This window comes from Balaenoptera ricei, chromosome 17 (genome assembly GCF_028023285.1).
Source record: "Balaenoptera ricei isolate mBalRic1 chromosome 17, mBalRic1.hap2, whole genome shotgun sequence".
Classification (NCBI taxonomy): domain Eukaryota; kingdom Metazoa; phylum Chordata; class Mammalia; order Artiodactyla; family Balaenopteridae; genus Balaenoptera; species Balaenoptera ricei.
Window position 1 is genome coordinate 33,901,946 of NC_082655.1, and position 144,179 is coordinate 34,046,124.

At 43.6% G+C, this 144,179-nt stretch overlaps 1 protein-coding gene across 3 annotated transcripts; it reads right to left on the minus strand.

Annotated features, from left to right (window-relative positions):
* Positions 1-2,520: 2,520 nt before the first annotated feature.
* On the minus strand, positions 2,521-97,788 carry BAALC (BAALC binder of MAP3K1 and KLF4). Of its 3 annotated transcripts, XM_059901390.1 has the most exons (3): positions 97,533-97,788; positions 17,382-17,548; positions 2,521-3,831 (listed from the first exon to the last, which is right to left on the minus strand). In XM_059901390.1, exons 1-3 carry the CDS (start codon positions 97,690-97,692, stop codon positions 3,721-3,723), a joined length of 438 nt encoding a protein of 145 aa, XP_059757373.1. In that variant the 5' UTR covers positions 97,693-97,788; the 3' UTR covers positions 2,521-3,720. The 3 variants fall into 3 exon arrangements, with proteins under 3 accessions (XP_059757373.1, XP_059757377.1, XP_059757374.1); XM_059901394.1 differs by lacking the exon at positions 17,382-17,548 and having other exon boundaries at positions 3,745-3,831; XM_059901391.1 differs by lacking the exons at positions 2,521-3,831; positions 17,382-17,548 and adding an exon at positions 19,755-20,174.
* Between the last annotated feature and the right edge of the window lie 46,391 nt (positions 97,789-144,179).

Here is a 144,179-nt window from a genome sequence, read left to right on the forward strand (position 1 = left end):
GAGTGGTGGGGGCCCTCACGAGCTGGAGACCCCCAACTTCAGCTAACACAACCTTATCAGCTCCGGCTTACTGTATGTGAGTGACAACAAGGGCCCAAGGATGAAAGGTCTTCCAAGTTTTCAAAAGAAGATAAAGTTTGTATATTAATTAGGATTAGGTTTGGCTGTGAGTAATGACCTGAAAAAGCAGCTTAAATGAGGTAGAAGTATATTTCTCTCTCACAAAAAGAGGTCTGGGGTGTATGGTCCTGGGCTCATGGAGACTCAATGGAATCAGGGATCGGGCTTCTTCTAACTTGTTGCTCAGCATGGCATGTCTTCCATTCCCAAGGTTACCTCATGATCCTGGGGACTGCTGTGACTCCAGCCATTACCTCCTCATTCCAGGAAGCAGGAGGGAAAAAGGGGAAGAAAGGGTCTGATCATTCTTTTATAAGGAGACTTCCTGGATTCTTCCAAGCCTCACTCATTTCATTGACTTTAAAGGAAGCTAGAAAGTATAATCTTTATTCTAAATGGGCATGTGCCCAGATAAGGAAGAAGAGGAGAATGGATACTGGAGTTCTAAACTAGGCGTCTCTGCCAGAGCTGACTTTTTCTGTGACATTCTCAAGCTTTAACACCATAACAGCCAAACAAAGCACGCCTGCCATCTGGATCAGCAGAGCTGACAGTTTTGTGAACCCTACTTAGGGGAGCAAATAAGGATGGGATACATTTCTGTGGCATGTGTGGCAGCCAGTGAGCAGGGCTGGTGAGGGTCGTAAACAGCAGGTCTTAGGGCATGGAAGCAGCAGTGTGTTCAGGTGGCCTGGGAGGTGGGGGTCGGGTGGGAGCACTGGGGGGGGTGACAGCCGGGAAAGGATGAGGAGGTACAGCCCTTCACCTGGGCACCCAGAGAGCGCTCGGGTGTTGCCAGAAGTGGCTGCCCTGGCTTCCATCTCCTTTAGGTCTTAGCAGCTCTTCTGAGGGGGGCAATTTCAATCTCCTCTGAATCCTAAGGTCTCTCCTCTTTCTGACCTTCACCGAAGACGCCTCTCACACTAGGTCAGGGTCACCCTCTCTGGAGGGAGAAGGGAGCCTGGCCAGACCCAAATGCCCCAGGAGCTCACCAGCCCTCTCTTGTCACTGCTGTCACCCTCTTAGATTTGTGCCCAGCTTAATCTCAGCTCCGTGGCAATTCTCCTCCAAATGAATCTCCCAGCCACGCTAGACCTTCCTGCTGGGAAAGGACTCATATTATACAGTAGAAAAAGCACTGGATGTGCCAGCAAACTTCCCTCACTTGAATCCCTGCTCCTCCACTTACTGGATGAGTGGACCATAAATACTTTTTAAACTGTAAGTGGGGGCTAATTGTGTTCCCCTTACCTATTTCACAAGGCTTTTTGGAGGATTCGCAGGTATCACTTAACGTAAAAGCCCTTTGTTTAAAAGAAACAAAAAATCTAACCAGCTCTACACACAAATTTAAGGTTCCAGTAAAGATTCTCTGTAACTGTCCATGTGTTTGAAATTGATGACTTTACTGACACAAACTTTGCAGTAGAAAGTGTTATGCTAATAGGACAGTAAGACTCAGTTCCTGTATCGTACACACATGAAAAAGTTGCCAGATGAATTTCCAGTAACATGGTTTAACTTCTGGTCTTGGTGAAATCCAGATTGTTCTGGAGAGGGGAAGATCATATATGCCCTTCATCCTCCTCTCCACCAGAAGTGAGAAACTGTTTCTATATAAGACAGAGTCACCCTCTCAAGCTGATAAATTCCAAACGACGTGCCGCAGTTAAGTGATGCAAAAACAAGGTTGCAAAGAGGAACGAGGCTTAGCTGGTGACTGGCTTAGCCGGTGAAGAAACACTCTGCACAAAAACACAGTGCACGTGCACTGGGACAGCAAGCCCTTGAACTTGCAGGATCAATGCCAAACTTTGGCAGTGGGTGGCTCCTGCTGAATCATACCAGAGAGGTCATGGAAGTCACAGGTTTTGCTTTATTATTATATTTAAAAGTTTCGGAACATGAAGTTTCCTAAAAGCCCTTTCTCAAAGAATCACAAAATGACAAAGGTTTGGGAAAGTGTAGTTTTGTGCATAGTAAAGGCTTGGACAGTGGTTAGGAGAATGCCCAGATCTGGAGTTTAGGACAGAAACCTATTCTGGCTATAAAATTAAGATTACACTGCAGAGCAATTCACACCATACACTATACCCCAGCGTCTAAGCCAGGCCCCTAGTTATTAAGTTCACTGTCAAATTCAGGATATACAACCATGACTGGCCAGACTCCAAATCTCTCAGCATCTGCACGGTGCCTGACACAGGGTTGGCATTTAATGTTTACTGAATAAATATACAATCCATGGAAGGAAGGAAGGAAGGAAGGAAGGAAGGAAGGAAGGGACATTGCTCACTTGTGTTTGAGGAATAACAGAGTTAGCAGGTAAAGAGGCCAAGTATCTGAATTTTTAACCTTCTCCGGACTATGATAGATAAACACACACCATCAGACTACCTATTTCTGCTAAACATGGAGTTTATTGGTATCATTCGGTACAACTTTAGTCCTACCTTTCCCAATTCCAGGCATGTTAACAGTCCTTTAAAAATCATGCTACATTACTTCGGAGGAAAATACTTCCACCTTAACATGTTTAAAGAAATGCTAGAAAATTTTATTCCTACCGATTTTGTTTTTTTTACTGCCTCAGCTACAGATTTCTAACACAGTGCATGTGGATCTAATGTCCATGTGAACGCACACCAACTAGGTACTGACTTTTTAAAGCGATTCCTTTGCAGATACCAAATGACACAGTCCTGGGCTGTGCAGAGAGGCCAAAGGGAAGCCAACATGTTCCAGATTTTCTCCCTCTTGTGAGCCTGGTCTTTGATTAACAACTGCAAATGGCCTTATTGGAGAGAAAAAACACTCAAGAACACAAGCAACGGGAAGTGGAAAGCTGGAAAAATGCAATGTCTGCTGAGCCTTGAGGGTGCCGAGGTGACCACTACTGTGATATTACGGTTCAGAAGCTGATGTGGACCCTGGCCCGGGGGGATGCTGAAGGCAGATGGGAGAGAAATGGGTGTGACTGTATCACAGAGGCCCTCCCTGGGATACACCATGGGTGTTGGTGGGGTTAGTTTGTGTAAAATTGGATCTGAAGCTGTCTCATCCTGAGCTAAGGAAACAAGAATAACAGTTTTCCTGTTTCTTGATTCCTCATACATGTGGGTTTAGAGTTGGGTGAAAGCCAGCTTTTAAGTGAACACGGTAAGCTGTGAGATGGTGGTATTTCAAAAAGGAAGAATGAAAGAATAAGCTTGCCTGAAACAGTGCGCACGACCATGGCCAGGAGAGCTCAGAACCGACTGTGACTCTTTCAACCAGGAACCTACCCCTTCTACTTTTCCATTTCCTTAACTGGCCTGTGCTTTTGCTCGCCACTTTTCCATCAGACCACACTGCAGCAGTTGCAAGGGGCAAACTGAACATACATTTGCAGTTTATTACCCTATGGGAGTACTCTGCCAATACATTTATGTGATAAATAGGAGGCTGAGAACGTCCCAACAGGCTAAGACAGTCTCCCAAGGCAATCAGCAGCGTTCCCACACAGCAAGGGCCACCACGTCTTCAAGGTTCCGCGATGGGGTCCAGGATGTGAAGGGCACCAAAGAAGTCCCTCTGCCCTTCAACTGGTTGAACACTCTGCTAGTTGATGCAGTTCTTTGTGATTCTTCGACTTCTGTCCACCTGTCGAATGCTGTCCGCGACGTTAATGGTGACTTCCTTTCCAGACGTCCGCTTAGTGTCTCTTTTAGCCTGTTAAAAAGTTTAAACACGGTGAATTGAGTTACTAGGAAATATCCAAAGGTCCTGACATTTGCATTAATCTCTTGAAGTCGTTACACACACACACACACACAGATGCAGGAAGAACGACCCACAAGGACACATGCACATATACTCCTTTTCATAGGCTGCTCTGTTGAATCTTTAATACCAACCTAGTGCAGAGCTTGGCATAGAAATGCTCGGTAAAGCACCGTTGAATGAATGGATGAGTGAATTGGCGAAGGTCCATCAAAGGGCAATGTGATTCCATATATATGAGTCAGCATACGGTATTTTTCTCTTTCTGACGTACTTCACTCTGTATGACAGACTCTAGGTTCATCCACCTCACTACAAATAACTCAATTTCGTTTCTTTTTATGGCTGAGTAATATTCCATTGTATATACGTGCCACATCTTCTTTATCAGGAATAAAGTGGTAGACATAGAAAATGAACTTGAGGACATGGGGTGGGAAGGTGAAGCTGGGGCAAAGTGAGAGCAGCATTGACATATATACACTATGGAATGTAAAATAGTTAGCTAGTGGGAAGCAGCAGCATAGCACAGGGAGATCAGCTCGGTGCTTTGCAATGACCTAGAGGGGTGGGAGAGGGAGGATGGGAGGGAGGCTCAAGAGGGAGGGGATATGGGGACGTGTATGCATAGGGCTGGTTCGCTTTGTTGTGCAACAGAAACTAACACAGTGTTGTGAAGCAATTATACTCCAATAAACATCTATTTTAAAAAAAGGGCAATGTGAGAGGTTTCACAGCTGGCTTTGGTAGAGCAGCTAAGGGTTTGAGCTTTGGAGTCAGACAGACTTTGGTTTGGACACTGACTATATAATTTCACTGTGGGCAAGTTTTTTCTAACCTCTCTAACCCTTAGATGAGTTTCCTCATCCGTAAGTTGGAGGATAATAATAGTACCTAACGCATAATGTTATTATAAGGATTACCTAAGGTAATGAATGTAAGGTACTTAGCACAATGCCTGTCATTAACTAAAAATAAGGGGAAAAAAAGACTTGGTAAGTATAATAAGTAAAAAGTAGGATAGATTATCCATTTCTTTTTTTCAATTTTTTTATTGAATGAAAGATTCTTTAAATTCCATAGTGCCTTACAATTTTCAGAAGTTTCATGATTTCATGTAATCCCATAATAACCCTTTTTTCCCCCAACCTTATATTGCCCCTCCCTCCTTACCTCTCCCCACTGGTAACCGCTAGTTTGTTCTCTAAATCTGTAGATTATCCGCTTATAAGTGAAGATAAGTGAGGAAAGTCCAGAATCTATATTAAATACTAAAGTAGTGACTAAATTGCAGGTTCTTCAAGCATACGTGCACAATCCTCCCATTCCCCCTCAAGAGAAGACAGCTGGACCAGTGGGGGGTCATTCTGTGCCCGTTCCATTCAGTGATCATGTGCTCGGAGTGAGCCTGAGACTGGCCTCACGAGTTGTCTCCATCAGGGATGGACAGAGATGTGTGCCCCCAACCCCCCTCCAGGAAGGCCCTCTGCCCAGCTGCAGGGAGTGCAGCAGGCAAATAGCCTCCAGCTGTCCCTTCAGGGCGGCCTCAGCTGCAGAGAGACCCCTCACCCAGGGCCTCCCCTTCCTAGGTGGCCCAATGCAGGCGTATAAACGTCTGGCCATTTGACCCAAAGCAGGCCAGCTCTGACCTGCCATTTAGCTTCAGAGCTTCCCATGGGGTGGGGTCAGCCGAGGCTGTGGGCGGGCCTGCATTGTAGCTCCACTTCTCCCTCTGCCCGCTCCTGCTTCCGGCCCTCCCTCCCGCAGTGTTGACAGGGCACTTCCCAAAGAACATCTCATATAATGACATCTCAGAGTCACCTTCCCGGAAAACAGTCAGTCTCAGATCTGTGGGAGCATCTCCCACGGCGTGAGCATCTCCCCATTCTGGATGTCAGTCTAGTGTTGATAGATGCAGATTTTTCATACAACATGGTCCCTGCACATAAGCCAAGTATCAATACTTCATCTGTAATGCATCCCAAGAAATGGTGGTCTATCACACCACTGGAGAAAAATAAATTGCTCTATTGTATTTATTAACAAATGATATGCAGGTTTCTAACAGGGCACATATATCCTGTGTAGTAGCCGCTGGTGATGCCCCTTTCAGATTCCGTTTACTTGGCTGGTGCATCCATCCCTCAGCTGCTTTGAGTTTTGGCTGCTAATCACTCAGAGCTGCACCCTTCTTTGGAGACTTGCCCTCATCTGATCAGAGCCACCTCATCCAGAAATACCAAAGAGGTTATACCCTAATTTCTAGAGACAGCCTAAAGCCAATGCCTGATTATTGGGAATATAAAAGCTGGTCCTTTTGCCTCAAGGGGGTATAAATCTATGATGCCATTCATGCTCTGGAGTTCCCTTTGGGATCAGGCTGAGGCTACACTACAGCTGTTCAGTTGAGCTCACATATTTGCTGAACTCGGTCCTCTGGCCCTACCCTGTTTCCCACTACCTTAAGGGTTTCTTTCACCTGAGACTATGCTTTCACTCACTTACTTGCACAAGAATCCTCATCTCAGGCTCTGTTTCCAGGGACCCTGACCTAAGATAATACTCTATGGGTAATTTGAGGGATGTTTAAGGATCATTTTGACTATATGCAACTTTAGCCTTATCCATTGATTTCATGAGATAGGATTTCATTGTTTTCCTCTTCAAGTTCCCAGTGCCTAGCACAATCTGAGACCTAAGAGGCCCTCCATTTTTTTTTAATTGTTATTTTATCCAGTGTTTATTTAGTACCCATATATTTACTGCTTTTTTTGTTCTTCATTCCTTGCTATATTTCTGAGGTTCTATCTGGGATCACTTTCTTTTTGCCTGAAGAACAGTGTTTAAAATTTCCTTTAAAAAAAAAAAATTTCCTTTAGTAGGTGTGTGCTGGTAGTATACTCTCTCAGGTTTTGTTGGTCTGAAAACGTCTTCATTTTACTTTCTTTATTGAAATACATTTTTTCTGGTATAGAATTCTAGAATTCTAAGTTGATGGTTACTTCCTTTTAGCATCTTGTAGATCTCTTTTCACTGTCTACTGGCTCCCAAAGTTGCGTGTGAGAATTCAGCTATCATTCTAATTATTGTTTCTTTTAGGGTAAAAGATCTTGCTTTTCTGGCTACTTTTTTTTTTTTTTAACATCTTTATTGGAGTATAATTGCTTTACAATGGTGTGTTAGTTTCTGCTTTATAACAAAGTGAATCGAGGCCTTCTATTTAACTTTGGTTGAATAAATGGATGAATGAATGAATAAACACCATGCATTTCTTAACGCACCCCTGCTTTAACAATCAGAAGTCAATGCTGTCTAAGGACTTATTAACGCTCAGCTCCTCCAAGCCTGAACTGGCACTAGGGCCTAGCAGTGACTTTTATGGGTTTATTTTCCCCGAAAAGCAGAGAACTCATAAAGTCCCACAACCAATTTTGTTTCCGAAAGAAAACGGTGGCAATTATGAGGCTAATTCCATCTGATTTCCATTTCGGGTGTTAATGCATAAAAGCTTCGAGGACTGGGATGTGGAATAGAGACACAGAGGCCTTATTTGAAATGAGCCAAGTTGAGGACAGCATTCCCCTCAAACCGGTGGGCAGTGAGAGAGCTTTCCAGAATGGAAATGTAAACTTTCTGAACTGCATAACTGCTTTTCTTTAGAGTTATTGGCAAGATTTCACAAAAAGTTATTAAAGATTCTACACAGAAAGTGCTCCGCTCTATGTTTCAGTCTGCCTTCATAAGCTTAAAAATTCAAGCAAACATTCAATAGTTGGATGACTCTTAATTTTTCAGCCTGTTTAAGAATCAAAGGCTACAAAATAGTCATTCCCAGAACAGCCACAGAATACGTATGGTTTGCATCTCAAGTAGAGTGGGGCAATCTCTTAAATCTGTGTAGCAAAAGCCTGACAATGGAGATGTTCAGAGGACAAGCTTCGGGGCCAGGCAGACCTGGATTTGGCACAAGGCTTTGCTATTAGTTAGCTGCATGAGACATTGCTTTAACCTCTGAATCTCAGTTCCCTCATCCAAAAGCGGGGATAATGCCTACTTCTTAGTGGGTTTTTTTGTTTGTTTGTCTTTGGGGGGGAGAGAATTAAGCATGTCACTTAGCATTAATAGGGTGATCAACTTCTCCTGGCTTGCCCAATGCTGTCCCGTTTTCAAACAGAAAGTCCCACATTCCAGGAACTGCCTCAGGCCCCTGCAAACCAGGACAGTTAGTTGCCCCAATTATATAATAGCTTTTGACATTAATTCTATTCACAAAATAATGTCAGTCAAACATACCAAATTTAAATCAAAAACTTTCTTGTTCTACTGAAACCATGACTATTGCTACGACTACTTCTAAATACTACTACTAATAATAACTCTACAAGATCCACATTTGGATAAAGAACAAACTGGAGTTCTGTATTCTAATGATGGGCACAGAAGGCTCCAAGCCATAAACAAATCCACTTTCAAATAATTACACTGTATTTAATTTGGCAAATTAAACAACCAGAACAACAATGCATTGACTTAAGGTGTTTTATAAAAGAGAAACTTCCGAGTCCGAGACCTCAGAGAGGCACCCACCCTTTTTATAGCAGCACGATTATCTAGGAGGTTGGTAGTTGCTGAAATCTAGTCACAACTTGGAAACCTCAGATTTGAAGCCCAAATGAGAGGGACAAAGATGAATGAGAAAGAGAACCACAATGCCAGATAGTTTCTCTAGAAGTTCCAAGAAAGAAGTTGCTTTGCCCTCCTCTGAGAAAAGAGCTATATAGATACACGGAACAATTACACCATTTGTACCTCTGGGACTATGACATTTTGTATGACATAGATATTTTCCCCTCTGATATGGTTTTTAGCCAGCCAAACCTTTTAATTTAGCAGCCAACCCTCTTTATTCAATGATAGGAAGAGAAAACGTGTCCCTATTGCAATTACTGTCTTAAAAAAAAAGTCTTATACTTCCCAACTCAATGCTGAGAGAAGCCTATTTAGTACCTTTTCCTTTTGCAGCTGTCTGCTAATTTCACTTCTAAAATTCTTGTTTTGTGAGTTTTATCACCATTGATTTTTGTTAATGGGCCACACTCTTGTTTCTCACCTGGTTTTACAGCTTTTCTATTCTTCCCTTGCCTCATTTTAACTTCTGCAGGTTTAGAATCATAGATTTTAGTCCTCTTGATACTGCCTCTTTAATTAAAAGTCATTTATTGGCCGCCATTTCTCAAAGGTAACCAGATTGACTGTAATAAATTCCTGGCAGATGGACGTGTTTCTCTTGGGGTTTAGAAGTCAGTGACCCAGCTCATTCTTGTGGAAGGAGGCCCGGACCCAAGAGGGCAGCTAAGTCAGCTCACCTTTTCTCATTTTCTCCCAAATGGAAAGAACGATGTTCTCTGCTTTAATTTGACTGCACAAATATACCTAACACGGGCTGCACCAACCTTTCCACAGTTCCTTGTAGACAACGAAGAAAAAAGGCTTACCGAGTTCATGATTTATCAGACACCAATTTTCTGCAAAACTAGTATTTTTTAATTATAGAAATGATACATAATTATGGTAAAAGAAATTCAAAGAGTAGAGAAAAGCACACTGAGAAGTAACACTTGTTCCCATGCTCTGGCCATGCTGTGTTTTCCCCAGAGGTAATCACGGCCAGTCATTTCCTAGGGAGCGTTGCAGGGATTTTCTAAGCAGACACAGTATGGGGCTGCCTTATTCTCTCTCCCGGTATTCTGTACTTTCTTCTTGGCCTTTAACCAGACTTTGGATTATGTATTTATTTGCTTGTTTACTTGCTTATTTCTACATCTTCATCAGATTAAAACTTCAAGGAGGGAGGGACCCAGTCTGTTGTGTTCACCACAGTGTCCTCAGCATCTAACTTGGTGCTCATCACATAATAGACCTCTGACAAATAATTTGATGAAGAACATGTGTGTGAAGATACATCTTCAGAAAGAAAGAGAAAAAAATCCTGGGGAACAGAACCTGTCTGCATTGCCCTGCCTAAACATTCTAGAACTTTCCTAGGATTTCAATCATGCTCGTGATTGATTGTTCCTTGCACCATCCCTGAGGCACGGCCAGGAATGTAGCTGTGTTCACTTTTCCTGAGGAGGCAACTGAAGTCACTCAGGCTAAAGCAATTTGCTTGAGGCCAGTGTCAACAGAGGTGGTGAGTTGAACTAAAGATGGTGGGAGGCTGGACGTGGGCTGTGGGCCTCACACCCAGCCTCCCACAACTGCCAGTGCTCACACTAAATTCTCCACCGTTTTGCTTCAGGAAATGAGAAGGAAGATCATGAGGTTTAGAGGGAGACAGACCTGGGTTTGAACTCCAACACAGCCAAGTCACTACTCCTTCTGCCACGCTGGCCAAATACTTAACCTTCCCGAGCCTGTTTTCCCAGCTGGGGAATCATGCTACTTACCACTCAGAGCTGTGAGGGTTAAAGAGAAGGCCATCCACATAGCGTGTCTGGCTCACAGCAGACACTCTGACAATGTTAGTTCCTTCCTCTCTGCCTTCCTGAAAGATTAAAGCCTGAGCCTTGTCAGCTGCAACTCAAGACATTTTTCTTCTTTTCAGTCAAGTCCCATTAAAAGGAGACACACAATAACAGACTTCGAGCTGTTCCCAAATTCCATGAATTTATTTGCTGCTGCTTCATTGGCATTAATGAGAGGTCATTCAGGAACCATTTGATCTTAGCAACTCCACCAAGGGCCAGGATGCTAGCCTCCAGGGGCAGGGATCAGACTATGCCTCAGGCAAAACTCTCAAGAACTCCCCAAATCTCAAGCAAATCCCGTGCAGACCACAGCCACTTGTACTAATTCAGGCTAACTCAGTCTAGGGGTTTTTATTTATCAGGTATCGGATGCCAAAGGGAGTTGTTGCTTTTCAACTTAAACCTCAGATAGATCAAACACTAGGAGGGCAGTAGAACCTGCTTTAGAAGAGCAGCTGGGCTCCAACAGAACAGTCTTCAATCACTAAAGGTGGGGAAGGGAGTGAGTGGGGAGTGGAGCCATGGGAAATTTTTCTAATCTTTTTTCTTGGCTGCATCCAGTCTTAGTTGTGGCACACGGGAATCTTCGTTGAGGCCTGTAGGATCTTTCACTGTGACAAATGGGCTCTTCGCTGCGGTGCGCAGGCTTCTCTCTAGTTGTGGCGCCCGGGCTCCAGGGTGCGTGGGCTCAATAGTTTGTGGCACTCAGGCACTCTAGTTGAGGTGCGAGCTCAGTAGTTGTGGCGTGCGGGCTTAGTTGCCCCGGTGCATGGGGGATCTTAGTTCCCTGACCAGGGATCGAACCCACAGGTGGATTCTTAACCACTGGACCACCAAGGAAGTCCCAATTTTTCTAATCTTAATGAAGTCCTAGGCCAACCCCATTCAAGCAACAATCAGTGAGTACATACTAGGTGCATACCCCTGAAGCAGGCTCAGGGGGCAAGGGAAGAATACAAAGAAGAAGGAGGTCTCTGCCCTGAGAGTCTTCTAATCGAATTGGTTTTTCTGCATGCCCTTAGGTGAACACTGGGTTTTGCAATTCTTCATCTACATAAGGTAACAGCTGATATATAGATGCATTGTGGAAATCACCACACACACACACACACACACACACACACACACACACACACATCCCTATGCCGCTACATTGCTTCCTTTTCCCAGGCTTAAACTAGAATATACATCAAAGTGTCCTTCTAACAGGTTTCCCTCTCTGGTTGTCCTCAATGGTTTCTTTTTTTCGCTCTCCTTTTAATGTCATGTTTTTGTTTCTCTAGGAGAAACTCATATTTACTTTCCAAACTCTCCTCACGGATCTCGTATTACCACCATCCAGGAGAAATTCTGGGCTGGTCCCATCCTCCTTTCTGGATTAGGCCTCCCTCTTTGGTCACATCCACGCGTCTGAGGCTTCACCTACCTTTCCTGGACCGCACCAAGCCTTGCTGACAGTCAGACACTGGAGGGGGTGAGGGGGAGGGGTGGGCAGGAAGCGCAGGAGGCCGAGGCTACTTAGCTGAGAATCAGTCCAGGCATCAGCTCATTTCTTTGGCAAGGTCCGGCCACTTTGCCAAGAATAATAAAGCAACTAAAAACGATGCAACTTCTGAAGACGTGAAGGCTCACTGGGAGGCCAGCCAGACTCAGAGCTTCGTCTGCCCCGAGCTACATCCACCATCCACTTTTCTACCTTAGCTGAATACTTGAGGCGATACCTCTGGAGTAGAAAAACAAGAGTCCTAAGCCTGAAGAAACGGCACATTCACGTTGGAGAGTAAATGTCTGGAGGCAGCCCAGAGTTCCTGAGCAATTAATGAGCAGGAGAGAACAAGCAGCTACAGAGCTTCCCCTCCCGTTGTTTGTTGAGCTCAGGGAAGGCGGGGGGAGGAGACAGTCGATGATTTATCAGATGCTGCACAGTCAGAAAGGTCCCAAGTGACTGGAGCAAATCAAGGTTTACTAGAGAAAGAGCGCCCCACTGAGACAGTTCCAATTTGTGAGACATCATTTGTGCCACAATCTTTCTGCCAGTTAGCACCTATTAACACTGGGCACGAGACAGGGGCCAGAGGGAATTGAAAGAAGATGTGGTTTGTTTGGCGAGACAGAGCGGAGAAGGGCTCCGAACGCTGCTGCTCACAGCGGCTCACAGGCCTCAGCAACGTCAGCTGCCCCTCGTGGCCCTTTGGAAAGTGACCTGAACTGTGGACCACATCTATGTTAAATCGAGTAGTTGCTATCCCCTTCCAGGGGCCTTTGCTTTCCTTCGCAGCACCATTTCAAATCTGTCTTCATTTATTCTGTATTATCTGCCTTCCCAGGCTCAGCGCCATTAAAATTGGCAGCTGCTGTCTTTGCAGGAGCAAAGGGTGTGTACTGAGAAGACTGCAGAAAGCAGGGAGACTAAGCACGGTGGAACCAGGTGACAGGAAGCATCAAAAAGGACAGACAGAGACATCTGGATTCCGAGGAAGTAGCACCACATTGCTCAACTCCAAAGGCAGCATCTGCGTTGCAGGCTGTGACTGCCCCGTGCACACAATGCAAGGGAGTGGTAGAAGCTGCTTCCTGAAGCTGCACAACAGAGGCCTGAATAGAAGACCCTACAGGGTCCCCGTGGTTTCACTGAGCACCTACTATGCACAACATCCTGAGCTGGGCACATGTTCCAGAACCTGGGAGAGTTCAAGGCACCTGCTGCTGCTATATCACGTGCCCCTTCGTCCCAACCCTGGTCCACCACTTTCACCTGGCTAGCCCTCTCCCTTCCTTCTCCTGCTCTCAGATGTGGCTTCTCTTCCCCCAGAAAGCTTTCTCTGACATCCAGGTTGGGTTTATTCATTCAATCCCTTGACAGACTTTTGTTGCTCCCCTGCTAAGTGCCAGGCGCTGTACTGAGCACACAAGAGGTGCCCCTCCTGGGGGTTCCCTCAGCATCACATGACCCCCTGTATAATAGCACTTACCACACTGTGTTATAATAGTGTATTCACTGCTATGTCTCTTCTACTAGACTGTGAACTCCTTGAGACCAAGGACTCTATTTTATTAAACTGTGCCTTTCTAGAACATCAAAAAAGAAAAAAAATTGGCAACTGCTTCAGAGCAAAGGGCATGTGTGCCTGTTCCACTCTTGGATCCTTGGCATCAGAACAGTGCCTGGCACCCAGATGGCACTCAGTGGACGAACATCAGATGAAGGAATCCAAAGAGTGCTTACAGGACCTGATGAGGAAATTTTCCAGGCCCAGTGAGGACTGGACAAACTTGGTCTATAAATCTGAACGGGAACCCTGTGTAGACATGTGCATGAGGATGCATGCTTTATGAACGGGTTCTTCTGGAGAAGGAAAGCTTTTAAAAAAGTGCCCAAGAACCATCAGCTGATGGCCCGATGATGTCCAGGGGAACGCGGTGAAGTGCTAATAGTTCATCTTGGGGGAGCAAAGGCAGACCGGAAGAGGTGAGCCAGACACTGCCTGAGCCAGACACAGAAAACGCAGGAAGCTCTAGCCTGGAGTATGAAACAAGCTAGGAAGAGACAGTATGTCAAAGGCCCTGGACGGAATAGGAAGAAAATTATTTTCCTTAGGCAGATTCTAGGCAGCTGAGATCTGTGTTGGTACGAGATAGCTCTGCTGACAGAAGCTTCAATCAGAGGTTGACTTGTCTTGTAAGCTGACACCTTAAGTAGAAACATTTGCCTTTGAGGAAGTCAGGATGCCTGGTGGCTGGTGAGGTCTCAGGACAGGAAGACCCCCTGATGCATTTTAGCAATTGTCGGAATGCTTAAAACTGAAGCGATCTGCTCCCTGATCTTATTTTGGAAATACTTACAACACAGCATCGTTCACTGAATCGTGAAAACAAAATTTCACAATTTTGTTTTGTGGCCAGCTTATCAGTGTGTGACATCTGCCCCCTGGTGCTGTGTTGGTCAGGTGTGTGGTCCTCACTCCCCTGAGACACAGTTTTCACTGTGGCTGGAGCCCGGGGCGGGCTGGCTTCACCCAGCCCCATTTTAACTACCACACAAGCTCCCAGAGTGCACACGTGTGTGGTGTGGGGAGAGCTTTCCTGAGCCGCCTGAGTCTCCATTCTTATCTGTGAACTGGAGACAACAATATCAACACGGTAGAGTCATTGTGAGGATCAAGTGAGATAATACAAGGAAGTGCTTAGCACCCAGGCGGCACCTAGAAAGCTGCTCTCACGGGCCTAAGAAAGACAGGACTAAGCACGACTTACTGGCCTTAAATTCTTATGGTCCATAACTGGAACTTATCTGCTGCCGGTTAGCATGTAAAGTGGTATAACCACTTTGGAAAACTGTGTCAGTATCTATTAAAGTCAAATATATCCCCGTCCTATGAGCCAGGAATTCTACTCCTGGGTATATACCCCAGAGAAGTGAATGTCCACCCAAGGGTACAAGAATGTTAACAGCTATATTGTTCACAATAGCCCCAAACTGGAAACAACCCAAATGTCCTTCAAGTAGAAGGGTTAACTTGTGGTATATTCATTTAATGAACTATACATAGCAATGAAAACGAGGAAATTTTTGCAACTCACAGCAACATGGATGATTCTCACTAGCATAATGTTGAACAAAAGAAGCCGGACACGAAAGAGCAAATACTGTATGATGCCATCTATAAAAGTCAAAAATAAACAAAACTGGTCTATAATGCTAGATGTCAGAAGAGTGGTTATATTGTTGGGGTGTGGAAAGTGAGTGGCACACCCCAGTCACCGTGGTGAGGGGCACACAGGGGATTTTTGGAGTAGTGATACTGTTCTGTGTCTCCATATGGAAGATGGTTACATGGGTGAGTCACCTCATTAAAATTCATTGAACGTATGACAGAGTTGTACATTTTTCTATATATATGTTATATGTGGTAGATTGCACTATTGCTCCTAATCTTTTCCTGTCTCTCTACCGGGGACAGAGTACACTTCCTTGTCCTACTGATGTTGGGTTTGGCCAATAGGAGGTTAGATGGTATGGTGTGAGCAGAGACATGAAATGTGTTTGCCCTCTTGGGTTTCTGCCATAGCCATGATAATACACCTCAGAGAGCTGCTGCTCTTTCAGCTTGATTCACAGAATAAAATACACAGAACAGACTGAGCTAGACCTGGAGCCTGGAGCCTGAAGTCAGGCCTAGCCATTCAAATTGTGGCTGACTGTGAGGAGAAAAAGATGGTTGTTTTAAGCCACTGAATGTTGATTTGCTTTGTCATGCAGCATTATTGTGGCATTAGCTGACTAATACATTATTCTTTGACAAAAAAGTACTTTAAGATCTCTATGCTCCACTTTTCTAATAGTCACCTGTTTCAATTTAAAGTTACCAACACCCATCTCTAGCACTTATATGACCTATTCATGTCATCAATCAAGCGCATCTCAGTTTCCTTGTCTCTGAAATGGGATGATGCTTACTTTACATGCTCTTGGGAGGATTCAATGAGCCAGTAGACCTAAAAGCGCTTTGTAAATTGCAGAACACAACTTTAGAGTGATGGAAGTGAGGTTGGAAAGCAAGCACGTGCCAGGCAAAGCCACTTCCTCCCATTCATGGAACATCTTGGCTCAAAAGGTGAGGGCACAGTGTGGGGAGGAGGTTAGGGTACAAAAGTCAGGGCCTGCCCTAGAGCAATGACCAAGCTTCTGAGCATAGTTCTGTGGGGCACAGACTGCCTTGGGAGATGGCAATGATGCTTGGGCCTCTAGAAAGCCAGCTTATGCACAGACAAAGCAGGCAATACAGGACACCAGGAAGGCCACTGCTGCCCTCGGATCTACCCCCCCACCCATGACCTTCTACATGTCTGAAGAGCCACCATCAGTGTTTCCTTTAATTGGCCTGTGGTGCTGGGTGCCTTACTGCCTTCTCACAGCACCTCTCAGTTCACAAAGAACAGGCCCACCTGTTCTCTCATCTTGGTACTATTTCCATTGTGTGGATAAAGAACCTGAGACTCTGGGAGACTGAGTGATTCCTGCAAAGCTACTTAGTTAATTGAATTTGCAACAGGTTTTCTGACCAAAGCTTGGAAAGGGAACTCACTGATGTGGGCAAGAATTCCATCATTAGATAACCCGGTTGGATCCTCAGAAAACAGACGGCGCTGGCCTGAGAGACAGGACCAGTACGTTTTGACAGGGGAGAGGGGAAAAATGGATTTGGAGTATTGAGTAAGTAGTGGACTTTGAAGGTGGGAGCTAGAGGGGATGGGGAAGATGAGGAAGCGAGAGGGAGGAACGGAGTGGGGAGAGGAGGAGACGGCAGACCGCTGCGCTGGTCTGCTAAGGAGTGGTCAGGGGCAGCAGGAGGAACACTTCCCAACAACAGCTCTGAGAGAAAAGAAAGAATCAGACAGAATGCCAGCTAGGTCCAGGGACTCCATAGCCCTGCCTCATCTCCCACAGCAACAGTGTGGGGTGATGCTGTCACCACATTCTGCAACAAGAACCCCCCTTGCAGACCCTCCCACTGCCCACCTGGTTGGAAGGGGTGAGGTAGAACACCAGGCTTGTCTCCTACCACGCTGGTCTTCTTCCCTGCCAGCCCCTAAGATGGTCGACTGCCTGGCCTGAGACTAGTTCCCGCAGCCAGTACAGACCTCACTATCAAGATGCTGAGAGCTGCGACAGCAAAGGAGGTCCTTGAACAAAGCTGTATTTAAACAAACACACACTTCCTTTAGAGCGCAAATATCAAGGACCCATTTCCGCTGATTCAACGAAACACAGCAACCCTCAAGGCAGGGGGTGGGGGGTGGAGCCTTGCTATTTTCTTTGCAACAATTTTCACACGGGTGGGTGGAGAATTTCCTTTGGCAAGGTGGGCTGTCACCGCTCCTTCCCTGGGTGCTGTCTCAGCTTGGCTCTGCCCTGAAGCAACCTTCTCCCCCTGCCTCCAGTCCCAAGTCTGTTCTGTGGCTGCGACCTACCTCTGTGGTCCGGAAGCCATTCTGTTTCTGGGTCAGGGGGCCTGAGCTGAGGCCCTGGGGATTTGGGCACTGGGTCCCACAGCTCATCTTCTTCTCTGGGTTGGATATTCCACTTGGGGCTGTCGATCGGGGCACACTGTTGGAAGGCATGCCATCTTCCAGCCCACCTGGGGGAGGGAAGCAGAGGATGCGACTAGAGTCTTGCACATAGCAGTTACTGAAAACAATCTCCAAGAGTGTGGAAAAGAAGAGCCAAAAAGAAGAAAACAAAGTCAAGCAGAAATCCCACCATGCAGAGCTACCATTTTCTATAAGAACATGTGTGGTTATTTTTTTTTTTTTTTTACAAAAATGAGACTGTAAAATAATTTTGTAACCTGAAATTTTTATTTAATAATACATCAATGATATTTTTACATACCCTTAAATATCCTGCCATGTTATTTTTCACATACTTACTCTGTCATTGTATGGATGTGTCACCATTTATTTAACTAAACCCCTCTAATTGGATATTTGTTTTCACTTTTTCATATCCAATGTTACTGTGATGAAACTCCTTGGGGTTAAAGCTTTATTCTTAATTACTTCCTTAGGATAAATTCCTAGAAGTGGGTTACTGGTTTGAAGGTTATATTTCGTTTTTTACATAATTCCACCTCAAGGTATTGGACTGAGCATGTGTTCCTTCCATGAAATGCCAAGAAATGATAGAATGAAGTTTAAATATAGCCTCATTGAAAAGCAAGAGGAGGGAATTCCCTGGCAGTCCAGTGGTTAACTCTCTGCACTTACAATGCCAAGGGCACGGGTTCAACCCCTGGTCTGGTCAAGGAACTGAGATCCCACGAGCCATGTGGCATGGCCAAAAAAAAAAAAAGAGAAAAGCAAGAAGAGGACTACAGAGAGAAATTCATGGATAACGAGTATCTGATTGAAAAGATAAAAGGCGGCCCAGGGAGCATGAGGGCGAGTGCCAAGTGGGAGACGAGAAGCCAGGAGAGGCCCTGTCATGGCCGCAGGGAGGCCAAGGGCAGCCAGGTAGGTCAGTCATTCTACTCCTCCACCAGCTGAGGCCAGTCAGCAATGACGGAGCAGTCTGTGAGGGTAGGACATTGTGATATGAAAAGAAATATATATTTGGTCTTTGTCCCCAGTTCCTGGCATAGAGTTCCTAAATCTCTTGCCATTTCCTGAGTAATAGGGATGACAGCAGCACCTTTTGTTACAACATTTGGTATTTGCTCGCACTTCATGACACAGAGCTCCCAAATTCCTTGGAATTTCATGAGTGATAGGACAGAGAGGGCACTATTTGTTATAACAAGGCAACTCCTGGTGGCCCCCTAGATAGCTTCAGAGGGGGGCTGGTTGCCAGGAAGACCTAACCTTGATTAGGAGCTTGGAACTTTCAGCCCCACCTTCCAACCTCTGGGGAGGGGAGAGGGGCTGGAGATTGAGTTAGTAATTGATGATGCCGCATGATGAAACCTCCATAAAAATCCCTAAGTGACAACGTCTGGGGGAGCTTCCAGGTTGGTGAAAGCACATATGTGCTGGGAGGGTGGCACACGCCAAGTCCACAGCATCAGAAGCTTGTCAGAAGCTCCTGCACTTGGAACTCTTTTGGAGTTCTAGGTACCTCTTTATCTGGCTGTTCATTTGTATCATTTATAATATCTTTTACAATAATCTGGTATACATAAGTAAAGTGTTCCTCAGTTCTGTGAGTCATTCTAGCATATTACTGAACCTGAGGAGGGGGTATGAGAACGCTGATTTATAGCCAGCTGGTCAGAAGTCCAGGTGGCAGCCTGGGACTTGCAACTGGTGTCTGAAGTGGGGGAGAGGCAGTCTTGGGGGACTGGGCCCTTAACCTGTGGGTCTGTGCTAACCCCAGGTAGTTAGTGTCAGAATTGAATTGAGTAGTAGGACACCCAGTTGGTGTCTGGAGAGTTGGAGAATTGGTTGATTTGGGGGATAAAAACCCACATATTTGGTGTCAGAAGTATAGTGAGTAGAAACAGCACAGAGAGGGCCTTGGCTCAGAGAGAAGGGCAGTGCTCTCAGGGGCTAGTGACACCTGAGAGAAAGAGAAAAGTCATGCCAAGAAGGCTGGCTTTCTGAAAACAGTACCAGTAGAGTAAGCCAATAGTTGTTTCCATCCTTGCCTTCCAAGCTGGCTTCTTAAATAGATGCAGCTGATGTTCTAACAGGAAATTTCAGTGACAGAAATTAGTACAAAAATAAGAATAAACAAACAGTTGGAGAAGGTCAACACCAAAAAAGAGAGACAACAAACTCTATAATGGAGATCTCAAAGGAAATGGAATTAATACAGGATGTACCACAGAATTTTAAGTAAGTGTATTTAATTTGCTCAGAAAAATAAGGGAAGATAATATGAGGACAAGAGTGACCAAAAAGGTTCAATTAGAAATATTTGGAATAATAGTTTCGTTTCTTAAAAACTTTTATTTATTTATTTATTTTTGGCTGTGTTGGGTCTTCGTTGCTGCGCGTGGGCTTTCTCTAGTTGCGGGGAGCGGGGGCTACTCTTTGTTGTGGTGCGTGGGCTTCTCATTGCGGTGGCTTCTCTTGTTGCAGGACACAGGCTCTAGGTGCGCAGGCTTCAGCAGTTGTGGCTCGCGGGCTCTAGAGCACAGGCTCAGTAGTTGTGGCGCACGGGCTTAGTTGCTCCGCGGCATGTGGGATCTTCCTGGACCAGGGATTGAACCCGTGTCCACTGCATTGGCAGGCGGATTCTTAACCACTGCGCCACCAGGGAAGTCCCTGAAATAATAGTTTTAACTGTTGAAATGAATTTTAAAAACTCAATAGAGAAGCTGAATAGCAGGATAGACACAGTTAAAGAGCAATTTGGTGAACTGGAAGAGCAAGCCAAGGAATTCTCCTGGAAGGGGTAAGTGAACGTATGAAAAACACATTAGGAAACACAGAATAGAAATCCAGAAATTACAACCTTAATCTAAGAGGAGTTCCAGAAAGAAGGAGCAGAAAAAAATTGAGCAGAAGCAATACTCACAGAAATAATACTAAGTATTTCTCAGAACTGAAGAAAGACATGAAAGCCCAAATTGAAATAGCCTACCAAGGGAATGTAAATTGGTGTGGCCATCATGAAAAATAGTATGACAGTTCCTCAAAAAACTAAAAATAGAGTTGCCATGTGATCCAGCAATCCCAATCTTGGGCATATGCCCAGACAAAACTATAATTCAAAAAGATACATACACTCTTATGTTCACAGCAGCACTATTTATAGTAGCCAAGACATGGAAACAACCTAAATGCCCATCGACAGATGAATAGATAAAGAAGATGTGACATATATATATACAGTGGGATGTCACTCAGCCATAAAAAAGAATGAAATAATGGCAACATGGATGGACCTAGAGATTATCATACTTAGTGAAGTCAGAAAGAGAAAGACAAATATCATACGATATCACTTATATATGGAATCTAAAATACCCCACAAATGAACATATCTATGAAACAGAAACCGACTCACAGACATAGAGAACAGTCGTGTGATTGCCAAGGGGGAGGAGAGGTGGGGGAAGAAAGGATTGGGAGTTTGGGATTAGCAGATGCAAACTAGTATATATAGAATGGATAAACAACAAGGTCCTACTCTATAGCACAGGGAACTATATTCAACATCCTGTGATCAACCATAATGGAAAAGAATATGAAAAAGAATATATATGTATAATTGAGTCATTTTGCTGTACAGCAGAAATTAACACAACATTGTAAATCAACTATACTTCAATAAAATTTAAAAAATATATATGAAATAGCCTACCAAGCACTTGGCAGGACAAATAAAAAGAAAAACACAACCCAGACAGATCTTAGTGAAATTTCAGAATGTCATTGATAACAAGAAAAGTTTCAGAAGAGGGAAAAAAATCAAGAATGAGATTGACATCAGGCTTTTCATCAGCAACTAACAGATGTAAGGAAACTATGCAACAATGTCTTCAAGATTTCAAAAGATATACACATTTTAAAGTCTTCTGCAATTCATTGCCAGATTTATCTCTGTAAGTCTTTCTCCAATCACCCTATTGCCCTTCTGCTAACAGTATATGAAATGGCAATGTTCCCCAAACCCTCACAAACACTGAACATTTTCTTGCTTCTTATCTTTGCCAACTTAAGAGGCAAAATAAATTATCTCATTGCTTTGGTTTATACTTCTTGATTTACTAGAGATACTATTTATGTGCCTATTGGCTAATTGCATGTATGTGTTTTTTTTTTTTTTTTTTTTTTTTTTTTTTTTTTTTTAAAGAAAGCTGCGTTTTATAGCTACTACTTTATTTATTTATTTATTTATTTTTGGCTGTGTTGGGTCTTCGGTTCGTGCGAGGGCTTTCTCCAGTTGCGGCAAGCGGGGGCCACTCTTCATCGCGGTGCGCGGGCCTTTCACTATCACGGCCCCTCCCGTTGCGGGGCACAGGCTCCAGACGCGCAGGCTCAGTAGTTGTGGCTCACGGGCCCAGCCACTCCGCGGCATGTGGGATCTTCCCAGACCAGGGCTCGAACCCGTGTCCCCTGCATTAGCAGGCAGATTCTCAACCACTGCGCCACCAGGGAAGCCCCATGTATGTGTTTTTTAATTGTCAAGTCATTTGCCTATCTTACTTTTGGGGTGTTAGCCTAGGTTTGCTTTCAATCAAACTTAAGGAAAACAAACAAAATCCTTTCCCAGAGTGTTGAGAAATTATTTGCCATGAGGCAGGCACAGTGCGTCTGATATACTAAGGGAGGGAGGAGCAGAACTGATGAGGCTGCAGTCCCAACGCAGCGGAGGGAGTAATGATCCAAAGGACACACATGTCCACATGTCACCCACCTGCTCTGCAAAGTGCAGGCTCTCGACCATGGCCACGGGATAGAAATCAGAATTCAAAGCATTGTAAGTCACAATAGAAGATGCCTGGTCCAAAGTTTCCTGACTGGCATGCACTGTGATTAAGTTCCAGATGTGCAGAGAAATGGATTCCTTCAGCTGGGCCCGCCCCAAATCTTTGTGCCCCTCTTCCTCCACCAGCTGGCAGCCTGCCCCCCCTCTCTTCCCATCCTCCCACCATCCTGTATCAACAGTGCCTCAAATGCATGTGTATAGACACCCCAGCACACATACTCAATCTCCATCCCCACTGCTCCTGCAAACAGCTGTCCCTTGGCCTAGGGGAGTGCAAACCCGGAGAATGAATCGGGTAAAGAGGCTCATGAAGACCCTGGAAGCAGGTCTGGTGTGATTTGTGCTGGTAATTCCAGGGTCCTGGCACCCACAGAAGAGTCTAAAACAGAGCTTTGGGACTTCCCTAGTGGTCCAGTGGTTAGGACTCAGCGATTTCACTGCTGTGGGCCCGGGTTCAGTCCCTGCTCTGGGAACTAAGACCCCGCAAGCCATGCAGCGTGGCATGCATAGATAGATAGATAGATAGATAGATAGATAGATAAATATAAATAAAATAGAGCTTCTCATTGTGGTCCAGGCAAACTCTTGTTACTGGTCTGCTGTGGGATAAGTATAAAAACTGAACACAAGCATTTGGAAATATCTATGACAATCTGACACTGCTGGAACACCAAAGATTGAACTTGTCTGATCGAAGAGGGTATAAGACCAGTACCAGTGCTGTCAAACTCACATGGTGAGTCACAAATGCTGTGAGCTGTGTATTAATCACGCACATAGGATCACATATTTGTCTGTGATGGACTGGGGGAAAAAAGGCAACTGGTCCTGAAGGAGGGATGGAGGCTTTGGTAGGTATGATCCCTTGGCTCCTGGATAACTTGCCCTGTATGGAAGGGTGGAGCCTGGGGGCGGTGGGCAGAAAGGGGGGGTCTCTAAAGCACAAGACCAAGGCAGATACCTTGCTTACCTAAGTGTAGGGTGCTTCCTGCCCTTGGGGCTGCTGAGTGGGATTCAACATTGGCCAGTACTGCCTTGACTGTTTACCGCAAGGGGCCATATGGATGTTACCATTTTCTCTGTGGGTCATAACTTGGTACCTGGGTTGAGGGCAGCTAAGAGGCCCTACCGAGCCATCCACTGAATGCACCATGGTGCTTCCAGCTTGCGTCCAGATGACCCCCACTCTGTCCCACCCTAAGACACTTCAAGATGCAAACCTGACCCCAGTCCTCCCCTTGCCCATGGCCAGGCCCCTAAGGGGGTTAGAGGACCTGAAACACAGCTCCCTTCCCCCTTCCCCCGCAAGGTAACCCAGTTGACCCAGGAGGAAAGTGGCAAGGCAGGCAGGGGAGGCTGAGGGCGCCAGGGGCCAAGAGCAGACAGTGGAGAACACATCGAGGGAAGCAGAGAGGCAACAGGAAGTGGGACCAGGCATGATTTAGAGCTCCAAGCCCCTGGCACACGTGCCATTGTCCCATAGGATTTCACATACAAGACACAAATTCAAAGACAAAATTATTAAGAATTTCAAGACGGCGACTGCAGAGCATTAAATCCTAAGCACAGGCCCCTTCTGAGCCCGGCAGGCCCTGTGGGGCTGCACTGGTTGCACACCCATGAAGCCAGTCCTGACAACACTTAAAGGAGATCAAGGCAGAGCTGCCGTGGCTGAAGTACAAATAGGCAGTCCTTCCCTCTAAGCAGCCCAGTTATTCCCTGGGCATCTCTACTGAGCCTCAGGGCTTCTAGAAACCCTGCTGGAAAGTCACTCATTTGGTCTAGTGTTTTCAGTTTTCATTGGTAACTGAACAAAAGTTAGAACTCTGTTTCCTTTTTTTTTTAAATATTAATTTTTACTGGAGTATAGTTGTTTTACAATGCTGTGTTAGTTTCTGCTGTACAGCAAAGTGAATCAGCTATACGTATACATATATCCCCTCTTCTTTGGATTTCCTTCCCATTTAGGTCACCACAGAGCACTGAGTAGAGTTCCCTGTGCTGTACAGTAGGTTCTCATTAGTTACCTATTTTATACATAGTAGTGTATATATGTCAATCCCCATCTCCCAGTTCATCCCACCCTCCCTTCCCTCCTTGGTATCCATACATTTGTTCTCTACGCCTGTGTCTCTATTTCTGCTTGGCAAATAAAGAACTCTGGTTTCTTAATCCCCAATCTGGGGACTTCCTCATTGATTAAATGGGAAGAACAATTCCTACTTCATGGGCTGTTGTAAGGTGTAAACAAGACAATATATATTAAGGTTCTAACGTGTTTGGCACATACATTGTACTTATTATTACTTATGGTCCAACACCAGCTGCCTTGTCTCCTCATGGCATCTCGCTCCATTAGCCATATTAGTTACATTCTTGATTTATGAGTCACACAATCAGGCCCTGTGAAGTGCTAAAAGACTGGCCCACTGAGGCTGATACACAAGCAGGAAAGCTCTGACCATAAGCAGGGAGACAGGGCCAGGCTTGAGGGCTGGCACTGCCAGCGAGCAGGATCATCTGCTCAGTGTGGTCAAGAGTTCACTGCAGGGGGTCAGGAATATGGGGTCATTTACTGTTACTTCTGCCTGCAATAAATCAGGTGGTTTTGCTGCATGGATTTTTTTTTTTTTTTTAAATAACAACCAGTTTATTATCTCTCATGATTCTGTAGGTTGGCTAGGCTCAGCTGGGTGGGCTGCACGGATTTAATTTGACATGTATTTTCTAGTTCCCAAAATAATAAACTCAATATTAGAAAACCTATAAACTATAAAAGCGCACAAAGGAAAAATAAGTTTTACCTCATCATGCAGAGATAACAAGGAGGTGATGTCCTTCTGACAGATGCTATTGGTGCCCCCGCCAAGGTTCACTTACCCGACCCCTGCACGCATCCCCCAGCTGTGGTGGATGCTGGTGGCTGATAGCTCAGGCCTGCCCTCTTCTCCTAAGGCTTGTCCTTGGCCAAAGGAGGCCCCCTCATGGGCAGAGGCTTGGCTGATTATGTCAGGTACAGCCCATGGCCGATAAGTGTCTAAAAGTGTGTGGGTGGGATAGGTGGGGGAGAGGTGTGTGTACGACAGCCCAGCCCCCTTGCCCCTGAGCAGGACAACTTCTACAAAGCAACTTTTCTCCAGAGTAACTCAGGGGATCAGGCCGGGGCTAGACTGATCCTGAAACTGAATCTTTGCCCAGCTCCAGCCCCTGGCCCATCCTGCTTCCCTTGTTCCCTCCCTCACACGGTTCTCCTCCAAGGAGCATCTCCAGGAGTCACTCACATAAAATGCCCATGTTGGGCTCTGCTTCTAGAGAACCAAACCTAAGACAGCATATATACCCTGCATGCTGGATACGTTCTGTCTGCCCCTCCCCACTCACTCTCCCCTCCTCTTCACCCTGCTCCAGGTCCCAGAACACTGACTTGAAAGCACCATATTAACAGGCTCCCTTGCCCACTGGCTTCTAGTTGGGTTTGCCAATGGGCATCATTAGCTACTGAGGTGGAGGTTTTTCAGCAGCATTCTGAGGTCGGGTCTTTATTTTCTTAGCTCCCTACCGGCAGGGTTTCCACCGGTGCACCGTGTCCTCTATACACTCCTCCACCAGAAAAGGGTAGAGAACCAAGAAAATCCAGGGAGGTTGTGCCATTAGGAGGTTCCTGAGGACTTCAAGGAGAGCTCACAGGAGTGGTGGGAAGAGAGAACAGATGGTAAGTTGCTGAGTAGGGAGGTACAGATGCTGTATCAGTCAGAGTGCATAGCTGCAAGCAACAAAAATGGACGCCGGTGAATTAAAGTAGAAAAGTGGCTCATTTAAATGATCTGAGGTGCTCAAAGAACATCTGGAAGGGCTAGAGGTTGAGACACAGAGGCTATCAGTCAAGGAACAATGTCCCAAATCCTTCTATGGAGCTTGTCCCACCAACCCCTGGACCCTGGAAACTCACCTCAGCATTGCTGCCACACTTATACTAAAACATTGTTGTTGTTTTTCTGAAATTCAAGTTTAATTGAGTGTCCTGAATTTTATCTGGCAACCCTACTGGGTGCCAAGTGCCCCAGACTGGGGGGGACATTGTTGTGAAAGTTGCATTGTACTAGACCCCGATCTCCATCTGCATCTCTACTCCACACCACCCCTCTCATGCCGAGTGCGTGGAGGAGCGACCCTTATTTTATAGGAGAGAAAAACTGAAGTTTAACTCAGGTTACGTGTATTTCCGAAGTTTGTGGTCTTAGTAAGTATTCACATTTCCTTTGAGGAAAAACTCCCAAGCAGGCAGTTCTCAAATTTTAGTGTGCATGAGAGCCACCTGAAGTGTCTTTTAAAATATAGATCTTTACATCTAATCCCCAGAACTCCTGATTCAGTAGGGGCCCAGGAACATGCATTTTAACAAGTTCTTTCCATCCAGTGATTCTGAAGCAGGGAATTCTAAAGACTTCACTTTTAGGCTCCTGACATAGAGATCAACACTCCTACTGGTTTTGAAGTTTGCCTGAAAAATGTCCATCTCTATTTCTTTCCACAGTGGTAGTAAATTGAGGGACATTTGTGTGCCCCTAGGGTATGTCTTTTTTGGACACCCTTCACAAAATGTTCATTCCACCCGTAAGACAAGCCAAATCACTGACTTTGCCAAAAGATGGGAAACAGCTGTGTCCAAAGCTTGATGATAAATTGCAGCCAAGGACTTCTTGCCGGTTTCTTGCTATTTGGGAAATGGAGCTGGGAGAGGGGCAGAGCATAGAAGATAAAAGATGATAGCCAGAAGCCATGTGGGGAGCAGGACAAGGGGCAATTCCTCCTTAGCCCTCAGTGAAGGTGATCACAGATTTCAAAGTCACTGAAACCACCTGCAAGTCATTCCCTCAATGATCAAAATCCAAAGTATAAGTAATTAGCAGTCTGTTTGGGAAGAATCTCCTAAAGTCACATCAGATAAAATTCTGACTCATCAAACACTATCTGGGCTCAGGCTCGGAACACATAGGTGATGGTAATTCTGTGTGAACTGAGTTACAAATTAAATAAACTGCAACTACCCAGCCACTTACTGAGAATCTGTTTCCTCATTTTTCAAAATGAACTAGAACAGGAAGGTGTCTGTCATTTCTTCAATCTGATGGGTAATTTTTAAACATATACAATGTGTAAGAGGCTTATACAAAACTTTTTGTATGGCTAGTATAAGAAAATCCTTAAAAATGGTGAGCAACCCTTACATTTACTGTCAATTGATTTTGGGCAAGGGTGCCAAAGCAATTCAATGGGGAAAGAACTGTTTTTTTCCAGTGTGTAGGATAACTGACTATCTACACGCAAAAGACTGAAATTGGAACCCCACCTCACAATATATACAAAAGTTAACCCAAAGTGGATCAAAGATCTAAATGTAATTGCTTAAACTATTAAACACTTAAAAGAAAACATAGGCATAAATTTTCACGGCCTTGGATTAGGCAATGGTTGCTTAAAAATGACCCCAAAAGCATAAGCAACAAGAACAAAAAGTAGATAAATTGTAGATCATCAAAATTTTAAACTTTTGTACTTCAGAGGACACCATGAGTAAAGTGAGACGACAATTCACAGAACAGGAGAACAATTTTTGAAATTATGTATCTGGTAAGGGATTCTTACTCCCCAAAACTCATACAACTCAACAATAAAAAGACAAATAACCCAATTAAAACATAGGCAAAGGAAGTGAATAGACATTTCTCCAAAAAAGATATGCAAATAGTTAATAAGCACATGAAAATATGTTCAACAGCACTAGCTATCACAAAGATACAAATCAAAATCACAATGACATATCACTTCACAACCACTGGAATGGCTACAAAAGAGACAGATAATAAGTGTTCACAAAGACGTGGAGGATTTGGAACCCTCATACACTGCTGGTGGGAATGTATAATGGTGCAGCCACTTTAGAAATCAGCCTGGCAGATCCTTCAAAGATTAGACATAGATACCATACGACCCAGAAATTCCACTCCTAAGTATATACCCAAGAGAAATGAAAACTTACATCCACACAAAGACGTGCACATGAATGTTCATAGCAGCATTATTCATAATAGCCAAAAAGTTGAAATACCCTAAATATCCACCAATTGATGTATGGATAAATAAAATAGGTATATACCTACAGTAGACTATTATTTGGCAGCAAACAAAATGAAATACTGATACATGCTGCAACATTGGGAAACCTTGAAAACATTATGCTAAGTGAAAGAAGCCAGTTACAGAAGGCCACATATGGTATGATTCCATTTACATGAAACGTTCAGAAAGAGGCAAATCTACAGACAGAAACGTAAATTAGTGGTTGCCTGGAGCTGGGGTGGTTGGGTGGTGGGGATGAGGAACGACTGTTAATAGACACAGGATTTCTTTTTAAGGTGATAAAAATGTGCTAAAATTGTGGGGATGGTTTCAGAGCTCTGAGACTATACGAAAAACCATTTAATTGTACACTTGAAATAGGTCAATTGTATGGTATGTGAATTATAGCTCAATGAAGCTGTAATTTAAAAAATGGTGAGCAACACATTTTGGAATGTTATACTGTCTAGAGAGAATGAAGCACATTTGGATTTGAACAGCAATAGTCAGGGAGAGGGATTGACCAGTGGATTTCAAGTCTATATGGACACCTGCAGCACTAGCCTCACAGTCCCCAAAGGTCATGGGTCCTGACTGGGAGGGCACTGGAGATGAATCACCAGCCTGTCACATCTGCCCTTGGCCGTGGGGCTTGGTGGTGGAAATGGCTCCGCCACCGTGGTACCCAGCAGCGTGCAAGAAAGATGCCTGCTGAGAGCAACAGCTGGAACGGAAAGGACCACGAGAAGGAAGGAAAGTCCCATCTGTCCTTGGTGAAATCAGGCCTGACTTCTTCTCTCCCCAAAGAGACACCCAGGAGACAGCAAACAAGCTAGTGAACTGGGAGGCAGCCCAAAAGGAAAACTCAAAACCTCACTTTTCTTCTCCCTACTGATGCCCTTACAACCTGTCAGTCTTACCCTTCCCTCTCTCTTTGATCCCCTCAGTGGCACCTCCCTTCCTTGCGGCTTCCACTCCTGCTCTGAGATCGTTACAGAGCAGATTCTCCAGGGTGGGTGTGGGCCATATCTCTGCGTTAATTACCGTGCGGCTGTCTCGACTCTGTAATGAAAACTCAGTTCTCCCTCCCATCAAAGATCTTATTGCTTTTCTCTTCTGACTTACTTCACTCTGTATGACAGACTCTGGGTCCGTATATGTATAGCTGTTTCACTGTGTTATAAAGCAGAAACCAACACACCATTGTAAAGCAATTATACTCCAATAAAGATGTTAAAAAAAAAAAGATCTTATTGTTTCTAAGGTAGGCAATACTGCTATGACCATAACAATACCTTAGGCTTTTCTGAAGCCTTCCTCCCAAATTGCTCAAAACACTTCTCTGATGTCCTTCCCTGTTCTCTTTGTCTTTCCTTGAATACTTCTTTTTTTTTTTTTTGGTGGCTATAAGGTTACAGGTTATTTTTGTTTGTATTGAAGAAATATTTTTTTAATTGAAGTATAGTTGAAGTACAATATTATAAAAGTTACAGGTATATTGAATAATTATCTTAGACTTTAAAAATGTCTGCCTTGTGTATTAGTTTGCTAGGGCTGCCACAACAAAGTACCACAGGCTGGGTGGTTTAAACAACAGAAATTTATTTTCTCACAGCTCTGGAGGCTAGAAGTCCTAGATCAAGGTGTCAACAAGGCTGGTTTCTTCTTCTTCTTCTTTTTTTTTTTTTAACATCTTTATTGGAGTGTATGCTTCACAATGTTGTGTTTCTGCTTTATAACAAAGTGAATCAGCTATACATACACATATATCCCCATATCTCCTCCCTCTTGTGTCTCCCTCCCACCCTCCCTATCCCACCCCTCTAGGTGGTCACAAAGCACGGAGCTGATCTCCCTGTGCTATGCGGCTGCTTCCCAGTAGCTGTCTATTTTACATTTGGTAGTGTATATATGTCCATGCCACTCTCTCACTTTATCCCAGCTTCCCCTTCCCCCTCCCCGCGTCCTCAAGTCCATTTTCTACATCTGCATCTTTAATCCTATCCTGCCCCTAGGTTCTTCAGAACCTTTTTTTTTTTTTTCAGATTCCATATATATGTGTTAGCATACGGTATTTGTTTTTCTCTTTCTGACTTACTCTGTATGACAGACACTAGGTCCATCCACCTCACTACAAATAACTCAATTTCGTTCATTTTTAAGGGCTGGTTTCTTCTTAGATCTCTCTCCTCGGCTTGTAGATGGCTGTCTTCTCCCTGTGTCATCCCTTTGTCTATCTGTATCCTAATCACCTATTCTTAGAAGGACACCAGTCATACTGGATTAGGACCCATCCAAATGACCTAATTTTACCTTAATTACTTCTTTAAAGGGTCTATCTCCAAATCTAATCACATTCTGAGGGTACTGGTTGTTACATCAATATCCCAATTTTGAGGGGACACAGTTCAGCCTGTAACACCTTGCTTTTCCTTTTATAAAATAATGTTTCTATTTTGCTGATATAAGAAATAGATGTTTCATGTAGAAAACTTGACTATATTGGTAAGAAAAATATAAGAAAATGAAAATTATTCATAATCCCACCAACCAGTGATAGCTGTTAGTTGACGTTTTCCCTACTATGTCCTCAAACATTTTTCACTGCATTGACACACATAGTTTTTAAGAAATGAGATTATACCCTAAGCCTGTTCCATTTTCCCCCTTATCTATCACACCATTTCTACTCAGGCTCATTCCTCCTTCATCTGTTTCTTCCTCTTCATAGATCACTTATTCTTTTATCATCTGTCTTTCAATTATCCCAACATTTGAAAAATATTTATTCAGTGGCCTACTATGTGCCAGGCGCTATGCTGGGTGCTGGGCTTATACCTGCGACTGAGAGTCCAGTAGGGCTGCAGTCTCTCAGCTCAATCCTCCCCCCACCCACCTTCCTTTTCCTCCTGCCTCTCCCGGTCTCTTCTAAGTCCCCGAGTTCCACACCAGAGAGGATCCCGAGGATGGAGGGAAAGATTGAATTCTCATTGATGGGAGAAGGAAGACAAGAATTTGAACTGGTGTTGACACAATTCTCTGTGAGAGATGGAGGGCGAGGCAAGGCAGAGGACACTCAGAAGACAATAAATCAGATCCATCATGTACCTGACTCTGCCTTCCTCATCCACGTGGCCCAGTCTGGAGCCCACCTTCTTACTCAGGCTGAAACTGCCTTTCCAGGGAACTGTTCACCCGAGCAACCGCCGGCACCTTGACAAGCGGTGTCCTTCCCATGGAACACTGTCTCAGGGAGATGCACCGATGCCTCAGAAGAAAGTCCCACGAGTCGGGTGGGAGAAGGACGCTCCTCCAGTGGCTGGGGCAGTCCTTGGCCACGGCCCTGCCCCTCGTGGTCCCATTTCTTGGTAAGTGAGCTTGAATGGGGAGGCTTACTTTGATCTTTTTTTCTTACCTCATTTCCTTATGTGTCCAGACAGGCATCCTGCTTGTGGCCTGGCTTCTTTCCACAAAGTCTGCAGATCTAATCAGTCAGGGATTTAAAAGCACCTGGGGGGCTTACACCTCACACTGCTCCAAAGGTGGCTGGCTCCTTGAGAGTCTCCAAGGCCTGCCCTAGACTATTGCTTAGTCAGTGAAATTTGTCCTCAGGGAAAAAGTCTTCCAATGCAATTATCTTTTTGCCTTGGTTCAATCACTTTTGGGGTGGTTAGCCCTTTAAGGAAGTGGCAGCTGGCTTCCTGTTTTTTTGTTTTAAACTCCTTGACATTTTCTAAGTTTAGTACAACCAGCTTCTTCAGCAGGCTCTTTCCAGGCCAGCTGTAGCTGGTACTAAATTGTTCTCTTAGGTGGACATTAGAAATTTCGTTGTAAAGCCTTATTAGATGTAAGAAGTATATTTGGGTCAATCAGAATTAGGAGATTTAGGTCAATTGAATTGAAATTTTAATTCTTGAACATGTAAAATCATCCAAAGCAATCTATCAGTCCTCTAGCATCTCTGAGTGCCTCCCCTGTGCCTACCGGCACTGGGCTGTCCTTAGGGGATATAAAAGACTTGCCTGCCTGGATCCTTCCTGCTTCTGTAATTTAATTGGAAATTTAATAGCTTATTTAAGAATTCCTGGAAAACAGAGCCATGCAAACTTTAAATAACAAGGTATCATTTCTTACCCATCAGAGTGGCAAAAGAAGTCTGATAATATTAAATGTTGAAAGGGTGTCAGTGAATGAGTTCTCTCATATATTACTGGTGGGAGGGCAAACAGAACTATATATTTTGGAGGACAATTGGTAGAATCTACGCAAGTGTAAAATGTGTGTGCACATCATGACTCAGCAATTTCAGTCGTCAGTATCTACTGTAGAAAACCACTTACCAGAGAGGCCTGTCAAGGATGTTCTTTACACCCCCATAACAGTGAAAAATGGAATCAACGTAGCCATTCATCAGTTGGATAATTACTAAATTAACTGCGTTTTATCTATACTGTGGAATTGTATACAATAATTTAAAAGTATACAGATTTATGTAGATAGAAGTCCAGTATATAATAATGAATGGAATAAAGCAAGTAGAGGATAAATATGTACAAATGACAGCTTTTGCGTAGGAAAGAAAACACTATATTACATACTATGTTATTATTGTTATTTTTTTGCATAATGATACACACACACATATAGATGTGTATAAATATATCTATCTATCTGTATGTGTGTGTGTGCATGTGCATGTGTGTGTGTGGTGTGTATACACCCAACAAACTGATAACAATGTTTATCTCTAGGGAAAAGACAGGAGACCAAGATCAGAGGGTGGTTATGGGGACTTATCTATTACAGTTCTACTTTTTAAATATATTACTCGTGAAATAAAAATGATTTTTAAAAAAACTAGAGCTAGGTCATATTCTGTCTTTTCTCCTTGGTAATGGCTTTGGACCCACCCAGAATATTTGGCTATTTGGCTATTTGTTTGTTTATTGGCTGTGCTGCTCGGCTTGCAGGATCTCAGTTCCCCCACCAGGGCCTGAACCTGGGCCACGGCAGTGAAAGCACTGAATCCTAACCACTAGGCCACCAGGGAACTCCCAGAATATTTGGCTATTTAATTTTTAGTTGTTAGATTACATTTAATCATCAAATATGCTCTCAAAAATGGTAATCAAATATAACGACGCCCAAGAACAAGGACGATACACAAGAATTACTGCATTGCTATTAGCCTATTCTATAAAGGCAGTTCAACCACTTTAAAATCAAGGGGTGAGGGACTTCCCTGGTGGTCCAGTGGTTAAGAATCCACCTTCCAATGCAGGGGATGCCGGTTCAATCCCTGGTTGGGGAACTAAGATCCCATATGCTGCGGGGCAATTAAGCCCGTGCTCTAAAGCCGGCGCACGGCAGCAAAGATCCCACGTGCCGCAACTAAGACCTGACGCAGCCAAATAAAAAAAATTTTTTTTAAATATTAAAAAAATAAATAAATAAAATGAAATCAAGGGATGAGATGTCTGACTCTCTGTGGGGCAGTCAGACAGTTCACTGAGGCACCCTAACAGTACATGTGGATAGAGCAAATTATAGTTGTTGGTAAGAACCTGGGGGTTACTCATGTGACTGAGTTCAGATGTGGTTAGTCCTCACAGGAGAGAGGATTCTTGAGCAGTGTTTAAAAGGAAAGACCAGGCGGTTTTGGCATGAAGGGTAATAGAAGAAATGAAACAAAATTCACATTTGTGGGCTCCCAATAAGTGCCAGCCCCATGCTCAGAGCTAAAGATATAAAGATGGAAAGACTCCTGAAATAACTGGTAGCTAAGAGCATAGGTCTGGAATTTGATTCCCAACTCCACTTCACTATCGCACCAAGCTTCAGAGTAGGTGTTATGAACCTCCCCCCTCCTTTTTTTTTTCAGAAGCGGAAACTGAAGTTCAAGGAGGTTAAGTAACCTGCTTGAGGTCAATACCAGGCTTCTACCCAATGTCAATCAGACTCTAGAACCTTTGCTTTCACATGCATTTGTGTTTACTCACATCATTTAAAAAAATCTACAACGAATCATATTCTCCCTTTGCAGGGCTAGGCACTAACAAGGAGATGTATGGTGCCATCAAAATAAATGAAAGGCTGCTTGTTTGTTGTTTTATAGATAATCCACAGCTCAAGAGAGGTCTTACTCCTCCAGGGTGGAGCAGGTCTTTGGAATACTTCAGAATCCAAGTAACTTGCCAGCAGAATCAAGGTCACACTGAAGCACAGACAGCGAGGAGATGAGTATATTTAATTAAACCACCTTTGTGCATTTTCTACCCGTTGGACTCCTGATATTGTCGTCCTGCCAGGTGCTCAGCCCTCTGGTCCCCCATGGAAAATTCAGCGTCTCTTCCCTAACACTCATTTTCTACACTCAGCACCTCCCGTTTCAGGGATGCAGCCAGTTGGCCTTGGACAATCTCTACTCCAGGTGGGAACATGACTACTTGCTTGGGGATGGAAAATAATTCCAGGGACGCTCACAAAGCCAGGGTGTTGCAGGCATCTGGTGACCCAAGCAAGAGGGCAGAGAGAAGCAGCCAAACAAGGAGGAGAAGGGAAGGTGGCCTGTGGATCCATTCCTCACCAGGCAGCCGGAACAATCTTTTAGAACCACGAATCTAATCCCGGCCCACCCCTCCACTGACTTCTCACCGCCTTTAGGCGAAAGACCCCAATCCCTACACGCCCACAAGACGCTTGGTGAGTTCTCCTGCCTCCTTGGGCTTCACGGGTTCACGTGTGCTATGCTCCTGCCCTGTTGTATGCAAAAGGTGCCTCACCCCCTATACACGCTCTCCCTTCTACTCACAATGCTCTTCTCTCGGCCTGGCTGATTCTCCGTCTCAACCTGAGCGTCACTTCCTCGGGGGGCCTTCCCAGACTCCTCCCTCACACTGACTTGGGTTCCCCTGTTTCCCTCCCAAAGCACCCTGTACGTCTTTGAAGCATTCATCACTGTTGGAATTTTTTGTTCCAGACCTGCCTGCCCCACTAGTGTGGTTGCTCCACGAAGCCAAGGACCGTGCCTATCTTGTTCATGACCAGGCCTGGCATGTATTAGGCATTCGAGAAATGTCTGTTGGAAGAGTGGCGAACCACTGAGCAGGTTGCCAGAGCTGGTATCATCACTCAGGAAGAAGCTGCCATATAGACCTCTGTGTGTTCAGTGTTTTCTCCCTTGATGTACTGAACAGCCGAAATTCCAAAGGAAGCAAGTGCAAACGTGCAACATGCCAGCAGTTCCAATGACTGTGGAGGTATCAGGGAGTAGAGGAAAGAGCTCACATAAACAGTATAATCAGCCCCCAGGAGAGACGTGTCAAATGCTGCCAGCCACTCACCCCACACTCCTCTTCAGGTTACTGTGACTCCCAGGGGCTCCCAAGGCTGCCGTCTTTCCAGGATTTGGGGCTGCGTGCAAACCCAAAGGCCGTACTGTAGGTCTCCCCAGATTCCATTTGCCCTTTGGGGGCTCATGCTGCAGGAAGGAGGGATGGCTTCCCCTTATCATGAATGTCACAGCCCTCTGGCAAAAGCAGTTCTCCCACAACCTCAGCCCAGTAAGGTCACCCTGTACCCACCTACAGGAAGGGCTGGTGACCAGACTGGGCAATGCTGCCTGGGGGCTGGCGACGGTACAGGCGAGAGGTGAGTCACACTGGCCTTTCCTTTCCCCTCTCTACAGATGGCTGCCTCACTGCTGGGAAGGGGAGTCTTGATGGTGGGGCCTGGGAAAGGTGCCAAGGGCCTAACCCCTGGGCCTTTTGAGTCCAGGCAGGAAGGTCTACAGGGCCAGCTTTGTACCAAAGAAGAAGAACCCCCCAGCCTCCAAAGTGCTCCTTCTTTTCCACCGATGCTTGAAATTCCTTACCCAGGGGACAGTATCTTTTATACTATGATTAGTGCTAAGGTATAAATTTTAGTTCCAGGAGAGAGAGCATGGTAACTTAAATTCACCTCTCTCCACCTCTCCCAATCTTTTAAAAGCAGAGAGGACTCTTGCATGCTAGAATGACCTCATGGCTTGCTTCTGAGTTGAAGAATCCAGGTAATTAACGGGTAGAAAGGAAATCAAAGAACAAGGAGACATTAAGTTGATTTACTTATTAGGGTCTAGGCGGAGAAGGAGCAAGAAGCAGAAAAGCCATGTCAGGGACAGAAAGAGGAAGGAGAGAGATTTAGGGAGAAGGGAGCCACTGTCTGGTTTGTAAAAAATGTCTGAGTCAGAGGATTTCAAAGAGATTTGATTGTGCATCAAAAGTAAACTCCTTCCAAAATCCTGCCATTTGTGACAACATGGATGAACCTGGAGGGCATTTTGCTTAGTGAAATAAGCCAGACAGAGAAAGACAAATACTGCATGGTATCACTTATATGTGGAATCTTAACAATAACAACAAAAAGTTAAACTCATGGAAATAGAGAGTAGAAAAGTGGTTACCAGGGGCTGAGGATGGGGGAAATAGGGAGAGTTTGGTAAAAGGGTACCGACTTTCAGCTATAAGATGAATAAGGTCTGAGGATCTAATGTATAACACGGTGACTGTTATAATCACCATACAATACTTTATGGGTGGGTGATAGTATTATAGTGGGTGATAATACCATACTGTATAATTGAAATTTGCTGAGAGTAGAACTTAAGTGATGGGTATGTGTTAATTAATTCGATGGGGGGAAATGCCTTCACAATGTATGCATATATCAAGTCATGTTGTACACTTTTAATATCTTACAGTGTTATTTGTCAATTATACCTCGGCAAAGCTGAAAAAAATAAAAAACTCCTTCTTTTGTGATACTTTTCTTGTAAGATAGAGCAGGACTTGAATTGCTTTTTTCCCCTTCATTCCATATCTCTGAATCTGCCTCCATTTTGAGACTGAACTTCTTGGGGCCCTAAGTGCCTGTGAGCTGAATGACTTAAGTTCATAGTCATTCAGCAAGCGTCACTGGTGGCCGGCTGGCTGTACGTCCAGGACACGCGTGCTACAGTGGGGCAGCATTGGAGCCAGGCAGGCCTGGGTTCAAATCCCAGCTCTGCCCCTTACAAGCTGTGTGACCTTTCCAAAGTGACTTAATAATAATGTTCACCTTTTTTTCCTTTTTAGGCCTACCAAGTATCAAACTCTCTGCTATAACTATTTCCATTTTACAGACTAGGACACTGCCTCGGAGAAGCCACGAAACTTGCTCAAAGACAAACAGCCTGCCAATGGCAAAACCAAGACTCAATACTCAGATCTGTGTGACTCCAAAGACATCTTGTTCCCATCTTCTGTCTGTGTCATTGTCCCACTACTTAGCATCACTAAGCCTCAATTTCCTTGGGTAAAGGATGAGAATTATGATATCTGCATCAAAGATTGGTGATCAAAGGGAAAAAGGGTAGGTGAGCCTCGCTCTGGGCCTGGCTGGCACACAATCAGGGTTGATTTCTCAACTTCCCACCCCCAGGCACAACAAGAGCTGATATCAGATCTTTTCTTAAGAATAAAGGGATGCGGGGGTACTAGGTGGGTGAAAGAAAATGGAGAAAAGAGATGGAGAGAAGAGAGTATTATCAAAGATCAACTGTGCCAATTCTACAACTTTGTCCCAGATCCAGTCAGGGCACAGCAACTCCTAAAGGGTGTAGGACCCAGAGACTACAGGGCCCCAGGAAGCCCATCAAGAGGTCAGAAGGTTGAGCTAATGCAGGAGCCCCAGATTACAGAGCTGGCTGGTACATTAAGGTCTCTTTACTATATGTTATCAGAGGGCTGATATGTGACACATGTGACAGGGATAAAAGATAAAACACAGTATCCACAAGCCCTCACTGGGCCTCACCTTCTTTAGAAGGACAGATCATTTGGTGCGTGGCCAGCTATGGGCCTTTGTTGTGCTGAAGAGAAATGCACAGAGCCAGAGAAAACAGGTCATGGACCAGCGGTTCATGAATATTTACTGCACTTTTCCGACGTGCCAGGCTCTGCTCTAGGGCTGGAACTCAGCAGAGAAGGAGGGAGAGACTCAGTCCTTGCCCTTTGGAGGAGATGTTCAGGATGCAGGCAAGAAAGATGTCCAAGAGGTATTGTTGGTGGCAAAGTACAAATATAGGCCAAAGAGAGGCAGAGGCCAGAGCACAGGTGGTCACAGGCACCTTGTCAAGGAGTTTGTCCTGTGGGCAATGGCAGCCGGAGAACAGTGTGGAGGATCCACTGGAAGGGCTTGAGCCTAGAGGCAGGGAGTCCAACACGGAGAGCCTTGCCTTTGGGGCTCTGCCCCCTTCTGGAGACTCCCTTAGCCCTCTGAATGCATTTTTAAGGTGATTAATTTCCCAGCTGGAGTCACCAAATTGGAAACCACTCTCAGAAGGCTGCGACTGGTAATTATGCCACTTCAGAAAGATGCCTTTTGCTGAAATACACACCTGACAAGTGCAATTGAATATTTAGAAAGAAAGGGGCAGAAAAGGAAAACAATAGTAAATTAATTAGGATAATCAACTGTAACCACAGTCTAGATGAAAAGGTTTTCAGTAACAATTTCAAAAGGACACAGCCAGAATGGACAGGATTAAGCTTCACAAGCCATTTTCTACAGCTCACTGTGAATGTTTAAGTAGTTGGTGAGATCTCAAATCCCTCTGCAGCAGTCACATAAGACAGATACCATGAGATTTCTATCAGAAGCAGAAATAAAAACTCCAGTGGGGCTGCTTTGATTTTGTATTTCTAAAATGCACTAATTGGCTCTTATATCCCCAGTTCCTGTCTCTGATCTTTCCCTGGATAGTTTTAAAAGCAGGTTTAAGCTTAATTTTTTCTTCTTTGAAGTCAAGTTCAAGCTTCCCACCCTCAACAAGTTCCTGCAAGGTTCCAGGAGTAGGTGCAATTGGCTTTGCTATAAATCATATTACCATTCTTGATATTTACAGAAGGAGGTGGCTCTTCCAATGGAAGGGTTTGGCCCACGTTACCTGTAAAGTCAGTAACCTGCTTGTGTGACCTGATTCCATCCCAAATGCACGGATTCCATTTTGAAACAGGTTCTGCTGAGTTTGGTATAATAGAACCAAGGGATGTGAAGCCTGAGAAAAATCAAAATCCCTTCTAGGGATTTTCTTCATTGTAAAACAATAGCAAAACTGATTTTTCTCCAAGCTTCCCAAAGTATCTGGATCAGACCTCAGGAACATACCAGAAGGTAGGTAGCCCTGTGGGAAAACTTCATGAGCCCAAGGTCAGGCAGGGACTTAGACAGATGCAGTCCTGGGACTGGCATACTCAGGCCACTACTGACCCCTGGCTCTGTTGTTGCTGTCCAAAAAAATCAGCACATGGTGGCTCATACTTCACTGAGAAGATGGAAACTCTAAAAATCCTTTCCGGGGTGGAGCCCGTGCAGGGTGGCAGGGCGCCAAGGCCCGAGCCATGGGACCTGATCGAAGGCGGCGCTGAGGCCGCTGGGCCCCAGCGGGCCGCCCTAGCCGCTGCCACGGGCATCAAAATTTTACAAGTTATCAAACATTTCTGGGCAGGTCTAACCAGAAATTCAGAAACGAGAAAGGAAAATCCAGTCAGATTTAGAGATCCAGTTTAGAGAGAAGGTACTATGGACTGCTATAACCTTCTTCATCTTCTTACTATGTTGTCAGATGCCACTATTTGGAATCATGTCATCAGATTCTGCAGATCCTTTCTACTGGATGAGGGTTATTCTTGCATCCAACAGAGGAACTTTAATGGAATTGGCTATCTCCCCAGTTGTAACATCTGGTTTGATTATGCAGTTGTTAGCAGGAGCCAAAATCACTGAAGTTGGAGATACACGCAAAGATAGAGCCCTATTCCATGGAGTCCAGAAACGTGAGCATCAACCCCATTAAAGAGCGTTTTCCAAATTTGAGAAAAAACAAAAAAAAATCTTTTCCCCGCTCTGTTATAATATATTCCTCTCTCAGAGACTACCTCCATCTTCACCTTCAATTTCAACTTCATCTTCAACTGAGTTAAACTTCAGTTTAACTCACATCTGATATCCAACCCTCTGCCGCTATCTGTTCACCTCAACCAGTACCTGCTGAACCCAATACACGCCAGACACTTCACCAGACTCTGGTGCCTCACAGAGACACAGTTACAGTCTTCACCCAACAGGTACTCACATTGAGCGAGAGAGTCAGATATAGAAATCACTGCAGTCCTTATACATCAAGTCATCCTTGTGCTCCAGTCTCAGAATGACATCAGACTGAAGGAAACCACGTTCAACACTCCTAAATTATTAGAAAATAATCTAAATCCTTTACTTGCTTTTCTTAGAGATAAGCAAAAGGAGTTCCAGTCATAATCTACTGCAACACTTTATAATATCCCTAGATCCATACTGAATTAGTAATTTGGGAAACCAAATTATGGGCATAGTGGAAATATGAGGAGAAGTTCAACGACATGGAAGATGATGGATTAAAGAGGATGAGACTGGAGGAAGGAAACTTGGTTAGGACTATTACACTCTCTGGAGCCAGGAGGGGATGAGGACTTCAACTCAAACAGTGGGGTGGGGAGTGGGTTGAACGGGATGGATTCAAAAGATAGTTCGGGGAAACGAGAGGGTGAGATTCAGGAGGAGATGCCCACGGTCCTGCAGAACCAGCTGCAGTCCAACTTTTCTACATGGAAGTCCCTCAGGTCACGTTAGACTCAGCGTATACAAAGTAAGCTTACCATATTACCTTCGATCCAGTTCCCTTCCTGACTCTCTCATGTATGTCAGTTATGCCATGAATTTTCTATTTCTAGCCTCTGGTCTTAAAAGCTTGTGAGTTATTTCCTTTCTCTTTTTCTTCTTACCTATCATCAAGTCTGACACTAAGCTTTGTCATTTCTTTCTTTTATGCATCTTCCCAAATAGCTCTTTACTCTCCTTTTGCTCCCATTGGAGAGGTCCGGCTCACCTCTCCTCTAGATTACTGCAAGAGCTGCCAGCTGGCCTCCTTGATTCCAGTCTCTCTCCACTGTCCAGAACATCTATATCATGACAGAAAGACGAATCTTCCCAAAGCCTGGCTTTCCTCCTCATGCCATATTGCCGCACTGCATCAGATCCAAACACCTCTGCCCTGCTCTAAAGAGCTCCATTGTGTGGGCTCACTGTCATTACACGGCTTGGTTCTAACTACACACCTTACCCTCCAGGCAGGCTGGCGTCCTTATATTCCCCAGAAGTGCCAAGCTCACGCCCACCTCGGTAACACTGCTCAGGGTGACCTCTTCCCTGCAGGGCTCTCCTTCCCTCCTTCACCTTTCCAGCCTGGTGACGGACGACACGGACCAGTGCTTGCTCAACAACATCCACACCTGTCATCAACAGCCCCCAGTTCAGCACTAAATGACTCCTTGTTTATTCCAAGTGCCAAGGTATTCTCTCCCTAGCTACGATGTTCATTCCCTAGGGAACAAAGTCTGTCACTTTGCCCAGCTACTTCTGCTAACCTAAGAAGAAGAAGGATCTCAAGGGAGTTTTGGCATTTTAGTTTTTGCTCTCATTTTAAGAAAAAAACACTATGTTTTTCTTAAATAAAGCATGGGAAATATAACAATAATTTTGGAACAAATTTGCACACTATTTGTTCTCTAATTCATTTTTAATTATTAAATTACATATTTTATTTAAAATGAAACTATAACATAGGTTTAAGTCTTATAACCTCTTAGAAAACATGAATATCACCATCTCTACAAACTATAGTGGATATAGTCCATTTTTTTTCCTTCATCAGAATTTTTAATGGTCCTAAAAAGAATCAGAAGGGAGTTTCTATTTATAGAGAGCCTATTACATGTCAGGCGCTGACTAGTTGCTTTCTTTTAAGCCTCCCTACTATACTGAGACAGGTACAAAGGCTTTTTTTTCTTTAAAATTGACTTTTATTTAAAAGATATGCTTAAAAATAGCACTTGGGTATGAAGTTAAAGAAATGCAGTTTAAAGTCTAATGGAAATTAAAAGTACTTCAATTGCCTTTTTTTTTTTTAAATTAATTAATTAATTAATTTTTGGCTGCATTGGGTCTTCGTTGCTGCGCGTTGGCTCTCTCCACTTGCAGCGAGCAGGGGCCACTCCCCGCCGCGGTGCACAGGCCTCTCACTGCAGTGGCCTCTCCTGCTGCGGAGCACGGGCTCTAGGCACACGGGCCTCAGTAGTTGTGGCACGCAGGCTCAGTAGTTGTGGCGCACGGGCTTAGCTGCTCCGCGGCATGTGGGATCTTCCCAGACCAAGGCTCAAACCCGTGTCCCCTGCATTGGCAGGCGGACTCCCAACCACTGAGCCACCAGGAAGCCCCAATTGCCACATTTTGACTTTTCAAAGAAAATAATGAAACATTGCTTTAGAAAGTTGCCTAATAAAATAAAGATGTGAGATTTCACAAGAAATTTTAAGAAAAAAAAATTTTAAGCATGAATAAATTAAGATATAGAAAAATATAAGTGTTCATCACAGTTGAATACATGGTGGCATATTATCAAGAAAATATCAAACAAAGTGTTTATACATTTCATGTATTGAAAGGTTGAGGCAGGGGAGGGTGTGTCAAATGCGGGGACTCTATAAAGAGTATAACTGGAGGAACATGCAGGCAATACTTCCTTTCCATCAGAGGTTCCTTTAAACTCCCTGCACCTTCCCAGAATCCATGCTCCCCACACCGTGCAGTCCAGTTTGCTTAAGCATAAAATTATCAATCCTTTCTCATTTTAAAATGATATATTCTTCATTAGAGATTCTCTCCCTGATCTCCATAGTAATCCCACAGCCCCTTTGATAGAACCTAACATTATAAACCAGGGCAGTCGGCTTGTCCCCCACGGCTACAGTATCTTTTTCCCAGTAACCTCACCCTCCCACCTTCTGACTGGGTCATCTGAGTTGGAGCATGTGACCAAGCGCGAAGCCAATCAACACTCTGCATTCTCAGGGACTATGGGATTGGCTCAGGGGTATCACATGACCCAAGCCAGAAACTCTCAGGACCTCTGCAGGAGCTAATGGAAGAGGCTCTCTTTCCCACTGGACTTGAATCCGGGAGCTTTGAGGTGGGGCTGTGGCAGCGCGAGGGAAGACCCTTTCTGAGAATGGAGCCCACACAGAATAAGGGGCTTGAGAGACGGACAGGGAGACATGGGGTCCCTGACATCATGTAAGCCTTGAACCCAGTCTCACCGCAAGGCAGTCCTACACCTGGCCTTTCTGTTACCTGAGCCAATTACCGTCTCTTTTTTGCTTAGTTTTATCTTGGTGGATATTGATCTGTTTGTTTATTACTTGCCACCAAAAGAGTCCTAACTGACTCACAGTGTAGATCTTCAATAGCACTCATCCAAGTTCTGTTCTGAGTTGACTGGACATCAACTCACAAAAGATTCTCTCAAGTTCGAGCTTAAGCTGGGACCGGCACTGGAGTTCAGACACGTCAGGGCCAACTGGTGGGAGCTAGCGGCATATTTGCATTAGCCTTCCCCAAATAACTCACCCTAAGGGAAGAGGAGCCAGGCCCAGCAGGCCTCACCCAGTATGGAGAAGAGCCAAGCCTCAAGGTCGGAGGGGAGGAGCAATTTTAAAGAGAATCAGCCTTTAGCCCTGAGATCTGTCTTCTGTCCACAACCTGACCCAAGGGAGCATAAGCAAAAATTCAGAAAGCTGCTTGTCAAAAATTTATCTAAGTCATAGGGTACAAACAACACTACCTGGGGACCCCGCTAAGATTACAGCATAACACAGAAATGGGAGAGAAGTCTTCTTTCCTACTTGATATTATAACTCTGCTCATTCTGGACATCCCGGGCCTAGAGCAGGGTTTCTCAGCCTCAGCGCTACTGACATTTGGGGATGGATAATTCTTTGCTGGGGTGACTGTCCTGAGCATTGCCGGAGGTTTGGCAGCACCCTGGCCTCTACCCACTAGATGCCTACAGCACCGCCCCCGAGCTGTGACAACCCAAAATGTCTCCAGACCTTGCCAAATGTCCCCTAGGGGGCAAAACTGCCTAGTTGAGGACCTCTTCTTTAGAGTCTTAGTGGTTGTGGCCATAACTAAGAGGAGACTTCAGTGCCCACTGGAAGTGGCGGTGATGCCCAGTTGCAAAAATAAAGGTACTTGGAAGATACGCCAGTGCCCGGGATACGGGTGTGGGGAGTGAGGACAGCAAGTGAGGGGGCAGTTTCTAAAACAGAAAGTAAAAAAAAAAAAAAAAACCCTAAAAACAAAAACAGGACCCCAGGCTAGCAGAACAGCAGCTGGCCAGTCCCACCTTGGGGACACCCTGAAATACTTCGGGAGACTGCAAAGGGCTAGGGGACCAAGAGCACAAGTAAGCAGTGGTGAGGAACAGTGAAACATGCTCTTTGTTTTTCTTGTGAGCTCCTCTGTACCCAGAGGCCAGTGAGACCTGAGGATTTTTGGATTAAACCTGGAAAATCCCATAACTTTGAACCATACCAAATAGTTTTGGCTCAAGATTACCCACTACTATTCTCTCGGTCACAAGTCAATTTACCCACAGCCAAAGGAGAATAAACTCCAGGCTCTGTTTCTGGGGTGTGGACATTCCAGTATGTGCACTGGCAGACAGAGAACGCAAGAAGGTGTTTCCTAGGCAAATTTAATCAAGTGTCTCCAGGGCAGCAGGAAGATTAGCTTGGGTGAAGAGGAGGCATTGAGACAGAAAACAATCCCTGGGCAATGGAAGTGGAGCTTGGTGACAAGAAGCAAGGCCCCTTGGAATTTTCAAAAGGAACCAGATTCATTGACTCACCATATTTTCCTTGGCCTCTTATGTCTGATGCTGAGGTGCTACAGTGTCATGAGAATTGGCTTTACTGTCAGACGGAGCTGGAGTCCAAGCCCTTCAACATCACCTATTTGTTAAATGATCTTGAGCAAGTTACTTCTCTAAGTGTCAGTTTCCTCATCTAATAAAGCAGCTAGAGCAGGCCTGACACTAGAGCAGGTGCCTTACGACATGCTAGCTGACTTTCCCCAGAGGGAAGCAGGAGGTGACTCCTGGACATTCCTTCAGTGGATAGTGATCACTGGGTGCTGTTACTTGATGGACCCTGTGGGGGAATCACAGGCCAATGAGGCTTGGCCCCTGCCCTGAAGGGGCTTGACATCTCATTCTTCAAGCCCACTGAACAAACATTTAAATTATGTGCAAGTATAGAACTGGGCATGTGGGCTACAGTGAGTGCTAATGCAAGATCCTGGCAACAAGCAGAGGAAAGAAAAGAGGACTCATATAAAAAGGAAATGGAGGGTGGGCCCCACTCTCCAGGCATAGTAAGTGGGGAAGGAGACAAAGTAGTGAATCCAAGCTTCCCACAAGTGTCCACTCCCATGGTGCCTTGTATTTCAAGTTCAAAGCCCTTTACACACTTGTGACTATTTCATTAATGACTTGGTTACTGTTTGTCTCCAGTGTTAGAGAATACGCCCCATGAGGACAGGGACTGTGTCTAACTTGCTCTACACTATACTCTTAGCACCAGCACTTAGAAGATACTCAGAAATAGTGTATATCTTGATATGATACTATGCAGAGAAAATCCTAAAAAAGCCCCTGGAAAACTACTACCGCTCATCAATGAATTCAGTAAAGTTGCAAAATACAAAATTAATACACAAAAATCTGTTGCTTTTCTATACACTAACAATGAACTATCAGAAAGAGAAATTAAGGAAACAATCCCATTCACCATCACATCAAAAAGAATAAAATACCTAGAAATAAATCTACCTAAGAAGGTAAAAGACCTGTACTCAAAAAACTATAAGACAATGATGAAAGAAATTGAAAATGACACAAACAAATGGAAAGATATACCATGTTCTTGGATTAGAAGAATTAATATTGTTAAAAGAAGACCTAAATAGACATTTCTCCAAAGAAGACATAAAGATGGCCAACTGGCACATGAAAAGATGCTCATCATTGCTAATTATTAGAGAAATGTGAATCAAAACTACAAGGAGGTACCACCTCACGTGGGTCAGAATGGCCATCATTAAAAAGTCTACAAATAACAAATGTTGGAGAGGGTGTGGAGAAAAGGGAACCTCTTACACTTTGGTGGGAATGTAAATTGGTGCATCTATTATGGAAAACAGTATGGAGGTTCCTCAAAAAATTAAAAATAGAGTTGCCAGATGATCCAGCAATCCTGGTCCTGGGCATATACCCAGACAAAACTATAATTCGAAAAGATACATTCACCCCTATGTTCATAGCAGCACTATTTACAATAGCCAAGACATGGAAACAACCTAAATGTTCACTGACAGATGAATGGTTAAAAAAGATGCAGTATGGGAATCCCCTGGAGGTCCAGTGGTTAGGGCTCCACGCTTCCACTGCAGGGGGCACGGGTTCGATCCCTGGTTAGGGACCTAAGATCCCACAAGCCACATAGTGCAGCCAAAAAAAAAAGAGAAGAAGATGGGAAATATATATATATATATATATATATATATATATATATATATATACACACACACACACACACACACACAATGGAATATTAGCCATAAAAAATGAAATAATGCCATTTGCAGCAATACGGATGGACATAGAGATTATCATACTTAGTGAAGTAAGTCAGAAAGAGAAAGGCAAATACCATATGATATCACCTATATGTGGAATCTAAACTACAACACAAATGAACATATCAATGAAACAGAAACAGACTCACAGACATAGAGGACAAACTTGTGCTTGCCAAGGGGGAGGGGTGGTGGGGAAGGGAAGGACTGGGAGTTTGGGACTAGCAGATAGATGCAAACTAATATGTATAGGATGGATAAACAACAAGGTCCTACTGTATAGCACAGGGAACTATATTCAATATCCTGTGACAAAAAATAATGGAAAAGACTATGAAAAAGAATATATATATATATATATATATATATATAAAACTGAATCACTTTGCTGTACAGCAGAAATTAACACAACATTGTAAATCAACTATACTTCAATAAAAATTTTTTTAAGAAGTATGGTACTGGCACAAAAACAGTCACACAGATCAATGGAATAGGACAGAGAGCCCAGAAATAAACCCACACACTTATGGTCAATTAATCTCTGACAAAGGAGGCAAGAATATATAGAATATAATGGAGAAAAGACAGTCTCTTCAATAAGTGGTGCTGGGAAACTGGACAGCTACATGTAAAAGAATGAAATTATTATAGAACATTCTCTAACACCATATACAAAAACAGTCTCAAAATGGATTAAAGACCTAAATATAAGACCAGAAACCATAAAACTCCTAGAGAAAAACATAGGCAGAACACTGACATAAATCACAGCAATATTTTTCTGGATCTGTCTCCTAAAGCAAAGGAAATAAAAGCAAAATAAACAAATAGGACCTAATTAACCTTAAAAGCTTTTGCAAAGCAAAGGAAATCATCGACAGAATGAAAAGACAACTTATTGAACGGGAGAAAATATTTGCAAATGATATGACCCATAAGGGGTTAATATCCAAAATATATAAACAGCTTATACAATTCAACATCAAAAAACCAAAATTCTCAACTGAAAAATGGACAGAAGACCTGAACAGACATTTTTCCAAAGAGGAAATGCAGATGGTCAACAGGCATATGAAAAGACGGTCAACATCACTAATAGACAGGGAAATGCAAATCCAAACCACAAAGAGGTATCACTTCACACTTGTCAGAATGGCTATCACCAAAAAGAACACAAATAACAAATGTTGGCAAGGAGGTGGAGAAAAGGAAACCATCGTACACTGCTGGTGGGAATGTAAATTGGTGTAGCCACTGTGGAAAACAGTATGGAGGTTTCTCAAAAAACTAAAAATAGGACTTCCCTGGTGGTGCAGTGGTTAAGGATCCGCCGGCCAATGCAGGGGACACGGGTTCGAGTCCTGGTCTGGGAAGATCCCACATGCCACGGAGCAACTAAGCCCGTGCGCCACAACTACTGAGCCTGCATGCCACAACTGCCGAAGCCCATGAGCCTAGAGCCCATACTCCACAACAAGAGAAGCCACTGCAATGAGAAGCCCGCGCACCGCAGTGAAGAGTAGCCCCCACTCGCCGCAACTAGAGAAAGCCGGTGCACAGCAACAAAAACCCAACACAGCAGAAATTAAATTAAAAAATAAATAAATAAAAATTTAAAAATAAATGGGGCTTCCCTGGTGGCGCAGTGGTTAAGAATCCACCTGCCAATGCAGGGGACACGGGTTCAAGCCCTGGTCTGGGAAGATCCCACATGCCACGGAGGAACGAACCCCATGAGCCACAACTACTGAGCCCGCGCGCTTACAGCCCGTGCTCCTCAACAAGAGAAGCCACCACAATGAGAAGCCTGTGCACCACAACGAAGAGTAGCCCCCGCTCACGGCAACTAGAGAAAAGCCCGCGTGCAGCAACAAAGACCCAATGCAGCCAAAAATAAAATAAATAAATTTTTTTAAAAACACCAAAAAAAATTAAAAATAAAAATAGAACTACGATATGACCCAGCAATTCCACTCCTGGGTATATATCGGAAAAAACAAAAACACTAATTCGAAAAGATACATGCACCCCTATGTTCATAGCTGCATTTACAATTGCCAAGATATGGAAGCAACCTAAGTGTCCATCAACAGATGAATGGATAAAGATGTGGTGTATATATACAATGCAATACTACTCAGCCACAAAAAAGAATGAAATTTTGCCATTTGCAGCAACATGAATGGACTTGGAGGGCATCATGCTAAGTGAAATAAATCAGAGAGAGAAAGACAAATACCACAGGATATCACTTATATGTGGAATCTAAAGAATACAACAAGCTAGTAAATATAACAAAAAAGAAACAGACTCACAGATATAGAAAACAAACTAGCGGCTACCAGTGGGGAGAAGGAAGAGGGGAGAGGTAATAAATATAGGGGGTTAAGAGGTACTGTTATGTATAAAATAAGCTACAAAGACATATTGTTCAATACAGGGAATATAGCCAATATTTTATAATAACTATAAATGGAGTATAACCTTTAAAAATTGTGAATCACTATATTGTATACCTGGAACATATAATATTGTACATCAACTATACTTCAATTAAAACCAAAAGGAAATAGTGTACATCTTGAATTCCAAACAGCACATTTTTGTTTCTGATATTAGAGTATATTTTTAAATTGATGCCATATTTTATCCTCTCAGTGTTTTCCCCTCTTAAAAGCTGTTAAGCTCATCTCACAACCTGCAGAGTTCTTAGAACTGCAGAAAGGTGTTTCCTAGCTAACTGAACAGTGCAAGCAGGGAGCGGTAAACTGCTCCAATCCCCTCTCCTCCCTTCAGAGGTGAGGGATGGGTTTCCATTCCAGTTCTAGTGCCCCCCCCCAAAATTCAGCGACTGAGATGCCCCACCATTCAACCGTTTCTAAGAAAGACATTGTTTCCCACAGGTGTATTTGGGAAGGAGAAACAAACAAACACAAATTTAAGGCAGGTGCACCTAAGAAAACAGACCTCTAGGTCAGCACATATGGCACCTTTGGAATTGCAATACCAAGCTATTCCTTGGAGGTAAGATGTGTTCCATGGAAATGCAGCTGACCTTCAAGAACGGAGTCCCAGCGCTGGAAGGATGCACACCCGGCTCTTGGTAAAACGCACACTGGTTTCTGTTTTCCCAGACCACGTATGAGGCAGTAATGCAGGCCAGCTGGGTCGAGAAGCCCTGGCATAAACTAAAGTATAATGCCTTATTAGGGGGAAAGATAGTCTCTTAAGTAAATGATGTTGGGAAAACTGGATATCCACATGCAAAAGAATGAAACTAGACCCCTGTCTTATATCACTCACAACAATTCGAAATGGATTAAAGCCTTCAGTGTAAGACCTAAAATTGTAAAACTCCTAGAAGAAAATACAGAAGGAAAGCTCCTTGACACGAGTCTTAGTGATGATTTTTTGCATTTGACAGCAAAAGCACAAGCAGTAAAAGCAAAAATAAAGAAGTGAGACTACATCAAGCTAAAATTCTTCTGCACAGTGAAGGAAACCATCAGCAAAATGAAAAGGCAACCTACAGGATGAGAGAAAATATTTGCAAATCATGTATCTGACAAGGGGTTAATATCTAAAATATATAAGGAATTCACATAACTCAATAGAAAAAGAACAACCCAATTTGAAAATGGGCAAAAGATCTAAATAGACATTTTTCCAAAGAAGACATACAAATGGCCAACAGGTAAATGAAAAGGTGCTCAACATCACTAATTATCAGGGAAATCAAAACCACAATGAGATATCACCTCACACCTGTTAGAATGGCCATTATTTAAGAAAAAGAGAGAAATAAGTGTTGGCGAGGATGTAGAAAAAGGGAACACATGTGCACTGTTGGTGGAAATATAAATTGGTACAGCCATTATGGAAAACAGTATGGAGGTTCCTCAAAAAATTAAAACTAGAACTACCATATTATCTAACAATTCCACTTATGGGTATATTTGAAGGAAATTAAATCACTATCATCTTGAAGAGATACCTACACCCCCTGTTCATTGAAGCATTATTCACAATAGCCAAGATATGGAAACAACCTAAATGTCCATTGGTGGATGAACGGATAAAGAAAATATAGTATGTACATATACATACATAATAGAATATTATTCAGCCATAAAAAGAAAAAATTCCTACCATTTGTGACAACACGTATGAGTCTTGAGGGCATTATGCTAAGGAAATAAGTCAGACAGAGAAAGACAAATACTGTATGATCTCATTTACATGTGGAATCTGAAAAAACTGAACTCATAGAAACAGAGAGTAGATGGGTGGTTGTCATGGGTGGGCGTGGGGAGTGAATGTGGTCAAACTTCCAGTTATAAGATGAATAAGTTCTGGGGATTTAATGTATTGATACATCCTAATGACTATAGTTAACAATACTGGATTATATACTTGAGAGTTGCTAACAGAGCAGACCATAAAAGTTCTCACCGCAAAAAAAAAAAGGTAACTATATGAGGTGATGGATGTGTTAACTGACCTTATTGTGGTGATCACTTTGCAATATACATATATCAAATCATCATATTGTACACCTTAAACTTACATGCTATATGTAAAGTTTATGTTATATGTCACTTATATCTCAATAAAGCTGGAAAAAAATAAAGTATGCTTCATTAGTACCATGGAGGTTAAACCCTTATGTTCAAAAGTACCCTTCAGATATGGATTTTTTCACAAATGCATTAGAAAGGATTAGTATACTTATTATAGTTAAACTTATTATGTTTATTAGTATACTTACTCTATTAGTACAATGAGTTGAATTGTGTCCCCCCCCCCCAAATTCATATATTGAAGTCCTAATCCCCAGGACCTCGGAATGTGACCTTATTTGGAGGTTGCTGTAGATGTAATTAGTTAACTTAGTTAAGATGAGGTAATTGTCCTAATCCATGATAACTGGTGTCCTTATAGAAAGGAGAAATTTGGACACAAACACACATAGGGAGAAACCATATAAAGGCAGAAGTCAAGTTGATGCTTCTACAAGCCAAGGAACCCTAAAGATTGCCAGCAAACTACCAGGAGCTAAGAGAGGCATGGAACAGGTTCTCCCTCACAGCCCATAGAAGGAACCACCCTGCCGACACCGTGATCTTGGACTTCTAGCCCCCAGAATAGGGAGAGAATAAATTCTTGTTGTTTTAAGCCATCCCATCTGTGGTACTTTGTTGCAGCAGCCCTAGAAAACTAACACACTTAGTATCAAAGAGAAAGGACTAGCAGAAATCAGAGCTGGTGACAGGTGACTGAATCCTTTCTTTCTCAAATGGCCCTGCTTGGGGGAGGAAAGATAACACGGTATCAACAGACTCCAGTTTACAAACTCCCCAGATCACTCACTGAGGTGTCTTTGGTTACAAGTTTCATCACTTAACCTTGAGGCCTGGGACAGAGCCCCACGTGTTAATCTCAAGCACCAGTGTCTTTTTGGTTTTTTTTATAGGAAGGAATTAAGCTCACACAGGAACAAGGAAAGGTATTTATAAACTTCAGATTTTGATAAATTAAGTGTATATGTCACAACTTTAGGATAACCACTAGAATAGAAAGAGATTGCGAAAATTCCAAACTAGAATGGGGGAAAAGAAAGGAGAAAAACAACAGCAATCCAGAAGCTGAAAACAGAGGGAAAAAAACAGAAAAGTTGGGAGAAGAAAATTTGAAAATTTCATTGGTCCATTTCTCAGCAGAAGTAGGAGGCGCAATGCTCCCCTGAGAGGAAGGGGCCAGTGATGGGAATGGGGGTCTGCAGGGCGGTGAAGGTTTGGAGGGTCAATGAAAGGAATGAGAGACGAGGCCAATCTAGATTGAGTCAAACGGTCGACTTGCAGTAATCAGGGCCTGGCTGAGGGCTGGCACGGTTTTGCAGGACAGCCAATTAGCTATAAAAGACCAAATCAGGCAGAAAGTTGCTTGGTGAGTACAGAACAGAGCACAAAGAATGAGAAGCTTTTGAGGCTATTCCAGCCAGGCTTTGGAGTGGTGAAGCCCAGGACAGGAAGATTGCTCTACTCTCTGTCATGACACTTGTGCCCTCCCTTTACAGAGGGCTGGATAAAAAACTGAGACATTCTATGACACAGATCCTGCTTTCAACAGACTCCAAAGGTAGCCCTACATCAGGCAAGTTATAAATCAACAAAGTAAATGACAGCCCTCTGTGCTCTAGTCCAGATAGGTCTCCCGAGCCTGCCCCCCCGATGGCCTTCTGTTGTCTGCAGTCGAATAGTCACCAATTCTCTTTGGATGAGTCACCGCTTCTGGTTGCCCCTCTCATCTACGTTAAGTTGACTCTCCTTGGCTTCAAGTTCAGAGGTGACTTCTTACTGTGTTTTTGTCCATCAACCCCACATATATTTACATTTTGAAGTCTCTGGGCCTGTTTGGGAGGAGCAAAGGGTAGCAGAAGGCAGCACGGACTGGAGGACATACAGACTAAATTCCACAGTCACCAGCTGTGTGACTAAACCTCTGTGAGCCAGCATTTTCTCACTTGTAAATTAGGGCTTGAATGTTGACAGATTAAATGAGATAATTTATAAAGCACCTACTTTACTGTCTGACACACAGAAGACACTCAGTGAATGGCAGATCTCAAGGTTTCGAGCACAACTCTGACTGGGGACATGGTGTGGCAGGCAGAAATAATGCCCCTCCACACACACCACAAGTGTCTGCTCCTAATCTCCAGAACCTGTGACTGTATTAGGTTACATGGCAAAGGGGAATTAAGGTTGCAGATGTAATTAAGGTTGCTAATTCCAATTAAGGTTGCTATTTTAAGATGACTTTAAAATAGATTATCCTGGATTATCCAGTGTAATCACAAGAGTCCTTAAAAGTAGAAAAGGGAGGCAGAAGAATAAGACTCAAAGGGTGACATGGCTACAAAAGGAAGGCACGGAGAGATGCAATTTCGCTCGTTGGCTTTGTGGAGGAAGAGGCCATAAACCAAGAAGTGTGAGCAGCCTCTAGAAGCCAGACAGAGCAAGGAAATGAATTCTCCCTTAGAGCATCCAGAAAGGAAAGCAGCCCTGCTGACACCTTAGCCCAGTGAGACCCCTTCAGGCTTCTAACCTACAGACTGGAAGGTAATAAATTGTGTTGGTTAAGCCACTACATTTGTGGTCATCTGTTATAGCAGCAACAGGAAACTAATATACCTGGCATCATGAAAGTTTTCCCCTCCTGCTTTCAGGGACCACACATGGGAATTCGGTTAGTACCTAACAGCGCTCTGCAAACTTAGGTATTCCAACGACACAACCATGACTTCTATGCCTGGGACCAATCTGAGTAATTATGCACCTAGGTTAGTGGGGCAGTATGCAACAGGGGTGATGGGGCTGGGTAGCTGCAGTACTCACCCCAAGCTCTGTGCTGGAAAAGTACTGACCACTGCTAGTGATTCTGTGGCAGCTGTACTGAAGCCTAAATGGTCCACCTACTACTGCAGGGACCTCCTGACACGTGGGGCAGGGCGGCTCTCCCACTGGTCCCTATTTTCTAGTTTACTTCTCTCTGGACCCTGTAGTGAGTCACGAGGAAGGATGGAAGATCTTGAAGGATGCTGAATTTGGAAGCCTCTTCCTTGAACTGCTACTGTGTGTGAGGTTGACGCCCTGCATCTAAAATATCTTGGAAGCAGACCCTGTGCCAGCCAGGCCTGGATTCTGCCAAGATTTTTTGGAGGTTAGCATTCAAACCCCAGTTCCAGAGGCCGTATCTGCCCCGTGGCCAAGCGCATGCGCCCTGGTGCGGGCAGCCTGGAAGACCCGGATTCAGGTTCCCGTGCAGTCAGCTCCCTAAGGACCGACGATGACTAGTAACAACGAGCCGCTGGCACTGCTGGGTTCTGAACGCTGTGTGGTCGCTTCCTCTGCCTTGGGCTCCACTGTCTCCTGTTCTCCATCTTGGAACTGTGTTCCTCCCACTAGCCGGCTCTGTCCTACCTTTGCCCTTATCTCTTAGCTATAAATCTGCTCCTTTCTCTCCCTTGTTCTTCACAGCTCCCCAGTTCCGCATCCCCCTCTCTTATCATTCTCTCCTGGGCTGCCAGGAATCCCAGGACCCGGCCTGGGCCTCGCATTCCCTCTGGCCGAGAGCAACAACTCAGGGCTCCAGCGGTGGGTACAGCCACCCCTCCTTGATCAGGAACTGGGAATTCTAGTCCTCATTACACATCCCTAAGCCCTGAGACCCTAAGGCCACCATGACCCTCGACTACCCCCATCCACCTCAGTACCATTTCCAGTACATCAGCACATAACCGATGCTCACAAAGTTGCAATGACTCCACAGTGACTGGCTCAAATCCATTTTGGAACAAGAGAGAGCTTAACTGAATGCACTCCGCCAGGAACTAGCTGTCTGCCTTCAGAGAAGCCATCTCCACTCACAGCTGGAAAATGAGGAGGTTGGACCAGACCTAGGGAATGTCTGAGGCGTCTGTTCTGCTAAAAGTCTGTGACTCTTGGTAGAGCTCATTGTGCTTCTGTCCAGCACAGGGACCCTGTAATTGGTAGTTTTATTTGTGAAGAACAATTACCCAAAAGCTGGAAGAGATGATAAATGTCATGCTAGGAACACTTCCTAACAAGCTCACCTAAAGGTCTTCAGGCTCCATGGACCCTGAGAGTCTAATATCGTGGTTCTTAACCAGGATGACGTTACCCGCTAAAGACATCTGGAGACGTTTTGATTGTCAACTGGGGGGCAGCTACTGGCATCTAGCGGGTAGAGGTCAGGGATGCTGCTAAACGTCGTACAATGCACCGGACAGCCTCCCACAACAAAGAATTTTCCAGGCCCAAAATGCCAATAGTGTTGAGGTTGAGAAACCCTGTTCTAGAGTATGCAACTTTGTTCACACATTTGGTCATGACCCAAATCCTTTATAATTCTGGGAACTGATAATGTGTTTCTTTTCACTTGCTAGAGAGGGTAACCCCAAAGACTGTGGTTTTTTTTCTTTTTTGCCCCATAGGATATAACGAGTTTTATATTTAATTTAGTAACTTTATTTCAGCTTCCTTCTTTCCACCGCCTATTAAAAAAAAAAAGTGTCTCATATTTTTTTCTGAGCTATATTTTGTTTTTAAATTAAACTTTTTATTTGTGTGGATTCACATACAGTTGTAAGAAATAATGCAGAGAGCTCTGTGTGTCCTTTACCAGTTTCACACAGAACTATATACAAGATCCCATCCAGGGTGCTGACATGGGTACAATCCATCCATCTTACTCAGATTTCCCCAGCTGTGCTTGTACTCATTTGTGCATCTGTATTTAGTCCCATCCAGTTTCACACATATGTAGGTTCATGTAGCCATCACCACAGTCAAGATACAGAACAGTTTCATCACCACGAGGATTCCTGTTGCCCTTTTAATAACCACACCCGCATATTCTCTTTTGACCTGGCTTTATCATCCTGCTGTGACCCTTATTAATGAGTTAAAGAGTGACACCTGCTCACTATTTGTATGAGAATTAAGGTTTTAACATTTTGAGAAATACACTTTGACATATTCCTTTGCCATTACAAAATTACCCTACTAAATAGCAGCTCCAGGCTGAGCTCTGAAGACAATGGTAGACCAGATGGTTCCTAATTTCTCCACCGTTGAGTATACTAATGAAAACCATCACTCTATGTGCCAGGAACACAGAATGACCGTAAGAAAGCTACTTCTCTTCTCTGTGATTCAGTTTCTTCTTCTGAAAAATGGGAACAATAATAGCTCCTATTTCAAAAAGTTCATGGAGAATTCAACAAGTTAATACATACAAAGCACTTGGAATATTGTGTGGCACATAATAAATTCTCAATAAATTTTAGTTACGGTATGTTCTCTCATTTAATACCCACAACTACCCTACTAGGTAAGTGCTCTTATTATCCCAGGACAACAGATAAGAAAACCAGGGCTCAGAAAGTTCAAGTAACTTTCCCAGAGTCTTAATCTAGTAAGAGACAAAGTCAGGATTACAACTCCGGACTCTGTGACTCCAAGTATCACCTTTGCCCTACTCACTCTGTGGGAATATTAGGCAGCTGTACGCAGAGTAAAAACCAGAAACTCAGGTTCCAGAGGACCACAGGTTGTTGAGGAGGTAGGGAATTTTGCATGGGATAGGTGGCTATCAAAAGAAACTGAAATTCTGAGATCCAAATATCCCCACCATCTTATTTCTAGAGTTTGAGGACTATCCATCTGAACAACAGAAACCCAAAGGAAAACCTTTGTAAAATGAGTAAAAGAATATTTTGTCTAAACTTTCTTCCCACACAAGGCTGGAAACACATGGGGAAAAGAAACCAGTACTCATCAGCTCAAACTCATTCAAGCCTAGCAAAGGGACAGTAGTCAGCAGAAAGGGAGAACAGGGTCCCAGAGCCTCCACCCTCAAAAAACAAAAGTTTTTGATCCACAATTCTTCCTTTGAAATATTGATTTACACTGAGGCATAATGAAAAACTTCCTGGATCATGACTTAAGCAAGATAAAACCCCAGCCAATTGGTAGCCTAGGAATTGAAAGCCCACAGTTGGAAAAGACTGGAAGGAAACCAATCATAAGCAGAGATTGAACCATCCTCACCAGCCCCTCCCATCTCAACTTCTTTGGAGCTGAGACAGCACAGGGCAGAGGTTCCCAATGCAGCGTCACAGGGATGAGATCTCCAGTGTGCTGCACAATGAGAAAAATGAGTAACTGAAGAGGATAAAACAGTCTGCCACATTCTGACCGGCTCTGTCCTGTATAACTGCATGCACGGAGAAGGAAGTGGGGAAGCCTCCTTCAGCAGTGGTTCCCATATTTTTAAAATGATCTGAAAAAATTGGGGGAATCATGGCCAGACTGCTAGCTGCCATCTAATGTTAATCCTTTGCTTTTGCCTTAGTAACAGAATCTTGGTTTTTAGCTTGGCATGTTGCCACTCAGCTAAAAGACTTTTCCCAGCTTCCCTTGCAGCTAGATGTGGTCATGTGACTAAGTTCTGGCCAATAAGATATAAGTGATATAGGATACTACCAGGAAGTTTCCTTAAAGGAAGGAGGCAGGTCCTTCTCCTTTCTCTTCCCCTATCTTGATATCTGGAATGTGAATGTTATGCCTGGACCGTAAGTTTAAAGGCCACCTGAGCATAGCAGGGCAGTAAGCTCATGGCAGAGCAGTGAGCTAGAGGAAGCCTGGGTTCCTGAGGACTTAAGAGCTGCCATACTGGCCCTGGAGGGAAATAGACATTTATCTTGTTTTAAATCACTACTTTTCAGGTTTCTTCTTCACAATTAAACCTAAGCCTAATTGATACAGGAAACAAAACAGGGTTTTGGACTTTTTATTTTGCTAAATAAAGCTTGAAAAAATCAAACTACTATATACCATCACACTAAGAAATATCAGAATAAAGAATTGTCTTTTCAATTGACTAATTTTTTCATTCGCTCAATAAACAGTGAACATTTACTATGTGGCAGACACTGTACTAGGCGCTAAGGATACAGCAGTGACCATATGAAGAAGACATGGCCCCTACCCTTGTAGTGGTAACACTTCAGTGACACTGTGAAAATCTCACTAAACTGGCTCTGTTTCTCGTTTTGCTGCAAGCCAGTGGTAACTTGGTCAGGACTGATACTGGTCCATATGCCATATTTGGGAACCACTGCCCAGGTGGGTTATGGTAAAGTCTGCAAATTCAAGTACATATTAAGCATTGCCTATAGCTTGAAAAAATGCTATGTCTCACATGTTAACTACTGTTTTCCAAATGTAGGTGAACTCAAAAAAGGAAATTCATTTAAAAGCATTACTGAATTCATAATAGCTTTTTGTCAATTGGGGGGGCAATTTTTCTCAATTTTTAAAAAATTAATTTATTTTATTTATTTATTTTTATTATTTTTGGCCGCATTGGGTCTTCGTTGCTGCGCGCAGGCTTTCTCTAGTTGTGGCGAGCAGGGGCTACTCTTCATTGCGGAGCGCGGGCTTCTTATTGCGGTGGCTTCTCTTGTTGCGGAGCACAGGCTCTAGGCGTGTGGGCTTCAGTAGTTGTAGCACGCAGGCTCAGTAGTTGTGGCTCACGGGCTCTAGAGCTCAGGCTCAGTAGTTGTGGCGCACGGGCTTAGTTGCTCCGCGGCATGTGGGATCTTCCCGGACCAGGGCTCGAACCCGCGTCCCCTGCATTGGCAGGCAGACTTGGCAACCACTGCGCCACCAGGGAAGCCTCAATTATTGAATATTGAAAGTTTTGGACATTATACTGAATACTGAAATTTTTGACATTATAAAACAATCCTTGTACTAAGAATGGTGAAAACTGTGCTAGAACAAACAAGCAATTTTTTTCTTCTTATGACCATTTTTTTCCTAAGCAAGGATTGTGAAAGATCACTGATTCCTGTTTCCATAGTTTTCCATGTTAGCCCTGAGAAAAGACTCTCCCCTTTAAAATTCTTGGCTTAGAGACCCTGATAGCTTCTCCCCCATTAAGGGTACACTTTCTAATCTATTTACAAAGTGCCTTGTCCCTTAAGGATTCCCCTGAGACACTGCCCTTGGTGAGATCTAATGGCATTAACCCATGGGGGTTGGAATGGAGTTGAGGAAAGGCTAAATAGGTAATCAAAACCTCTGCCCTCGTATCCCATAAAATGGTGTTAAAAGGGACAAGCTGCTGAGCAGGTGATGCAGAAATCCTCTGCCAAAGGCCAACTGTGGGTGTAGAACCCCATCCCGAGAAAGCAACACCATATTGGAGCTTGGGACCACACAGTCCTTTGAAGTGGTCACCTCCAGGCAAAGAGTTGAAAGCAATGCAGGTGATACCTAAGAACAGTCTGAGCACTGAATTTAATAGGGAATAAAAGACCACGTGAAACCCTCTGTCTAGTTTCCGTTCCCCGGCATCCTGACATTCTTTGTGCAGTCCAGCCTTAGAAAGAGGATTCCCCCTACAAAACTACCTTGGGAGAGACTGCAAGAACACTTATGAAGCAAAGATGTCAGGCACATCTGCGAGAGCATTTATGACCTGTGTAATAGGTAGAACTGTCAGAAGGATCTGAATGTTACACCTCACAGATGTAAAACAGTACAAACAGATAAGATGGGTAAGAGGCAGCAAGAAATACAAGATGCCCTTTCTGATAGGGGGACCAAAGAAAAGCATGTAGCGTGGCCTGCAGTTGTGGCCAGTCTGTGGACTCCAGTAACCTCAGGATGGACCCAGACTTGTAAATTTCCTCAGTGACACCACTATGATTCAGTCATTCGTGAATTCATCTCAAGTGATGTTTCCCAGAGTGAATTCTTTGGAACATTAAGTTTCCAGAATGATAACTGGGTATTCTGTTATGGTAAGTTTGGGCAACTCTGCATTAAACAAAGATGTATTTGTTTCCTGTGGCTACTGTAATAAAGTACCACAACCTTGATGGCTAAAACAAGAGACCTTTATTCTCTCACAGTTCTGAGGCCAGAAGTACAAATTCAAGGTGTCAGCAGGGCGGGCCACCTCTCTCTGGCCTTCCTTGCCTCATCTAGTTTCTGGTGGCTGCTGACATTCCTTGGTATTCCTTGGCTTGTGGCTGCAGCCAATCTCCGCCTCTGTCTCCATGTGGCCTTCTTTCTCTGTGTGTGGTATAGTGTTGAAACTCCCTCTGCCTCTCTCTTTTAAGGTTGCACATTGTTGCATTTAGAGCCCATCCTGATAATCCAGGATAAGCTACTACTCTCAAGATCCTTAACTTAATCATATCTTTTGTCATATGAGATAATATTCACTTTTTTCCCATATAAAGTAATATTTACAGGTTCTGGGGATTAGGACTGGTGACCTGGCTTTGGGGCCACCATTCAGGTAAACAGGTTTATTTACTATAGGATTTCTCATAGCCCTTAATATGCTCATGTACATTGTGACTCTAAGAGGAGTTCACAGCGTGGAGCATTTCCCAAGCTTATCCAACCAAAGGGCATAGCCCAGGCGCCTTCCTAGAGTGAATCTAAAGAAGTGGGTGCCTGTATCCTCAGGTCTCTTCCAGGTCCAAATATCTACGAATTATCCTTTGTACATCGTACATTTCCAAACACACTCGTCTAGGGTTTCCTCTGACCCTCGTCCACATCTTTGTACTGCATAAGGTGAGCTCAGAAAATCAGCTAGCTGATATCCCCAGAGCAGACACCCAAGGTCTGGGAAGGGCAGCAGCGGTGCCATGAGCACCACGGAGGAAGCCCTGCCCAGGTCTTGGCCCGGAGTTTGCTTTGCTGCTGGGCCCCTGGCTCTGCCTGACATGGGAAGCTGTGGTCTTGTTTCAGTTTGTTCTCATCAAACACACAAATGACTTTCTCCTTTATTTCCAGAACACACTGGTATTCTTTTGAGGGGTGATATGCCAGAGGGGTTTCCCTGACAACCAAGTTGGAATTTGTGTATTTGTCCTTTCCTGCAAGAAGTCCATCTTGATGCAGGAGACTTGAGGAGTAGCTTCAGGATCTAGTCCCTCTTCAGAATCTAATGAGCCATCAGCTTCTGGGGTTCAAATCCTCCAAAAGCTGTTGTTTACAGGGAAAGTCCATTTTTTTAAAGGTGTGACTTTTATAAGGACTTTTTGAGGATGTACATGGTTTTGTATATTTTCAGAGCAGAGAGAAAAGCAGAGAGAAAGCAACGTCTAGGCATCTGGTGTGTATCTGGGGACATCTGGCATGGAATCAGGCTGTCTGGTGTTGGCCCCAAGGTGTCCAGCATGAGCCCCAGGGTGCCTAGCATAGATCCTAGGGACATCTGGTGTGGATCCAGGGCATCTGGCATGACCCCGGAGTGTCTGGTGTGGATCAGGGTGTACAGCATGACCCTGGGGTATCTGGCATGGGCCCTGGGGTGTCCAGCACAGATCCCAGGGATCCAGTATGGATTGAGGTATCTGGCATGGGCCCCAGAGTATCTTTGCTAGGATAACTCTTGCTCATTGTGAAAACGGTTTCCTTTCCGTAGCCTCTTCCTTCTTTATGTGATAGGTTTGAAAAGTAATTTCTCAAGGGCCTTCTGGTTCCTATGAAAATTGCACGACTGGGGCAAGGACCATAACTAGTTTTGCATTCTGCACTTCATGTTACACACTTCCGGCACCACTGTTACCAGTTACTTAGATTCAAATTCAACTTTGTTAAAGTTTAAGTTGAGTAATGTTTTCCCTGATCCTTTTTAAATTTTTTGAAACATGGCATCATTGATACCCAGTTGATTTAACTTTAAATACACAGGTTGGAAATCTCTGGCCTTAGTGGATGGTTTTGGCATAAATATCATTAAAACTTTCCTTCACCAAGTGACTACTACATGCGGGATGCTTTCTTACATCTGGGTTAATGTGCCTAAAGACGCAGGGGTCAGCAAACTTCTGGGGGGACTGAGGTTACATTCTTCTGCTTCCATTTGGATGACAATTGTGAAAAAAAATTATTATATGCATATTTGTGATCATCCGGATGACTTCAACTTAGAATTCCATGATTTGATGCCCATGTTTGCATTATTTTTAAGGCTGTGTTGGCACCAACTCCTTTAATAGTCTTGAAGTATGAAGAAAGGAGTGTATAAACGGGACCTCTGCACTATGAAGGGGAAATGGCTTCATGGATAAAGACTTCTGAGTTATTTAAGTAGAGAAAAGGTAAGAGACTTGTGTCATCATCCAACACAAGGAAATAGAGGGCACTGAGCTGGAAACAATGGTATCCCATTGTAAGCAGATGTGGTGTACAGTTCCCATCCTTAGAGGAACCGACCTGCAGTAAGTGTAATGGATGGTGAAAATTGGCATCACTGTTAAAATGAAAAATAACAGTGATAATGACAATGACGCAAATGATGGTCCACCACTGTGTTCCAAAATCAAAAGCATCAAGTGGGGCTTCCCTGGTGGCGCAGTGGTTAAGAATCTGCCTGCCAGTGCAGGGGACATGGGTTCGAGCCCTGGTCTGGGAAGATCCCACATGCCACGGAGCAACTAAGCCCGTGCGCCACAACTACTGAGCCTGTGCTCTAGAGCCTGTGTGCCACAACTACTGAGCCCGTGTGCCACAACTACTGAAGCCTGCATGCCTAGAGCCCGTGCTCCACAACAAGAGAAGCCACTGCAATGAGAAGCCCGCACACCGCAATGAAGAGTAGCCTCCGCTCGCCGCAACTAGAGAAAGCCCACGTGCAGCAACGAAGACCCAACGCAGCCAAATAAATAAATAAATAAATAAATAAATAAATAAATAAAATCTCCTTAAAAAAAAAAAAAGCATCAAGTGGACAAAAGTGAAATAGAAAATAAATAAACTTATATTTCTACCACTAAAACTAACAGTTGCAATTCAGTTTCTACAAAACAAAATTACCTGTTAAATTAATGCTATTATTCAGAATGCAAATTAATAATAATTACTAATTAATTATTAAGAAAATTACTAATTATTCAGCTATTCTTCAGGCTTTCTTATTTGTGGGTTTCCCCTTTGTAAATTATTCTTTGTTTTATGACTGTTTATGAGCTGTTAGGAGTGGCTTTTCCCAATTCAATGTGTACATTCTTAAGCAAATTTTAAATTTAAGTTATCCGTGGGTCAATTAATCTTTACACCTGTGAAGCTGGCATTATTTTTTTCAACCTCCTAATTTATCCTTCCCCCCTCTTCTCCCCTTTGGTAACCATAAGTTTGTTTTCTAAGTCTGTGAGTCTGTTTCTGTTTTGTAAATAAGTTCATTTGCACCATTTTTTTAGATTCCACATATAAGTAGTATCATATGATATTTGCCTTTCTCTGTCTGATTTGCTTCACTTAGTATGATAATCTCTAGGTCCATCCATGTTGCTGCAAATGACATTATTTCATTCTTTTTTATGACTGAGTAGTATTCCATTGTATATATACACCACATCTTCTTCATCCATTCATCTATTGATGGATATTTAGGTTGCTTCCATGTCCTGGCTATTGTAAATATTGCTGCAATGAACACTGGGGTGCATGTATCTCTTTGAATTATGGTTTTCTCCAGGTATATGCCCAGGAGTGGAATTGCTGGATCATATGGTAGCTCTATTTTTAGTTTTTAAAGGAACCTCCAGACTGTTCTCCATAGTGGCTGTACCAATTTACATTTCCACCAACAGTGTAGGAGGGTTCCCTTTTCTCTACACCCTCTCCAGCATATATTGTTTGTAGACTTTTTGATGATGGCCATTCTGACCGGTGTGAGGTGATACCTCATTGTATCAGTAATTTTGATTTGCATTTCTCTAATAATTAGTGACGTTGAGCATCTTTTCATATGCTTTTTGGCCATCAAGAGTTGGCATTATTTTCCCCATTTTTACAGGGAAACTGGTGCTTAGAAGGTCTACAAATTAGTCTCAGCAAATAAGAAGCAAGCCAGAATAGAATGCAGGCTACATAATTCTCACAACCTTCTACTGACTTCCTAAAGCAAAACATGCTTCCTTGGATAGAATGTTTGGCCTCTGGATCATTTTGTCAAAAAATAATTCACCCAAAGGCAACTCATTGAAAGACCAATTTGCCAAAAGCTAATTAGTCAAATACTCTTTTCACTGGAAAAACAAAAAAGCCAAACAATCAAACCCACAGGCACCATCAGACAATTACTTTTTTAATAAATTTATGTATTTATTTATTTATTTTTGGCTGCATTGGGTCTTCGTTGCTGTGTGCGGGCTTTCTCTAGTTGCGGCGAGCAGGGGCCACTCTTCGTTGTGGTGCGTGGGCTTCTCATTGAGGTGGCTTCTCTTGTTGCGGAGCATGGGCTCCAGGCGTGCGGGCTTCAGTAGTTGTGGCACGTGGACTCAGTAGTTGTGGTGCATGGGCTTGGTTGCTCCAAGGCATGTGGGATCTTCCCGGACCAGGACTCGAACCCGTGTCCCCTGCATTGGCTGGCGGATTCCTAACCACTGCGCCACCAGGGAAGTCCCCAGACAATTATTTTAAAGGCAGTCTAGAAAAGTCTGCTGGAACTATACACTGTCCCATGCAGATGCAGAAGGAGACAAGGACAGGGGCAGGGGTTAGAAAAGGGACAGAAGCAGAGCAGAAGTCCAAAGAGAGAGTAAGGACAGCAAAAATGGATTTAAAGGAAAGCCTAGTCGTTCACACTTAAAAGAATCCTGGAGTAACAATTCCAAGATAAAGCAGCTGCAGCAAAGTTGAGGCAGAACCCAAACTGGGGTGCTACATAATGACAATTTTATAGTGTTCAAGAAAAATTAAAACATATACTAAATGAAACTTCCAGATAACAAATGGTGTAGAGAACAAATTCCTGTTTCAGGGAAAATCACCTTCCGTTTCTCAAAGCACATTTCATTTCTAAGAACACTAAGTTACATAACAATATTCATCTGTGTTAGTTTCTGGGGGCTGCCGTTAACAAAGTACCACAAACTGGGTGGCTTAAAATAACAGAAATTTATTTTCTCACAGTTCTGGAGGCTGGAAGTCTGAAATGAAGATGTTGGCAGAGTTGGTTCTTTCTGTAGGCACCAAGAGACAGAGTCTGTCCTATGCCTTTCTCCTGGCTTCTGGTGGCTGCTGGCAATTCTTGGTGTTCCTTGGTTGGTAAATGCATCACTCCAACCTCTGCCTCTGTCTTCACATGGTGTTCTCCTCTTTGTGTCTGTGTCCAAATTTCCTTCTTATAAAGACATTAGTCATTGGATTAGGGTTTACCTTAATCCAGTATAACCTCATCTTAACTTGACTACACCTGCAAAGACTCTATTACCACATAAGATCAAATTCAGAGGTTAGGGTCACTGGGCGGGGAGGGGGGCGGGCAGCGGTTAGGACTTGAACATATCTTTCTGGGAGACACAATTCTATCCACTACCTCATCCAATACAAAACCGCCAGAACCATCAAATCCTTTTTCTCTACTATAACCAAGGTTTTATTTTATTTTAAGCAGGCTCATTGAACTCCAATTTTTAAATGGAAAATTTTATAATTGCAATTGCAGTTAGCTCTATTCTACTCCCAAGTCCCACTAAAACAAATGTAAGGGATTTTTTTTAATGGAATAAACCCACAAGGACAAAGAGAAGAGGAGAGAAAACATAATACAAAATTTTGGAAGCTGGAAAGGAGATGAGCATGTGGTTACTGGCTTAGCCGTCTAAGAAAGATGAATCCTAACAGAAGATGGGAAAGCTGAGAAGCATGAACATGGTTCATATCCTTTAATTAGAGACAGGAATTAGAGACAATGGAGACTTTTGGAAGTGGGAGAGAAGGAATTTGTGGGAAATCAGGTTAAGAAGCAGTTAGAATCCCAGGTTCTCTCCCCAACATAGTAGATCTGAATGACTGACCCTCCTCCACCCTGAAGGAGGTTGTAGTGTTATTTTCTGGTGAAAATTTCTGGACTGAGGATCACTTAGAACAATGGTGGTCAGGGCTATTAAACTGAAAATAGGGAGCATGAGACACCAGACTTCTTCCCCAACTCAAACAGGCAGACACCCTCCATGCAGGAAATTGGAAGAATCTGCCCAGTGGAATCTGATCACCCCCTCCTTTCAAAAAGGCCTAAAAATACAAACATCAAGAGTTCCTCAGTGGAATGACCCAGCCAGATACTCCACAGTAAAAAGGACAGACTTCAAGCCCCAACTTTGTGCATGGAGCTTCCAAAATCTTAGTGGTCTCTCCTTATATATGAGCAAACAGCCAAGGGCTGAAAACTTCCAAATGAACAACAGGCAGAAAAACAAACAAGGGAAAAATAAACGGGAAGAAACGAAGACTGTAGGGGAAACAACCTAATTAAAATCATCACCAAAAAGCTACTGCATGTAAAAAATGAGAATGGATGCTACAAAAAAGGAACATTCAGAAAACCGAGAGGTTTTAGAAATTAAAAATAAGGTAGGAAAAATGAAAATTCCACAGAAAAGTAGGAAGATAATGTTGGGGAAATCTCCCAAAAAGTAGAGCAAAAAACCAAAGAGAATCTTCTAATTTCATTCTTTCACATGTAGCTGTCCAGTTTTCCCATCACCACTTATTGAAGAGGCTGTCTTTTCTCCATTGTATATTCTTACCTCCTTTGTCATAAATTAATTGACCATAAGTGCGTGGGTTTATTTCTGGGCTTCCTATCCTGTTCCATTGATCTATGCGTCTGTTTTTGTCCTCTAACACCATAAACAAAATAGACTCAAAATGGATTAAAGACCTAAATGTAAGACCGGATACTATAAAACTCCTAGAGAAAAACACAGGCAGAACACTCTTTGACATAAATCGCAGCAATATTTTTTTGGGTCCATCTCCTAAAGTAAAGGAAATAAAAGCAAAAGTAAACAAACGGGACCTAATTAAACGTAAACGCTTTTGCACAGCAAAGGAAACCACTGACAAAAAGAAAAGACAGCCTACTAAAGGGGAGAAAATTTTTGCATATGATATGACTGAGAGGGGTTACTTTCCAAAATATACAAACAGCTCATACAGCTCAATATAAAAAACACCCGATTAAAAATGGGCAGAAGACCTGAATGGACATTCTTCCAAAGAGGAAATGTGATGGCAAACAGGCATATGAAAAGATTCTCAGCATCATTAATCATGAGGGAAATATAAATTAAAACCACAATGAGATATCTCTTCTACACCCGTCAGAATGCCTATCATCAAAAATAACACAAATGACAAATGTTGGCAAGGATCTGGGGAAAAGGAAACCACCGTACACTGTTGCTGGGAATGTCAATTGGTGCAACCACTGTGGAAAACTGTATGGAGGTTTCTCAAAAAACTAAAAATAGAACTACCATATGACCCAGCAATTCCACTCCTGGGTATATATCTGAAAAAACCAAAAACACTAATTCAAAAAGATACATGCACCCCAATGTTCAGAGCAGCACTATTTACAATAGCTAAGACATGGAAGCAACCTAAGTGTCTGTCGACAGATGAATGGATAAAGAAGCTGTGGTATATATATATATATATACAATGGAATGCTACTCAGCCATAAAAAAGAATGAAATTTTGCCATTTGCAGCAACAGGAATAGACTTGGAGGGCATCATGCTGAGTGAAATAAGTAAGACAGAGAAAGACAAATATCGTATGATATCACTTATATGTGGAATCTAAAAATACAACTAGCTAGTAAATATAACAAAAAAGAAACAGACTCACAGATATAGAGAACAAACTAGTGGTTACCACTGGGGGTGGAATATCAGGTTGGGGGAATGCGAGGTACAAACTATTGGATGTAAGATAGGCTGCAAGGATGTATTGTGCAACGTGGGTAATTTAGTCAATATTTTGTAATGACTAAATGACTGTATCCTTTAAAAATTGTATAAAAAATTAAAAATTAAAAAAACCCAATGGAAAAATAAAACAAAACAGAAAAACCCCAAAGAGATGTAAACTAGGAAAGAAACGATAAGAAAAATAGAGGATCAGTCTACGAGAAAAAATAACTTGAGAAAATATTTCCATAATTGAAAGCTCTTAGGTTCCAGATTTTTAAAAAAGTCTCGCAGGAGGGAGGAAAGAGTATGCAGGGGGATGGGGGCAGGGTGGGGAGGGTAGGGTTGGGGAAGGATGCCACATTTCATATGAATGATCACAAATCAGAATGACATCAGATTTCTCAACAGCAACTTCGGAACCTAAGGAATGTGATTTCCATCCTAGACTTTTATATCCAGCCAAGCTATCAATTAAATAGAGAAGGCATAAAGAGATGTTTGAAATGCAAGGTCTCAAAAAACATTACCTCCCTGTAAATCAACTATACTTCAATAAAAATAAATCAGTTAATTAAAAAAAAAGTTACTTCCCACATAGGAAGGTACTTGAAGATGTTTTGGGCCAAAATAAAAGAACCAACCAAGAAAGAAGACACAGGATCCAGGAATTCAACACAAAAGAGAGGCCAAGGGGATCCTCAGATTAATGGTGAAGGCAGATTCTGAACCAAGAGCTGTGCCACTCTCCTGGAGAGCAACTAGCCCAGGACTGAAGCAGGTCAGAAAGCTCCAAGGGCAATTTCTTCAAAAAGAAAATAACTGAAAGAATTCCTAATGTGCTTGAACATGTTGAAAGGAGATTTGCACAACCAGAGGACAGTTTAATGTGAATTAGTGATGAGTTCAAATTAAAAAAAAAAAAAATTCTTAGCGCAACAACAAAAAAAATTGTGTGAAAGGAAAAGTAATCACAGTATATTACATGGTTCAGCTGTAAACAGTGTTAACAAAATGTACCAGTAGAAACAATGAACACTGATCTAACCAAGCTATGTACAACTATATTGGGAGTGGTGCAGGTGGGGGTGAAAGAGAGAAATCCTCACCTTCCATGTGGATAATTAATAGATCAGGCCTTAAACTGAAACATCAAGACAAGATCTGCATATTATTTAGAGACAAGTAAATACCAAGAGAATCAGTTGAAAGAGGTGAAAATAATGTCCCCTTGGGAATTGAAAAACTAGGAAGTATTAACAGGGGGCTGTTGATTTTCATAACAAGCCTTACAGAAATGATTGACTCTGAAGTATGCACATGGACAACTGAAAAATATTTTTAAAATTTTAAAATGTAATTGGATCAAGTTACTCTCCTGGTCATAACAATTCCAAGGCTTCTCACTGCTGTTCGGGTGACATCTCAGATCCTTATTACGGCGGACAGGGTTCTGTGTGATCCAGCCCTGCCTGCTCCTCTCACTCACTGCTCTCAAGATGCTCCAACTGCACTGCACTGGCTGGAGGCCTGCCCCAGGCCTTTGCACGTGCTGTTCCTTTCGCTAAAAATGTTCCCATGTCAACCCAAACCTGGTGAATCCCAAGCACTCTTCAGTTTTTAACACAAACATCGATATCTCAGAGGAGTCTTAGCCGACCCTTAGATTAGGTTACATTTCTGAGTTTTATTTTCCCATAGTACCTGGCTTCTCCTGTAGCACTTACAATGATTGTAATTCATTAGCTGTGTGAATCAGTTAATCTACCTCTTCTTCTACCGGTGTTTTCCAATACAACAGCCACTAGCTACAATGAGCTATGCAAATTTAAATTGACATTAAAGAATATAAAAAATTCAGCTGCACTAGCCCCATACCAAATGACCCATAGCTGTCGCTACTGTATCGGACAATGCAGACATAGAACCTTCCATCATCACAGGAAGTTCTATTGGACAGAGCTGCTCTGACTGTAAACTCCACAAGGGCTCTTCATAGATCTATCCTGAGTGCTTAGGACCATGTCTTGCACTTTGTCAGGGCTCCCTAAATAACTGCTGAATAAATTAATTCATTCATTTTTTAAGGTAAAAAGTAGGGACACTTCGATGACTAGGAGGATGTCAATATTTGGTCCGCCTTAGTCTCAAGCCCTTCAGTAATGTCTATTTCTATATCATCCCAATAGCAAAACCTGCACCAAAGAAAATTAAAACTTAGGTAACAAAATAAATAAATATTCATGACATCATTTGAGGCATAATTGTGGAGTCAAGTGAGTCATAAAGGCAAAAGGATTACATTTCATCCAGAACTAGATTCTCGATTTGTTTTATGAACCAACCATTCGAATTAACCTGTAAGACATGTATTTTCAGAGTCCATTTGGATGTAAGCATCCTAATGTATCTGTGACTGTAGTAAGCGAAGTCACTTTGGGCATTGTGGAGTATAAATCCACTTTAGATGCTGTATTCAGCATTACACACAGAGAAAGGGATTAAATAGATATGATTTTCTCTTAAGAGGATTATTACCAGTCTTTCAAAGATGCCCAAGCACCTCATTAATGGTTAATGTGTTCATTGGGTTTGAACAAATTCAACAAACCAGAGACACATTCAAATATATTTATCTGAATAAACCATTCAGGAGATTTAAAAAATAAAATTGGATCTTTCTGGATAACAATAAATCACTAGCTCCCTCTCCCCAACCTGCTGGCTATGGGAGAACCCGCTTGCCAGTGTCCTGCCCATATTCCAAAACATGGAATCTGTCTTCAGGTGCTCCCCTGTGACAACATCTTCATTTCAAGCCCTGATTCAAGGAGGTCCCTGGCAACCAAGAAAGTATTCCTGAGGCCTGAAAAAAGCAGTCTGGGAAAGCAGGGCTCTCTCTTTAGTGATGAATATGTAGTTTCTACCTCCTTTTTTATCTGCCTCCCTCGCCTCTTGTTCTCTCACTCTGAACAAAAACAACCACAGGGTAGCCCTGAGCGTTTCAGGAGCAGAGACTGATGCAAACAAGTGCTTCTATAATTACAGAAGCAAGTGGATTCTAAGAACCAAGCATGACACGGAGTGGCAGAAGTTTAAATTCTGGGTCCCTAAAGGAACTTGTGAAAAGATGACCTCCTCTCCCAAGATATATCTGTGTCCTGTACCCACAATGTGTGTCGTTTCAGGGAAAAAACAATGGTGGCCCTACTCGGACGACAGAACTAGGACCTCTGAAGTTGAAATTGTATAACCTAGAGGAGGGAAGGACGTTGGGAGGAGCACAGGGGGACAAAGTCACAGCCATAATGAATGATGGCTAGCGTTTACTGAGCACTACTGACAGCTGAGTCTTCAACATATATTACACCATTCTATCCTCCCCATGACATTCTGGGGGTGCGTTGTATTATTTTTTAAAAGTGGCATAAAGAAAGTAAGTGCTGTGTGGCCTCATCTGCAAAGTGGGTGTAATCTGACCTCATAGGGTTGCTACAAATATTCAGTGAGTTTTGTTATGTGGTTAGAACAGTATCTGGCCCAAAGTAAGTAAAATACACAAGTATTTGTTATATAAAAACAAGTAGGGACCTCCTTGGCAGACCAGTGGTTAGGACTCTGTGCTTCCACTCATGGGAGCCCGGGTTCGATCCCTGGTTGGGGAACTAAGATTCCGCAAGCCGCACAGCGCGGCCAAAACAAAAAAAGTAAATCCCTATTTTACAGATCACAGATTTTAAAAATGCTTTCCAGTTTGGGTCCTGTGGCTGACAAGCTGTGGGACTTCAGGCAAGGCCCTTAAGCTCGCAGGTCTTGATTATCTCATAAAGACTTCAGGACTTGTGCTTAACAATTATGTGGCTCCCTTTCAGCTCTAAGCTTTTTCTGATGAGTACAATTTCTTTGTAACTTTTCCTTCACCTTACTCCCCTGTCCTCATGATCTAGCGGTCTTAACAGGTGCAGAGAGGGGGAGTATGGAAAGGCACGGGGACGTTTTGGGTTGTCTTGATGATGAGAACCATACTGCAATTTGGTGGCAGGGTCAAGGGATGCTTAATGGTTATGCCTGCATGCAGCAGCCCCACCCCAAATGCCAACAGCTTCCCTATGGAAAACCCAACCAACCTCAGAACGTTGGTAGACATCTTGATGCAATTCATAGAAAAGCAAAGGGAAGTTTTTCTGTCAAAGCAATGGAACCACATGGCCATGCAGCCACACAGCCATGTAGTAAAAGTGGCTGGCCAGCCATGCAGCTGTGCAAATTGTGGCCGGATAGCTATGCTTCCATATACTCATGCAGCTAAACAACTGCACAGCCATGCGATCATGCAGTTATGTGGTCATGTAGCGAAGCAGTCACGAGGTCACTGCAGCACACAGTTATGTGACCGTGCAACCACACAGCTAAATGCCCGTGGAGCTGTGCCCGAAACCCCATTGTGTTACAGCCAAGCAACAGCTCATCATCTTCTTCAAATGCAAGACAGAATAACAGACTGGTGTTTGCCTATCTTGTCAATCTCACAAAACATTAATGGAGCTCCTATTTCTCAGACAATGAGCAGGACAAAATTTCTGCCCCCAGGAAGCCCTCATTCCTGCAGAAGGACGGACCTGTGCACATGCACCCAAGGCTGACCAGAGAGCAGTGGAAATAATGATTAGAAGAAAAATAGGGAAATAGGGAAACAGAGATTGGTTCTACCTGGGGAGAACCTAGGGCGGTTAGGAGGTTTTGCAGAGGGCGTGGCTTTGGGGTTGGATTTGTGCGCTGAGCAAATGTGAAGGTAAAATGTTCCATCTGAGCAAGCAAGACTAAAGACATAAAGAAGGAAAGGGCAGGCTTAGGAAGCAGTGAGGGTCAAGAGTGTGGAGCTGGTAGGGATAGAAGGTTCAAGCCAGCGGGCCAAGGGCCTAGAAGGCCATGCTGAAAATTTTCTTCATTTGTCCAGTGAGAAACAGGGCTCATGAAACATTTGGGGCTCTGAGTGACAGGATCACATCCATGCTCCAGAAAGATCCTGGCAGGAGTGTGAGGAATGACTGAAGAAAGGAAAGGTCAGAAGTAAACAAGAGGCTCAGCGCCTCTATGGGGGTAATCCCAGCTCTGTTTCCCACTGCCCCGGAAACGAAGTCCACACTCCTGCCCATCACCCACAAGGTGCTACTACATATTCCATCCCTACACATATCCTCTTCTACTATCCCCCTCTCTCAGTTCCCACCAATCACTGTGGCCTCATTCTGTGCCTCCATCACACCAAGCTCATTCCAGCCTCAGGGCCTTTGCACTTGCTGGTGGCTGTCCAGGAGCACGCTGGCCCCTAATGTTCACAAGGCCAGCCCTGCTTTTCACTCACAGTTTAACTCACATACCACTTCCTCAAAGAGGCCTACCCCGACCACACAATCTGTTAGCCCTCACCCTATCCCAAGCTCCATCTATTTCATTACCTTGGTTTTTTTCATGGTGCTTACAAATATCTGAAATTACTTTGGTGATTTACTTCTCTGCCCATCACCATTACACCCAACCTGAATGTAAGCTCCAAGAGCAGAGCCTTCTCTGTCTCGTTTTCTGCTACAATATCTAAAACAGTGCCTCCTACCGCCCACAGTGGGTGCTGAAGAATATTCGTGGAAAGGAAGGAAGGAAGGGAGAAAAGAAGGTTGTTCACTGGCTGAGAAATCCAAAAAATTCAGCTGAGCCTGTGGTTTGGGGAGAGACAAGTATGGGGCAACGAGAGAGGAGGGGGATGACTGCCTCACCATCAGGATGCCCCACATGCAGGAAGGTCAATGGGAGGCTGTTCAAAGGTGAGCATTAAGGAGGTCCTGAGCTAGGGCACTGGTCCTGGGGCCTGAAGACAACTACTCATTCCAAGAGACATTTCAGACACAGTCTGTGGGATCTGGTGCCCCATCAGATGTGCAGAAAAAGAGAGAGAATGATGGGAGTAAAACAAAAATAACTTTGAAGACTTGCACCCAATCAGAGGATGACTGTGGTAAACTGAGAGGGAATGCACAGTAGGAGGGGCAGGTGTGTGAAAGAAGAGATGAATTTGGTTTTGGGAAAACTGAATTTGAGGCACCTGGTTGACAGCAGCCAGATGTCTTTCGAGCAGTTGGAAATGTGATGATTCCCCAGGAGTGAGCATGCTGAATGAGGAAAGGGAGCCAGGACAGGGCATGAAGAGCCACGTACCTATGGGAGGTGGGTGAAGGGAAACCGGGAAAGAGGAGCCAAAAAGGGAGAATGAGGCAGAGAAGATGTAATCAGAGGTAGAAGGGAAACTCACCAGTGGCGGGGGCGGGAAAACTCAGGGAGAAGGTTGATTTCCAAAGTGGGGAGGAGGGTGTGGGCAGAGGAGATTGGTCAGATCAACGCAGTGCTGAAAGCTGCAGAGAGGTCAAGGGCAATGAGCGCTGACTCTGCATTTACAATATCGCTCTTTGGGAGAAGAGCTTCAGTGAATTTGTAGGCACAGAAATCTCCTGTAACACAATCTACCGTGTGTGCAGGAATCTGGACCCATCTGCGTCACCCCTGTGAGACTTGGGGAAAAAGGAAACTGATGCAAATGCTAACTCGCATGAGGCTTGCTGCGCCATAGTGATCAAGTCCTTTGTTTCTGACCCAGGAGTCTCATGTCTTACCAGCTTCCAAGACACTGTCACAGGCCAACCTGTCAGGTAAAATCTCAGACCCTTAACAGTTCTTAAAACTGCCATGCTCTTCTAGAACCCTGCTGTTCTTTCATCAAGGGATGGTGTCTAATTCCCTCCCTTTGAATCTGGGCAGGTTTGTGACTCACTTGTAAGCAATTGAAGGCAGGAGAAATGACACCGCGTGACTTCCAAGGTTAGGTCACGAGAGGTAATACAGCTTCTGCCTTTTTAGCTGGGACACGTGCTGGAGCTTGGAGTAGTTATGTAAACAGTCTGACTGCTCCGAGGTCACTGTGCTGTGAGGAAGCCCAAACTAGCTCATGCAGAAAGACCATATGGAGAAGCCCTGGGACTGTGCTCATAAGGAAAGATGCTCAGCCAGCCCCAGCTGCTCCACCTGAGAGCAAACACCCAACAATTTCATTCACCAAATAACTTAGGGACTTTTTGCTCTTCAAAATATCTCAGTCATCCTCAAAGGATGAAGATTCCCAACTACTGAATATGGTCAAAAGAATAGGCCTAGAGATGTAAACAGATGGTATACACCTAGGAAAAAGGCAATTTGCCCATAGTCATATGAAAAGACAGTGACCTTACTCACAGTGATGCACATTAAAACTAAGTGACAATTTCTTACCCATTAAAGTGACAAAATCCCCTAAATTGGACAATATACTCCGTTGGCATGGCTATGGGACAACAGGCACTCTCAGACACTGCTGATGGGAATGCAACATAGTACAACTGCTGTGGAGAGGAATTTGGCAGTACCTGCTTGCATTCAGCCTAGTCATCCCACTTTTAAGAATTTACCTAGGGCTTCCCTGGTGGCGCAGTGGTTGAGAATCTGCCTGCCAATGCAGGGGACACGGGTTCGAGCCCTGGTCTGGGAAGATCCCACATGCCGCGGAGCAACTGGGCCCGTGAGCCACAACTACTGAGCCTGCGCGTCTGGAGCCTGTTCTCCGCAACAACAGAGGCCGCGATAGTGAGAGGCCCGCGCACCACGATGAAGAGTGGCCCCCGCTCGCCGCAACTAGAGAAAGCCCTAGCACAGAAACGAAGACCCAACACAGCAAAAATAAATAAATAAATAAATTTATAAAAAAAAAAGAATCTACCTAAAGATACACTGGCAAAAGTGAGAAAACACATGGACAAAAGTCTAGAAACAACCCCAATGAACTATGACATATCCACACAATTGAGCATATGTAGTTATGAAAAGAAATGAGAAATTTATCTATATACTGCTCTGAAGTGATCTCTGGAATATACTAAGTGAGAAGGCCAACATACAGAAAAAACAGAGGGTATAGTATGCTACCTTTTATCTTTAAAAGGCAGCATGTGAATGTATGTGTATGTGTGTTGTGTGTGTGTGTGTGTGTGTGTGTATGTATGTATATATTGTATAAATATATGAAAAGATAACCAAAACTAGAGGAGGACAAAGGGAACAGAGTAGATGGGGCAGAAATAAAAGTTAGACTTCTTAAATGTAGCTTGTTTTGTACATTTGTCATTGGACCCATGTAAATTTTTTACCTAAATATAAAACAAAATTAAACTGAAATTTTAAAAAGCAACAATTTGGCCACAAGATAAAATAAATAACCTACCTCTATGGCAAGTTGATAGCTTAACGATACAGCAAGAAATTGTTTCAAGTTACTGTAAAACATAGCAATCTAACTGTATATTTCTATTGTGCTACACCCTAAGGACAAAACCCCATAAAAATCTAAAAATATTTTCAGTAACATATTGTTAGATATATAAAAAGTAAATAAGTAATTCTAATGTTGTTAGGAACCAAGATTTTCAGCACCTAAAAAAAAGAACAAATACAAAAATTAAAAAAATAAGAAAAGCCCTACAATTGAAAATTTTGAATTGATAATATCAATACAAATATATCATCTCTTTAAAAAAGAAAATAACTCCTAGCTCTGTCCTCTGAAAAGGTCTATAAACAACAACCAACCCAATAGCAATGAGCACCCCAGGTGCCCAGGCTGTAGTCTCTAAATATCATATTTCAATTAAAGGAACCAGGACTCCTTAGAGAAATGGTTAATTCCAAGTCTAGCACAGGAAAAATACAACATAAGTCTAGAAAAAACATCATACCAGAAAGCAAGGACCATCAAAGACTATTGGAGTTGTGTAAAAAGGAATCAAACCAAGGGGCTTCCATTAGTCAAAAATGGAACAGTTCAGGCACACACAAATAATAATAAGTGCAATGAATTAAAACTCATCAAATAGAGGGGAGACCTTCAAGATGGCAGAGGAGTAAGATGTGGAGATCACCTTCCTCCCCACAAACACATCAAAAATACATCTACATGTGGAACAACTCCTACAGAACACCTACTGAACGCTGGCAGAAGACCTCAGACTTCCCAAAAGGCAAGAAAATCCCCACGTACCTGGGTAGGGCAAAAGAAAAAGAAAAAAGAAGGACAAAAGAATAGGGACGGGACCTGCACCTCTGGGAGGGAGCTGTAAAGGAGGAAAAGTTTCCACACACTAGGAAGCCCCTTCACTGGCAGAGACGGGGGGTGGGCAGGGGGAAAGCTTTGGAGCTACAGAGGAGAGCGCAGCAACAGGGGTGCAGAGGGCAAAGCGGAGAGATTCCCGCACAGAGGATCGCTGCCAACCAGCACTCACCAGCCTGAGAGGCTTGTCTGCTCACCGGCCGGGACGGGTGGGGGCTGGGAGCTGAGGCTCAGGTTTCAGAGGTCAGATCCCAGGGAGAGGAGTGGGGTTGGCTGCGTGAACACAGCCTGAAGGGGGCTAGTGCGCCACGGCTAGCCGGGAGGGAGTCCAGGAAAAAGTCTGGAGCTGCCTAAGAGGAAAGAGACCACTGCTTCGGGGTGCTCGAGGAGAGGGGATTCCTTCCCTGTCTGCCCACAGAAGGCAGAGCACCACCTAAATGAGCTCCAGAGACGGGCGCGAGCCGTGGCTATCAGCTCGGACACCAGAGACAGGCATGAAACACTAACACTGCTGCTGCAGCCACCAAGAATCCTGTATGCAAGCACAGGTCACTTATCCACACACTGCACCCTCCACCCCCGTCCTGGGAGCCTGTGCAGCCCGCCACTGCCAGGGTCCCGTGATCCAGGGACAACTTCCCCAACAGAACACATGGCACGCCTCAGGCTGTTGCAACGTCACACTGCCTCTGCCGCCACAGGCTCGCCCCACATTCTGTACCCCTCCCTCCCCCCAGCCTAAATGAGCCACAGCCCCCTAATCAGCCACTGCTTTCACCCTGTCATGTCTGGGCGAGAACAGAAGCCTGAGGGCAACCTACACCCAGAGGTGGGGCCAAAACCAAAGCTGAACCCCAGGAGCTGTGCGAACAAAGAAGAGAAAGGGAAATCTCTCCGTGCAGCATCAGGAGCAGCGGATTAAATGCCCACAATCAGCTTGAGGTACCCTGCATCTGTGGAAAACCTGAATAGACAACAAATCAACCCAAAATTGAGGCGGTGGACTTTGGAAGCAACTGCGAACTTGGGGTTTGCTGTCTGCGACTGACTTGTTTCTGATTTTTATGTTTATCTTAGTATAGTTTTTAGCGCTTGTTATCATTGGTGGATTTGTTTATTGGTTTAGTTGCTCTCTTCTGTTTTTCTTTTTCTATTACGTTTAAATTTTTTATTTTAATAATTTTTTTGTTTTAATTATTTTATCTTATAATTTTTTTTTTCTTTTTTTCTCCCTTTTCTTCTGAGCCATGGGGCTGACAGGGTCTTGGTGCTCTGGTTGGTGTCAAGCCTGAGCCTCTGAGGTGGGAGAGCTGAGTTCAGGACACTGGACCACCAGAGACCTCCCGGCCCCACATAATATCAATCAGTGAGCGCTCTCCCAGAGATCTCCGTCTCAACACTAAGACCCAGCTTCACCCAACAGCCAGCAAGCTTCAGTGCTGGATGCCCCATGCCAAACAACTAGCAAGACAGGAACACAACCCCACCTGTTAGCAGAGAGGTTGCCTAAAATCATAATAAGTTCACAGACACCCCAAAACACACCACCGGATGCAGCCCTGCCCACCAGAAAAACAAGATCCAGCCCCACCCACCACAACACAGGCACCAGTCCCCTCCACCAGGAAGCCTACACAAGCCACCCCCTGGGGGCAGACACCAAAAACAACAGGAACTACAAACCTGCAGCCTGTGAAAAGGAGACCCCAAACACAGTAAGTTAAGAAAAATGGGAAGACAGAGAGATATGCAGCAGAAGGAGCAAGGTAAAAACCCACCAGACCAAACAAATGAAGAGGAAATAAGCAGTCCACCTGAAAGAATTCAGAGTAATGATAGTAAAGATGATCCAAAATCTTGGAAACAGAATGGAGAAAATACAAGAAACGTTTAACAAGGACCTAGAAGAACTAAACAGCAAACAAACAATGATGAACAACATGATCAATGAAATTAAAAATTCTCTAGAGGGAATCAATAGCAGAATAACTGAGGCAGAAGAATGGGTAAGTGACCTGGAAGGTAAAATAGTGGAAATAACTACTGCAGAGCAGAATAAAGAAAAAAGAATGAAAAGAATGGAGGACAGCCTCATAGACCTCTGGGACAACATTAAACACACCAACATTCGAATTATAGGGGTCCCAGAAGAAGAAGAGAAAAAGAAAGGGTCTGAGAAAATATCTGAAGAGATTACAGTTGAAAACTTCCCTAACACGGGAAAGGAAATAGTCAATCAAGTCCAGGAAGCACAGAGAGTCCCACACAGGATAAATCCAAGGAGAAACACGCCAAGACACATATTAATCAAACTATCAAAAATTAAATACAAAGAAAAAATATCAAAAGCAGCAAGGGAAAAGCAACAAATAACATACAAGGGACTCCCCAAAAGGTTAACAGGTGATCTTTCAGCAGAAACTCTACAAGCCAGAAGGGAGTGGCGGGACATATTTAAAGTGATGAAAGGGAAGAACCTACAACCAAGATTACTTTATCCAGCAAGGATCTCATTCAGATTCAATGGAGAAATTAAAACCTTTACAGACAAGCAAAAGTTAAGAGAATTCAGCACCACCAAACCAGCTTTACAACCAATGCTAAAGGAACTTCTCTAGGCAGGAAACACAAGAGAAGGAAAAGACCTACGAAAACAAATCCAAAACAATTAAGAAAATGGCAATAGGAAGATATATATAGATAATTACCTTAAATGTAAATGGATTAAATGCTCCAACCAAAAGACATAGACTGGCTGAATGGATACAAAAACAAGACCCATATATATGCTGTCTACAAGAGACCCACTTCAGACCTAGGGACACATACAGACTGAAAGTGAGAGGATGGAAAAAGATATTCCATGCAAATGGAAATCAAAAGAAAGCTGGAGTAGCAATACTCATATCAGACAAAATAGACTTTAAAATAAAGACTATTACAAGAGACAAAGAAGGACACTACATAATGATCCAGGGATCAATCCAAGAAGAAGATATAACACTTGTAAATATTTATGCACCCAACATAGGAGCACCTCAATATATAAGGCAAATACTAACAGCCATAAAAGGGGAAATCGACAGTAGCACAATAATAGTAGGGGACTTTAACACCCCACTTTCACCAATGGACAGATCAACCAGAATGAAAATGAATAAGGAAACACAAGCTTTAAATGATACATTAACAAGATGGACTAATTGATACTTACAGGACATCCCATCCAAACACAACAAATACACTTTCTTCTCAAGTGCTCATGGAACATTCTCCAGGACAGATCATATCTTGGGTCACAAATCAAGCCCTGGTAAATTTAAGAAACCTGAAATCATATCAGGTATTTTTTCTGACCACAACGCTATGAGACTAGATATCAATTACAGGAAAAAATCTGTAAAAAATACAAACACATGGAGGCTAAACAATACACTACTAAATAACCAAGAGATCACTGAAGAAATCAAAGAGGAAATCAAAATATACCTAGAGACAAATGACAATGAAAACACAACGGCCCAAAACCTATGGGACGCAGCAAAAGCAGTTCTAAGAGGGAAGCTTATAGCAATACAATCCTACCTCAAGAAACATCTCAAATAAACAACCTAACTTTACACCTAAAGCAATTAGAGAAGGAAGAACAACAACAAAAAAAAAACACCAAAGTTAGCAGAAGGAAAGAAATCACAAAGATCAGATCAGAAATAAATGAAAAAGAAATGAAGAAAACAATAGCAAAGATCAATAAAACTAAAAGCTGGTTCTTTGAGAAGGTAAAAAAATTGATAAACCACTAGCCAGACTCATCAAGAAAAAAAGGGAGAAGACTCAAACCAACAGAATTAGAAATGAAAACGGAGAAGTAACAACTGACACTGCAGAAATACAAAGAATCATGATGGATTACTACAAGCAACTATATGCCAGTAAAATGGGCAACCTGGAAGAAATGGACAAATTCTTAGAAAAGCACAACCTTCCAAGACTGAACCAGGAAGAAATAGAAAATATAAACAGACCAATCACAAGCACTGAAATTGAAATTGTGATTAAAAATCCTCCAACAAACAAAAGCCCAGGACCAGATGGCTTCACAGGCGAATTCTATGAAACATTTGGAAAAGAGCTAACACCTAGCCTTCTCAAACTCTTCCAAAATATAGCAGAGGGAGGAACACTCCCAAACTCATTCTACAAGGCCAGCATCACTCTGATACCAAAACCAGACAAAGATGCCACAAAGAAAGTAAACTACAGGCCAATATCACTGATGAACATAGATGCAAAAATCCTCAACAAAATACTAGCAAACAGAATCCAACAGCACATTAAAAGGATCATACACTATGATCAAGTGGGGTTTATCCCAGGAATGCAAGGATTCTTCAATATATGCAAATCAATCAATGTGATACACCATATTAACAAATTGAAGGAGAAAAACCATATGATCATCTCAATAGATGCGGAGAAAGCTTTCGACAAAATCCAACACCTATTTATGATAAAAACCCTCCAGAAAGTAGGCATAGAGGGAACTTTCCTCAACATAATAAAGGCTATATATGACAAACCCACAGCCAACATCATCCTCAATGGTGAAAAACTGAAACCATTTCCACTAAGACCAGGAACAAGACAAGGTTGCCGACTCTCACCACTATTATTCAACATAGTTTTGGAAGTGTTAGCCACAGCAATCAGAGAAGACAAAGAAATAAAAGGAATCCAAATTGGAAAAGAAGAAGTAAAGCTGTCACTGTTTGCAGATGACATGATACTATACTATAGGATTTAGAGAATCCTAAAGATACTACCAGAAAACTACTAGAGCTAATCAATGAATTTGGTAAAGTAGCAGGATACAAAATTAATGCACAGAAATCTCTTGTATTCCTATACACTAATGATGAAAAATCTGAAAGTGAAATTAAGAAAACACTCCCATTTACCACTGCAACAAAAAGAATAAAATATCTAGGAATAAACCTACCTAAGGAGACAAAAGACTTGTATGCAGAAAATTATAAGACACTGATGAAAGAAATTAAAGATGATACAAATAGATGGAGAGATATACTATGTTCTTGGATTGGAAGAATCAACATTGTGAAAATGACTCTACTACCCAAAGCAATCTACAGATTCAATGCAATCCCTATCAAACTACCACTGGCATTTTTCACAGAACTAGAACAAAAAATTTCACAATTTGTATGGAAACACAAAGGACCCCAAATAGCCAAAGCAATCTTGAGAAAGAAAAACGGAGCTGGAGGAATCAGGCTCCCTGACTTCAGACTATACTACAAAGCTACAGTAATCAAGACAGTATGGTACTGGCACAAAAACAGAAATACAGATCAATGGAACAGGATAGAAAGCCCAGAGATAAACCCATGCACATATGGTCACCTTATCTTTGATAAAGGAAGCAAGAACATACAGTGGAGAAAAGACAGCCTCTTCAATAAGTGGTGCTGGGAAAACTGGACAGCTACATGTAAAAGAATGAAATTAGAACACTCCCTACACCATACACAAAAATAAACTCAAAATGGATTAAAGACCTAAATGTAAGGCCAGACACCATCAAACTCTTAGAGGAAAACACAGGCAGAACACTCTATGACATAAATCACAGCAACATCCTTTTTGACCCACCTCTTAGAGAAATGGAAATAAGAACAAAAATAAACAAATAGGATCTAATGAAACTCAAAAGCTTTTGCACAGCAAAGGAAACCATAAACAAGACGAAAAGACAACCCTCAGAATGGGAGAAAATATTTGCAAATGAAGCAACTGACAAAGGATTAATCTCCAAAACATACAAGCAACTCATGCAGCTCAATATCAAAAAAACAAACAGCCACTCATTTATGTATCTTTTCCTATGGCTGCTTTGGTGTTAAAAACAGCAACATTGAGTAGTTGCAACAGAGGTCAGTGGCCCATATAGCCTGAAATATTTACCATCCAGGCCTTTACAGAAAAGGTTTGCCAGGCTCTGATCTAGGACCTCCCTTCTCTACAAGAGGTCCAAGCATCACTTGAGAGCTTGTTAGAAATGCAGAATCTTGGCTCCACCACAGACAGAGGGAATGCCTCTCAGTGTTGACCTAAAGAAGCTGTTAAAAATGCAGGAGTTCCGGCCCCACCCATCTACCGTATTTGAAGCCCCAGGTTTGGGGTGAAGGCTTTATTTTAGGTTCCCCAAGAGAACCTGATGTGCAGCCCTTGGGCAAGGTACCTCACCTCCCTGACTTCCCCCAATCTGTAAAATGGGGGTAACAGAATTAGATACTGAATACGCAAGTCCTGGCACATGCTGGGCACTCAGTTAACAGAAGCCATGCTCACGAGGCAGTGGCTATGTTCCTTAGTGTTGGCACACACATCACTTATCTCCCCAGCAAGCAAATCGGAACCTGGCTGCTATGAAGACTGTCCTTGAAAAGTGGCTCTTGGACGTAATAATTTATGAACACCTCGTTGTCAAACACAACTGTTGTTTATGGAGGTGTTTAAACCTGAATCGTCCCTCCTGTGAAGGGCGCTGGCCATCGCCACTTCCCTTGTAACTGCTGCTGTGCTGTGCCCTGTTGTCATGGTGACCAGTTTCCCAAACAGCCCTGCTATTTTCTACAAATCCTTTCGGTTTCCCCATGCCCTATAGTCCACCAGACCTAGAGACAATAGCTGGGTGATTTTTTTTAAACTTTCACAGGAAATACTGTCAACTCTTTAAATTAGACAATTGGCTGTCTGCTGCTTCTCCAGCAGAAGTCCCCAGCCCGGGCATCAGAGCGACCCTGCACAGTGAACCTGCACAAATGTTCCCACTAATTGGAAATCGGTACCACAGAGGATCAGCTGCCACATCAGTTTCCGGCTGACATGAACTTTGCAAGAAAATGAAGCGGAAAGCAAGGAAATGTCCACCGTGCGTCGCGTGTACACAGCACAGAGTCTGATGTCAAAAGACCATTTTAAAAGATTTCAGTTTGGGCTATTGCTGCAGTATTTCTGAGATTAGTTCAGTATTGGCACATGTAACTTTTTCAGCAAATATTCACCTTTATGAATTCACTTGACACATGGGAAAGCTAAAAACACATAATTATTATTATTATATATTATTATTACAGCAAAATCTTAATACTAGTAATTATGTTGTTTTGGTTTCTGGCAGACCTACCCCTCCTCCCCTCTCTACTTCCTTTTCTCCTTTCCCCTGACTCCTGCTAGTTTTCTCTCCTCTGACATAGTCTTAGGATGAAAGGTACATGCATCTGCCTGCAGCCTACCCAATATCTGTTCTCCCCATTTTTTCTTTGCAAAAGGACCCATTACTTTTAGGGTGTCATGAGCCCAGCTAAAAGTCTTGATTTCCTAGGCTCTTGAAGCCTGTGATAGCCATGTAACACGGTCCTGGCCAGTGTGACATGCAAGCAAAGTTTACTGGATTCTGGGAAAGCTATTGTTTTACAGATTAAAAAAAAAAAAAAAACTTAGGTGGAATGCTTCTTTCTACCTTTCCCCCTTCTTCCTATCTAAAATAAGATGCCACAGCAACTTGCAACTATGAGGATGAAATCCACACAACAAGGATGGCAAAACAATAAGCTCAAAGAGCCCAGGTCCTTGATAGCGGCCTTGAGCAGCGTGGCTACCAATCTCCAGACTTTTTGTTAAGTGCAGAAAAAAAATGGAACCACCTGTGATGGCCTCATCTATTGTTACAACAAGGAACAACCTAGAATCCAAACAGGCAGATCTGAGGAGAGAGGATGGCTAAAGATGTTTAAAAACTCTGAGGTGGCAAGAAGGATATACAATAGGTGATTGGAGGAAAAGATGGGAGAACTCACAGAAAATCTTCCACTTTTTTAGCATTCAGAGGGCAAGAACAGAATAATATCGGGAGTATTACATGGGGACTAAATTAATAAGGATATTAATAAGGAACTAACAGAACTGCCGAGAACTGGTAAGGACACTGAGCTTCTAGGCATGAATCACTACTGGATGCAATCGCCAACACTCATGACTTTCAACAGCAACGCCAAGCAACTCAGAAACAGAGGAGGGGTGACCCCGGGTTTGCGATTGGCGAGATGAGTCCAGGGCGAGACTGAGGAGGCGAGGGGATCCTGGGTGCCAGGATGGGCAGCACTGAAACACTATGCCCTTATTCTGCTTTATTACCTTTAAGGAAGAGGAACCAGTGAAGAAGATAATGGAAAAGAAATAACGCAATGTTGGTCTTAGTAAATGAGAGATAAAAGTAGCCATGTCGAAGGAACATCATCAGCAACAGCAACAGTGGGGATCCAGAGGCAGATTTGCAGAAAGAGCTCGTGCAAGAGGTGGGGACCAGCACAGTGGTTATGGGAAAGTATCCAGGTGAAGTGGTCATCAAAATAGCTACAAACCATACTAAATTGTTCCATTTGCAACTTATCCCCAACAGGTGGTGAAGCAGTATTTTCCAAATTGAAGATTCATTTAAAGGTGGCCCCTGCCACCTGCTGATAGCCGTTCAAACTAAATTTTTTGTATCAAGTCCCCGAACGGAAGTATGATGTTGGGTCCCTCTGGAGTTTAATCCTGAGTTCTCATTAAAAGAAATTTGCTTTCATTGCTTTATTTCTTAATTGCTATGCTTCAGAATCAATTTGTGTTTTATGCCCTGCACTCCCTAGTATTGTAGAGCAAGTCTTGTGTTAAAAGCCCAGTGTGACAGTGTCATGATGTAGTAGGGTCTTACTGGTTTCTTAATAAATCCTTTTGTATAAAAAGAAGAAAGAAACACTATGCCCTTCATATTTGTGAGTACATGAATTCTGCAGTGACTCCCATCTTATAATGTGGAAACTGAAACCCAGAAAAGCTAAGAAACTTGCTCAAGGTCACACAGCTGGTAAGTGTCTGTTGCTAAAGTCTAATTCCTTAACCACCGAACTATACTATCTCCAAGCCAAATAACAAGGAAGATGATGATGATGATGATGATGAAGAGAAAAGTTAGGACATGGTCACATGAGAAGGAGCTGGTAAACAGAGAGATCAGATCTGGCTGAGTGGTCCCGCAGGTGTGGCTGTCTGACGGCTGTGGGTGCAGTGGCTTGGAGGAAACGGTCTAGAGGCTCTGGGTTGGACTTCCAGGCTGAAGCGTATCTAGCTAGGAGCCGCTGACTCAGCCTTGCCCAAGTGCCCATTAAAATGCCTATGAAGACAGAAAAAGACCAAGACTCACAACATTACCCAAAGTAAGGACTAATAGACAACCTAATCCCGGAATCTGGGAAAAACTGGCACTATCTGTAAAGCAGACAGAGCTAGATTAAGGAACATCTACTCAGGCTTCTGGCTTTGTTTCATTACACAGAAGCCACATGGCAAGATGTAGGCAGACACTCCATGTCTATGCCGCCTGACACAGAGACCCAGAGCTGCCGTGTATGGGGTTGTAGCAACCCCAATGCTGGACAGCCCACCTGCACGACCTCATGGGCATTTGAGACTCAGACAGAGAGCTGGTACACGTACACACACGCACCCCATGTTTCTACATCCATTAAGCAACTCTAAACCCCAGCAAACAGCTAGGTAGAATATTAAACAGTATCCTCAGCCCGAGCCAATTGTGGGGGATGGAAGGGAGGTGAAAGGGGGCGGTGGAGGGGTTACACACAATGGACTCACGCTACGCATTAGCCTAGCATATAACTTACCTGAATTCAACTACGTGTGCTTAGTACTGAAAGAAAACAGGGAGAAAAATCCCTTCGCTGATCCACGGTCTTTGCCCCCTGCTCTTCCCCCATTCAAACTAGACTTTGGCTGCCGCCACCTCTAAATATTTTCCTGAACACAAAGAGAAACAAAAAAGTTTTTTCTCTTGGCCTTTGAGCTTCCAAACAATTTGAGGGATTTTTTTTCCCATGCCCCCTCAAACTTTAAACATAAACCCTACAGAAGATACAATGTGCACCATATACACCTAGATGCAGGACCTTAAGGACAAAACCTAAATGTTACAGAGGCGTTATTTCCTTCTGTGTGCTTCTCTGCACTTTCTAGATTTTCTTGAGGAGCACCCATTTCATTTGAAACCAGAAGAAAATCTTATTCTGCCCAAAGACTATTCCATCTTTAACGAGCCCATCAGGTGAGTGGGATGCAGGTGATTTTCTGAGCAGCCCCGGCAGCCCTGCTTGGGGACACTCAGCACAGGCAGGGGGTGGCATTAGTGTCACAGCGCTGCACGTGTCTCTTCAAAGACTCCTGTCCTCATCCTTGAGAACGCTGGCAGGAGGCTCCCACTCCAAGTGGCTCATATTTTCAAAGAAGCCAAACCAGATGGGGTGGAGGAGGGCCCTAAATTTGTGCTTAGTCGTTAGCACTGCCCTGCATTTAGAAACTAGAGAACTGGATTCTGAGCTGGGTGTTTCCACTTCCTGGATGGGTGACCCCGCTCAATCTCTTTTATTATTAGTATTGTTATTTTTTAAATTTTATCGTAGTTGATTTACAGTGTTGTGTTTAAACCGCTCAATCCCTTAATCTCACTGAACCTCGTTTCCTCATCTGGTAGATGGTGATAGCAATGATTTCTGAGGTTAGTTTAGAGAGTTATGTAAGCTAACATCCCAAGAGAAAAATTCTCACCTATAGTAGATGCTCAATAAATGCTATTTGAATATAAATGACAAGGAAAGAGACCCAATCTCTGAAGGAAGTGTGAGATAGTGACCACAGAAATCCTCTCTCTTATTATTTCCAAATGTTCAGTGTCTGTGCTCATAAATACATGTTTATTAGTCTTCTGTAGCTGCTGTAACAAAGTACCACAAACCAGTTGGCTTAACAGAAATGTATCGTCTCACAGTTCCAGAGGCTAGAAGTCTGAGATCAAGGTGCTGGTGGGGTTGGTTCCTTCTGAGGGCTGTGAGGGACAATCTGTTTCATGCCTCTCCTGTAGCTTCTGCTGCTTGGCTGGCCATCTTTGGCCTTCCTTGGCCGTTCAATCTCTGTGTTCATCTTCACATGGCATTCTCCCTGAGTGTCTGTCTGTCTGTGTGTTCACATTTCCCTTTTCATATGGACACCAGTCACATTAGATTAGAGCCCACTGTAATGACCTCATTTTAACTTGATTACCTCTGTAAGTACCCTATCTCCAAAAAACGTCACATTCTAGAAAAGAACACAGGCAAAACGTTCTCTGACATAAATCGTACCAATGCTTTCTTAGGTCAGTCTCCCAAGGCAATAGAAATAAAACCAAAAATAAACAAATGGGCCTTATCAAACTTACAAGGTTTTGCTTATATAAATGAAAGGTTTTGCATAAACAAAATGAAAAAACAACCTATGGGCTGGGAAAAAATATTTGCAAACAATGAGACTGACAAGGGCATAATTTCCAAAATATACAAAGAGCTCATACAACTCAATAACAAAAAAGCAAACAACCCAATAAAAAAAATGGGCGAAAGACCTAAATAGACACTTCTCCAAAGAAGACATACAGATGGCCAATAGGCACATGAAAAGATGCTCATCATCGCTAATTATTAGAGAAATGCAAATCAAAACCACAGTGAGGTACCACCTCACACCAGTCAGAACGGCCACCATTAAAAAGTCTACAAATAAACGCTGGAGAGGTTATGGAGAACAGGGAACCCTCTTGCACTGTTCCTACAAATGCACTGTAAATGTAAACTGGCGCAGCCACTATGGAGAACGGTATGGAGGTTCCTTAAAAAACTAAAAATAGAGTTGCCATATGATCCAGCAATCCCACTCCTGGGCATATATCCAGAGAAAACTCTAATTTGAAAAGATACATGCACCCCCATGTTCACAGCAGCACTATTTACAACAGCCAAGACATGGAAACAACCTAAATGTCCATCAACAGATGAATAAAGAGAGAAGATGCGGCACATATATACAATGGAATACTACTCAGCCATAAAAAAGAATGAAATAATGCCACTTGCAGCAACATGGATGAACCTAGAGATTATCATACCAAGTGAAGTAAGTCAGAAGGAGAAAGGCAAATACCATATGATATCACTTATATGTGGAATCTAAAATGTGACACAAATGAACTTATTTACAAAACTGAAACAGACTCATAGACATAGAAAAGAAACTTATGGTTACCAAAGGGGAAAGAGGGTGGGGGAAGGATAAATTAGGAGTTTCAGATTAGCAAAATTTATATACAAACTACTATATATAAAATAAACAACAAGGTCCTACTGTATAGCACAGGGAACTATATTCAATATCTTGTAATAAACCACAATGGAAAAGAATACGAAAAATAATATGCATATATATGTATAACTGAATCACTTTGCTATATACCAGAAACTAATACAACATTGTAAATCGAATTCAATAAAAATAAAATAAAAACAAAAACCAAAAAATGTCACATTCTGGAGGTTAGGACTTCGACATATACACTTGGTGGGACACAGTTCAGCCCACAGCAACATTCTGAAAGAGCTTTATCTCTGGAGAGAAGGAGGCAGTTGGGCGGGGGGCAGAGTGGGAGGGGAGCACGTGAGGAAGTGAACTCTGCTGGTGGCTGGGCTGGAAGGGGCTGGACCACAATGTGGCTCAGGGTTCACCCACCCAGTCTCCTCTACAGACGGAAGCAAAGTTGGCATTGGGACCAGCCAGAGAGCCTCTGTAGGAGTCCTGGCAGGGTCAAATAGTCTTCTGAGAGGGGCTAGAGGCCATGGGCCTGTCACAGAAGGGCTCCTGGGATGAAAGCCCAGGCACCATGGGTAAGGAACAACAGGCTCAGACTCCCAGCTTCACTAAAGGACAGAATGGTCTTATCTGCGGGAAGGGGCTGAGGGTCACAGGTGCACAGATCCCAGGGTGAAGGCAGGACCTCCAGGCGTTGGGGGATTGCCGAGTGCACGAAAAGACTCCCTGCTGATTGAGAGGGGACTCTCTTCCTCGCATTGGGGCCCAAGCCTGGAGCCTTAAATTCATTTCTGATCAGAGCCAGAATAGCTTTATCTAGCATCCAATGAAGACACGGTTCACTGGACTGATGTCCAAGACAAAATCATCTAAGATAGGACTCAGGAAAGAGGGTACAAGACAGACAGACAAAACTCACTTGCCTAGATGGATCATTCATCCACCTAGGTACTTTTACAGTCATTCAACACACATGTGGTAGATGCCAGGCACGCAAATGCCAACCACGCAGTCCGCAACCTGGCAGAGCTCACAGGCTAACCCGAGACACAGACGGGAACAAGCCCGGCAGTGCCATGTGACCGCTGCTCTCACTGGGCTGGACAAAGCACCTGGAGAGCCTGGGGCAGGACGGGTGACTGCTCAAGAGACCGGGGCCATGAGAGGTGAGACTTCCTAGATGTTGATGAACTGCCCGGGTTTGCTGCCACCTGTTTCTTGAAGTGATTTTTGCAAAACCACCCTTATAACAAAGGGGCTTGTGTTTGGCAAAGGGGGCGCAGAGAGGTAAGGATGTTTTCTTACTATACAACCCACCAGGTAGACAAGAACCCGAAAAGGACGAGCAGATGGAACTTTTGAGGAAAGAAAACATCATCTCTGGGCACTGCAGGAAGAACGAAATGGACACAGAGAAGTTTTAGGAGATGTATTCATTCAAGAGAGATCGCTTGAAGTCCTACTATAGCCAGGCCCAGCGTTAGGCACAGGACTACAATGGCCAGTGGAAAGACACCTTACCTAACTATCAGAGCAAGTCATTCCCATGGGGGCAGACCTTAGTAATTGTTTGAATATCTTGTCATAACCTATAATGGAAAAGAATCTGAAAAATTATATATTATATATATATATAATCACTTTGCTGTACACTTAAAACTAACACAACATTGTAAATTAACTATACTTCACTTTAAAAAATTGTTTGAAAATATAACCAAGTGGTAACAGGTATACAGAGAGAGCTGGGGGAAGCGGGGAGGCTTATCCACCAGGAAGCCCCTGGTGGCTTCTGCACAGGTGCCCTCACTCAGGGAGGGAAGCAGGGTAACCGGCTGTGCAGGTCCGCAGGAGCAGTCCTGCTTTCTTCTGCAGGGAAGCCTCCTGCAGGGGTCTGTACACACTGGCCCCTCCCCAGGCAAAATGAACTACTCAGTCCTCTGCACTCCCCCAGCACCCTTCCTTCATGCTGTTCCAGTGTGCACCATGCTGACCTGAAGTGTGTCCACCTGTGTCCCCTATACTATTAACTTCTTCAGGTCGAGGAACATATCTCACTCATCTTTGTGCCAGAGGTATACTGAATAAACAAACGAGCAAATAAATGCCCTTTATCTTTAGACTTCCAACATAGGGCAACAAAGACCTAGACTATTGTCTTCATGGCACTATCAAAATGAGTCAAGGTCAGTAAGTTTAAACATTAAACTGAAACCAACAAGATTAGTTTTAACAAGAAGAAATATAAAAATCCCAAATTTGGGATATGGAAATCAATAGTACGAATGTAGGATTCATTAGGGAAAAAAATTCACTCATTCCACAAACATTTATTGAGTGTCACCTATATTCTAGACACTGTTCCAGGTGCTGGGTATGTAGAGTGAAAACCAGACAATGTCACTGATGTCATAGAACTTAAATGTGACTAGAAAGAAAGATCTAAGGGTTTTAACTAATTGCAAGCTTCATGTGAGTCATCAAGGTAACATGGCAACAACAACATCAGGAAAACAAACAAATCCTAACCTGGTTTTAGCTGCATCGGGAAAGGGTGTGTCCACATCATAACAGACCTCATATTTCCTTCTGCTGTTCAGCCGACGTCAGCAGCTCGGAGGTAACCATAGGTCTCTTGTATCAAGAGGGACTTTGACAAACCAAACAGTGCATTTGTAGGGATATGGTCAGTGCCACAGAAGTCTGAGAAGTGACTGAAGGAATTGCATGTGTTTGGTCTGGAGGACCAACGGTGAGAGAAAATACAACAGCAATCTTCAAATGTTGAAGGAACGATCTATGCGAGACCAGGTGGAAATTACAAGGCAGCAGGAAGAGTTTCTTGCAAGGGAAACTGCTCGACAAAGGTATGGGGAGACCTCCTTGCCTAGAGAAGAGATATCCCTTCCTCAGAGATGCTGCAGAAGAAAACTGTGCTGAGACCAGACTAGACTACCAAGAGATCACACTAGACTTTGAGTTCCATCCACTGTCAAATCAAGAACTCTATAGTTGATCCCCCCATTCATCAGGAAGGCAGGATTTAGGAGTGCGGGCTTTGGATTCAGAAAAAGCTGGATTCGAGTCTTGGATCGGGAAAAGTTACTGCACACTCTAAGCCTCATTCCCTCACTTGCAAAAGAAGGATAGCAATAGTTCTACCTCATCCCCCCTCGTGAGGATTAAGCGAGATGATTTACATAAAGTGCTACTAAGTACAGCGCCTGGCCCTTGGTAAGATATCAATAAATGTTAGCTAATGGTAATATTAAGTGCTCTTCATTTCACCTGACATATTTCAATTGATTTAGATAAATCATTTTGATGTGAGTCTAATTCTGCAATCTTCCATCTTGCATTCACTAAAGCACTTACTATAGCAATTTAAAACTATAAAGTGAAGCATTTTAGAGAAATTTGAAATGTTTTATTCTCTAGAGACATTAGAAAAATACTAACAGTAGAAAAGGGGAGGGACCTGCCAATGCAGGGGACACAGGTTTGATCCCTGGTCCGGGAAGATCCCACATGCCGTGGAGCAACTAAGCCCGTGCGCCACAACTAATGAGCCCACGTGCCACAACTACTGAAGCCCACGCACCTAGAGCCTGTGCTCCACAACAAGAGAAGCCAACGCAAGGAGAAGCCCATGCACCACAATGAAGAGTAGCCCCCGCTTGCAACTAGAGAAAGCCCGCGCGCATCAACGAAGACCCAACCCAATGCAGCCAAAAAAAAAAAATCTATAGACTATCTAAAATAGTCTATGTCCTATACTAGGTTTTAAAAAAAAAGAAAGAAAAGGGGATCTTTACAGATGTAACTTAAGGGACTCGTGATTAAATTGAGGTGAAGCTAGGAAGTTATTCATGTATGCAATGGCTGAGCTAGGCTGGGGCAGAGCAACCTCAGAGACCCCCTTTCTCCACAGGAGACCTCCACCAGACCACAGAGGTAAAAATCAATCCAGCAAACTGATTTTATGAGAACTAAATCACACCAGACCAATTTAATTTCCTCCTGTGACAGAGAGACAGGCTTCGATGACACAGAGAAGCAATGGATATCAGATACTGCTGCTTCAGTTAGGTCCTTAATTCCAGCCTACATAATAGCCAAATCTAAAAATCAAATTTTGCTGGCAAGTGGAAGTGATCCCCAAACACAGAGATCAAAGGCTCAGGATCATGTAAGGATCCTGTAAGTAAGGAGAAGAAGGAAAGAAACTCTCTCCTTTGTGGAACCGGCAGAAAAACATGCCTCCTTCCTGCTGTGAAATGCAGAATTCATTCAGCAAATAATACTGAACACTTGTCATGTGACGTGACCTCAATTTGGACTGGACTAAGAGAAATAGACATGAGGTTTACAAGCAGATGTGCTTAAATCGGGCTTTTTGGTAGATATGGGTGTGGAGTTGAGGTTGAGGGGTGGTGGCGCTACAGAAGAGACGGCATCTTTGAGCTGGGCCAGGGGTTTCAAGGGGGTAGGGTAAAGCTGGGGGCACTTGTTAAAGAAAAGCTGTGGGCTCAGAAAGACACTTGGAGGAATCTAGGTTAAACTCATTCAAGTGGGAAAACATCAGCAGCAAGGGATGCAAGGCAGAGCAAAGGGGGAGGGAATCTAGGAAGAGCTGACGGGGAGGGCAGGTTTAAACGGAGAGCCTACTCATTCAGGAAAATCCCAGCCGGGGGCTCCACAGTGTAACTGGCTAAGCACAAGATATTAAGATGCATTAGCCCACTCCCCGCCCTCAGAGCTCCTGAGGTTGGGATGGCCAGAAGAAAAGTGGCTTCAACTTGCTACTAAAGGAGAGTGACCAGGGGCCCAGAAAGAAAGGACTCTTGAGGACTGAGGGAGCGGGGGGTAAGAACTGTGAAAGCACTGGGAGGCTGTGCAGTGCAGACTGGGGCAACTTAACTGAATCCCATCTGCCTTCAACAGATGACCTTCAGAGAGCCTCTCCAGCTCTAGAGGCCGAGTCATGAAGCCATTAGTGATGATTTTACAATCTGAATTACCCTAAGTCCAGCTTTCCCTCTTGTCCCCCCATCAGAAAAGAGTTGATGGAAACAGGAAAAAGTGGCATTCTGGCTTCTTATCACCACACAGTCACTGCGGGCCAGTGGGTGCCCCCCAGGAGACTGGAACTGAATTCACAGGTGGTGTACTGGCAGCAGGTGGGTGAGGCTGGGGCAGCAGAAGGGAAGAAAAGAATAAAGGATGCTGGCTAATCTCGCAGGGTGGCTGAAACCCAGGAGAACTGTAGCTTTCTCCAGTGACCCACTCTGACCAAAGATGACCAGTTGCTAGTCTGAAAAATCCACAAGAATCAAGAAGGCATTTTTCTAAAGGCTCTAAAGGGAATGCCAGTGGATTTCCAGGGACGGCTGGAGTCCATCTTGATCTTCAGAAATGTTCCTCTCCTCTGAGGCTGATGGAAATTTCTAGGGAATTGAAATGATCCTGCCCATCTAAGTGTCTTGCCAATTTCAGGGTGCTGTTCTGAGACTGGAGCCGAGCCCTTCCTGTGAATGACTCAGGTCTTCAGGACCACTTGCCTGGCAGGGCTGTCCCATGTTTGGTAGGGTACCACGAATGAGCATGCTTGTCCCAGACCCCACCTGTTGCGGGAACCAGATCTCATGATGCATGATGGGACATGACTCAGGATGGCAGAGTAATAAATGAATAAGCGTTGGAAACAAATAAATATGTACCTATTTAGCCATCCCATAATAACTCTCTCACACTCGTACACATGTACACACACACACACCATATACTTCCAGTCACCAAGGCAACCATTCCCTGAAGCTGTACTTTGTTCTTTTCCACGTTAGATATTTTTAACCTTATTTCCTTGGAGTGCAGCTCTGGTCTTTTTGAGTGTCTCCTGAGAGGTACCATACCTCCTCAGGAAATGCTGTTACATCTAACATTTACCAGGTCTATTTTGAAGGCTCATGCCTTATCCTCATTCTGACACTGAATTCAACCAACACCATTTGAAAGCACGCTGAAAGCATCAGCAATATGAAATAACCATTACGATTGCTACTGTGAGTCAGAAAAATTAGAGACAAATGAAGTATTATGCCTTGCACAATTTTCACTGACGGTCCTCGCTTAAAAACAAAATCACAAAGTTCATGTGAAAAAGGACCCAGCTTGGTCCTAAAAGATGGAGACAGAGTCTCAGGATTAAAGTGACAGCTCTGGGGCTTCCCTGGTGGCACAGTGGTTGAGAATCTGCCTGCCAATTCAGGGGACACGGGTTCGAGCCCTGGTCTGGGAAGATCCCACATGCCACGGAGCAACTAGGCCCGGGAGCCACAATTACTGAGCCTGCGCGTCTGGAGCCTGTGCTCCGCAACAAGAGAGGCCGCGATAGTGAGAGGCCCGCGCACCGCGATGAAGAGTGGCCCCCGCTTGCCACAACTGGAGAAAGCCCTCGCACAGAAACGAAGACCCAACACAGCCATAAATAAATTAATTAAATAAATAAATAAATAAATAAATATAAATAAATAAATAAATATTAAACTGAAAAAAAAAAAGTGACAGCTCTTATTTAGGAGGCAGGAATTTAGGACTACTGATGTGTTAGGAGTAGTTGACATTTCTCTCCTCCTCCTTATAATATATGCTATTCTTCAAATTAACCTCATTTTCTATTTTAGATTTCAATATTCAAAAATGCCAGCAACATACAGGGAAATAGTTAAAACATTCTTATACAAATATTGATCTGGCTTCTGACAACATCCATGTAATAAGCAGTGAGGTTTTTTCCGTTTAACGTCACTAACAAGTTTATGATTAAAGGTCAGTCTGTGGCAACAGTCTGTTTTCATCTCTACGTTACAATTATTACTGTCTGCTTTAAAAGAAAAAAAAAATCTGATTTGCGACTGGTCCAGAAAGTTCTTTGCATATCCTTCTATCAGATTTCTGCCAGAATGGTAAGAGTATTTAATTTATAGTCGTAATCCACTTTCATGCCCTGCCTCATATAAAGAAGCATCGAGGCACAGTAGGGTAGAGACGAATTCCTTGCTGTGAAACAACTGCTTGAAAAGTAAGCTGAAGTGCAGAACTAGTGATGGCGCGGCCGTTGTTTATTTTGCCCTGAACTAGGATTCTGGTTTTCAAAACCCGAGACACGGGAGAAAAGGGGGAAGCCACGAGGAAGAAACCACCTAGGTAATCTGGGTCAGTCTATAAGTCAAGGGAGAGAGGGGCCAGGCGGCCAGTGGATGGAGTGGCCCGGCTGTGTGCCTAGGCGGCCAGAAGAGGAAACGGGCCGAAATCCAGCGGAGGCGAGTCCAAGCGGGCGAGAAGCCTGGGTGGGCGGCGGGATAGGTGCGCGAGCCGCGCGGGCTGTCCTCCCACCCCACCCGTCCCCGGCCAATGAGCAGGCACGGGCGGAGGCCAAGACGTGCGGGGTTTCCGCGAGGCCCAGGGGATTAGCTCAGCCTTTTGTAGGGGTCTCTGGTTGGCCCTGCTCCCTGGGCCTGGGTCGGTCAGTCTGTCAGCAGGCAGGTGCTGTCTGTCTCCCGCCTCCCCCCTCCCCCGGCCCCAACACCACCACCACCATTCCGCACAGAATTCTCTGGGGGACTGGGCTGCCCCGGCGCCCCCCGTCCCTCCCGCGTCCCCCTCCCGTGCCCCGCCTCCCAGCGCTGGGGGTCTGCGGGAGCCAGGCGCACTCACCTGCGTGCAGGCCGCCCGCCTCGGGGCCGCTGTCCGGGGTGGCGTTGCTGGGCGACGCGTCCGAGTCGGTGTAGGTGAGCCATGTGGACTCCGTCTCGCGAGTCCAGCTCTCGTAGTAGCGGGGCTCGATGGCATCCGCCCGGCTACCGCCGCAGCCCATCCTCCCGCGCTGCTGGCGCGCCCAGCGGCCGCTCGGTTCGCAGTTCTAGCGGCGGCTCAGCCCCGGCGGCGCAGCCCGGCCCGGCGAGGAGGCGGAGGCGGCGGCGGCGGCGGCGGCGGCGGCGGCATCGCGTCCCTCGACCCGCCCGCGCCGCAGCCAGGCGCCCAGCTCCCGCGGCGCCAGCCGCCCCTCCCCGCGCGCCCCTCCTCTCCTCCTCCTCCAAGGCCCTCCCCTTCCCCACCTCTCCTCCCCCACCTCCCCTCGCCCTTGCTGCCCTACCCCCAACCCCGTGCCGAGTCAAACGCTGCCCCGCATGCTCCCTCGGTGCGCCCCAGCCGGACGTGGGACGCAAGAGCGGCGGCCTGAGAATAGGAGGAGGGCGGGATGGGGGTGGGTGGATTCCGCGAGGGGTTCAGCCTCGCCGGCTAGGGTTACCCCTTTATTTATCCGTCTCTCCCAACTTCCCTCCCTTCCTTTATTCCTTCCACCTTCGTTCCATTCATCCATCCTGGGGGCTTTGGAAGGTACCCCAAGCTTTCTGGCCACTTGTTCAAAACCAGTGGAGCTGGTGACAGCCCAGAAACAGGGAAGGAACTATTGCTACTAAGAATTAAGGAGCAGTCAGACCCCCTGCCTGTCCCAGTTGGTTTGAGGAGCAGGGAGTAGGGCCTATAATTTCTGAGAGAGTTGGGCTGGACTCTCTTTCACTAACACCCTTTCCAGTTCTGTGACTTCGAACTTTGTTCTCAAGAAAGCAAAAGAGGATCAGGAATCGCAGGGCAGCGGGAACACTCTCTCTGGATGGGGCTGGGAGGTGTGGCTGGCTTCCCTCCAAACCCACTGAGGGCCTTGATATTCCAGGTGCACACTCAGCTCTGCGTGCTCCATGTGAGCACACTTAGAGCTCACACTTGGGTAAGCCAAAGAATTCGCCTGTCCCAAAGGAGCCAGGACACGTGGTAAAAGAAGGAAACTGCCTTAAAGAGACAGCGAAGAAAGAAGGGTTAAAAGAATAAATCCTCAATGACCAGGCTCTGTCAGAATGTCATAGTGCTGAGTAAGTATTGTTTTCATTTATTCAAGATTGTATATACACTTTTTTTTTTTTTCACACACACACACTGTATTTTATTTTTACAAGAGATAAATCGACTGACACCAAGCATTGTACATGGATGACCACAACAAAAGCAACAATGATTGCAATTACCAAACATGAAACACACTCATACTATGTCATAGTATTGACATTCAGTCCAGTAATCCTCCACTGTAACAGCTCCTTTACTTTGCAGTGAAAATTGATTTGTATATTCTTTGCCTCTGAGTCCTTGGGGAATTTTTTTTTTTTTTTTTAAATTCAGACAGAAAGTCACAAAAATTACACTCATCCTCATCAGTTCACTCAGTCCCATGTAATTAATTTTTTTTTTCATCTTGATCTTTTGTTAGCACTTTTATGAGTTCATCAGTTTTTCATTAGAGTTCTGAAAATGCTTATTCATTCAGTTCAGCAGTACAGTCTGTTACCAGAAACCTGTACTTGTCAGAGTCTTTTCCATGTATTTCTTGAAGATGAAACCGTTTTATAGGAACATATTTGCAAAATCATCAGAGTACACCCAGAACTGTCTGTAAATGACAAAAGACTTAAAAATGACCACGGTTAAAGATTTGATGACAGTTCATAATAATGCAGTTGACAAGAAAATTAGTTATTTCTGAGATATACATTTTAAAGTAATAACTAGGATTATTACTTATAACATTATACCAGAACATATAAGATTTTTAGAAATTTCATGTAATGTCTGAAACATTTATATTAACATATTTCCATACATATTTCCATACAAGTACAAATATAAGATTTTTAGAAATTTCATGTAATGTCTGAAACATTTATATTAACATATTTCCATACATATTTCCATACAAATACAAATATGATTTTTAGAAATTTCATGTAATGTCTGAAACATTTATATTAACATATTTCCATACATATTTCCATACAAATACAAATATAAGATTTTTAGAAATTTCATGTAATGTCTGAAACATTTATATTAACATGTTTCCATACAAATAACCCAATGAAAGTTTAGTATTAGTTGTTTTGTTTGTTTTTTTATACTGCAGGTTCTTATTAGGCATCAGTTTTATACACATCAGTGTATACATGTCAATCCCAATCGCCCAATTCAGCACACCACCATCCCCACCCCACCGCAGTTTTCCCCCCTTGGTGTCCATATGTCCATTCTCTACATCTGTGTCTCAACTTCTGCCCTGCAAACTGGCTCATCTGTACCATTTTTCTAGGTTCCACATACATGCATTAATATACGATATTTGTTTTTCTCTTTCTGACTTACTTCACTCTGTATGACAGTCTCTAGATCCATCCACGTCTCAACAAATGACTCAATTTCGTTCCTTTTTATGGCTGAGTAATATTCCATTGTATATATGTACCACATCTTCTTTATCCATTCGTCTGTTGATGGGCCTTTAGGTTGCTTCCATGACCTGGCTATTGTAAATAGTGCTGCAATGAACATTCGGGTGCATGTGTCTTTTTGAATTACGGTTTTCTCTGGGTATATGCCCAGTAGTGGGATTGCTGGGTCATATGGCAATTCTATTTTTAGTTTTTTAAGGAACCTCCATATTGTTCTCCATAGTGGCTGTATCAATTTACATTCCCACCAACAGTGCAAGAGGGTTCCCTTTTCACCACACCCTCTCCAGCATTTGTTGTTTGTAGATTTTCTGATGATGCCCATTCTAACAGGAGTGAGGTGATACCTCATTGTAGTTTTGATTTGCATTTCTCTAATAATTAGTGATGTTGAGCATCTTTTCATGTGCTTCGTGGCCATCTGTATGTCTTCTTTGGAGAAATGTCTATTTAGGTCTTCTGCCCATTTTTGGATTGGGGTGTTTGTTTCTTTGATATTGAGCTGAATGAGCTGTTTATATATTTTGGAGATTAATCCTTTGTCCATTGATTCATTTGCAAATATTTTCTCCCATTCTGAGGGTTGTCTTTTCGTCTTGTTTATGGTTTCCTTTGCTGTGCAAAAGCTTTGAAGTTTCATTAGGTCCCACTTGTTTATTTTTGTTTTTATTTCCATTACTCTAGGAGGTGGATCAAAAAAGATCTTGCTGTGATTTATGTCAAAGAGTGTTCTTCCTATGTTTTCCTCTAAGAGTTTTATAGTGTCCAGTCTTATATTTAGGTCTCTAATCCATTTTGAGTTTATTTTTGTGTATGGTGTTAGGGAGTATTCTAATTTCATTCTTTTACATGTAGCTGTCCAGTTTTCCCAGCACCACTTATTGAAGAGACTGTCTTTTCTCCATTGTATATCTTTGCCTCCTTTGTCATAGATTAGTTGACCATAGGTGCGTGGGTTAATCTCTGGGCTTTCTATCTTGTTCCATTGATCTATGTTTCTGTTTTTGTGCCAGTACCATATTGTCTTGATTACTGTAGCTTTGTAGTATAGTCTGAAGTCAGGGAGTCTGATTCCTCCAGCTCCATTTTTTTGCCTCAAGACTGCTTTGGCTATTCGGGGTCTTTTGTGTCTCCATACAAATTTTAAGATGATTTGTTCTAGCTCCGTAAAAAATGCCATTGGTAATTTGATAGGGATTGCATTGAATCTGTAGATTGCTTTGGGTAGTATACTCATTTTCACAATGTTGATTCTTCCAATCCAAGAACATGGTATATCTCTCCATCTGTTGGTATCATCTTTAATTTCTTTCATCAGTGTCTTATAGTTTTCTGCATACAGGTCTTTTGTCTCCCTAGGTAGGTTTATTCCTAGGTATTTTATTCTTTTTGTTGCAATGGTAAATGGGAGTGTTTCCATAATTTCTCTTTCAGATTTTTCATCATTAGTGTATAGGAATGCAAGAGATTTCTGTGCATTAATTTTGTATCCTGCAACTTTACCATATTCATTAATTAGCTCTAGCAGTTTTCTGGTGGCAGTTTTAGGATTCTCTATGTATAGTATCATGTCATCCGCAAACAGTGACAGTTTTACTTCTTCTTTTCCAATTTGTATTCCTTTTATTTCTTTTTCTTCTCTGATTGCCGTGGCTAGGACTTCCAAAACTATGTTGAATAATAGTGGTGAGAGTGGACATCCTTGTCTCGTTCCTGATCTTAGAGGAAATGCTTTCAGTTTTTCACCATTGAGAATGATGTTTGCTGTGGGTTTGTCATATATGGCCTTTATTATATTGAGGTAGGTTCCCTCTATGCCCACTTTCTGGAGAGTTTTTATCAGAAATGGGTGTTGAATTTTGTCAAAAGCTTTTTCTGCATCTATTGAGATGATCATATGGTTTTTATTCTTCAATTTGTTAATATGGTGTATCACATTGATTGATTTGCGTATATTGAAGAATCCTTGCATCCCTGGGATAAATCCCACTTGATCGTGGTGTATGATCCTTTTAATGTGTTGTTGGATTCTGTTTGCTAGTATTTTGTTGAGGATTTTTGCATCTATATTCATCAGTGATATTGGTCTGTAATTTTCTTTTTTTGTAGTGTCTTTGTCTGGTTTTGGTATCAGGGTGATGGTGGCCTCATAGAATGAGTTTGGGAGTGTTCCTTCCTCTGCAATTTTTTGGAAGAGTTTGAGAAGGATGGGTGTTAGCTCTTCTCTAAATGTTTGATAGAATTCACCTGTGAAGCCATCTGGTCCTGGACTTTTGTTTGTTGGAAGATTTTTAATCACAGTTTCAATTTCATTACTTGTGATTGGTCTGTTCATATTTTCTATTTCTTCCTGGTTCAGTCTTGGAAGGTTATACCTTTCTAAGAATTTGTCCATTTCTTCCAGGTTGTCCATTTTATTGGCATAAAGTTGCTTGTAGTAGTCTCTTAGGATGCTTTGTATTTCTGCAGTGTCTGTTGTAACTTCTCCTTTTTCATTTCTGATTTTATTGATTTGAGTCCTCTCCCTCTTTTTCTTGATGAGTCTGGCTAATGGCTTATCAATTTTGTTTATCTTCTCAAAGAACCAACTTTTAGTTTTATTGATCTTTGCTATTGTTTTCTTTGTTTCTATTTCATTTATTTCTGCTCTGATCTTTATGGTTTCTTTCCTTCTGCTAACTTTGGGTTTTGTTTGTTCTTCTTTCTCTAGTTTCTTTAAGTGTAAGGTTAGATTGTTTACTTGAGCTTTTTCTTGTTTCTTTAGGTAGGCTTGTATAGCTATAAACTTCCCTCTTAGAACCGCTTTTGCTGCATCCCATAGGTTTTGGGTCGTCGTGTTTTCATTGTCATTTGTCTCTAGGTATTTTTTGATTTCCTCTTTGATTTCTTCAGTGATCTCTTGGTTATTTAGTAACGTATTGTTTAGCCTCCATGTGTTTGTCCTTTTTACGTTTTTTTCCCTGTAATTCATTTCTAATCTCATAGCGTTGTGGTCAGAAAAGATGCTTGATATGATTTCAATTTTCTTAAATTTACTGAGGCTTGATTTGTGACCCAAGATGTGATCTATCTTGGAGAATGTTCCGTGCGCACTTGAGAAGAACGTGTAATCTGCTGTTTTTGGATGGAATGTCCGATATATATCAATTAAATCTATCTGGTCTATTGTGTCATTTAAAGCTTCTGTTTCCTTATTTATTTTCATTTTGGATGATCTGTCCATTGGTGTGAGGTGTTAAAGTCCCCCACTATTATTGTGTTACTGTCGATTTCCTCTTTTATAGCTGTTAGCAGTTGCCTTATGTATTGAGGTGCTCCTATGTTGGGTGCATATATATTTATAATTGTTATATCTTCTTCTTGGATTGATCCCTGGATCATTATGTAGTGTCCTTCCTTGTCTCTTGTAACATTCTCTATTTTAAAGTCTATTTTATCTGATATGAGTATAGCTACTCCAGCTTTCTTTTGATTTCCATTTGCATGGAATATCTTTTTCCATCCCCTCACTTTCAGTCTGTATGTGTCCCTAGGTCTAAAGTGGGTCTCTTGTAGACAGCATATATATGGGTCTTGTTTTTGTATCCATTCAGCCAGTCTATGTCTTTTGGTTGGGGCATTTAATCCATTCACGTTTAAGGTAATAATCGATATGTATGTTCCTATGACCATTTTCTTAATTGTTTTGGGTTTGTTTTTGTAGGTCCTTTTCTTCTCTTGTGTTTCCCACTTAGAGAAGTTCCTTTAGCATTTGTTGTAGAGCTGGTTTGGTGGTGCTGAATTCTCTTAGCTTTTGCTTGTCTGTAAAGCTTTTGATTTCTCCATCAAATCTAAATGAGATCCTTGCTGGGTAGAGTAATCTTGGTTGTAGGTTCTTCCCTTTCATCACTTTAAGTATATCATGCCACTCCCTTCTGGCTTGCAGAGTTTCTGCTGAGAAATCAGCTGTTAACCTTATGGGAGTTCCCTTGTATGTTATTTGTCGTTTTTCCCTTGCTGCTTTCAATAATTTTTCTTTGTCTTTAATTTTTGCCACTTTGATTACTATGTGTCTCGGCGTGTTTCTCCTTGGGTTTATCCTGTATGGGACTCTCTGCGCTTCCTGGACTTGGGTGGCTATTTCCTTTCCCATGTTAGGGAAGTTTTCGACTATAATCTCTTCAAATATTTTCTCTGGTCCTTTCTCTCTCTCTTCTCCTTCTGGGACCCCTATAATGCGAATGTTGTTGCGTTTAATGTTGTCCCAGAGGTCTCTTAGGCTGTCTTCATTTCTTTTCATTCTTTTTTCTTTAGTCTGTTCCGCAGCAGTGAATTCCATCTTTCTGTCTTCCAGGTCACTTATCCGTTCTTCTGCCTCAGTTATTCTGCTATTGATTCCTTCTAGTGTAGTTTTCATTTCAGTTATTGTATTGGTCATCTCTGTTTGTTTGTTCTTTAATTCTTCCAGGTCTTTGTTAATCATTTCTTGCATCTTCTCAATCTTTGCCTCCATTCTTATTCCAAGGTCCTGGATCATCTTCACTATCATTATTCTGAATTCTTTTTCTGGAAGGTTGCCTATCTCCACTTCATTTAGTTGTTTTTCTGGGGTTTTTTCTTGTTCCTTCATCTGGTACATAGCCCTCTGCCTTTTCATCTTCTCTATCTTTCTGTAACTGTGGTTTTTGGTCCACAGGCTGCAGGATTATAGTTTTTCTTGCTTCTGTTGTCTGCCCTCTGGTGGTTGAGGCTATCTAAGAGGCTTGATGGGAGGCTCTGGTGGTGGGTAGAGCTGACTGTATGTATATACACTTTTAATTGAAATATATTTGATGTACAATACTGTGTTAGTTTCAGGTGTACTACATAGTATTTGACATTAGTATCCATTATGAAATGATCACCATGATAATTCTAGTAACATCTGTCCCCATAAAGTTATTACAATATTATTGACCATATTCCTTATTCTGTATATTACATCCTCGTGGCTTATTTATTATATAACTGAAGGTTTGTACCTCTTAATCCCTTCCACCTATCTCACCCACCTTCCCACCTTCCTCCCCTCTGGCAACCATTCTTTTGTTCTCTGTACCTATGAGTCTGTTTTCAGCTTGTTTTGTTTGTTTGGTTTGGTTTTTAGATTCCACATATAAGTGATATCATACAGTATTTGTCTTTCTCTGTCTGACTTATTTCACTTACCACAATACTCTCTAGATCCATCCATGTTGTTGCAAATGGCAAGGTTTCATTTCTTTTTTTAATGGCTGAGTAATATTCCATTGTCTATATACCACATCTTCTTTATCCATTTATCTGTTGATGGACACTTACATTGCTTCCATATCTTGGGTATTGTAAATAATGCTGCAACGAACACTGGGGTGCATATATCTTTTCAAATGAGTAGTTTCGTTTTCTTCTGGTAAATACCCAGAAGTAAAATTGCTGGATCATACGGTAGTTCTACTTTTAATTTTTTTAGGAAACTCCATACTGTTTTCCATAGTGGCTATACCAACTTACATTCCCACCAACAGTTCCTGAGGGTTCCCTTTTCTCCACATCCTCACCAACACTTGTTATTTGTTGTCTTTCTGATGATAGCTATTCTGGCAGATATGAGGTGGTATCATTGTGGGTTTGATTTGCATTTCCCTGATGATTAGTGATGTTGAGCATCTTTTCATATGCCCGTTGGCCATCTGTTTGTCTTCTTTGGAAAAATGTCTATTCAGATCCTCTGCCCATTTTAAAATTTTTAAATTATTTTTGATGTTAAGTTGTATGAGTTCTCTGCATATCTTGGATATTGGAATTGTTTGCAAATATCTTCTCCTATTCAGTAGGCTGCCTTTTTATTTTGTTGGTAGTTTCCTTTGCTGTGCAAAAGCTTTTTAATTTTATGTAGTCCCATTTGTTTATTTTTGCTTTTTTTCCCTTGCTGAGGAGACAGATCCAAAAAAATATTGCTAAGACCAATGTCAAAGAGCATACTGCCTATGTTTTCTTCTAGGAGTTTTATGGTTTCAGGTCTTACATTTAAGTCTTTAATTCATTTCGAGTTTATTTTTGTATATGGTTTGCGAAATTAGTCCAGTTTCATTCTTTTGCATCCAGCTGTCCAGATTTCCCAACACTGTTCATTGAAGAAACTGTCTTTTCCCCATTTTCTGTTCCTGGCTTCTTTGTCATAGATTAATTGACCATATAAGCATGGGTTTATTTCTGGGCTCTCTAGTCTGCTTTGTGTCAGTACCATATGGTTTTGATTACTGTAGCTTTGTAGTATAGTTTGAAATCAGGGAGCATGATACTTCCAGCTTTGTTCTTTCTCAAGATTGTTTTGGCTATTGGGGTCTTTTGTGTTTCCATACAAATTTTAGAATTATTTGTTCTAGCTCTGTGAAAAATGCCATTGGTATTTTGATAGGGATTGCATTGAATCTATAGATTGCCTTGCAGAGTATGGTCATTTTAACAATATTAATTTTTCCAAACCATGAGTGCAGTATATCTTTCCATTTATTTGTGTCATCTTCAATTTCTTTCATCAATGTCTAGTTTTCCAACTCTTTTACCTCTTTGATTAGAATCATTCCTAAGTATTTTGTTCTTTTTGATACAATTGTAAATGGGATTATTTTCCTAATTTCTCTTTCTGAAAGTTCATTTTTAGTGAGTAGAAGTACAACAGATTTCTGTATATTAATTTTGTATCCTGCAACTTTACTGAATTCATTTATTAGTTCTAATAGTTTTTTGGTGGGGTCTTTAGGATTTTCTATATATATTATCATACCATCTGCAAACAGTGACAATTTTACTTCTTCCTTTCCAATTTGGATTCCTTTTATTTCTTTTTCTTGTCTGATTGCTGTGGCTAGGACTTCCACTGCTGTGTTGAATAAAAGTGGTGAGAATGGGCATCCTTGTCTTGTTCCTGATCTTAAAGGAAACGCTTTCAACTTTTCACCACTGAGTATGATACTAGCTGTGGGTTTGTCATATATGGCCTTTATTATGTTGAGGTATGTTCCCTCATTCAACATATATTTACTAAATACCTATTATGGCAAAACACTGCTAGTAGATCTAATACATTTTGTTTATTACCAATTGTATATATACTGTAATGTGTACTGTTATTATATTTATAAAGTATACAGAATATAGGTATAGTATTAATTATATCCTATATAATGGATAGAATGTAGACTAGGTTACATGGTCTGTAGCACTCAGTATGTAGCAACTAGTAGGTAGGCCAAGTCCAGGGCATTCCTGGCACATAGTAGGAATGAGTAATGTGGGCTAAAGAAGATCTAGTTTAGCACAGAGCTGTTAGACGTCCCTCCGGCAGGTACTAATCAGGATCCATAATGCAGAAGTGAGCAAAGACTCACTGAGCCACGATCAGGGGCTCCTCCTCCTCACGCTGAGCCCAGAGCCTGCCAAACCCCAGGGCCCAGGCTGGCCATTCCTCTGCAGGCTTTGCTTCTCCTTTTAAGACACCGCAGCAGGTCTTCTCAACCTTGTTTCAGCTGCCAGAGCATTGTGAGCAAAGGAAATGAGATGAGCATGAGAGGAGGTGCAGGAGTAGTCTGGGCCAGCCCAGGCATGGAAAGGACTATAGAAAGGGATTTAGACTTCATCGTAAAAGCAATGGGAAACACTGGAAAGCTTGAAGCCACGCACTGCCAGCATCAGATCTGCTTTAGTGAACTGTCACTCTGGAGGTAGGTGGAGAATGGGTGGCAGAGAGGCCAGACTGGGTCCTGGGAGAGCATTAGGAGGCTCTCAGAGAGAGATGATGATGTGGGAGGATGCGAGGAGTTGGGTGGATAGGATTGCCAGTTACTGAGAAGAGGAATCCTAGAGGCAAACTAGTATTGTATCTGCATGGAGAGGTCTGGAAATGGCAGGTAGATGAGGAATACTGTTTTGGTTGAATTTGCAATGCCTCTGAGACATGAGTTCACATAGGTAAAGCACTTAGCTTAGTTGCCAGAATATAGTAAAAGTGGCTTTATAAGTGCTAGTTCTCCTTATCACATGGCTCTAAGTCTAGAACTCAGGAGAGAGGTCTCAGCTAGAAAATTAATTTAGGAGGCATCAGCATATGAAATATACCTGAAGAAATGTTTCTCTCCCCAAATAGCTTGGCCTTCCCTGTTCTTGTTTTCTAGTGTCCAACCTCCCCAGCTCCTGCCTCCTGCCCCCAACCCCTTGCAGCTCAATCTCTCCTGTCCCCCGTCTTGCTCCCTTTCTTATGAGAAGCAACTTACCTCTGTCCCAGCATCTGACTCCTCGTTTGATATTTCAGCCACAGCTTAACACTTTGTTCAGGCGTATCAAAGACTTGAAGGACGAAGATATTGTCCACACTCAGCTTTGAAAGATCCTCCATTACCAGGCAGTGGAGGATCATAAATAACAATCATTTTTTCTTGTCACATATTCAGATTCTAAATAAGGTATCTAATATATGTACCAATTGGGAATAGGGCCAATTGACATTTTGCCAGTGACCAGAGACCGGAATGGAAAACTGCGTAAACCGGCATCATGTTTCTGATTGATTCCAGCGATGTTTCAGTGCCCATGTGGATTAACGCCTCAGAAAGGTACTCTGCCAACGCAGCTTCCTGAGGCTCTGGGAGGAGGCTGAGCTGGAGTGGTGAGTGTGAAAAGAGGTAGGAATGGGGGTCATCAGAGTCAGGGAGCAGGTGCAGTGAAATTGTGATCTCGTTGACTTCGAGCTGCCCAGGTGACATGTGTAGGAAGATGTCAAGTTGGCAGTTAGATGAATACAAAGCTGGAGTCCAGAAGAGAGGTCCAGGCTGGGACCATAGGAGTCAGTGAGATCCTAGGGAGGTAGCATGGGAAGAGAAGTCTGGTAGTGAGCACGGAGGATGTTCAACATTTGGAGGGTGAGTGGAGGGAAAGAGCCAGCAAAGGCCATTGAGGGGAAATCGTAGAGGAGAGTGGCACGTCAGCGATCTTGAGAGAGGAGAGAGTTCTGACTGTGCATCTACAAAAGGCAGATTGCATCACACGGAGAAAGAGAAGCGGACCGTGGGATCTAACATCAGGGAGGTCAAGTTCAGTGGAATGTTGGCAGTGGAGGCCAAATTGAAGTGGGTCCAAGAGTAAAGGAGAGGCGAGGGATGAGCCAGCAATGTAGCAGCTGGAGGGAAAGTCCACATTAGAATTCTTTTTTTAATTGAAGAAACTAGAGCGTGTTTAGGGCTAGAGGAGGAGGTGAGGATACTGAAACCTGGGGGTAGGAGGGGGAGAGCCACAGAAGTGCGATGGGATTGCCCCCATGGGAGGAGGGCACCTATATCTGCGCTATTGTAACAGGAGTGCAGGAGGAGGGCTGGGAGGATTTCAGATTTGGAACTAGGATGTTGAGGGTTCTCCAAAGGGATGGGGTTTATCTTCTCTGTGAAGTAAGAAGCAAGGTTAGCCACTGAGAGTGGGGTGGAGGAGGATTTCAGAGACTGAGAAAAATAGAGAAGGATTCCATCATTATTACAGAGACTGGAAGACTGAGCTGTAAGTTTTGGGGGGCAGTCCTCAGCCCAGTTGAGGCTGCTGATTGTGGAGATTCCTCAGCAGAGTTCAGCTACCCGGGTGCAAGTTCCAGATGAGTGAGGGTTCAGCCAAGCCTGGGAAGAGGTAATGTGCAAGGACAGAGGGACCAGGAAGTGACTGAAATAGTGGCACATGGAACCCACTGTGTGGGAGGGAGCTGATGGGGGAGGAGGACGAGGTGAGACCCCATGGCAGCCAAGAAGCTTCTACTGTAGGGCCCTTAGGTAGCCAGTTGGGAGAAGAGGGGGTTGATGGTAGAGACAGCAGCAGCAGGACTTTGAAACCCCATGTAGAAGGACCCCTAAAAAGTGCTGAGATCAGACAACTGCCCAATCAAAACCTGTGGACAGGCTAAGGGGCCTGGGTAAGAGTATAAATGGAAACCCTCATACCATATATCGACATTTTAAAGGTTTATAAACCAAGTTAGCATACTTAGGGAAAATATGTTCTATCCTCTTATCTCAACAAGTTATCTTCGTAGCGACCTGAAAGGCCAGGTTCTAAAGTAGAATTTTCGGAGTCTTTGAAGTTCTGCGCTGAACACGGCAGAGCAGGCCAAGCTGACCCAGTCTGTGACTCCTCTCCCTGCCCCCAAGTCAGTCCTGCTCTGCAAGAGTCCTTGTGGACACATGTCCCTGTAAACCCACAAGTCCACGTTCCATCTACACTCTCTTCCTACAAATCGCTGCCTTTGGCCACCCCGCTGGCTGAGGAGTCTGTAGCTGGGGGATGCAATCTGCCCTCCAGGGGCTTGCTTCCAATGCAGGCTCTGGAAGTAGGGTCAGGGCCTTTGGGGCAGGGAACTGCAAGGTCCCGGATACCCAGAAGGGAGGTTAGAAGGGGCTGGGGCCCAGACTCCAGGTGGATGCAGCCCATGGCCCCTGGATTCCTTGCCCTTAGAGAAAACCAGAGTAGGGCCTCTAGAACAGGGGCCTGGAGCAGGGCTCCCTCTTGCCAGGTACTGTCCACTGATGTGAATGGAGTTGCAAACACTTCCAGAAAACAGCAGATAGTTGTAAAGTTCTCGGATTGAGTGTGGTCACTGATTGCACACACATTTCTAAACATCTACCATGTATATTTTAAGCTTCTCAAGGACAAGGATGTTGTCTCATTTAGCTTGGAATCCTTAAGAAAGATTAATTCAATGCCTTCATGTAGTCAATGCTCATCAAATATTTGCTTAATGAATGAATGACAAGAGGCAGTATGGGGATGGGTTAAGAATATAGATTCTAGAGCCCAACTGTCTGAGTGTGGAGCTTGACGCTGCCACTTACCAAATGGATAGCCTTGGACACATTACTATCACCTATGCCTCAGTTTTCTCATCTGTAAATGGGGATAATGAATTGTGCGAGCAGGTGTAAAGGCTTGGAAGAGTGCCTGGCACATAGAAAGCACTCATCAATGTTAGCTATCATTGCACTTTGGGGGAAAGGAGAAAAAATGGCATCTCTCTCCCTTACAGAGGAAATCTCTGAAATTATGTGTTTTCACGTGAGATAATGCCTGTGAATTTGCTTAGCACACAGCAAAAGTTTGGTAAACGGTAGCCTTTTTTCTTTTCCTTCCTTCCCTTTTCCTTCCCTTTATGATGTTACTACTACCAACCTTCCTGAAAACAAAATTTCTTACCACCATCCCTACCAAATCATTATCACAGAGCAACAGTCTATTTTTTTCATGGGATCTCTTCTGGCTATTATGTAGTGCCATAAATTCAGAGAAATTTTGAACCCAGAAAAACCTAGAGATCAGCTGATCCAGTCCTTCGATTTTACCAACTAGGAAATCATAGCTCAGAGAGGTTTGTGGAATCACCCGAAGTCACAGAAGAAGGTGCTGTCTCTGGTAGAGCTGAAGTTTCAGTAGGGGCTTGGAGCCTCTGCTTGGCTCTGTGCTCCTTTAATTACGACTCTCTAGCTGGTATTGAATTTTCTCCCAAAACTTTAAGAATAAGTGTAATAAATTAAACGTAATATGTAAAGTGTAATAAATTATGTTAAACCACCTGTTCAGAATCTAGAACTCGACTGGCACGGATTAGTCATCTTTTTCCATCAAGTTGAAAAACAAACAAAAGAATGAATTATTTTAAAGTGGGGATGGTTGCAACTTTGGAAAGCCTTAGCCAAAGTCATCCAGAGCAATGAAGTCGATCATGCCTTTCAAAACTATTGCTGAATGCGATATCATCTCACAGCAGTCAGAATGGCCATCATCAAAAAATCTACAAACAATAAATGCTGGAGAGGGTGTGGAGAAAAGGGAACCCTCTTGCACTGTTGGTGGGAATGTAAATTGATACAGCCACTATGGAGAACAGTATGGAGGTTCCTTAAAAAACTAAAAATAGAACTACCATACGACCCAGCAATCCCACTACTGGGCATATACCCTGAGAAAACCATAATTCAGAAAGAGTCATGTACCACAATGTTCATTGCAGCTCTATTTACAATAGCCAGGATATGGAAGCAACCTAAGTGTCCATCAACAGATGAATGGATAAAGAAGATGTGGCATATATATACAATGGAATATTACTCAGCCATAAAAAGAAACAAAATTGAGTTATTTGTAGTGAGGTAGATGGACCTAGAGTCTGTCATACAGAGTGAAGTAAGTCAGAAAGAGAAAAACAAATACCGTATGCTAACACATATATATGGAATCTAAAAAAAAAAAAAAAAAAAATTGTCAGGAAGAACCTAAGGGCAAGACGGGAATAAAGACACAGACCTACTAGAGAATGGACTTCAGGACACGGGGAGGGGGAAAGGTAAGCTGGGATGAAGTGAGAGAATGGTAGTATATATATGGACATACATACACTACCAAATGTAAAATAGATAGCTAGTGGGAAGCAGTTGCATAGCACAGGGAGATCAGCTCGGTGCTTTGTGACCAGCTAGAAGCGTGGGATAGGGAGGGTGGGAGGCAGGGAGATGCAAGAGGGAAGAGATATGGGGATATATGTATACGTATAACTGATTCACTTTGTTATAAAGCAGAAACTAACACACCATTGTAAAGCAATTATACTCCAATAAAAATGTTAAAAAAAAATAAAACAGGGATACAAGCTAATATTAAAAATATAAATGTAGACTTAGATTATAGAAGGAAGATGGGAAAAATATATAATACTAATTAATAATGCACTTAAGTCCTTCATTTAAAGAGAAGGCTTTTCAGATTGGATTAACAAACAAATAATATTGGACTACATACTTTTATGAAATACTAATGCCAGGTGATACAGAAAGTTTTTTGTAAAATAAGTATTAGCCATGATATGCCAGATAGATAATGGTCAATATATTAAAATTTTAAAAATACCTGAATATGTGGCAGAAAACATTGTATGGCATACAGGCTTTTTTTTTTTTTTTTTTAGGGACGAGACAGTACAAAATAAAACTTTTACACCTTTAAAAAAAAAAACTATTGCTGAGTAGTATTTGTTACGTGATGGGATTCTCAAAATAATGTATCTGAGACTTTAACACCCCTTGTGGTGGGTACCACCCCTGACTCATTTCTATGGAAACTGGAGCACTGGGCTTGGCTCTGCCCAAACTGTGGTGAGCCAGGGAAAGGAGACCTTCAGTGAGGCCGTCAGGGTTCAGAACAGAAGCTCCACAGGACCCCAAACCTGCCATTAGGATCAGTCATCTGAAAATGAGTAAAGACAGATTCACTGCCTTATAAGTTTCAATTTTTCCAAGTGAAAAAAAGTAACACAAAGGAAAAGCAATAGCAGCAATAATTGTGGCCTCCAGGGGCAGACCCCAGGTAAGTCTCTTTAGTCCTGAATGCCAACCCTCAGCAAGGACTCCACTGCTCCAGATTCAGCGGAGCAAACCAGAACTGTAGCCCCTACCCTCCCTCTGGAGGATGTTAAAGCAGCTTCCACAGAGCACCCCTCCCAGTCCCCAGTCTTGGCTAGCTGACAGGTCCTCATTATTCTACAAATTGTAATTTTGTCGTAAAGGAAGAGCTTGAGGTTAGCACCCCAAAGGACAAAATCTGATACCATTCTCTGCATCTGGGTAAAAAAAGTCAGCAAGTGCCATCTGATGTGGGCCCATTCATGCATCTCTCGCCTTTGAAGAATGACTCCATGCCCCGGGGGAAATGTACGATGCACCTGGACTTCAGGTGATGCAGACAGATGGGGTAAACGTGACAACCAGGGTGGAAACAAGAAAGGGAAACTGAAATATCAATATTAAAATGGCAAAAGGAGAAATGAGTTTTTGACTTGGTTGAGGAGGTTAGAAAATGTGAAAAAAGGGAATTTTGGGAAAAAAAGTAATTAAATATGGTACCACAAAACATTTATATAGGAAATGAAATTTAAATGTGAAATGAAACACTGTAAATTCTCCCTCCACTAATCTTTAAACCAAATAATTCTCATGAGAAGAGAGGTCTGCTCCTTTGGGTTAATTCTAAAGAAATTCAGCAAGTTCTTTCAATAACTTCAAAATCTATCTCAGTGCCTGAATTAATGTCCTGTGGCACTTTATCATACCCCGAATAAAAACCCGGGACAAAGCAGTTGCGGATATTTCTGAGTTTCTGATTTCATTATGCTTCCTTTCTGTGTAGCACTGCTCATTAGTAAGATGTAAGGAATAACCAATTTGTTCTCTCACAAAGGAATATGAGCCACATTCTACTGGAAATGGCCTGGAGAGGAAAATCTGGTGATGATGAGGTGGACGGGTGAGTTTTTTAATTGTCAGAACAACTCCAAATTGTAGATTGTGATAGTTGGAAAAGAGGGGTACTGAATTAGAGGTGAGAATAGATCCAGAAAGGCATATTCACACAGAACTAATTCCAAAGAGAATTCTGAAAACCCAGAGAAGGTCTTGATAAAATATCCACATAGCATTACATATTCTTAAGAACCTTTAGAGTCATCATTATCTATGTCTTCTAACATTGTACTGGCTGAATTAATAATATCGTCCTCTGCACTTCCTCTTCACCTAGAATGAGGAAAGGTTCGGCAGATAATCTGATGAAAAGAGAACTGAAATAGAGGGAATACAGTTTGGCTGATGCTTTCGAACAAAGGTTGCTAGTTTACAATGTCAGGAGCCCAGAGCACGGGGCTTGCGTTTCTAAGGCAAAGCTCAAGATGTGGAACAGAATGTTTTCCTCACCTCTGACCGTGGCCTGGAAAATGGAGGCAACTTGTTTCTTGGGGCTCTTGAAGGTTCTCAGAAATGTTCACGTAGCACAGAGTAGGCTAGATAATTGAGATTCTTTCTCTGAAAGAAAAGAAAGCACTTTCAGACCATTTTTGTTTGCTGTTTGCTTAATCATATGACAGTTAACCTGGACTTCTGATCACTAAAGAGAGGTGGTGTGTCTTATTCATTTCCCTTTGCAAAGAGTTGCTTGCCTCTTCAGGCAGAGCAAATAAAAATGAGTCCCAGGCAAGTGAAAAAATACAAATTGATTTTCATATTTATTACACTTCTCCTTCAGGCGAGGCAGACCGTTAACTAGACCTAAGTATAAAGTTAGATCACACCACAGCAGAGCTCAGGGCAGCAGATGGCAACTTTTATTCATCATTTCCCAGGTGAGGGGAAAAGGACCACAGTCATTTACACTGTCAATGCCATTTCGGTGTTGGCTGTTGTGATTGATGCCTTCATCAGATAAGGAATAGATCTAGAAGAGAGGGCGTGAGGCCCTGGGAAGTCAGGCCATCTCTCAATCCTCTCCCCATAAATTAATGTAGAAATGAGGCTCAGTTTGCTTTCTGCTAGTCTTCAGTCAGCAGAAAAGTAATTGCCTTATCCTAAATGAAAAACATGACTTCCTAATTATAATAAATAGGGGAAGGAAAAAAAAGAGCGGGACAGACAATCAGGTCTTTCATTTGTAATAATCCAGTGAAAGCGCTGCCTCGGCAGAGAGCTGGCAGGCAGCTCAGGAGCCGACGAAAAGAAGCCGAGAGAGCCCACGGGGCATTTTGAAGGCGGAATTTGTCCACATGCATAAAGCTCCTGGTGCACTGTCCATTAGGGAGGTTCACCCGACTCTGCCTGTGTTGGGGGGTAGGTAAACCAAGGATTTAGAATGTTTTGTGCATTTTCCCCCTCAAACAAACCTGTGTTCAAATTTTGGCTCTGACACTCACTGTGAGACCACAAGCATGTTTCTGTGCCTTGGTCTCACCTATGACATGGAAATAAGCATGGTGCCCGCCTCACAGTGTTGTTGGAAAGAGGGCACGGTGCTTGGAAAGTTCTGAACACAAGTCCTAACACAGAGCAAGTCTTCAATAGACGGCAGCTATGATTTTAATCCTTAAAAATGTTTTATTCTTGTCACTGTTGTTCCTTGACTGACTGGGATAGCCGGGTCTTCTTTCTGTCCAGTTTTTGACATTGCTGGGCTGCCTGGACCTGCTCTCTCACAGTGTCCTTAAAGCCCTGGCATCCTCAGAGCAAGACAAAGAGTGGGGACAAACTAAGTTAACCCCCAATGGGGCTCTGAAAGTACAGAGGCCCCTCTCCCTTTCTTGGTGTCTCCACTTCTGGCCAGAGAGGCAGAGAGCTCATAGACAGGTACAAGTTTCTGCCCAGAGGCAGCTGCCTTTTGCACCCAGAGGTGACCATGGAAACTGACCGGGCCTACTGGATGGTGTCCATCCCCGCAAGAACACCTTTCTGATAGACAGGGGATCAGAGGGCCCTTGGCTGCACACGGACGGCTTCCAGGCTGGAACAGGTATACTCGGGGGAACAGCAGTCCTTCACCCAGCTCCTGTGACTAATGATAGCCAACATTTACAGAGCACTTATATGTCCCAGTCTCTGTATAATAAGCACTTTGAACATGGATTAGCTCATTTACTTTTCACAGCAACGTTAAGAGGTAGGTGCCATTAGAAGCCCCATTGTCATGATGAGAACGCTGAGACCTAGGGGGGCTAAGTGACTTATCCAATGTCAACCATAACACCAAAGCCAAGAGTTAAACCCAGGTCTTTATGACCAAAGTCCACGCACTCATTGATCACAATGCTGATCTCCCACTTGAGAGTTGTTCCCCTGGGCTGGCGACCTGCAAACATCTAAGTAGCTGCATATGTCATGGCTCCGGGGTGGAGAGCCTTCAAGTTCTTCTCCAAAGGCAACCCCACTGCGGGAAAGCTACGTGTGTTCTCCTACTGTTCACAGGAGAAAAATGAAGATTAATAAAGACCGTGGGAAAAATAAATAAATAAAATAAAGACCGTGGGAGAAATTTTCCAGTTCCAAGCAGTGTCTATGCTGTGAGTAATCCTATCTAGGATTGAGAAAAATAGAACAGTTACTGGAAATAGGGTGAAAAATACTCCTTCCACAGTTTAGAACTCCCTCATAAACAACCATGAGACCAAATCCAGGAACAAGCCACAAATATGAGAGCGAGGATTTGATTTTGTTTATTATCTATGTTGCATAGCGTGTTATCCTGGCAGCGCTGGGGAGAAATGAGCTAGCAAAAAATTATGTGTGGGCTGGTAGAATGTTTGAATTATCTGCATTATTGATTTTACCTCCTGCTAGATTCTTTCATAAGGCTGAATGAATTGATGTGAATTTCAGGTTCTCAGCTACCAGCAAGCAACTCACTTATGAATCTCAGAGAATTGCTACTATCACACAGGCCAGAGAGCAGGTGTTTTCACTCTTAACAAAGCATCTCAAATAAGAATAGAACTTCAGGATTTTTGTAGGTGCATTTACTAATAAGCCCCATACAGAAAGAACAGTGTATTTCTTTTGGTCCCTCGAGAATGTATGCAGATATTTTACGGGGAAAAGGCAGGGCCTGGAGTGATGACAGAATTTTTGGAAAGCAGGTGATTGTGGTGGGGAACAGTGTAAAGCTAAATGTTTCAAATATATCTAAATCTATCTAGACATAGGCTTGGGTGGCTCTATTTGCTTGAGAGGCTGAGAAGCCTCTTGGGAGGACGATTTGGGGAAAGCAAGCTGGCTCAAAGAGCAAGGTCCTTGCTACCAGAAAGAGGGATGGTTCCTAGTGCCTCCCAGCGCTGTTATTAAGTCACCTCTTGCCCTCCTCATGCCCCTGGTCTCCCAAACTCCCCTCCTCTGTGAACTTGGGTCCAAATCCTATAGAAAGGAGGAGGCTGTAAGCAAAACTAGACAATAGTTTCACTCAAAAGATGTTTGCTGTTAGGGTACAGAGTTCCCTCCCTTGCACTCAACCAACCAGATGAAACGTACACAAAAATAGGAGAGATATGTGCTTTGGCACCTCTAGGGCTCCAGTGTCCTGGCAGGAGACTTGGTACCCAGAAGAAGTAGACGCACCCAGAGAAATAACAGGTGCCCAGTAGAAAAACCATGGTGTCTGCTGTAAACCACGGTAAGAAGTTTGGATTTTGTTTTAAGAGCAATGCAAAGTATTTTTATCAGAAGAGAGAATAACCTTTGGTTTTTAAAAGATCACCTGTGTGGAGGACAGATTTTAGAGAGCCAAGAGAAAAAGTAGGGAGACCAGTTTGGACACTTTTGCAAGAGTCAAGGCAAGAGATGATAGTGGCTTATAGATTAAGGTGGTAGCAATGAGGATGGAGAAAATGGATCAATTTGAGACACATTACGGAGGAAGAGTCAAGAAAGCTGGCTGATGCTTTGGATGTCGGGGTAAGGAAGAGGACAAGAACGACTCTTTGATTTCTGCTTGCATATTTGGGTAGATGTGGAAGACTATAACAGGAAAGAAACTTTGTATTCTATTACAAGTTAATCACTAAAGGGATGTTGCCTATGAACTTAAATTATACTTAATAGCCCATCTCTGGGAACCCTGCCTCCCAGATAATGAGCATTAAGCTAAAATACCTTTGTTTAGCTCACAGGAAACACTCTGGCCAGTCCTACCAGGAATGGCTGCATGAAGGAAGAAATTAATACATCCCCTCCGGAGTCTGGCTGGAACCAGGACTTTACTCCCTCCCATTTTAGTGCGAAAGAAGCCTGAATTCTAACTCGGGGAAGATGGTTCTTTGGGATATTAGTCTACCATCTTCTTGGTCTGCTGGCTTTCCAAATAAAGTCGCTCTTCCTCGCCCCAGCAGCTCATCTCTCGATTTATTGGCCTGTCGTGCAATGAGCAGTATGAACTTGAACTTGGTAACAAGACTTGATGAGGAATAAATTTAGAGAAAAATATCAGGAATTCTGCCTTGCAAATCAACAAAATTATCGACATAAAAGGAGACATTACAACTGACATCACAGAAAAACAAAGGATCATATGAATAACTATATATCAACAAACTGGACGACCTAGAAGAATTGGAAAAATTCTTAGAACTATACAACCTACCAAGACTGAGTCAGGAAGAAATAGAAAATCTGAATAGACCAATTACTAGTAAATAGATTGAATCAGTAATCAAAAATCTCCCAATGAAAGAGTTCCGTTTTGGCTCCTTTGAACTTAAACATGCTTGGGAGATAAATAGGCAACTGGATAGAGAAGATGGGAAGTCAAAGGAAGGTGGGTGTCGGAGCCAAGAACAAAAGTGAGAGATTCCCTGAGTGTAGAGGGGGAGAAGAGAGGATGCCCTGGGATCAAACCTTGAAGAAACCACTCTGCAGAGGATGGGTAGAGGAAAAGGAACTTGAGAAGAAAGTTGAGGAGAGCAGAGAGTGGGAGGGAAACCAAGCAGGTGTGGTGTCCCAGAAGCCGAGAGAAGAGAACCTGCAGCACATGGCAAGTGATACTCAAATATTTCCTCTCTGGATATCTCCATGTGGCAATGAGCAGCTTGGGGTTGCTGAAGTGAAAGTTCGTGTCTGAGGACCTTCAGTTTCTGGACTAAATCTCTCTCATCTCTCTGGGCGGGAAGCTCCTCATCTTCCACGGAGCGCTCACTGGGCAGTGGCAGCAGCTGGCTGGGCTCCTTTAGTTGGCAGTGGTGGTTCATGATGTGGTGTAACCGTGGGTCTGTAAACTGAGTTGTTCGGTAATCATGATCTACAAAATATATTCTCCCGGAAGCTGTACTTTGGACTTCCCAACCGGGTGGCAGTGGTCCAAGTTCATCACAGTTCATGCTGTTGAGGTCTCTGGGTATCCTGGGGTCGTGCCGCGTGCTAACTCCAGTCTGCGTGTGCAGGAAGTAAGAGAGTATTCAGTTTTGATTAAGGCTGCTGAGAGGCTAAGTTAAGGGTGAAAGACAGCCCAACGCATTTGAGAAGGGGAGGTCACTGGTGAACTTGGTACGAGTGACATCAGTGGAGGGGTGGAAGTCAGCGCCAGAGTAGAGGGTTAATGAGAGAGAGAACACAGGCATCTCATTTTACTCCTGGAAACCCAAAAAACAACAATGAAGCAATTGTATTTAACGTAAACCTGTAAGGATGATGAGAAGGGGAGAGGACAAAACCACAAAATTTTGAGAGCTGGAAACCAATTAGATTAGTTTTAACTGATCGAGCAGACTGAAGAAAGCTGAATCTGAAGTCAGCAGTGAGGAAATGTAAAACCAACACAATTTACACCTTCAAAGTCTCAGTAATTGGTGGCACCAGGAAATTTTAACCGTGGAGGTAAGGCAAGGGGGCTGGGAATTGGCATTAAAACAAGGAGAATTGGTTGAAAGCAGTTTAAAAAGTAAGTACATCTGCAGGATCACCACCATACCCTGAACAGTCTTTGAACTGCTCTTCCCCTTCCTGGCAGAAGACTGGATTTATTCTCTAGGAAGATAAAACACTGAGTCCCTAGACTTGGGTACCAAGCGGGAAGACTGAGAGACAGTGAGATTACTGGTGCCAAGGCTCCTCAGGGATCTTCCCCTCCTCACCTTCCAGAACACAGACAGGGAGGATTCTCTGGGGAAATGAACCAGTCCAGAGGAAAGATACTTACAACAGGGTCACCGAAGGAAACAGCCTAGCCAGACTGCCCTCCTATGAAGCTCACAATTGATAAGCTCCACTCATGTGAACAAAGCTTCAAATCAGCTATTTGGTCCTCACTGTCAAGTATAAGCAGACAGAAAGTATTACAAAATATCTGAAGAGAGCCTTTAATATGAAAGAGCTACTTGGAGAGAACTGAGACTATACAAGAGGAAGAAAACTCCCCACCAAGTTATTAATGTCCTCCAGATATCAGAGGGATATTGCAACCTCAAAAAAAAACAAACCCAGAATGCAAGTAAATTAGGAGTTCAGAGAACAAACAACAACTAAAACCCCTAAGGTACAAACTTCCAATTATAAGATAAAGAAGTACTAAAGATGTACAACACGACTATCATAATTAATACTGCTGTATGTGATATACGAAAGTCTTTTCTTTTTTCCTTTAACATCTTTATTGGAGTATAATTGCTTTACAATGGTGTGTTAGTTTCTGCTTTATAACAAAGTGAATAAGCAATACATATACATATATCCCCATATCCCCTCCCTCTTGCGTCTCCCGCCCACCCTCCCCTTCCCACCCCTCTAGGTGGTCACAAAGCACTGAGCTGACCTCCCTGTGCTATGCGGCTGCTTCCCACTAGCTATCTATTTTACATTTGGTAGTGTATATATGTCCATTGTCCATGCCACTCTCTCACTTCGTCCCAGCTTACCCTTCCCCCTCCCTGTATCCTCAAGTCCACTCTCTACATCTGTGTCTTTATTCCTGTCCTGCCCCTAGGTTCATCAGAACCTTTTTTTTTTTTTTAGATTCCATATACATGTGTTAGCATACAGTATTTGTTTCTCTCTTTCTAAGTTACTTCACTCTGTATGACGGACTCTAGGTCCATCCACCTCACTACAAATAACTCAGTTTCGTTTCTTTTTATGGCTGAGTAATATTCCATTGTATATATGTGCCACATCTTCTTTATCCATTCATCTGTCGATGGACACTTAGGTTGCTTCCATGTCCTGGCTATTGTAAATAGAGCTGCAGTGAACATTGTGGTACATGACTCTTTTTGAATTATGGTTTTCGCAGGGTATATGCCCAGTAGTGAGATTGCTGGGTCATATGGTAGTTCTATTTTTAGTTTTTTAAGGGATCTCCATACTGTTCTCCATAGTGGCTGTACCAATATACATTCCCACCAACAGTGCAAGAGGGTTCCCTTTTCTCCACACCCTCTCCAGCATTTATTGTTTGTAGATTTTTTGATGATGGCTATTCTGACTGGTGTGAGGTGATACCTCATTGTGGTTTACTTGCATTTCTCTAATGATTAGTGATGTTGAGCATCTTTTCATGTCTTTGTTGGCAATCTGTATATCTTCTTTGGAGAAATGTCTATTTAGGTCTTCTGCCCATTTTTGGATTGGGTTCTTTGTTTTTTTGATATAGAGCTGCATGAGCTGCTTGTAAATTTTGGAGATTAATCCTTTGTCAGTTGCTTCTTTAGCAAATATTTTCTCCCATGCTGAGGGTTGTCTTTTGGTCTTGTTTATGGTTTCCTTTGCTGTGCAAAAGCTTTTAAGTTTCATTAGGTCCCATTTGTTTATTTTTGTTTTTATTTCCACTTCTCTAGGAGGTGGGTCAAAAAGGATCTTGCTGTGATTTATGTCAAAGAGTGTTCTTCCTATGCTTTCCTCTAAGAGTTTTATAGTGTCTGGCATTACATTTAGGTCTTTAATCCATTTTGAGTTTATTTTTGTGTATGGTGTTAGGAAGTGTTCTAATATCATTCTTTTGCATGTAGCTGTATAGTTTTCCCAGCACCAATTATTGAAGAGGCAGTATTTCCTCCATTATATACTGTTGCCTCCTTTACCAAAGATAAGGTGACCATATGTGTGTGGGTTTATCCCTGGGCTTCTATCCTGTTCAATTGATCTATATTTCTGTTTTTGTGCCAGTACCATACTGTCTTGATTACTGTAGTTTCATAGTATAGTCTAAAGTCAAGGAGCCTTACTCCTCCAGCTCCATTTTTCTTTCTCAAGATTGCTTTGGCTATTCAGGGTCTTCTGTGTTTCCATACAAATTGTGAAATATTTTGTCCTAGTTTTGTGAAAAATGCCATTGCTAGTTTGATAGGGATTGCACTGAATCTGTAGATTGCTTTGGGTAGTATAGTCATTTTCACAATGTTGATTCTTCCAGTCCAAGAACATGGTATATCTCTCCATCTGTTTGTATCATCTTTAACTTATTTCATCACTGCCTTATAGTTTTCTGCATACAAGTCTTTTGTCTCCTTCGGTAGGTTTATTCCTAGGTATTTTTTTCTTTTTGTTGCAATGGTAAATGGGAGTGTTCCTTAATTTCTCCTTCAGATTTTTCATCATTAGTGTACAGGAATGCAAGAGATTTCTGTGCATTAATTTTGTATCCTGCTACTCTACCAAATTCATTGATTAGCTCTAGTAGTTTTCTGGTAGCATCTTTAGGATTCTCTATATATAGTATCATGTCATCTGCAAACAGTGACAGCTTTACTTCTTCTTTTCCGATTTGGATTACTTTTATTTCTTTTCCTTCTCTGATTGCTGTGGCTAAAACTTCCAAAATTATGTTGAATAATAGTGGTGAGAGTGGACAACCTTGTCTTGTTCCTGATCTTAGAGGAAATGGTTTCAGTTTTTCACCATTAAGAACGATGTTGGCTGTGAGTTTGTCATATATGGCCTTTATTATGTTGAGGTAGGTTCCCTCTATGCCCACTTCCTGGAGAGTTTTTATCATAAATGGATGTTGAATTTTGTCAAAAGCTTATTCTGCATCTATTGAGATTATCATATGGTTTTTATCCTTCATTTTCTTAATATGGTGTATCACATTGATTGATATGTGTATATTGAAGAATTGTTGCACTCCTGGGATAAACCCCACTTGATCATGGTGTATGATACTTTAAATGTGCTGTTGGATTCTGTTTGCTAGTATTTTGTTAAGGATTTTTGCATCTATGTTCATCAGAAATATTGACCTGTAGTTTTCTTTTTTTTGTAGTATCTTTGTCTGGTTTTGGTATCAGGGTGATGGTGGTTTTGGTATCAGGGTGATGGTGGTTTTGGTATCAGGGTGATGGTGGCCATGTTCTTGGATTGGAAGAATCAATATTGTGAAAATGACTATACTACCCAAAGCAATCTACAGATTCAATGCAATCCCTATCAAACTACCAATGGCATTTTTTACAGAACTAGAACAAAAAAAATCTTAAAATTTGTATGGAGACACAAAAGACCCCGAATAGCCAAAGCAGTCTTGAGGGAAAAAAATGAAGCTGGAGAAATCAGACTCCCTGACTTCAGACTATACTACAGAGCTACAGTAATCAAGATAATATGGCACTGGCACAAAAACAGAAATATAGATCAATGGAACAGGATAGAAAGCCCAGAGATAAACCCACGCACCTATGGTCAACTAATCTATGACAAAGGAGGCAAGGATATACAATGGAGAAAAGACAGTCTCTTCAATAAGTGGTGCTGGGAAAACTGGACAGCTACATGTAAAAGAATGAAATTAGAACACTCCCTAACACCATACACAAAAATAAACTCAAAATGGATTAGAGACCTAAATGTGAGACTGTACACTATAAAACTCTTAGAGGAAAGCATAGGAAGAACACTCTTTGACATAAATCACAGCAAGATCTTTTTTGATCCACCTCCTAGAGTAATGGAAATAAAAACAAAAATAAACAAATAGGACCTAGTGAAACTTAAAAGCTTTTGCACAGCAAAGGAAACTACAAACAAGATGAAAAGATAACCCTCAGAATGGGAGAAAATATTTGCAAACTAATCAGCGGACAAAGGATTAATCTCCAAAATATATAAACAGTTCATGCAGCTCAATATTAAAAAAACAAACAGCCCAATCCATAAATGGGCAGAAGACCTAAACAGACATTTCTCCAAAGAAGACATACAGATGGCCAAGAAGCACATGAAAAGCTGCTCAACATCACCAATTATTAGAGAAATGAAAATCAAAACTACAATAAGGTATCACCTCACACCAGTTAGAATGGGCATCATCAGAAAATCTACAAACAACAATTGCTGGAGAGGGTGTGGAGAAAAGGGAACCCTCTTGCACTGTTGGTAGGAATGTAAATTGATACAGCCACTATGGAGAACAGTGTGGAGGTTCTTTAAAAAACTAAAAATAGAAGTACCATATGACCCAGCAATCCCACTACTGGGCATATACCCAGAGAAAACCATAATTCAAAAAGACACATGTGGGCTTCCCTGGTGGCGCAGTGGTTGAGAATCTGCCTGCCAGTGCAGGGGACACGGGTTCGAGCCCTGGTCTGGGAAGATCCCACATGCTGCAGAGCAACTAGGCCCGTGAGCCACAATTACTGAGCCTGCACATCTGGAGCCTGTGCTCTGCAACAAGAGAGGTCACGATAATGAGAGGCCCGTGCACCGTGATGAAGAGTGGCCCCCACTTGCCGCAACTAGAGAAAGCCCTCGCATAGAAACGAAGACCCAACACAGCCATAAAATAAAAAAAAAAAAAAAGACACATGCACCCCAATGTTCATTGCAGCACTATTTACAATAGTCAGGTCATGGAAGCAACCTAAATGCCCATCGACAGATGAATGGATAAAGCAGATGTGGTACATATATACAATGGAATATTACTCAGCCATAAAAAGGAACGAAATTGGGTCGTTTGTAGAGATGTGGATGGACCTAAAGACTGTTATACAGAGTGAATTAAGTCAGAAACAGAAAAACAAATATCATATATTAACGCATATATGTGGAACCTAGGAAAATGGTACAGATGAACCAGTTTGCAGGGCAGAAATTGAGACAGATGTAGAGAACAAATGTATGGACACCAAGGGGGGGAATGTGGCGGGGGGTCTGTGGTGGTGCTGTGATGAATTGGGAGATTGGGACTGACATGTATACACTAATATGTATAAAATGGATAACTAATAACCTGCTGTATAAAAAAAATAAAATTTTTAAAAATTAGAAAAATAAAAGATTTATTAGGAAAAATAAAAATATAAAAGTATCAACAACAATGAATCAACAAGGTAAAACAGAATCCCAATCTAAAAGAGGAAAAAAAAAAAAAAAGCCTTGGCTACGCGGACGGAATTTAGATGGGGCTGGAACTTAGGCAGGGGTGGGGTTTGGGGGGCAGGACCTAGGCGGGTGGGGAGTGATGTTTGAGAGTGGGACGGGGCGACGTTCAAGCGTGGGGCGGGACCTCTGCTTAGGACCTGCGCAGAAGTGGGGAGGCAGCACGTGGAAAGGAGGGGCTCTGGAGTGTGGGGTTCTGGAGTTAGGAGGTAGGACCCTGAGTGAGGGTGTGTGGGTGGGGTTTAGACCCAGCTGGTTAGAGGGGGTCTCCAAGTGTAGAGGTGGGGCCCTGGGTGGGGTGTAGGGGCGGGGCTTGGGCTCTGCGCAGGAAGAGGGAGGCTCCGAGGGCGGAGGATTAGGCCCAGGAGCCCAGCAGGCTTCCCGGTGCCTAAGTGGACAGGGAAAGCACTGGCCTCATTCCCTTCTGTTCCTTCATGCCCCTCCCCCACCGTCTCCCCCAGGGTCTCCCCCGTCACCGCTGGACCCCTAACCGTGGGTGGGTCCCGCTGGGTACAGGAACTCCTCCCCTCCCCCAGCCACCCCTCAGGGGTGCAGGTCCCGGAGGTCCAGCCTTTAGTTTTGCTCCCCCTTCCCTCCCTCCCGCTCCCTCAGGACCCTTGCGGCTGGACCTCCTCAGTGGGCAGAGGATCAGGCCTGGGATCTCAGCAGGTTCCTGGGGGCCCAAGTGGGCAGGGGAAACCTGGCCACGCTCCCTTTTGATCCTCTGCTCTCCCAGTGGTTCCCCAATTTCCCCCTTCGGGCGTGGGATCCCTTCCCCTCCCCCAGCAGCCCCTCAGGGGCACCAGTCCCGTCCCGCCTCCACTTCTCCTCCCCCTTCACTCCCCCCACGCCCCACGTCCTACCCGGTCGCTGGGGGTTCCTCCCGTCCCCTTAGGTGTCCGTGGTCCCCCACCGGTGCCTGGTAGGTGCCCTAGTTGTGAGGAGACGCGAATTCCGCGTCCTCCTAGTACGCCATCTTGACTCCGCCCCTCCAAAAGTTTTTGAGAGAGTAAATCGTGAGTTCTCATCACAAGGAAAAGTTTTTTTCTATTTCTTTAATGTTGTATCTATATGAGATGATGGATCTTCACTAAACTTACTGTAATAATCGTTTCATGATGTATGTAAGTCAAATCATTATGCTGTACAACTTAAACGTATACAGTGCTGTGTGTCAATTACATCTCAATAAAATTGGAAGAAAAAAATTCTGAAGAAGTTATTTTTGTCTAGATTTTTAAAATTCCCAACAGTCGATTAAATGTTAGAATAAAGGCAGTTTCACTTGCAAGCTCTCGAAATTTTACCTCTCATACACTCTTCTCAAGAAGGAGAAAACAAAAATAGGAAAGATGAAGAGTTTGAATTCAGGCCCCAAGAAAAAGATGAAGAGAATCCCTAGGAAGACAAGGAAGAGACCTCCCAGGAGACAGTGCTCCACCAGGTCTGAAGGGTGGACTGGAAAAGATCTAAACTGGCAAAGGTCTGAAGGCTCTGGAAGAGATTTCTTCAAGAGGATAAAATTGATAGCAAAATCTAAACATTTTGAGGGGAGAGTTAAAGAACGACAGTTGGAAGTTGAACTGCTGATAAGTACATAGAAAACTAAACGAATAAAGTTATTCCTAAGGAAAATGAAAAGTTGTATAAGAAAAAGTAATCTAGACTTACTACATGGCTCCGTTCTCAGTATCACTATGTAATCGATAAACACTGATTATCAAACTAAACAAAATTATGATGTAACCATACGGGCAGGGTCCACGTGTGTGCTGTGGGAAGAGAAAAGAATGGAGTTTAAGTCTCATCTTCTCTAAGGGAAGGTCAGTAGATACTGCTTAAAACTGAGGGATCAAGAAGTAGCAAAATACTAGCATTTTTTGAAAAACCCAGAGTTAAATGCCAAAAAACAAAACAAATCAGCTAAAAGAGTTATAAATAGTTGTCTGTGATAGAGGAAGCAGAATAGGGGACTGCTGTTTTTCACAAGTCTTGTAGAACTACTTGACTCTTTAAAATACATCCGTGGGGACTTCCCTGGTGGTGCAGTGGTTAAGAATCCGCCTGCCAATGCAGGGGACACGGGTTTGATCCCTGGTCTGGGAAGATCCCACATGCCGCGGAACAACTAAGCCCACATGCCACAACTACTGAGCCTGCGCTCTAGAGCCTGTGAGTCACAACTACTGAGCCCACGCGGTGCAGCTACTGAAGCCCACGTGCCTAGAGCCCGTGCTCTGCAACAAGAGAAGCCACCACAACGAGAAGCCTGCACACCTGAACGAAGACTAGCCCTTGCTCGCCGCAACTAGAGAAAGCCCGCGCGCAGCAACGAGGACCCAATGCAGCATAAATAAATAAATAAATATTAAAATAAAATAAAATACATCTGTGAATCACCTTGATAAAAATAGAAACCAAATAAAAACAGAGGTAAGTGGCAAGTGAAGAGGTGACAGTGGCAGGTACAGACAAATGTTTTAAGATATTTGGTTCAAAAGGGGAATAGAAAAGTGGGATAGAGTAGCTTGGGTCAAGGGTGGGTTTTTTAAAGATGGGAAATAGAGCACATTTGAGATGAGGATTATCTCCCTGGGAGGGAGAGATTGATGGTGCTGCAGAGGGAGGATTCCAAAGGGAGCAAAGTCCCCGAGAAGATTAGAGGCATGAGATCCAAAACCACGGGGTAGGGATGAACTTTGAGATGGAAGGAACACCTCCTTCACGGAAACAAGAGGGGAGCAAAAGATAGATGCAGACGCAAATAGAACTGTAGGGTTTGCCATGACCCTGCTTCTCGTCAGGCCTCAACGAGACACCCAAAGCAGAACACAATGCAATACACTGGCAGTTATCTGAGAAGTAGCACACAAACTATAACCAGGCGTGTTCCTTCAACTCTCCTACGGTGTAGAGTGCCAAACTGCCTGTGCTTGATGAATAACTCTCACAATGAATGTGTTACCCTTTTACCTCACAGAAATAAGAACATCTACATTTGAAAATAAAAAGACTTTCACTGCTAATATGTTGGATTCAATCTTCTGGTGGGCCCTCCCAGCAACCTCCTGCTGCAAAACAACTACATCATAGGTAAAGCATACTTACTAATGCAATGTTGGGCTTGTAGGAAATGGGGGACATTGCCAAGGGACCCCCTCCCCACAAAAAGGAGCAAACTATAAGTGGAAGTTCAAGCAAGGAGGAACAGCATTGCCAAGGAGCAAATGATATCAGCAGTGTGGTGATCCAGACACTAACCCTTGGGCCAGCAGCAAGGAGGGGGAGCCGAAATAGAACCTTCCATTAAGCCAGAATTCTGGAAGAGGCCTAAGTGGTTCCAAGTTGGCAGTGCCCATGGCTCTTGGCAAAAGCAGATGCAAACCTTCCCTGAAGAGCACACCTCCAGTTTAAGCCTGGAAGAGTTCCCTAGATGTAGCTCTAACAAATAGAGATCAACAGGCCTACCAACAGGGCAACGCCACCGTGGGTCACAGATAACATTTTAAAGGTAAGATAGGAAAAAAGGAGATTAAAAAACCAATTTGTTGCTTTCCCAGGTCTGCCCTTTGGAACACATGTACCACTATCACCTGAGTGCTCACTAACATGCACTTTCTCAGTTCCCTTCCAAACCTACTGAGCCTGGGCTCTGGGGGTTGAGCCTGGGAATCTGCATTAACACTCACTCCCCACAGAGAGAAAACCAGACAGCTGATCACACAGACTCAGCTTTTCCTCCCACAGTCATGTTCCCGTAACCTTTCCCGTCCACTCCAGATGTGAACGCAGCAGGCCCAACCAAAGGCTAAAGCAAAAAACAACAACAAAGGCTACAGCAGAACTAACAAAATAGCTAAACAAGATCGCACCCCTAGTGCTGCCAAGACATAGGGACCGACCTGGCTTGGGTGCTGTCTGCTTCCTGTCAGAGCAGAGTATGGCCTTACCTGTCCAGCCCCTAAGCCCTGGAAACATGGCTGTGCTGGACTCCTGGTCACACTTCAGTGACTCAGTGCACAAGATACTGTGGTTGAAGATGATGGGAAGTGGAGGCCATAATAATTACGAATGTTATAATAGCTTAACGTAGACCGTGTTCATCGGGAATTTAGAAGTGCTTAAAGAATCCCTGAGGTGGGCTGTCGGGAGACTCTTTGCAGGCGGGACCAAGGAGGGGCTGGGAGAGAGGCAGGCATAAGCTGGGTCCAAAGACAATGAGCCCATTTCACATAGAAGAGTTGATCTGGGTACAGCAGAGGCTGATTCTAATTTACCAGGGCCAATCCCCAATGGCCCTTATTCTAGAGAGTATTGGAAAAACAAAAGAGCAAAAATGCAAACAGAAGTGCCGCTTTGAAGTTTTGTAGCTTAAGAAGCATGGGACAGGCTAAGAGGAAAATGGAAAATCCCTTGTGGGGAAATTGGCAATGACACCAATAGCCAGCCAGAGTTGAAGGGCTACTATGTGCCTGGCAGGGTGGAGTGTTACAACAGTCCTATCTGGCAGGCATTACTGTTATTATTTTACAGATGAGAAAACCGAGTTCAGAGAGGTTGAATAATTTGTTCAGTATCACACAGCTATAAATTATGGAGCCAAACTCAAACCCAGGACGGCTCGACTTCATAGGCCATATTCTTACTTTTTTTTTCTGATATGATTAAGTAGGTGATTTAATTTCACGGGTTAAGATTTAGAAGAGTTATTAGAATTATTATACTGAGAATTCCTTCTCTCACCACTGCCACCAGTCACCAGCTCCCTTCCTCATAGACAACCAATGTCATTAGATGTGTGATATTCCCAAGATATTTTATGGATTTCATTTTGCTATATAAGCAATAGATTATACACACTGTTCTGAACCTCACACTTCTCCCTTGGGAACACGTCCTGTGGACCCGTCCACGGCGGTACGTAAAGAACTTCCTTGCTCTGTTTCCAGCTGCAGGGTTTACTGCTGTGTGGAGGCACCATGGCCCTGTTTACAGTCTGCTGCAATAGACTTAACCACGTTTCCATTCGTGGAGTAGCCAAGCAGCCGATGCACTTTATTCTGAGCAAATTCCACTCCCTCAGGACGGATCTTGAGGTCCTCCCGTGACAGTTAGGCTCCTTTAGCTGCAAGACACATCAGCACTCTCAGGTCGCCTTGACCCGTGGGGATTTATTGTAAAGACACTAGCAAGAAAGGAAACGGAAACAGCTGGAGAAGCAGGAGGCAGAGCAGCCCCGCCCAGGCACCCTTGCCCCCTCTGCTGGGAGGTGCGCCAGGAGCTACCCTTCCTCTGCCGCTAAGGCTCCCAGCCCTCGGCATCATTGGGCTCCCTCTGGTGCACCTGGGTCCAGACCTCCACACAGGAGAGGGCAGGGTCTCCAGCGCCTGGCCCCCGGGCAGGCTTGGGGAGCTGCTGGCCAGTCAGCTGCCCCAGGAGCACAGCGCACCCCTAGCCCCCCCCAGGTGTAGCCAGGCTGACGGGGTCAAGTAGGAGAGCATGAGTAGCCAGTGCATAAGGATCCATTTCCTCAGAATGGGCTTGGGACCCCTTGCTCAGATCAAAAGAGACTCCTTGGTGGCACCCCCTGCCTGGGAATCCCAGAAGTGCTCAGGAGGAATTTGCATGGGCTGCAATTCCTGTTGAGCGAGTGAGGCCAGAGTCACAGAGTCCCTCTTGAAGTTACCTCGTCTTGAGGCCCAGGCTGATTCAGTCTACGGGGGAAAAAACTGGTCACATGGAACCACTTATCAGGCTTTCTAGCTTAAAAAACAATTTGATGAACCTTAACTCACCAAAGTCTCCTGAGGTAGGCATTATCGGTAGCATTCCCATTTTACAGATAAGAAAACTGAGGCTTAGAGAGGGGCCTCAGTTTACTGGCTGTGCAATCTTGGCCGGCAAGATTGCACAGCCAGTAAACGAGACAGAGCTGAGACTCAGACCCAGGTCTTCTGACTCCAGTTTGCCTCCTTCTGATTCCTCATCAAGACAAGCCTTTTTGCCGGCTCTCCTTCCCCTGCTCACCTCCTGAATGTCGACACTCCCACGGTTCTCTCTCAGGCCTTCCATTTCTCCCCTTTCTCCATATGCTCTCAGGTTATTCTCATTTACTTCCTTCCCTTGGTCTAATTCCAAAAGCTTGATGGCCCCCGGTTTCTCTCTCCAGCCCAGACCTTTCTCCTGAGTTCCATACCTTTATATCTACTATCCTACCAGACACCCCCATGTGGCTGCCCAAGTTACCTCCAGTGCAGTGTTTCTAAAATGAAACTCACTGTCTTTCTTTTTCAATGGCTCCTCCTTCTGTGTTCACTGTCTCAGGAGCAGTAGCTTCTACTTCTTAAGCATCGACCATGTGCCAGGCACTTTATACTGCCAAGATAGTATCAGCCCACTTCACAGGTGAAGAGACCAAGGCTGAAAGGTATGAGCTTACTTGCACAAACTATAATATTAAGTAGTTGACAGAGCCAGGATGCAAACTGAGCTCTATTCTGCATTGCTCCCGCTGGGCTAGGCTGTCAGGTAACTGTAGGGCCACAGCTGTTCACTCTGTTAAACAAGCCAGAAGTCATGGGTCATCTTCCCACCTGCCCCAACCCCAGCTTCTCACCCTCACAGCTGCTCCAGAGCCAAGTCCATCCCCAGTTCTAGGTCCTAAATGTTTCTCAGGTTGTCATGCCTTCCCTCCATTCCTCCATGACCACTCCACTCCCGTAAGTCAGCCCCTAAATGATTTCTCCCCCATTACTGAAATAGCTTGCTAGTTTGTCTAGCTAGTAACTAGTTTGTCTAGCTAGTAACTAGTTTGTCCCTACCAACACACCCCACTTCAAATCCCCTCTCCCTGAGAACGGGTTTTCTAAAATACACCTGATTATTGCCCCTAAGAGCCTCCGAAGGCTTCCTATTACCTTGAGGATGAAACCCCAACTCCCCGTTCCTGCCACGGCCTGTCCATTCAGGGTCTCTGCAAATGCCCATGGCATCATTAGTAAAAATGGCTTTATCTCTTGGAGGTTTCCACTAAGCCAATATGCATACACCCTCATCACACATTGCACTGAACCCGGCCATCTATACTGTATGCCAATGAACTACAGAATAATGCTGCGTGAGAGCCATTTGTATGCAAAACTGAGAAAGGCTGAAATATGCAGGAACTATTGACAAGTCTACAGTAATCCATCATGCTATTATTTGCAATAGAGTGTGTTTACGTTGTCTTGGGTACCATGTAATTTGGTTTTATGAGTGTAGCCAATTAGACCCAGGATGGCAGGATGTGAGTGTTGCTGAATGATTTATTACTCCACACCTCAGGGAGAAGTGCACTTCATAAACTATCCAAAACTGTTCAAGAGAGAGCATGATTTGTGCTCTGCAGGCAAAGCATTCTGTTGTATGCACACTAACATATTAAAGGCTCAGAAAAACCCAGCAATGGAGAAAGTAGAGCAATTTTGTTCTCAGGAATTTTGTTCACAGTTTTCTCTCTGCGCGTCTATCTAGTTAATATCTCCTGAAAGCATTTTCCCTCCACAGATGTTTGGGGGAAGCACTGGAATGGAATGCAGAGGCCCTCAAGGCTTCTGGAATTTCACCTACTCAGATGGCAGGATGCAAGTGCAGACCTGCCACTCTCTGCCTGCAACAGCTCTGGTTAACTCCTGCTGGTCCTTCAAGGTTTGGTTCAGGTGTCACCTCCTCCTAGAAGCCATCAGACACACAGACACACACACATTTGTGACATGTAATCATACGTGATCCCATAACACCCCTCTCTCATAACGCTTCTCTGTATTTTCTATTGGTTGATAGAAAATTCAGCTCAGACTAGAACCTGAGGAGAACGTACAGGCTCAGGCATCCTGACTGCAGCAGCTTCTACCTCAACCCCTTGGGTTCAAGTTCAGCAGGAAAGCAGACTCCCTCAGCGGGCCCACCTCATCAGTCACATGTCCACTCACTGTGTGTGGGGAAATTAGTTCAGGATTGTTAATACCTGTGGCCTGGACCACAGGTGCCACCTCTGAAGTTGAGAGGAAGCAGCCTCTCAGGTACGGGATGGTTTCCAAGAGAAAAGGTGGGGAAGGGAGGATATGAGATGGCCCTGAACTACCAGTGCACAGCCCAGAGCAAACACAGCCAGAGTTCTGTTTACTTACCGATCTCCCCTGGCTGACTGAACTCCGGGAAGGTGGACCAGGTCTCAACTCCATATCCAGCCCCAGCACCTTACCTGGCATATGTTGTTTGGAACGAATGATAAAATGGGGACACAAAATGTTCAAAGCAAGACTCCTAGCTTGAAAGAGTTTATGGTCTAGTCCAAGAGTTAGTATTCGTACAGTAAAAATCAATGAACCGTGACAGGATGACAGGATATAAGTGCCAAATGAGTGATTGGTGTATTGTCAGAGGACAGAGGAAGGGGACCACAGAAACCTGCCGCCGAAGCCCTACTCTCACTAGCCCCCAGGCCTCAGGAGGAGATTCAGGCAAGCTACCCCCGCAGGGGCCTGCATCCAGGTGGCTGGCTTGCCCCTGGGAACCGGGTTTTCCAACCTCAGTCTTTGAAATTCTTGGCTTTGAAATCTGAAACCCTAGGCCTCTCCTATCGCTAACTCAAGATTCAACCTAAATAAAATTAATGAAAGAGAACAATGGTTTCTAGCGCCCTGTATGTAATAATTGTTTAAAACATGTCCCTATGTGAATATGTGTTTAGCCACAATAAAGAGAGTGGGCTCTGTTGATCCTTTTATTCCCAGGAAAGGAGGTTCTAAGGTTAATTTATCTAACTATAAGCTCTTTGTTAAGAGAGTAAAATTCAGTATGGTATGAACAGAAAAACATCTTGATTCTGACCACTGCTTCTTTAAGCAACCGCTGTCAGGTTGTTCTTCCCTGTCCCTGGATGAATTCCAAGAAAAGTCCCATAGATTTTCCAGTCATTCTATTTATTAATGAATAGTCTCCTTTTTCGAGTATTGGAAAGTCCAGTTCAGTCTACCTTAAAGCTATAACCCCACATCCAGTTTACAATTCAGGCCTGACTCAGGCTAAGAAACTCAAAATAAAGGAGGAACACGGTGGACTTCTCCCCAGTTCCTCACCTTGCTCAAATCCTCTTCTGATCCCTCCAGACTTGGAGCAGAGAAGGGGGACAGGGAATGCCAGGAGAGTGCTTGATCAGTGCAGCTGTCTGGAACCAGTGCCTGGGTATGTCCTTCCCAGAAGCTTACTCGTTCCCATGGGGAGCTTCTGCAGATCCCTCGGAGATCCCGCTGTGAGGACGTACTGGACACAGGTGCTGCTCCTCAAGCTGCCCGCTTACAACGGCTCCCAGCCCTGGCTTCTGCCACCCACCCCACCCCGAGTCACTCTGTTGGGGTCACCTTGCCTTGCAGATGGTCCTTTGGGGCAGAGTCCCTTTCAAGGCAACTCAGCGCCAGCTCTCTTCTGAGGGTCCTCCCGCCGCCATGGAAACTCCCACCTGAGCCCTGCGGTCCTGCGTGCAGCTCACTGCAACGCACCCCTTTCCTCGGCCCGCCACCCTAGGCCACTCCAACCAGGCTCTGTATCAGTGGCTCAAGTGTCAGTCCCTCTGTCCCTCCAACTCTGGAGGGTACCTGTCGAGCTCTCTGGGGGCGTTCTGAAGCCTCCGAGTTTCACTAGGCTTCTTGTGGGGACCGGGGGTGGCCGGGGCTGGAGACAGGGGTGTGAGGGGAGGAGCACCCGCCCCATTCCTGCACAGCTCTCACTCTGGAGAACTCCTCCCTGCCTGTCACTTGCTGGGTCCCCCAGCCTCATCTTACTTAGTCTCCAGGCAGGTGATGGGCTAGCGGTCTCAACACTGATCTCATAATCTCTTAGTGAGGCCTAGATAAGCAGCATCCTATTTTTCTTTTTCTCTGGGGGTCTCTGCTGAAACTCTGAACCAGCAGGACTAGTTAGTTGCATCTAACGCCCTGGTGCAGGATTCACAGCAGGCTTTCAAACGTTTCTGCTGCTCCTCGCCGGCACCGCAAGAGATGGACAGGCCAAGCTCGTCATGAACTATGGAGAGGGCCTCCATAGTCCTCCCCCCTCCCGTGTGACAGATGAGGAAAGTGGAAATGTGAGTTACACAGCTACAAGCAGAGGGAGGGGGAGGCTGAACCCAGCTCCTGTGACTCAATCTGCACGCTCTTTCCGTGGCAAGAGGCCAGCGTGTGGGGCTGGAAGGGTCCCCCAGTGGCCACCTGGGGGCAGTCACCAGCATGCTGGTCACTGCAGCCCACAGCCCGGGGCGGGGGGGGGGGGGGACTGTGGAGGCCCCCTCCTCACTCATCACCTCCGGCCCCGGCCACGTCGGCCTTCTGACCTTTCTCCAGGCACACCAAGCTCTTTCTCCTGCTAGGGCTACCAGAGCAAAGTACCACAAACTGGGTGCTAAAACAACCGAAATGTATTCTCTCATGTTTCTGGAGGCTAGAAGTCGGATATTAGGTGTTGGCAGGATTGGTTTGTTCTGACGCTCTGAGGCTGAACCTGTTGCATGCCTCTCTCCTCTCTGGTGATGGCCAGAAATCCTTGGTGCTCCTTGGTTTGTAGATGCATCACTCAAATCTCTGCTCCGTTACTTTCTTCCCCCACACCCTCATGGAAGCCCACACTTAAGACAGATGGAAATCTGATGAATGTACAAAGGCCTCTAAAAATCTCTCTAGGCTCCCAATCTGATATCTGCCGGCTCCATGATGTCTATTTTGAAACACTGAATTACAATTCAGGCCCATCTTCCTCTGCCTGACCCTTAATTGAGGGTGGTAACCGGGTCAGGGAAGGGCGATGTCCCTGCCTTCGCCTAGCAGGAGCAATGGCTCATGTGACCGAGAGAGAGGCGTGTTTTCTCTCTACATTAAGTAAACACCAACAAGAGTTAGGTGATCTTCCTACACCCTGCACTGCCTTGTTCGGAGGAAGGATTTGACTTAACCAAATACAAAACCTGACAGGTGTTTCTCCCAAATGAATCAGTGGGGAGGAGCTGAAGTGAATTTTCTTTTTATTTAAAGAAATGTAATATTTAAAGAGAGAGTTCTATTCCCCCTCCTTGGGGAAGGGAACCCTTAATTTTCCCATCAACTCTGACACGTGTGAATCACAGCCCTTTCCTTCCTATAAAAGCATCATGATTCCTCACCAACCCTGCTAGCTGTGGGCTGTGCTTTATTCTTCTGACAGGGCAGGCTTTCCCCAGAGAAGAACGCTGGGAACACACCACCCCCAGCTGCGTGTTATTAAGAGCCAGGCCCCTGTTTACTTCTTCTCAGAGATCGTGGACGGACTAGGATAACCTTAGCGCCCGTTTGAGCTTGTGACGTTTTCAGAGGGCTCTGCAGAAGGGCTATGCTCCCATCTTCATACAAACCAGGTCACCTTGGATGAGAAAGCAAACTGCATTTTTTTATTTCAAATTTTGTACATGAAGAAAAACATGATTAGTTCTTGAATTAACTTTACTGAAGTATACATTATATACAATTAACTACACCCATTTTATGTATACAGGTTGTTCTGATAAATGGATACACCTGTGCAACCTCCAGCCTAATCAAGACGTAGAACATCTCCACCATCCCCCAAAGTTCCTACGTGCCCATCCGCAGTCAGTCTCACCCACTTCCACCCCAGGAAACCACGGAGCTGCCTTCTATCACCATAGATTAGTTTGGCTTATTATAGAATTGCATCTAAGTGGAATCACGTAGTATATACTCTTTTGTGTCTGGCTTCTCTAGCTCAGTATAATGTTTTTCAGACTCACTAAGGTTTTCGCATGTATCATCCATTTATTTATTCTAATGACTGAGTAGTGTTCCACCGTATGGATAGATCACAATTGTCTTATCTACTCACCTGTTGATAGGCGTTTGAGTTCTTTCCAGGTTTTGGCTATCATGAATAAAACTGCTATGAACATGAATGTACAAGTCATTCTGTGGAAATATGCACTCATCTCTCTCACACACCTACTTAGAAGTGGATCAAACTGCTTTTCTAAGAATTCATCAAATGTGATGAAGCAGACCATGATGAGGAATTTGGGGGAAATCTGAACATTGTAAGTGATTTATAAAAGAAATTATAATAGTGTAATACAGTGGGAATCCAAATGATGTGGGCTCCTGTAGGATGGGTGATATGACAGCAGGTACAGAGAGTCCTGGAGTCCAGGGATTTAACAATCCCTTGTTTTTCTCCAGTCTGCATGAGCTTGGAGAAGTCCCTTACCTTCTGGAACCATCACAAAATGAATATCTGATCCTTCAATGAGCTTTGAGATCATCTATTGGAAAATGTTGGATCCTTTGAGAGAACTTTAGCTATAAAAAGCCAAGGTGGTGTACACTGTACTTACAAATATGGACTTAATGCAGGAGGTCAGGCACAGAACAGATATATATGGTGGGTACTACTGCGAAAATATAACTAAAAACAAACTCTTCTCCCAACCCAGAAATTCTCTCCACAAAGGTAGTGGAGAACAAAATCAATTTTGTTACTGAATAAGCATTAAACCAGAAGGTGATGCACGGCACAGGCAATCCACCAGGGATTACAGAGGCAGAAAGAAATCTCACCCTTTTAGAGAGCCACACAGATACAACCCGTGACATACATGTTCTCAGGATAAACCATCACTGGTCCTCCAGTCAGAGGACTTGACAGCACCATTGGTCACACACAGTTCATCCTAACTTTACCTGGTAATTGGGGTGACCAGTTATTTAGCTAACTGACTTTATCCAGAGGAAAAACAAACTCCTCCTGCTTCATGACAGGAGGTTGTTTTGCAATTTAGAGGGAGGGAGGCTCCTGGCCTCCCACCTAAGCTGGAAGACAGGGGCCATCTCCCTTGGTGTTTGCATTTCAAAGAGGTGCCCGAGGAAGACGTCCCTGGGTCATAAAAGGGACAAGATGCCAATCTAGTCTTTAAAAGGACTTATATATCTCTCAAAGAAGGAAGAAAGTACTTACAATGACAAGCTTTCTGAAGTCAGTACTCAAAGAAAAAGGAGGAAAGGGAAATCTCTTCCTTTATCTTCAACAGGGAAGATCGAACCTCTTGTTTTTAATTTGCTTTTGTCCTGACAGTACACAGTGAATGTTCCTTACAGTCATGCATCTCCTAATCTGGGGCCTCGGGGTTTGGGGTGAGCCACCCCAAGGCTCCTACCCCTGCAACCCGACTCACACAATGGCCTCTGTGCTTAGTGTTCTCTTCCGATCTCATCTTTTCCATCTCTAACTCATTTTTATTCATGAGCTCTCTTCTCCTAAGAAACCACCCTCCTTTTTCCTCCCACTGCTAGCTCAAGGGTCCCTGCAATCCTTCTGAAGCCCCAGAAAAATCCCTGATTGGCCCCTCACCTCCGGAGGCCCCCGGGTCAAGAGGGACATAAGCGTCGCAGGGACCCTGGGGCCGGGCACTGTTTCAGTTCCATGAGTCAATCTCTGTGAGGGTCGCAGAGAAACTCACTAGCTCCAAACCCGGCCATGACCTGCACACCCTCTTTCCTGAGCTGATTCCCCTATCATTCTGTCTGAAAAGAGACATCTGTGAGCTGCCTGATCCAATTACGGCAGTTGCTTTCTCTCTAAAATGCCACCAATTTCTAAATGGTTTTAACTGAAATTGGGTGACTTCCCTTTCTAATTAACTCAAGTGGCCTCTTCGCTGACGGTGACGGCTATAATTACACCTCACTTCACTCTGAAAGGACTGTTCAAATCTGGGGAATGTGCAAGGTGACCTTTTTATCACCCCTTGTTTATCTGGGCTTGGTTGTGGGGAAGAGAAGGAAGGACACTGCTGGGCAGATGTGTAGTTTTACCCCCTTGGCTGCGAGGGCTGCCTTGTGACCTACGTGCGTAGTTCCATGCATTTCCAGCCCGCAGAGACTAGCTGACTCGGTGGGTGCAGAGCCAGAGAGTTTGTGTTTGGTGGTGTGTGACACTGCGGGAAGAGGAAGGCGGTTGATACTGTCATTATTTAAAATCACTTCCACCCACTGGGCTGAGTCACTAGAACGTCACTGCCTGGGATTTTGCATCAGTCTCAAAAATATACCTCTGCAGAGCTTTCCACGCTCAGAAGCATGCCCGTTCCCTCACTCAGGCCCCCTCAAAAGGAAGCCGCACGGATCTCACGCACAGCTGCTCCCTGTCCAGTGCCTCAACTCCCCCTCTGCATCTTCCTGACGACAGTGATGTTGCATGTCTGTGCACACTTGACATGCCAACCTGAGCTCTGAGGGAGAGGTGGTGCTATCCCCCCACTTCCACACGCAAGAAAACGCAGATTCCAGGAGCCAGAGAGCAGCCGGGCTGGAATCTGGGTTTCCTGCCTCCTGGTCTGATCCTGAACCAATAAGAGAGGTAAAGGGAACTTTGGGCCTGAAAACATGGGCCCTCCCCCCAACACACACACACACAAAACGGACCTGCAGTGGCCAAATGAAAAGAGACAAAAATCCACTTTGGCTGAAATGAGTTGAACACTTGACATTTAGTTTCAGATTTCAAAACAAATGAGACCATTTCCTGTTTTTCTTTCTACCCCACACTATGATAAATATTCTCTCCCTCCAAGTCCAGAACAAGAGCCTTCCTATAAAGGCTTGGCTGGTTTCCAGGATACTTGTGACTATTCACAAGGAAAAGAAGGATTTCCCAGCAGTAAGTTCTAGTGGTTCAAAGAAAGCAAGCTTGGGGAGAGCCCTGTGTGACTTTGGGCAGTTGACCATGACTCTGTCTCTGGTTACCTACAGTTATTATTATCCCAGTGTTGTTATGAGGATTAAATGAGATAACGAATGTAAACCACTTAGTACAGACACTTATTAAGCCTTCTATAAGTGTTGATGATAATGATATTATAAATTTTCAATAATTATCTCATGCTACATATCTGACAGATACTAGATACTGTGAATAACGGCTCTGGTCTTACTTTTTCTGAGCACCTTCTATAATGACAGCCCTTTAAGATATCCTCTGTAAAAAGATATTTAAGCATGTATCTTAAACTCTACTTCCAATAACGCTACCAAGGGACTTCCCTGGTGGCGCAGTGGTTAAGAATCCGCCTGCCAGTGCAGGGGACACAGGTTCGAGCCCTGGTCCAGGAAGATCCCACATGCCGCGGAGCAATTAAGCCCGTGTGCCACAACGATTGAGCCTGCGCTCTAGAGCCTGTGTGCCACAACTACTGAAGCCCACGCGCCTAGAGCCCGTGCTCCGCAACAGGAGAAGCCACCGCAATGAGAAGCCCGCCCAGGGCAATGAAGAGTAGCCCCCACTTGCTACAACTAGAGAAAGCCCCCGTGCAGCAACAAAGACCCAACGCAGCCAAAAATAAAATAAATTTATATTAAAAAAAACAAACGCTACCAAAACAAATCTCCTACAATGAAAACATTTATTTTATGTTTGTCCTATGGGTAACTGGAGCCCCCTACTGTCAGGGGAGCCCTAACTACCTGGTTTTGGGTTTTTTTCCCATTCAATTCTCAGTCAAACTCCTAGGAACCTTCTAGGAGTCCTGGAAAGGCTCAGGAGGATTGATTAACCATGACAACACGTCCCACACTGCTAAGAACATGAGAAAACCAGCCCTCTCCATAGTAACAGGGCATGCTCTCCAAGAGTGCGTAAGTTGGGATTTCTTGATGCTTCTTGAGTACTCTAGAGCTTCCCCCCCAGATAAAAGCCTCCATCCTCCTCATCTCCTCCCAAAGAGCTGAGCCCCCTCTTGCTGCCCTTCTGTACCTGAGGTGTCTTGGCTGGAGTAGAGACGTGCCATCTGCACAAAATTCAGACCAGCGCTCCCACTGCTGATGAGTGGCTACTCAAATGAAAAGTCCAGGTCCATCTGTTTGGTCATCTGGGAACTATAATAATAACATAACAACAGACAGACAGACGTATACAGCACTCTGTGCCAGGTGTGGTTCCAAGCACATTACGTGTATTAACTCTTCAGTCCTCCCCTCAGGCCCCAGGACGGGGAGAGTCTGAATTCCTTCCAGGTCCTGGGGTAAGGAAGCATGGCAGGTAAGAGGAGGAAGGAAATGAGCGAGCTTTCTCTTTGCTGGAACATCTGCGGACTTGGAACCCCTCCCTACCTGGTCTGAGATGTTCTGGCTTGATAGCAATTCAGCCGATCTTGTACTTCAGAAATGCAGCATCTCCACGTATTTTCCCCCTGCAATGCCTCGTGCCCGTCCCAGCACCATCACCAGACCACCAGGTGGCCCCGAGGTTGCACTTGCCTTCTCTGAGTCTCAGTTTCCCAGGTCATCGTCAGCACCCTAACCTAAGCGGCTGCCTCCATGTCCTCTGGCCCCAGAAGAATGAAAGACCCTCTATCCACAAGGAAAGGTCCAAAATGGACCCCTGAGCTGCAAAGTAAATAATATTTTGAGTCCTTTCAACATTGCCAAAGGAATAAACAAACAAACCCATGAGTTTTTCCAGAGTCAGAATTTTTTCTTTTGCTTTGTATCTCCTACAGCTAACAGTGACCAACACACAGTAGCCACTCAGCAAATGTCTACCCTGGAAATGAATGAATGATATATTTGTCCCACTGAGCACACTCCAAACTCCATTCAAGACTATCAAGGTTCAGTGCGTAGTTGACGAGGAGCTGGTGGCAGGCATTTCTAACCAGAACACGGTACCAATACGTGAGTGCAGAGACTGTGGAAAAGAAATACGTTGACATTGTGGAATTATAAAATCCCTTGTTCACCTGCCAAAAGCAGTTTGAGGGCAGATGTGTTGACGATGAGGGCAGAAACAGGCTGTCCTTTAGAAGCCCTGTCAGTTCAAGGATTTCCCACCAGGTCAAAATTTCAGAGAGATTCCTTAAGGGGTCAATAATGGATGCTGGGAGAAGAAATGAAGCTCTAGCTGCCCTCAGTGCTGTCAAACCTACAGGATTCCGCAGAATGAGCCCCCAGCTGACACCAACATGCCCAAGAGAAAGACCCACGGAGATAAAATGCGAAGGGAGAGGTGAACAGGTTGAGAGCTAAATCTGTTCCTATGAAAGGTGGAGAGAAAAGTTACCCAAAGGGAAACTCATGGAGATCGTGGAGAGGCCTTATGAACGCATAGAGGGTTGAGGGCACTGAAGAGGCCAAGCAAAGAGGTGCAGTTTTAAAATAACCGATGATAACTGTATGTCGTTTTGATTAAATATTATTATTTTACCAAGTTTTTTCAAATGCAAATTTTGGTTTCCTGTGTTTTGCAATAGCAAAAAAAATATTCATTGTCATATATTTAATGTTACTGTAGCCTTTGAGGAAGAGGAAATGTACCAGAAGCTGAGTTCAAATGAATCCAAAGAAAACCCCATTGCCCAGTATCTGTGACAATGCCTTTTGAATTTTCAAGATTTTCTGGAACTCCATACACATCAGGTGCTTGATGGGCAGGCAGTTAGCTTTAAAAGCAGGTTTCTGCTTCGCTGTCTACCATACATTGCATCAAATAGGCCAAGAGGCAGGTTGGGACCCCCTACAATCAATTCTACTGGACATGGCATCAGCTAGTCGGGCTTCTGGAAGGGCATCAATGAAAAGGCATTTTTCTAAGCTCCCCTGGTCCAAAGCAGGGCCCTCCCCAGTCTGGCTCCCCACTAGCTCTGGAAACTGGTCTCCTCCTAGTTTGCCCATGGCTCATTCCATTCCAGCCACGCTGACATAAACTGTATTTGTCCATGCCCAGCGATCTCCTGCCTCAGGGAAATTTGCCCTTGCTGTTCCTTCTGCTGGGATGCTCCCACCCCATGTATCTGTATGGCTCCCTCCTTCATCTCCCTTGTTCAAATCTCTCACTATCTCAGGAACCCTGATATCCCATTTATAACAACACCCTTCCCCCCACATCTCCAGCTTTATTTCTCTGCATTGCACTTGTCATCTTCTTACATTCTCTGTTTTACTTGATTTGTTGGTTGTCTGTCTTCCCCTTCTAGAAAGTAAAGTCCTTAAGGGCAGGGATTTCTTTCTGCTTTGTACACTGCTATAACCCTAGCACCTAGATCCTGGCACACAGTAGGCTCTGAAAATATTTCTTAAATGGATGAAGCAAATGAAGAGTATTTACTGGATTTGAAAGTGACTTTACCTTTTTGACAGATCGCAAAGGGGCAAAGCTTAAAAATGTTTTAATGTTATTTGTGATTTTTACCCATGTCCTCCTCGAAATATTAATATTATGAATGTTTACCACAAGCATGTCTAAAAAGGCTACAGTTTTAA

Bases quoted from the DNA above. Each gene is read 5' to 3' on its own strand.
- BAALC (XM_059901390.1), bottom strand. From the start codon at position 97,692: ATGGGCTGCGGCGGTAGCCGGGCGGATGCCATCGAGCCCCGCTACTAC. The intron at 17,549-97,532 runs GTGAGTGCGCCT...TCCCTCCCCCAG, and splicing joins GGCGGGCGGCCTGCACGCAG to GTGGGCTGGAAGATGGCATG. The intron at 3,832-17,381 runs GTAGGTCGCAGC...ACTTTTTAACAG, and splicing joins ATGGCTTCCGGACCACAGAG to GCTAAAAGAGACACTAAGCG.